At 41.9% G+C, this 142,862-nt stretch overlaps 6 protein-coding genes across 18 annotated transcripts in view; 3 read left to right on the top strand and 3 right to left on the bottom strand.

The window, feature by feature from the left end:
• The window catches only part of WDR20 (WD repeat domain 20), a gene marked incomplete at its 5' end in the record, with an annotated part of 45,147 nt that extends 38,625 nt beyond the window's left edge, over positions 1-6,522 (top strand). For 4 of the 6 annotated variants that reach the window (XR_013922175.1, XR_013922176.1, XM_080345134.1 and 1 more), the window contains one exon: positions 1-6,522. This exon is cut by the window's left edge. Coding sequence is in view for 1 of the 6 variants with exons in the window: in XM_080345132.1 (XP_080201258.1) it covers positions 5,536-5,589 (54 nt within the window). The other 2 variants (XR_013922177.1, XM_080345132.1) reach the window with 2 other exon arrangements.
• A 4,904-nt stretch (positions 6,523-11,426) lies between these two features.
• On the bottom strand, positions 11,427-30,139 carry MOK (MOK protein kinase). The gene is made up of 12 exons (XM_080345087.1): positions 30,066-30,139; positions 25,453-25,567; positions 23,607-23,696; positions 21,929-21,999; positions 18,217-18,295; positions 17,736-17,784; positions 16,627-16,805; positions 14,169-14,270; positions 13,575-13,748; positions 13,209-13,320; positions 11,994-12,191; positions 11,427-11,907 (listed from the first exon to the last, which is right to left on the bottom strand). Exons 1-12 carry the CDS (start codon positions 30,070-30,072, stop codon positions 11,827-11,829), a joined length of 1,257 nt encoding a protein of 418 aa, XP_080201213.1. The 5' UTR covers positions 30,073-30,139; the 3' UTR covers positions 11,427-11,826.
• Positions 30,140-32,197: 2,058 nt separating this feature from the next.
• ZNF839 (zinc finger protein 839) lies at positions 32,198-44,293 on the top strand (the record flags this gene model as incomplete). Its single annotated transcript, XM_080345943.1, has 8 exons — positions 32,198-32,923; positions 33,835-34,761; positions 36,860-37,111; positions 37,892-37,984; positions 38,329-38,481; positions 40,112-40,252; positions 41,256-41,394; positions 43,145-44,293. The coding sequence occupies 8 exons, from the start codon at positions 32,198-32,200 to the stop codon at positions 44,134-44,136; spliced, it is 3,423 nt and encodes a 1,140-aa protein (XP_080202069.1). The 3' UTR covers positions 44,137-44,293.
• A 3,697-nt stretch (positions 44,294-47,990) lies between these two features.
• CINP (cyclin dependent kinase 2 interacting protein) lies at positions 47,991-55,058 on the bottom strand. The gene is made up of 5 exons (XM_080344739.1): positions 54,930-55,058; positions 53,262-53,430; positions 51,780-51,906; positions 50,098-50,227; positions 47,991-48,256 (listed from the first exon to the last, which is right to left on the bottom strand). Exons 1-5 carry the CDS (start codon positions 54,934-54,936, stop codon positions 48,054-48,056), a joined length of 636 nt encoding a protein of 211 aa, XP_080200865.1. The 5' UTR covers positions 54,937-55,058; the 3' UTR covers positions 47,991-48,053.
• Positions 54,944-115,721, top strand: TECPR2 (tectonin beta-propeller repeat containing 2). 8 transcript variants are annotated; one of them, XR_013922147.1, is made up of 23 exons: positions 54,994-55,089; positions 59,599-59,883; positions 59,994-60,122; positions 60,481-60,612; positions 61,556-61,713; positions 62,824-63,136; positions 63,915-64,047; positions 65,353-65,823; positions 66,477-67,471; positions 69,620-69,803; positions 71,813-71,986; positions 74,184-74,364; positions 75,884-76,025; positions 77,342-77,582; positions 78,356-78,445; positions 79,284-79,517; positions 83,839-83,987; positions 97,300-97,441; positions 98,690-98,839; positions 99,103-99,315; positions 100,612-100,660; positions 102,450-102,513; positions 115,025-115,721. XR_013922147.1 is itself a non-coding variant. In XM_080344738.1 (20 exons), the coding sequence occupies exons 2-20, from the start codon at positions 59,650-59,652 to the stop codon at positions 99,258-99,260; spliced, it is 4,410 nt and encodes a 1,469-aa protein (XP_080200864.1). In that variant the 5' UTR covers positions 54,944-55,089; positions 59,599-59,649; the 3' UTR covers positions 99,261-101,317. The 8 variants fall into 8 exon arrangements, 5 of the variants coding, with proteins under 5 accessions (XP_080200864.1, XP_080200862.1, XP_080200863.1 ...); XR_013922148.1 differs by lacking the exons at positions 102,450-102,513; positions 115,025-115,721 and adding an exon at positions 109,401-109,464; XM_080344738.1 differs by lacking the exons at positions 102,450-102,513; positions 115,025-115,721 and having other exon boundaries at positions 54,944-55,089; positions 99,103-101,317.
• A 1,797-nt stretch (positions 115,722-117,518) lies between these two features.
• Positions 117,519-119,574, bottom strand: ANKRD9 (ankyrin repeat domain 9). Its single transcript, XM_080346030.1, has 2 exons — positions 119,491-119,574; positions 117,519-119,004 (listed from the first exon to the last, which is right to left on the bottom strand). Exon 2 carries the CDS (start codon positions 118,933-118,935, stop codon positions 118,057-118,059), a length of 879 nt encoding a protein of 292 aa, XP_080202156.1. The 5' UTR covers positions 118,936-119,004; positions 119,491-119,574; the 3' UTR covers positions 117,519-118,056.
• Between the last annotated feature and the right edge of the window lie 23,288 nt (positions 119,575-142,862).

Genomic DNA, 142,862 nt, shown 5'->3' with positions numbered 1-142,862 from the left:
CAACTGAAGCAGGACTCTCGTTGTCTCTTAGGCAAAAATACTCTGTAGACTAAAGCTGAGGGGATTCTTTCTTATGTGAACATGAGAACTTTCTGGTACTTCAGAAGGTATTGATTGACCACTATGGTGGTCTATATATATAACAAGTGTGTATGTTTAAGAACAAGTGCCAATGCAGGAACAAAATGAAATCTGTTCTGAAAGCTGCTGGGAACATCCAGTTATATCAAGTGGTGCAAGAATGGTTGGTCAAACCAGTCTCTCAGCAGTCAGTGTGAGCACAGACAAAACCTCCACGAGCTCTGTGGCCACAGAAGATACTTGGGCAAAAGATGTCTGGGATCTTGGACGTGTAATGTTGTTTGTCTTTATTTAATAACATTACACAAGCTTGTCAAGGAAATAACTTGTATGATCACTTTATTTTCCGGGTTTTGAAGTTGGATTTTAGATAGGGACTGATCCACCTTATCAAATTAATTTCTCTCATTCCTTCTCCAGCTGAGATCACACTTCTTTTACGACTAACCCAAATGGGTTGCCTTAAGTCATATGCTTTTCTTTGACGTTCTCCCTGGTTTATCTCAACTTTGTTATTTTCTAATCTGAAAATTTTAAACCTTCCAGATTTTTGTAGGCTGAGAAAGCTGGAGAAACAACCATTCTAAGCACGTGAGCCTTTGCTGCCTAAATGAAGCTTGAGGTCCCATTGCTCAAGCCAGATCAGGTTTCTGCTTCCCAGCACACAAGCAGTTGCATCTTTTTTTCCTCTTGAACATGCATGTCTTCCATTTGCCAGTCATGTACTAGTCTTGAAGTCATCTTGCCCAGTACCCCTAGACAGATTTTTAGGTAGCTTTAGCTGGCTGGTTTTCTAGCAGCCTTCAGTTTTCTGTTTGTCGACACTGAGTGAAATGGCGATAAGTGTCTGTGAGGAGAGAAACTCCTTTATCTGCACAGAAGAGAAGCTGCAAGTGAAACCTCCTTGATGCCCCTACAGGCTTTTACAAGATCTGGTGTCAAACCGTTTAAACATTCCTATTTTTCTGTAACACTGTTAGAACAAATAAAAGAAGGTGGGGAGACAAATGAAAGACAAATAATGTATTTCAAAGTCTGTTTAGGGAATGTGTAGACTGTGTAAAGATAGGTATCTTTGCTGTATCCTCCCAAATCTCATAGAAAATATTTCTCTTCAGTATGTTATGTGAATGTTCAGCAGGCACTTCCCTGAACATTCTCAGTTAATTAATATGATGACTCTGTTAGAGATTAATATCTGATTTAGTGAGTATATGGAGCTCAGAGGCTTATGCTAATAAATGCTGATTCATTTGGATAAGAAACTGTTGGAGATTTTGTTCATGCAAATCTTAAAACCAGTTTGGCTGATCTGCCTGCAGAATTATACATGTGAAAAATATCATTCTGTTTTAGCATATTATTATTTCTCCAGTACTGTATTGGACTGTGGACTCTTGGCAAGCAAAGGTCTCAGTCCAGGTTACATTTTCAAATTACACCAGGAATATCTCAGTTCTGGACAAGAATAAACAACCCATGGAATATTCCTCAAATAATGAATTCTGATTATTTCATTTACTGGCAATAGCAGAAATGTTTTAACAAATCAGTGCCATTTCTGTATAAGCATTCATTAATCTAGCTATTTTAAAAATTGGCTTAATTGCATTAGTGTACTACGAGCCTTTTTAAACTATACATGCCCCAAAGGGTGGGTTTGTTGTTTGTGGTGTTGGTTTTTGTGGGTTGGTTGTTACATTAGACCCTTTGCTTTGTTTTTTCTACCTTTCAATTTCAAACCAGAGAACAGGAAAGCTGTGCAGAGCTCGGCCATCCAGCAAGTTACCCAGGGTCAGCTGAGCTGTTTCATGTTCCCATATCTGGCTCATGTGTCCAAACTTGCAGTTTATTATCTAGATTAGTGAAACTACATATGGCTGCATCTTTGGCTCCAATTAATCCTGTTCTAATTTGTATGAAGAAAATACTAACTCAGTAGTTACTGATGGCTTTTTTCCTACTTAATAGTATCATCCTGATTTTTTTTTTTCATACAGCAATTACATGCTGATCTTTCATATAATTCATTTCTGTTGTGAAACCTTGTGTTTCATATATTTGGAAAAAAAACCGTATATTTGGAACAGCCCTGGCAATGGGTGCGGTTTGTGTTCAACACTCTCACATTGCTGACTGACCTGAGAATAACAGCTCCGGCCTCTGCCCAAGCAGCACATTTCAGCCGCAGAGAGTCTCTTAAGGTGGCAGATGATGTAGCACCTGCTTGGAGGGCCCTCTCGGAGGTGCTGATGGAGGTTGTTTCACCAAACTCCTGACTTGAGTCTCATAACTGTTCCATTTCCCACCCCCTGCTAGACCCACCTGCTAACAAAATGCTACTACTAATAAAAAGCTCCATTTATTTCCATACATTTGAACAGTTTCTCTGTTTGTTTCTGCTGCTCGCTCAGTATGATCTGTTAGTTCTTGAAGCTGATGCACGGTACCGCACAGCACATCTGCAGCTGGCGCATCTCGGTTCATATTTTCTGTCCCGGTTGTTAAACTCCACAGCTTTAAGTTGCTGCAGCTTTTGTTCCCTCTTTTACCACCTGCTTGACTAATCTGGGTGGTTTCATCGCAGAAGGCACTGAAGTCTAATGTCTTTATTCTTTTTTTTTACAGGCAGGAGCTTTCTATATTTTTTCATAGCTTTATCCATTGTAATATTCTCAGAGAATGTGCTTACAGATACTCTAGTCCCACACTGTTTGTATTACAGATCAGACTCTTATAGAGTGACTTTTGTATCAAAACTGTAACTGGTTTTGAGCCCTCACTTGTGTTTCTAATGTGGCTTTATCCTGTTACACCCAGCATAGCTTCTTAAATGGCCTTGCTTGAAAGGCTCTGAAATAATGGCAAAATTCTATATAATCTTTTTTGTTACTCAAGACCCACTGAGAACACTCACCAGTTAGGTGAAACTTCTGTGCCTAAAACCCAAATTCTTATTCTTGCTTTTTGTGTATTAACATCTAAGGTCTAAGATGTCTTCTGACATGAAGTACTTGGAAGAACTCATAACATTTTAGATCTATGTCGCGAAAGTGAAGTTCTGGAATATCCTGGCCAAGTTTTAAGGCGCTACCTGCAAAGTTTTTGAAATGTCTCTTTGCAGTAGCACAAGGATATCGATGTTGAGCTTCTTCCCGCTTTGATGTTCCTCTGGCTCGCCTGCTCCGAGTTACAGAACTAATTCAGAGCAAGGATTGAAATATAAGGAGCTGCGAGTATCGAGTTCCTTGGAGCCACCTGCACTGCGCTCGTGCTTTTCAAAGCAGGGAGCGTTTGTGCCTGGGAGACCGATGCAGGACTGAGCGACTCCTTGTTCCCAGTCTTTCAACTTGAATTCCAGAGGGTCTGGCAGTTCACAGGGAACAAGGCACCGCACTGAATTTCTGTACGTGCTGCTTGTTTCTAGAGGGGTTGTAGGGAAATGAATGACTCTTCACTTTGCTTCCCAACAGTTGGTTAGATGACAGTGTGAATCAATACTAGAACAGCGCTCATCTCTCTTCATCCGTAGAGCGTGGTTATGAGCCTGCTGAAAACCACTTCATATTATGCCATCCCTAGTACTTTCTGTGTGCTGATAAAGCACCTATTTGCATGTGAACAGTTTGGATCACTGATTTATTAAAGGCTGAAAATAATACCTCTGGATGCCTTTTTCCAGGGTACTTGCAAGTTGTTTGGTGGATGCAATTTTCTGGCAAGAAAGGCCTTCCAGTTGCTGCTGGATTTAACAGACTTCTGCAGAATGCTTTGGTAATGAACTATAGAGTTCTGATTCATCTTCGTCACTATAGAACACAACTTTCTTGGTAAAAATTTTCAGAAGTGCTTCCGTTGTTTTCTCTAAAATTCTGTCTTCACCATCTGTTCCGTAACTAATAACCAGGAAACTTTTTGTTCTCTTCTCATGAAATATGCAGTATCTTTGCACATCCTGAAGGTTCATCAGGTTTAAAGACCAACCCACTCCAGTCTCTACCTCAGCAGTGTTTGAATCAGATATCCACGACATAAACAGGTCAAAAATAAAGTGTTCCACTTTTTGCAGGTGTGATCTGTCGAGAGCACCAAATTGTGCCACGTAACTTATTATATACAAACGTGATATAAAATGTGTGCATGTGCATATACATACACATGCACCGTCTGCTATAAATCCTACAAATGTTCATCACATGTCTGAGCTGGTAGATGTTTTTTACAAAGAAGAACTATGGTTTTAGTAGAAACGTGACGACCTGACCGCAGCCGGTCCAGCCCTCCTTCCACCTGTGCCCTCGCTGGTCAGGGTTTCCTTCCATCAGCCATGACCTTCCATCTCCTGGATCCAAGCAAGAAAGAGCTCCTGTAGATTCTGAAGATGGGACCTAATTCTCCATTGTGCTAATTGCTGCCTGAGCCTGTCTAGTTTGATGGATCTGAGTCACAGGATCTTAGTTTTGAGGTAAGAACCTGTGATGGTGGCTGTTCAGAGGAAGCGCTAAAAGTGCATTTATTGTGCCTATGCAGCGAGGAGTCGCACCGTGAAACTCGTCTGTGCTTCCAGCTTAGCTGCTCTCGTGTTCCTCAGCCTGCTGGCGCTTGTTAAAACTAAATATCAACCTTTGCAAGAAGACTAAATTGTATTTTGATATTAAGCTTTTCCTACATAAGTCTGATACATGATTTTATGTGAGTGATTAAAAAGGGGCTACTCTATGTAAATGCGCAATGGGATCTATCCATTGGTGTCTGTCTGTAAGGTGTAGTTGCCTTAATCCAGAGCAGCAGCCTCTGTCTAGCAAGTGGTGCTGTGCAGTCGCGGGATTACGTCTGAAATGAAGTGAGCCTCATTTTATTTGACCGCTGACATAGTTAAATGAGCTGGTGGAAAAAAGGTTTTCCTGAGTGCAAGCTTAAATTGTGATGGGAAATCTTTACTGAACTCTTGCTCAGCGTTTCATTCTCTTATAAAATTACCAAAATAAATATTTGGTTAGATAATCTATTTTTCTATTCAAAGCTTGTAATATTCAAGAGCATATAAGAGATCAGAGCGTTTTCCTGTATCAGGTTAGGTGTCAAACTTGTTAACATTGGAACAGGTTTGTTTGTTGCTACCCTAATAAAATGCTGATCACATTTTTGGTGTATGATTTTTAAAGTTTCACAGTTCACAATGACTCAGAATGTAAGGCAGATTAAATCAAATGCTGGGATCAGATTCATCGTGTGTCCGAAACGCACACGCTTCCTTACTTACTGAAAGCTCTTTTGTGCTGCTTGACCGATACAGTAGTGGCTTAGATTTGTTGTAGGAAAGACGGTGCTGATGTCTCAAGTAAGCAAGTGATGGTAAAAATAACTTGTACTCATTTTAGCTTCAGGCTAAGAACTTTATAAAATCAATGTCAGGTTCTCTTGCTGGATTAATGTAAACTGCTTTGTTTGCAGGGTTTATTGTCATCCCAAAACCAGGCCAATTCTCCAAGTGGAACTGTAGTATAGCCAGCACACTACTGCTAGCAAACCTCTGAACGCAGGACAAGAAGTAATGACAGTGGAACCAGGAGCTGTTCTTCAGGCAAAGAGCATCACAAATTCTAATGTGATAGAGTGTAAACATGGAGTTATGTGAATCACATAGTAATTTGCAAAGGAATAATGTAATGAGTTCTTATTACAGCTAATACTGCTAGGCTGCTCACCCAAGGAAGAGTTTTCATTTTAAAAAAGATTAAAAATGCTTCCTTTGGTGCTGCAGAAAAAAAAAGTAACATTTTTGGTTTTCTTTATACTTTTCAAGTCCAGTGTAATTTAATCTCTCTCTATAAATATATAAATAAAAGTTATATATATATATATATAGTGTAAAATAAAGTATGTTTCTTAAATTCAAGTAAGTTCAATGGTTAAACTAGTACTTCACCATTGTTTATTTTGCACTGATTTTTTTAACCAGAGATGGCTAGAAGACAGCCTGGAATGCACTCATGGCAAATGAAAGTCATTACTTTCTGGCTTCAAAATGTTATTCAGGAAGATGGATGCTGCAATCATAGATTTTTAAAACAAACTTGTTTTGCACTTAAATAGTTTAATGCTAATAGACAATTACTTTAAAATTGGTGTCCAGACACCAGAAAAACTATGTTGTGGAGAAAAGAACCTTTGTATCTATTAAACATTTATTTTAATATTGTTGTTTCCAACTGCAATCGGCTCTGTATTATATGTATAAATAATGTAATTCAGTGACGGGGGAGGGGAGTAATGGATCATTACACTAGCAATTCTCATTCATTTAAGAAAGTGATATTTCTAATTCAGAAAATACATATTAAACTATCTTGAATATGCATTTTGTTTACTTTCTGTTCAAATTCCATCACTTTAAATGTAATCAATCCTTTGTTGAATTAAATGTTTGGTACAAAAATATCATCTCAACTTTGTAGAACAAATTCCTTTCAAACATATCTTATCTGGAATATTCCTTCATATTTAATATAGTCAAACGTCAGTTAGGAAAGTGAAATAACATTGTTCTGTTCTCATTCTTAACGGTTTACCTCTAAATACATCATACAGTGGAAAGCTCACAGACACCTTTGCGGGTCAAGGATTTTGTAATCACATAGTCCCATATATTTGTCTCAGGAGCTCCAGCAGTGGTAAATGTCCACACTTTGACTTGACAACCCAAAATTAGGTCAACTGATTGGAGCAGATGCATTTCTGAGACAACTTGTCTTAAATCCAGCATCTCGCTTATAATTCCACGCTCTTAAACTAAGCGTTACGGAGATACATCTATCTCTGTGTACAGTTTCACGCTGCTTGTCCGAACACACGGTATTTTTAGGCACTCAGCAACAGAACACATGAATTGTTTTCAGTTCTTCTAAAGATGAAAGAACCCCCAAAAGCTGTAGCTCCGTGTCAAGCCCCAGAATGACAGAAGCATCCCTCAGGTCTGGACCCTGTGCAGCAGCAGGGGCTGAGGATCACGGGGGTGGGGGGGACAGAGGCCACTGGCCCGGGCGGGGGAACTTGCCCGAGCGCGCGGCCGCTGGACCCCGGGCAGGCGGGGCTGCCCTTCCAGCTTCCCAGCAATACAGCTGGGCACAACTCCTTAAATTGCAAGTAGATTAGAGACATTTTCAGATACGAGAAGTTACTTTTTTCAGGAAATAAATGAAAAATTCAGGTGAAACAACCGCAACTTGGTCTTTTTTTAGTAATGCCGCTGGCGTGTAGAAAACTGCCAGGTGAGTTTAAAAGGTGGCATTTAGTTTGTCTACATTAAAGACGGAGCTGTACTTTACAATTCTTATCTGCTTACGTTCTAAAATACGATGAATGGGGAAAATACAACTGAGCAGGATTATTGTTCAGAAGTTTTATTAACATAGCAGGTTTAACTGTTAAAATACAGATAAACCTCATCACTGAAAACTAGTGTAGTTATCTCCCTTTAGACTTCTTTTGTATAAAAAGTGCTTCATGTGGTCCGAGTCAAAATGAAACAGTTGAGAAAATATATATACACTTCCTTCAGCTGGAAAAACAAAACCAGTATGGAAAGGACCATAGTATCCAACACTGGGCTAATAACAGCAGCTACTTGCATATCTGTGTGCAGAGTGTGTCCCTGCTCCAGGTCACAGTTAAACAGCACACAAGCAGTGTATGTGGGGTTTTTTTCTCATCTGCTTCTTTAGTATTAGGCAATCACTGAGAAGCTTGAACTGCCCATCCCACCCTTTATTCCATAGGCAAAGAAAATATTTTAGGAAGAAAAGGGATACTCATAACTTACCTGGAAAGAACTTAGGAGTTTTCTAGTATGGATACAGCTCTTAATAAATAATTTTTTCCTACTATGTTAAAAAAATGAAAGTGAGTAGAACACAGATCATCTCAATATGGACTTTAGGTGGATGAATGAGGGTAGAAAGAACACTTGTAGTTTAAAGTTGAGTGTATTTTAACTATAAAGCAAGTGGGAAAACTAAAGTTTCCCTACTGATCCAAGAGCCAGAGCAACGTGAGCTGCCTCCAGAGCCTAACGGCAAAGAGCTTGTAATGAAACAAAGGCCCGTGCAGCACTGTTTGTGCCAAACCATGTAAGATTCACTTGAAAGCAAAAATAAATGAAGCAAACATTCCAATGTGGTCCTTCACTTCAGATTTCCAATTTTCATAGCAAAAAATCATCTGCTGAATGTGAAATTGCCTTTTTCATTATAACAGCCTGACAGCCCCAGATACACAGCACACAAGAGAGAATTACTGGTGACATCCAAGATACTACTCTGATGGCTTTTCTCCCCAAGTTAAAACTTACCAAAAATTCTGACTTAATCCTTTTCCAAAAGAACAACTGCTTTCCTGGTATATGAATAATTACCTACCTGATAAACTAATTACAGAAGTAAATGGTTGCAAATAGCACTTCCAAAACCAGGCAAGTATCTTGTGCATACACAATCTGAGGGATTTTAGGTTTTTTTAGTTGAAATATTTAAACTTCAGCATCTGTGGTTTGGTGTTTCCAGAGAAAGCTTATGGGAAGCTACCAAGACAGTTAACACATCTCCATCAGGAACATCATCTTGATAATATGAGCTGTAGCCTGCTGTATAATGCTGGCTAGGAGAGCGCTGGGTCTGCATGATCAGTCAAATGTGGGTAGCAGGATTTGACCTTTTTTTTCTCTTTTTAATCTTGTAAGAAACTAATAACTGCAGAGAGCAAAATCCCTCAGATATAGTAAGTTACCTATTTTTAGACTATCACTTTTACTGCTGCAGGCCATGCTCAACAATGTTAGCCCCAAGCAACTCACCATCTTCCTCTCTGGAAGAATAAGCGCATGGCACCTTTTGTTCTGAGTTCCAAAGGTAAGAAATTGGAGGTTACAGTTACGCTGTGTTGTCTGTGGAGCTGCACTCCTTATTTCCATTTCCAAAGCTCAGCATCACACCTTTTATAAATATAAATCGATGCTAAGTGTGTATATATATATATGTATATATATAAACCTGTGCTAGGTATTCAAACAAATACTGCATTACCATATTGTTCTCTACCTGTTCTATAAGTATGAGCTGCTAATGTGAAAGCGTGAAGAAGTGGAGAGATGATTAAGTGTAACAGAGCAGTAACACCAGTCACTCTGCCTTTATGTGTGTGTCCCACACTTGGAGGTACCATTGTGAGGAGCCTATTTTCTGCTTAGGACTGGAGGCAAGGACAACATCCCTCTAGTATAAGTTCCAATAAAATAAGAGCAGAACTGTTATGTTCTGCTGTTTAATTCTCCCTTTACAATGATGTTCTCACTCTACTGGTATAGGATACTTCCTCCAATAAACCTCTGCTTATGTGTTTGTTCAGTCCTAGTAAGAGAAAACTGCTCCTCTGGCACACATCAGGCAACTGGCAGCGATACCGGGTTCCCTGCAGAGCCTTGTTCATGTGCTACAGCCTCATTTTACAGGAGTTCTTGCCAGGGTTGGGATGTTTTTTCTGTTACTGAGATTCTGAAAGTTTGCTATGAAGAAATGGAATGAGTAAAGGTACAGTAGGCCGTGATGCAGGTGCAAGATATTCAACCGGGATAGTCAAATTTGAATTGACACTAACAAATTACTCCCACAATATGTACCACAAACTTTTAGCGTGCTAGTATTTCCACATTTAAAAAAAAATCTGCTAGTAAATGTCATGTTGATTCTCAGTACAGTGTGAAAATACCTTCTTCAAAACAAGAAATAAACATAGTATAGACAAGTGCTTTTAAGCAGTAGGTCTCAAAAGGATTCATAAGGAACTTGAGTCTTATGAGCTTCCCCACAATGGAAAGCTACAGTGTGGAACTGGGTGTGCTTGGAGTTATCTGGCAGCTGAACGGTAGAACAAGGAATAGGCTTTAATGCCGTCACAACAGAATCCTGCAAGTGCTGAGATGACCAAAAAAACAACGTATCAACAACACAATAAAAAAGCCATGCATGGGATAACCTCTAATTGAGTGAGAAGAATCATTATTTTCACAAATGCGTAGCCTAATAAAATCTCAGGAGAGCTGAGAGCATATTGGGCTAGTATTTTTATAAAATCTTAATATGTATTTTACTGCATTGTTTGAGCTGCATCTTAACAGATTAGAATAATTAGTTTGCCTGAATTTAGAGCTTCAATCTCAAACTGTTGCTTAGGGGTTGGCTTAGTGACTTTAACGTGATCTGCTCCCCACAGTGTTTGTTCGTAGTGCTGAACCCACCTGCCCGTTCCTGCCGCCTCCTCCCCGCCTGCTTTTCACTTGCTGGTTGCACAGCAGATTTTGAACAGCAGCAGCGATCCCAGAGCTGTTTGGTTACTTGAAAAAGAGTTGATCACTTCCCACTTATGAGCAGAGTAACTTTTGGAACTATTTAAAAAGTTATTTATTTGCAAAACGTGTCTTGCACACATACTTGGTAGGCAGAAGGTATTTAAACCCCAAGCTAAGTATGACTTGCACACTCATTTGTTTTTTAAATAGCAGAACTGATTTGTAACACATCACCAAATTTAAATATTGCAGAATTATTATTGCAGCTTTTTAGATCTTGGGAGTTTTAAAATCATTGGTATCAAACTACAATAGCTAACTCTTTCAAAGTAAGATAAATATGTTGCCTTTTAACTCCTACCTTTTATAGGACTAGAAAACAGTAACATTACGTTAAATTGTTACTGATCTGTGTGCAACATTTCTGAAACATGGTAAGATACATGCCCTCTAAGCAACTTGCTGCAATATCAGTCACTGAAAATTCTTGATTAAGATCAATGGTTTGAATAGAACTATTACTAAATTTTCATAGAATCGTTTTGGTTGGAAGAGACCCTCAGGATCATCGAGTCCAACCATAAGCAAACTGTAGCACTAAACCGTGTCCCTAGGAACCTCATCTAAATGTCTTTTAAACACCCCCAGGGATGGTGACTCCCCCTGGGCAGCCTGTTCCAACGGCTGACAGCCCTTTCCGGGAGGAGTTTTTTCCTAATATCCAATCTGAACCTCCCCTGGCGCAACTTGAGGTCATTTCCTCTTGTCCTATCACTTGCTTTATTTGCTTTTGAGTCGGATAAAAAGTTGCTTTAGCTTTTAGCTAGGTTATAGTTATATAAAAACATTCAGCAGTTACAAGAACTGCATCAAAATCAAGTATCTCATATGACTGCATAATTGCACATTCTCAATAAAACTTGAGATTGAAGTCATTGAATACGGGAGGTGAATACTTTCCAGAATTGATGGAAAAATAAAAATTTTTAACATCTAAAAAATATACAAAAGTTAGCTGTCATTTATTATAAAATATGAAACTTACATTTTGTAGATAACATTCCATTCCTAATAGTGAAGCTCAAAGAATCCTTTCATGTTATTTTTAACCAACCTCCTCCTCCACCAGGTTCTAAAAGGAAAAAATACTTAGGAAGTTCAATCCTGAGCGCTCTCTGAGCTCCACCAGACAATGCTTTAATTAAGGATTGATACCCTTTGGAACAGATGCCGAAATGGGAGGTAAGCTGCCTTCAGAGCCTTGTGGGTCTTCCTCCAAACTGTCAGAGGAACAGGAGATAAGGCAGAGCAGCTCTTGTTGGAGCTCTACCAACGGCAGCGTGACTGCGACTCTCACTGCACGGTCCTGCTTTTCCTCACTCTCCAAATACTTTACAAGGTGCTCAGTAGCCGCGTCCTCTTCGTTCTATAGCAGGTAAGTGGAAATATTTCGGGGAAGACTTAAGAGCCTTCTGTTTCTCAGACTGTTAAGGAAACAAAAAGCCTTTGAAATGTGCTGGGTGAAACAGATTTTGCTGCTACACTTTCATGAGCAAGTTAGAGTCTGTACCTGGATGTCTGATCCAATAAATCTAACAGACTGTAACGCGGGGGTGTCAACACTTTCCTTCGGCGTCTGGAAAACCGAGTGCAAGACAGGAGTGGAATGGGGAGTGACTTTGGCTAATCCAGAAGCATTTAATTTTGGTAATTCTCCACCAGGAGGTCCACGTTGTTTTGTGTTTTCCTGGACTTTCCTAAGAGAACGCTTTTAAAATAAAGAAATAATTTTCAGTCTCTTTCTGAGAACATCTTATGGAATAAAATTAAAACAGAAAATCCAAATGATCAGAAAAAAACCACCCAAACCTCTGCCCAATACTTCTTCAGCTAATTCTTTGTTTTTAAAATTACTTTCTTGCAATTTTTCCTGAAGGAACTTCTTACAAAGCCCACACTGATGAACTCCAGAACTAAACTGGTGGAAAACGACTGTTCCTGTGGAAGGAGACTTCATGCTTTTCATGTTAAATGCAATGTCAAATTTTTTTCCTACTTTATTTTTTTTTGTGAAAAAAACGTATTTGAGAGTTTTTCATGTAGTACAAACTTCCATCTCACTCCATAAGAGTGAATATGTGGAGCATTTTTCTCATAGCTTGAATATAAAAAAGCTTTAGTTTGCCAGAATTTTTATCAGATTTTATTTTGTGTTATTTCCAGTGTCAAATATAAGTTTAGGATTTTCCCAGATATCATCTAAATACAGGATAATAAAGTTTTTTTTTAAAATTATTTGTTCAAAATGTAGACCAAAGGCCTGAAAAGGCAAAAGCACAAAAAGAGGACGATGATATTAAAGAAAGAGAAAAAAAGAAGAGGAAAATGTGGAACTGACCCTCTAAGTCTGTATAAATGTAACTACTCCTACACATAAATGTAACTACTACATTTATACAGTCCTAAAATTACATTCAGCCCTTTGAAGGCAACCGCGAGGGGCTGATGTGGCCCCGGTGAAAATGAGCTGGACACCCCTGCTCTAAGTAATAGTAACTATGGCAACTGTCTACTGAAGGGATTATGTGGTATCACAGCTTCTGAATTCTAACTCACGATTTTCAGGACTTTTGGGGGGTGGAACTGCATCAGATCCAATAAAGATCAGTGTTCAGGCAGACTGAATAAAACCAAGTAATCAGCTTAAGTAAAACATTTGTTTCTAGCTAACAAGCTCAGTGTCACTTCTCTAAAGGGGCTGACAATTCTTCTGCTTATATATTACCTGTCTTTGACTTTCCTTTGAAATTTGCCACCAACGCAGAGGTACTTGCCCTGCTGTATTTCCTAATAATCTTAATTTTTTGTGCTTGGCCAAATCTTGTGTACCAGCTGCCCTAGAAAGTTCGGGTGGGAAGAAAAAAAGAATCATAAAACCATCAGTTGTGCTTTAGGTGAAGTTTGGACTCAATGCAAAGAATAACGTTGACTGAATAACATTCATTGTCATGCAAGCTAAATACTGGGACTGTAAGCAAACTTCATTTCAGTCCATTTCAAATACTAAGCACACCGCACTCCCCCCACTTCCTAATTTTAGCCCACTTTTTAATTTTAGTCTTCAAGATTGAAGTGATTTGAAGTCACTTGCCATACGTCTTGAAAGTAAGGGTGCTGTAATGCTTGATGGGCAGCAATTCTCTCGTCAGGATCATATGTTATCATTGCATACAGGAGAGAGTAGCCTTTGGGAGATAAATTCCGCATCAGAGGAGGTAATCCTTTCCCTTTTTTAAAGGGGAAATCAAAAGTCACAAATCTTGACCTGTGTTAAGCAAGAACAAACAGTTATTAATGCATATTCAGAGAAAATTACAATTTACTAAAAAAAAAGTGTACTCTAATCTGATTGAGGTAATAATTTATTAGGGACAAGTACGAAAGACTTGGCTGGGAAAAAACAAAGTTTATTTCCAAACAAGTTATGTCATTGGCCTTAAGGATACTACAGAAATAAAAGGCCAAATAAGATTGATTCGGGCTTCCTCTGCTCTGCGATCAGGGCTCACAAATGTGTGACTATCTCTGGGGAGGGATAGATAGAAGACACCGCTCTTTGGTCAGCAGCTGTCACAAAAGAATTAGACTTTTGTGGAGGTTCCCCGAGCAGAAATTGCATGCAGTTGAACGGTTATATTGTGGGCAGCTAAACAGTGACATTAGAGCTACGGGAGTGCATACTTACCGCTTGAACTTGTGCAGAGTTTCATTAGCAGGAGTGCCTATAATGTCATGGATTTTTGAAATTTGGTCCAGCTCATTAGATCCAGGAAAGAGAGGCTGAAAACTGCAAGTTAAGAGATGGCATTAGCACTGTTAACACACAGTTAAAATAGTTGAAGTGGCATAGCTGCCACTTCGGTTAAAACATTTTCATTTAAGAGGAAGATAAATTTTAGGATTATTCATTTGCAGACAGTTTAATACCAGTCAACTGAAGGATAACATGAGTAGCAGATCAATACAACCACATATTTGGATTGAAAGGGCATTTTCGGGTATTAAACAAAGATCTGTAGTTGTCCTTTCCTCACGGGTTTGGGGTAAATATGTGAAGAGAACAACCCTCCCAGTGAAAGGCCAAGAATATGGGATTGTGGTTAGTGAAGTGGGAGATCTCAGAAGGCGACATGTCTTCCTCATTTTAAGACAGCAGAGTCAAGCAATCCCTCTTGTTGTGTATGAACAGAGAAATACATAAGAAACATTCCATTCCTAACACACGGGCTCTCTGCAAGCAGCAATACTGGAAAGACGGCAATTTGAACTGCATTCCTGAGCATCACCCTCAGTTCATAAAAAAACTTGCGTAGAGTCCTTGGAACATTGTGATCAGTAGAGCAAGCTTGACTTTTAACAACTTAGGTCCAGTACCATTTGCTTCTTGCACAAGTTGCCTTTTTCCATGTTAGCAAAGGGTTTCCTTCGGCTTCTAATTTAAGTAGCATCATGTGATTTGTGAAAGCAACACATTCAGCCCTCTTCGTAGGAGGAGGAAACTTCTTTAACTGTTTGCAAATTCAGTCAAACAGCTGGCTGCACAGTTCTCTGAATGTCTTCAGAAATCTTTGCAAGATCTGATTCATGTTGTGCAGCCATAGCATGACAAGCAGTTGGGAGCAGCTTTTGTGTGAGCTACAAAATGTGCTGCCTCTAAGTGTAAAGCTGTAGTTTAGGGAAGAACAACTGTGCTGTCCACAAAAAACTGTAATCCAGGAGCCACCATTTGTAAGGAACAGGCAGAAGGAGACCAAGATAAGCATCGCTGAGTAAAAGGATCAAAATTCTTACACAGCATGGTGTAAAACATAAAGGCTTGCACAAATCTTCGACAGCAAAAACTGCAAGATGCACGTAAAAAGAAATAAACCTGTCCATAGCTTCCTTTAGCTTGGCAAGGCTGCATCTTTTTCAGTTTGGTCATTTCCAATAAACATCCCTCATTTCTCTCTGAACACAACTCTCAGGTCTCTGAAAATGTGCAGTGGTTGCAAAGAATGGAATTTGTTACATTAAGCTAAAAATTATGAGGAAGTTTCTTTAAGGTTTTTTGCCCTAAGAAAACTTCACTTTGCAGCGTGTAATCTTCTTGCCAAACTTCAAAGCCCACCTGATTCAAATGGAAATAGAAAAACATGGCATTTTTAAAGCTTTTGGTCCCAATTCACTTTGGAAGAGAACTGCCACATTTGGGATTTTTCTATTAACAGTTTTCTGACCGAAGTAGAACTGTTTCTCTGAGTTAGCAGGCAAAGCATAAGGGTTGTCATTTAATGTGATGGTGATGGCAGCAGCTGCACTCGCCATGTGGAGGAGGAGGAAAGAAGCAAAGCAAATGTTATCACTCCTGGTTGCATATCGGAGACAGCCGTGTGGGAGGAGAATAAAGAAGAACTGCTGCTGTTGCTAGGGCACAAAGATATTGGAGGAATACTCATGGTGGTTATTTTTCCTTTTTTTCTTAAAGACTAATTACACATTTTTTGAGTTACAGTTTCATCATAACTCAAAAGCTTAAAGGACTTCAATCTGGGTTTTCCTGGACTCTTCCTTCACCAGAATCCAACTTCAAGATATTCTAGAACATAAGGTCCCAGCACAAGGCTCTTAAACACACTGTATTATAAATCAAAGCAGTAAATCAGAGAGAGTGTCTTCTCTAATTTCCTTTATCTTTGCAGAATAGTAATTCAAAAAAAGAGGGAGAAATTTTACCATCAAGTGCATTAACAGGATATGAGGATAGTTAGCGATTCTCAAGAGAGGACACAAGCCATATTCTATTCAGAGATAAAGCACAGAAACCACATTTTTACCAAACTCAAATATTAAGCCAATAGAAAAAAACAAACAAACCACAATGAACAACTGTTTTAAATTGTTATTTTACTTGTAAATCATATTTCTTGGTACTATATTCTTTTGAACACCCCACTGCTTTATTACTAACCTGCCACAGGGTGAAGGGAGCGCCAGCCGAGCAGGGTTGCTGTGCATGAACCCGCAGACTGATCACAGAAGCAGCTTCCACAACAATGTGGAAACAAAGATCATATTACCCACACCATGTGCTCCTTATTTGAGTTATTTACCTTTGATTTTCTTGATTAATAATAAGTAAGACCCAACACTGAACACCGTACCTTGTGATTTCATAGAAAACACAGCCAGCACTCCATATATCAATTTTGTAATTATAGTACCCGTTTGTAAGCAAGCATTCAGGTGCTCGGTACCAGCGTGTAGAGATATATTCTGTATGTGGCTGCTTAGAATAGATACTCCTACAAGATCCAAAATCTCCCAACTTCAGGGTATTGCGCTGCAAAAAGAAAGTATTTTGACAAATTAGAAACACTGAAATATCCAAGCAAAGGTTTTCCTTAAACGTGTGATAGTTATCATAAAATAAATCACAGATTACTTTAAACTTTCAGAAATCCCAGGGGTAGTATTAAAGCATTAAAAGTACATTTAAATAGCAAGTAATTCCAGGCTTGAAGATCTCTGTGTCTCAAAATATGTGCAAATACTCTTCTGTATATCATGAAAAGAAAGAGATAAGAGTTAATTCAAAACTATATGGACTATTACTGAATGGAAGACTTCTGAATAGGACATCTGGATTAAGATATTTTCTTAAGAGTTCTTGAGTTCAGCAGTCATATAATAGGTGACTTTGGCTTCTCTCTGTAACAGCTTCTCTTGGACACTTGTAAAACTTAAAAGAAAAATTTTTGTCCAGAAAATAAAATTTCATAAACTGAAATTTGAAAACGTTGCTTTTCAGACATTAGCAAAATACCATTCTGAAACTGTCAGAAGAACAGATTTCTATGAAGAAATCTTCAGAAAGCTAATACCTTCTGCTCTCTTTTGTACTAATAACTACCACTAAATATAGGACTTGAATATAGAAAGACTGAGTGGCAGAACTGAACCCTGTCACTTGTTTCTATGTTAACACAGAAAGGAAAATACATATTAATACAGGATAAAGAACAGGTTTTCCAACCAGAGTGAACACATGCAGGTAGTAATGCACCTGATTCATTTCAGGTTTTAGCCAATATCAAACTGGGTTGTTCATTCATCTAGATGAGGAATATGGTATTACATGGAACTGTCTATATATTTTTTTTTAAAACTGTACTTTTATTTATTCATGAAGAAACATTACCTTCTCAGAGTAAAGAGAAAAATACTGATATAGTTCACTTTCAGTTAAATATTTTCACATAAAATTAATTACCTTTATTAATATGTTTTCTGGTTTCACATCTCTGTGAAATATCCCATTTCTGTACAAATAGAAGCACACCAGGGAGAAGAGTTCAGTACAAAGAGCAACATTACCAATGCTTACAATTATTTATACAAAAATACTTCAAGAAATTAACACTTTCTTCAAACTTATCAACGGCATAGTAAAAAAGTGAATTTTGCCACCATGGCAAGATAACAGCACCATGTCTGGGGCTGGGGAAAGGGCAAGCCCAGGCAGGGGAGGCCGCGCGTGCGGCTTTTGCTGTCCCCAGGGTCACTGAAGGATCACGGGGCCACCCCCTCCCGGTCCCCCAGCTCCTTGCCGGGCTGTGCTGCAGGCACAGTTGCAGGGGCAATGGCCTTTTTTCTCCTTGCTGGCCCAGACAACTGCATGTCTCTACCATACGACCCTGAAATCAATGTATGGGACGTTTACCGTAAAGCTGTTGCTGAACCAGGGCTCTTACCTATGTATGTAATCAAGAGATTTGCATAACTGGTACATGTAGGTCTTAATTTTTTTTTCAGATAATGGCTTTTTCCTTCCTAGAATTAAATTTCAAGTTGTACAAGACCTTTTTAGCAAACAACAGAATGCAAAAAAATATTACTCTTCAGCTTCCAATAATGCATTGATATTATGCTTTTCAATTATACTATTTCTGTCATTTATAGCTAACTTTGTAATCCATTTTCCACTCAACTTCAGACATAATTTAGATTTCACTGTGCACCAGAATAGCTCAGCTAACAACTGTCAATTTGATATTCTGTAATCTGCCTTAGCTTTTACTGCATGTTTTTCTTGCAGTGCGTTTCCCCAAGTTCTAACAGAACTACAATATTTCACTTATAAACACCTGATTTCCTTTCTAAACAAAGCAACTGTCCTTAAGGTTCAAGATTCGTATCAATCGCCTCAAATTACTGCAATGCTTAAATGACTGTGATTCACATTTGACTTGCAGATTAAAGGTTAACCTCTGTAGTTCAGCTTGCTATTGCTGTTGTGCAATAATGACAGTTATAACATTTATTTTTCAGAGCCATTCAGCTTTTTTCTTTGATAGGCTCCAAAGGCCTTTCAATCTTGCTGTAATGCCTTTATGTAACACTGCAATGTCATCAAGGGAGGCAGAAATGATCGCATTTTTGAAAAACAAAGCAGGTACTGATCTGCCCGATGACAGCAGGATGAGTAATTGGCTGGGGAGGAGGAGGGAGATGATGGGAACAGTAACTCATTGAGGCTGCGAGTCCTGGCAGGCTGCGCAGGGCTGCTCCGCTCCGCCTCAGGATCCAATGAGCAGCATTAGATAACCCGTTCACATTGGGAACTGTAGTGTTACTACCCCAGTAGAGAGAAATGGTGCTTTCAACATCAGCATTTTTATCATTTATAGTAGAAATTATTTTAGAAAATGCAGCTGCTCAAACCAACTCAGATTATCATTAGTATTTAAAACAAAACAGGCCTTCAAAAAAGAAGTCGTGATCCAGTAAAATCTGGAGCACGTGCTCTTCTACTTCCAGTTTTATCATTACAGAATCTTATTAGAAAGTAATGATGAAGCGAATCATCAGGTGGCAGCACTCGAGGCTACAGCCATTTTTGCTTGAGGCATCTCCCCCACCTCTCTCTGAGCCTTATTTTTTTCATCTCTTTAGGTGACCAAACTGTTCTTGAGTAAGCAAAAGGCAAGACTGGTTTTCAGTTACTAAATGACTTTTGATAGCACTATGTATTAATAGCAAGGGAATTATGGCCTTGTATAAAGACAAATAACCTTGTCTTGATTGAAATAACATGAATCGGTAAGTTTATTAACAAAAAAAGCCGAAAGGATCAACTTTGCACATTAGTAGCGTTACAGTGAACTGTCCTACTTAGAGAAGTGTCTCCATACACCTTGTTAAACTAGAAATTTGTTCTCAGTCAACCCCTGCTTCAAGTTTCTCTTCATTACAAGATTTCCTGCAAACCATGCTTGCCTCTAAATTTTTCCAACTTAAAGCCTTTTAAAATTGTTCTGCACTCATATTAAACTCAATTTTGCAAGATTCAGAGTAGTCAGGAAATGACAAGCATTCACATTACTAAACACTGGCAAAATATACAAAATATTACAAATCATCTGAAATGCAACTACTTTAGTACACTCTGAAAACTGTTTTCTGACAGAGCGTTGCTAATGAACACGGTTTAATTGTTCTACATATTACTAATGCAGTCCTTCAAATCACAATGCTGAAAATTCAAAAGGAGCTCCTTCTACCTGCCATTGTTATCTAGATTTCCTCAGTCGATAAGTGTTCTGGCTCAGAATTAAGATTAATTTTCCAATTTACTTATGTACTTGGAATTTTAGCCAGATATTTATTGTTGGAAGTGACTGCCATATGTTATATTTCTTGTCTTTGCAATAAGCCACAAGTGGAGTGAGGGAGAAAACAAATGAAAAACTACTTCTGCCTCATAGGAAAATTGTTGTGTTGACACATCTACCTTGAAACCTCAAAATAAATTTCAAAAAAAGTGCATAGATTCTAAAATGCAAAACACTTGACACAAATTAAATGCTTCAGTGCTTGAAAATATCAAATGACTTTTAAAAAAATTAGACTCTCCATAGGAATCTGTTGTTCATTTTCCTGTTTCATTCTATGATTTGGCACCACCTTGTACAAGGTGAAAAAAAGACACTGTATCATGGGAAAGACAGTCCAGACACAACATCGGACCACAGAGAAGAACCGGCAATTTCTAGAAGTTCATGTAGACCAAGATTGATGTTTAGATAACCTCAACTGCAGCATTTCAGAGGACAACTGAACAGATTTCATTTTGAACTGATTCACCCTGACATAAAAAAGGAGTTTTTTTAAAATAAGCAGCAGGAAAACAACCTTCTAATAGAAAACTTGAATTTGATAATACTGTTTTAAAATTAAAAAAAAAAATAGCAGAACATACTGAAATTATTAGACTAATTTCCTTCTGTATATAATGCTTAATATAGCAGGCTTTTTCACATAGAAAGAATGAAACACTGAGAAATGTCACCAACTGAAAGCAAATACTCTGAAGTAAAAAAATACACAGCAGTTAAATAACAAACCTAAACATTCTGTTTTTTCATAACTGAAGTACAGTATCTTTCCTAGAAAGAGAAGGTGCAAGATTGTTTTTAATGCACAAGGCTAACTTTCTATCCATATTCTGATATTCTGTTAATTACTTTGACTTCATAACTTCATGGATTTATCCTGGCCTTATTAAAACAGCAAATATTCACGGGTGCTTCAGTGATCAACAAAGAATTGTTATTTTAATCTCAAATTTTTATTTAGGTCAGGAACATGGTTACTCCTCCTGTTAGAGATCTGAATACTCAGTGTCACTAACATAATGTTTGGGAGCAAGTCTTTATTCTGTTACACTGAATGATAGTTGCATGCTGAGTTACTTATATGAACCTCCCAACTGTTAAGACATTACGAATTTTTAATTATTCAGATAAAAAGTCCTCTTTTGATATTGAATTGTAAGTCAGTGCCCCTTCATTTACTATATCAAACTCCTTTGGTGTCTATATGACCCTGGTTTTAAATCAGCTTTTGTTATAAATTTTTTATAGGAACTCTTCCTTAAGCTTTGCGGTCTCACAACTGCTTCAACAAACAGCTCCAGAATTTCTAAATCCAGGGACTTTCAGGGAACAATATTATTTTATAGGGAAAACTTGGTAAAGGGCATTTTTACTAGATATAAAACTTGAAAGTCAATATTGATTGATTCAGTATTTTTTGAAACAAATGGAAATAATTTTATTGTTATATCATACAGTTGTGACATAACAAACCTATTTAATTTCTATTTTTTTGTTACATAAAGCAATTATTTTGCATTTTGCAGTCGAGGTTGTTTGGCTGTTTCCATGTAAAGTTTGACTGCAGCAATAAATGGTCATTGACCTGACTCATTAGAAACTTTCTATGTGCATCCACACCTCAAACACGTGGGTTTATTGCACTGGAGAGAAAAACAAGAGTAAAGCGGTACAGCACAGAATTTCCCTATGAACTTTGAAATATGTAACAGTGAACAATCACGTGAAAAATAATTAATTCCACTTTGTGATCTACACAAGGAGCGTTTCTTAACCATATTCTACATACCTTTTATCAGCTGATAAATATTCATGTCCATAAGTTCACATATCAGTGAAAGGGAGCCAGCTTTTTTATCACTGAAGAAACAAACAGGGAGACTTTAAGCTAGAAATAACATTTACATGTTTATTTGTACACAACATAGAAAAAAGGACTTAGTTTAACCAAATGGACATTTTCATTTTTAATTGATACTTTCTCATAGAAGTTTTTCAGCTCAGGGTCTGATGTATCATAGTTCTAGTTTAGAGCATAAGTTAACTGATGTACTCTGTGAAGGTACTTGAATGCATGTTTTCTGGGTACATCACACTGTTTAGTATCAAGAAATTTCCAGTAAATTAACTGACACAGTCTCACAATAAAAGATAGGAAAGCTATTACTCCATAAATGAAAATACTTTCTATTCGGGTCACCAGCAGTGCACTATTGCATGGAAATGAGCATCTGCCTGGAATCCGCATTTTGCTGACAACAGCAGCCTTAAGTATCATCATGATATGACAATACATCTGACACTTTATTTTCCATTTCACTGCCCTGCAGAGGCAAATGTCTTTGGGTCTTCAGTTTTTTCTTACAAGGTAATTGCATTAAAGTAGATCCCCTCTGCAATGTTCCATTAACCCAGACAGCAAAAGGTTGAGGGTACAATCTGCAGCTGGGTTTGCAGACAGACTGACAGGGCTCGCGAGCTGCCTGGCCATCTGGATGACACTTCGTTAACAATGGCAGCTGAAGCTGAGAATTCCAGAAAGCCAAGCTGCTGCCATGATTATGGGCTTTCTGTCTATTTGTAGAAAATGGGCCTGTCAATAACAATATAGTACCAGAGCCCTGAGCAAGCAGAGGAATAAGAGCCTGAAGAGCAAGAAAAAATATTTTAGACCAGTCAACAAGTTTCATGCCAAATATTTGAATAATGAAGTATATGTCTGCTGTTGCATAGGGATAGGCTCACTGTGCAACCAAACACTCACAGTGTCACGCTCACTAATGGAGTAAATGCTGTCACAAAATCTGATCTCTTTGTGAGACAGAACATGTCCCCAGAAGACTCTTATGTGTCTAATGAGGTTAAGGAACCCAACTTCATCACTGACTTACCTCTTTCTAAATTTGTAGCTCAGCTTCTCCCTTATTCAGAGATCTAAACTTCTATTATTTGCAAAGGGGTGTCTGTAAAGTTTCTGACAAAATGATACTGCCAAATAGTTTGCTCAGATCCCTAGTTCAAACTGACAAGTCAAAGCAAGATCCTTGAAGTACCAGAGCCTATTGCAGCAGATAAGCTCTGTGTTGGCCCAACCTAAATACTGTCTCCTGCAGGCACGACGTTGTGCAGTTAAAGCACTGACTGGATAAGGGACACAGGTTGAAATCACCAGCAGCTACGACATAGCACAATATGAAGTTTGAAGTTTGAAGTCTGTAATTTTAATACTGATGTTTAAATATTTTTAGTCTACTGCAAAAGAGCCACAGAAAGTGTGAGCTTCATCACATTTTCTTAACAAAAAAGGCAAGAAGACTTCAGAATATGACAAATTTGTTTGTTTTTTTTTCTTTCTGATGGAATAAAAAGCTGGTTAAGTGCCTACAGGTTGTCTCTAATCCAAAAAGTTACTGGGTACTGTGCAACTAAAGACATAAGGAAAAAAGAAACTAATGCACCATACTTACAAAACAACTTCATGTAACGTAAGGATATTGGGATGTGGACTCAGCCTCCTTAGTGCTTGTATTTCTCTCAGATTATTAACTTGTTCCAAACTAAAGTTGAATTAAAAAGAAAAGAGGATCACCGACTTGCAATCAAAGACTGGATTATAATTATCTTTCTTCCCTGCCGTGAGATTATCAGACTGTACTCCACTTTAGTCTGTAATTGAATTTTCAAATGCAGGATCTGTTAAATTGTTCAACTGCTTTGGTTCTTTACAGTGCAAACCAGTAACCAGCAGAACGGCTTTATTCCTTCTTGCAGTCTGGAGTAGCTGGATTTACCCAAACAAGCTAAGTAGTTATTTATTGTGCTCCAGACATCAGTCACCACGTCAAGGAGCTGTCTGGGAGGGATTCTGTGCTGGGCAATAGGATGTATGACATGGTTTATTCTGCACAGCACACATTCCAGCTCCTGCTCAGCATGATGAAAGTGACAGTCTAGCCTTGCCAAATTCAACGTTTAAAATTAAGTTTTGATGGTAACCTCTTACATGAAAAACAGACAGTATTCAATTATTGTGTAATTATTACGTTGGCTTCCTAGATTTAATAAAGAACAAAACTATATGCTTCAGAGACTGGGGAAGAAGCAGGAAACAAAGAGCTTTGCACACTATTTATTGGATCAGAACAGAACTCACATGCCTTTTCACAGTCAGACCTAAAGCTAAACATCAAAAGAATATTTTCCAATTTGAAACTAGGAGAAATACCTTGTATGGGCAGGTTCTGTTTAAAACACTGTTATCTGTTGCTAAAAGAGTTAATTTCATCAGAAGAATTTGTCAGTCAATTTATCAAAGGGTTAAAGGCCTAAAAAAGATGTTTTAAACATGCTACATGACAAAAGGAGTCTGTTTGTTATGTCCTACCACTGAATTTTATACTATCTGCCCTTTATATAGTTAAGCTGTTAGTTTAAATACTTTTGTGATAATAAATTGGACAATTTGGTCAGTTGTGGGTAATGGACCAACAGCTCTCTAGCAACACAACAGAGAATCAGAAGCAACATTACTTGAAGGTATTTGAGTTCTCCTTTTTTTAACTTACAGCCTTTGAAGCTGAGTTACATTGTGAAATCTTACGTAAGAGCAAAATGTCCCATTTTACTTCGTATGAACAAATGTGGCACTCTCAGTGATTTCACTGGGAAATTAATATATTTGACTGAGAATACAAAGTCAGTGACCCAAAAAGCATTGTTTGGCACTTATATATTTGGAGGACAATGTCAAGTCTAAGTCTACTTCCACAGCCATCTCCTCTATTTTCATAACTGATAAAAAGCACCTGTTCTGTGACCAAACAGCATCTTGATGATGGATGTAATTACATATAAATGCAAACATGAAGTAGAACTAATGCGATATGTGGACTAAGGATAAATGCAGTGTTTTTAACTTGCATTAAGACAGTATTTTAAGTAAGACTGAAGAAAACATTGTCCAGGGGTTGTACTGACACTTTTGCACATCCTCTTATTATTTACAGCAAAAAGAAAAACAGCACAAGTATATTCAATGCATTTGGAAAAGCAGAAATCAGTTCTTTAGTCCTCGTTCTTCTCATTTCACCCTCGACCCAGTGGCCAGGCAGCATTTAGTACAGTAATTAGAGTACACAAGGAAATAACTCCAATGTGAAAGGGGAAGGCCCTTCATAATCAACAGCAGAGTTTCATTTCTGTACTACATGCAAACCTTTTTAATACATGTGTATTCATAAAACTTCATCATGTCTTAATTTCACATGTCCCCACTTAATTTGAACAAGATTTTCTATGATTAATTATGCATACCTTTCAAAATGTTGCTTCATGTGTTTACATGCATAGTACTTTCCATCCCTAAGACTCAGTATCTTCAGAACATCAGAAAATGTTCCCTCTCCTATCTTACCCACTGGTTTGTAGTCTAAAAACAAAAATATACTGTTTCAGTATGTTTAAAACAAAAATGGTTATGAAGACTGTATATTAATCCATACTTGATTTGTTAAATTCTAAAGGAAAAATTGTATTTAAAAGGGGTTTTTTTTGTCAACATGTAAGTTTATTTGAGAGAAAATATAATGAAGAATAGTAAATGAAGTTTTGCTGCCCATAATACAGAAATCTATATTCCTGAAAGTAAAATACAGTAATTCAGTCTTAGACAAACTACCACCTCCTTGCATGGTGCCTCTGCACTTCATGCCTTTTTTCTGCTGCAGCACATTAGCAACTCAGACCTGAAACTATTCTTTGCTTCTTTCACAAAAAAAAAATCCCTTGTACTGAACACATAAAATTATCTTGAAAAGCAAGTGTGTCTTTTCATTGTTCCAACATGGGGGTTTTGGTAGTTTTGGTGGTGATTTTTTATTTTATTTTTTAAATATTTTGGGGATTTTTTTTAAGCAAAACAGTTGCTGATTTTAAGTTCAGATATAAGTTTTGCACTAGGCCAAAAGTAACGCTTCATTTTAATAATGAAGTGCACCAAACAAAAGGATGTGATAATCAGTCAATTCTAGTCAATTCTGCAGAATTTTAAGAGATGAAGCAGATAATACAAGAGCTATGAAGCAAGCTTTATTTCTGTTAATTTCTGAGTCTTTTCCTAATTTCCTTCAAAACTGACATTTCTTTCCTCCTTTATTCTCCTTCAGCTTTGTGATTAACTGCTCATTACCAATCCCACTCCCTGGTTGCCTTCACCCACTTTGTCCTCCTGTTTCCCTTTATTTTTAGCACCTACAGATTCCATCCTTGATAATTCTTGCAGTAATTTCATCCGAGCAAAGGCCAGTTCTGGTTAGCTTTATGCTGCTGTTGCCTTTCACATAGTCTTATTATTTAAGAAAGATCTGAACCCAGACATTCTGGGAGAGGCAAAGCAGGAAAACGCTTTTATCATATTCAGCCCCTTATGGGAGTCAGAATAACTGTAGGAGCCTTAAGCTCTGTCGATAGCAGTAAATTCAGTGAAGTGTAGTTGTCTGTATTAGTTACTGTGACAACAGTCCCTGGCCTGGATTTGGTGTGTGACAACCACCGCTCTCCCAGGCACCTTCCCAGCCTGGTGTGATGGCTCCTTCTAAGGTCATTCCTCAAGCAGTTTGTGTCCTACTGCCTTGTTTTGGAAGATAAGAGAATTTACTAGCATAGACATGGGCCATTTCATGCCAGTCGCTCTTTGTGTCCAAGAAGATTTCCAGATATCTTTAATTTACAAGTATAAATACAGCCTCAGAGTGGAGAAAGCCTGCCAAGAAATTTTGCGGAGGGAAAAATTACTTAGACAAGAACATTTTAACGCTGTCTTCCAACTAGCAATCAATTTGTGTTGTCTTCATCTCTTTTCTCCTCCTCAACTTTCACACTTACTCCTGTTTAAAAAGCTACTCCTTTCCTCGTGATCCAAACGCTTATATTTTGATCAGTAGAGACCTTCCCCTTGCAAATCCCTCTTTCTCCAATATAGCAGTGGCAATGCTCTGAGAACTGTCAGTTGTTCTTCTCATTTTTATCACCTGCTGTTTAGATTTTCTGATCGTTATCCATCATGCTGAATCATAAAATAAATAATTGGGCCATCTAAATTTGAAAATAGGAAAAAGCAGAGTAACTTAAAATCAATGACACTGCCTACCTAATGCATTCTATACAGACAGTTTACAAATAGTACTATTTTATAAGTAGAAACAGAATTTGAAAATAATTATGAGTAAAGCATGCAATCCCTAATAGAGACTCCAAAATAGGGAACAGAGCATAAGACTGTTCAATTAATGTGGCTGTTATTTGATAACGGCTCAATCAGTGCTTTAAGCAAGGCGATCCCTTGCCTTCGGCACCCACTAAGCAACATGACTGAGCAACGTGCTTTATCAGCAAAAATCACACTTCACACACTGCTCTCCACCCCCACCTTAAAATTTCAATTTCCTAGCTGAATATAACATGGAGATCGTAAATTCAGAATACTTAAATCCCATTCTAACAGAATTCCAAAGAAAAATTGACAAGAGATTTTTTTGGTAGCAACTGATATTCTTTAATCAGTCAGATACACACTGGCTATGTTATATGTGCATATAATGTCAGAGCCAGACCCTATGGCAAAAAATATCCAAGGCAGACACACACAAAAATAGCTATTTATTGACCTGCTCTTTGATTTGGATAAATGACAATCCCATATTTTTCTTTTCTTACATGCAAGTAATTGATTCTTTAGTGTTAAAAAAAAAATCAAATCATATGATCTGAAAATAAGAGGTGTTAATCAACCAAAGCACTTAGGCAGAAAAACACAGGGAAAACATTACTGTACATATTTATTGAAAATATTTTTAGATATATAAAGACAAAATAGTATATACTTATATAATTTGGGTTTGTCTATGTTTTATTATAGATATTTTTTTCTCCTACAAGAGAAGTCCAGATGACAGTGGAGGGCTCAAAATAATTTGATATTTTTTTATTTTAAACTGAAGAGTTCTAATAGTGTAAGAAGAGTTAAATCTTTACACACAATTACAGCACTAAAGTTGTGGGTTTTTTTCATGTAAGTATGTTAGGTTTGTTCTTGTAAGTTTTTACAATAGAATGCTACACATACAAAATTAAAAACTCACACATAACAAACAACTGAGGCTTTAACCTGGCACTTGAGAGAGAGCCATGCAGTGAAAAGAATCACAGCAAAGACCTGAATAATTTCAATTGATCGAATAAAATGTAGAATTAGGAAGGAAATTTGCATTATTTGAAATGTCTCTGATGCATAAAATCAACGTGTAAACTCTTAACAAAACAGATCGCTGAAGATGAGAGACCTTTTGTCCTAGGGAGAAAATGAGAATGATCATGTGATGAGTTAGTTATCGTTTAATGAGAAGCTGAAGGGAACTCAGACATTGTAAGAATAATAGCATAAAAGTTTATATAGAACAAGAAGGAATAAAATTTGCATCCACAAGCCAAGATGTCTGGAGATTCTTAAAAATCCACTTCAGCACCATATAACTGATCTTTCAAAAGTGGCAAAACCCCCACCAAAACAAGAGACTTGAAACACACTCTGAAAGAGAACAGTCAGGTCTAAGAGTGTCAATTTTAAACTATGAAACTTACTACAGCTACAAAACAAAACTAGTTACCAGTTGGTTTGCCTGGATTTCTGGTAATGAAAGATGAAAAATGACAGAAATCTTAATATTTTTAATCAGGATTTTAAGACTGAAAGCTTTGAGGATTAAATTAAATAAACAGTGTTTTAATTACGCTTGCATATAACATGAAAGAATAAAGAAGACCTAATAATGAGTTAGCAATGTTTTCATGGCATCTATAACAAGCTCGATATTACCCAGCCTCTTCCTTCCCTCCTCTCTGTTTAAACACACACAGATATTCAGGCTTAGAGTGGTCAGCGGAAAGGCAGATAAAGTTTAGGAAAACTGAATGAAATTCCATACAAATCAACAAAATAGTACAAAAGATAAGGCAGAAATTATTTGTAAGAATAAGTTGCAGCAATCTGAACTAGTCTAACACCAAAACGTGGCCATCAAAATGGCAGAGAGGTAATCATTCAATAGAACAGTCTAATGTGCAAGAGACTACAGGATGCAGGAAATTAAGAACAATGACAACTAAATCATGAGCAAGTGATGGAGTTCAAAGACTACAGCCATGTTACTGTAACTAGAGGCCTCAAAAAATCAATCATCATTTAGAATTAAAGAATCAAGTGCAAAACAACAGAGAATATACCACTACCATAGTCAAACCAGCATACTATAAATACCTAAAGCAGATATTTTGTTGCAAAGTTGCCAAGAAGCTGAGGATGAAAAAGCCATGACATTTAAATATGATATCGATGTATGTGGAGAGAACCAAAATAAAATGAAGAAAGCAAGAAGTTCAGCTTCAGCCACAGTCACAAGGCCACGATACATAATTATTGCATTCAGAAGCACGCCAAACCTGTTGGATGTGACGTGGGGTGATTTGAAGAAGGATGCTAAGTGATGGAAGGAAAGGTTTGCAGAATAAAGAATGAGGAAGCTTGGCAATTTCTAAGAAAGCCTTCAGAGAGATCAGAGGACAGCCAGGCTACTGCTCCACAGGACTGGGAGGAGGATTCCTGAGCACTCCCTGGAGAACTGCCCCGCATGCAGAGACGAGCGCTGGCATGGGTGGGCTCGGCAGGCACATCTAGAAGCTGGCAGCAGTGACAGCAGTTTCCAAGGACCACAAAAGCACCTACAGCCACCTCAGCCCAGGTGCTCCCGGCCCAGGACCCCGCTCCCCTCCAGCCAGGGCCACCGGCCCCCTCACAGGCGCCTGAAGAAAGGCCCTCTGCCCGCGGCCTGCACACCAAGCAGGGCCCGCTGCTTTCCCCCGTGCCCCCTTACTGTTCATCCTGCGCTCGCCTTCAGGTCTCGGGGTGAGCGAGAGAGCGGCGGGTCCCCTCCCGACCGCCAAGAGCCTCCCGGCCCGGCCCTCAGGCCGCCATGTTGTGTTCCCATCACCCTGGCAACCGCGCAGGCTCCGGCTCCGGCCCCGCCCCCGCGGCGGCGCGGCCCCTCCCGCGGCACGTAGAACACGCAGGCGCAGTGCGGCCTCCCGTCCGGCGGGAAGGACTTGACGCATGCGCAGTGGGCAGCACGCAGGGGCAGCGGCTTTACTTGCCCCGCCTCTCCTCACCGAGTTTGCGCAGTTGGAGAGGGCTGTTGCGGGGTGGTGGGCGCAGTGCGTGTGCTTCGCTGTGGAAGCGGGGCAGGGGCGTGTCCGGCAGCCGGCGAGGTTGAGGGCCCTTTAGGTTATGGAGCGAGTGGCGGCCTGATGTGTTTGTGCCTCCTTGCGTGTCTTGGTTTTTGTGGAGCGGTTCTTCCCGCTCCCTCCGCGGGCCGGTCTTTCCCGAGGCGGTGGCGTTGGGCCCTGCCTCGGTGAGGGGTTAGGGTGTGCGGGCCTCGGCCTGAGCCGACGAGTGCTCCATAAAACCACCAGCGGGATCAGTGGCCCTGGCTGGTGTCGCGGTATCTCCAGCGCCCCAGAAAGCTGAGGTTTATCTGCGGTGATCGCCTGATCCCCAGTGGCTCCCGTGTGCCACTGCAGGTAGCAGGCGGGCTTTATTTCTGGCGGGTGAGGGGGTGCGCTGCATTCCCCCAGTTCCCAGTTTGCAGGAGGAGTAAATGGAGAGACGAGGGTCTGGGCGGCGGCCCCGGTCTCTGTTCGGATTCTCACCGCACCAAGCCCAGCATTTTGGAGAGGTGTCCCCACCCACCCTCTTCATGGTGTTTGCCTCTTGATAAGCGGATATAATATATTTTAATGTAGGGTTCAAAGCTGTGAAGAAACCTTGTCTTTTAAATGCTGCATAACTCGTAAAAAGCAAAATATTAGGGAAAGGAGAATAATTTGTCCGTGAGAACCGAGATCCTGATGGTGCATTAAACAGCCAAATGAGTAAATGTTTTAACATAAATGCCCCAAATAAATTATTTTATTTACTTAAATGAAACTAGAATGATATGCTAGAAAGCCTGGGGAAGTAATAGCGTATTAGGAGGTGAAATGAAGCCCCCCCGTGAACATGGCCTGGGGTCCTTGCTGCCTCCCGGGCGCTATATCTCTGTATGCGAGGCTGAGTGCTTTCTGGTTGGGTTGATCAGTTAAGCGTGTGTTCCCGCCTGTGCGGGCCCAGCTCCGGCGCTCGCGGGAGCTGAGGGAGTCACTTGCTCCGGCTGTCGCTTTTTTCGTCCCTTCGCTTCTGGTAGAATAGTGGCGGTTTTGCGTAGTGACGTTAATTGGCCTGCGGAGGAACCCGGTGCCGTCAGCTGGCCGGTTAGCTCAGTTGGTTAGAGCGTGGTGCTAATAACGCCAAGGTCGCGGGTTCGATCCCCGTACGGGCCAAAGACACTTCTTTTTCTCCCTCCTGTTCGTCCCAGCGGCCGCCTTCCCTCCGCCGCGCTTCTGCTGGCACACGCGGTGTTACCCAGCGCGGAGCTCACCTGGCGCGCTGCGGCACGGGCCTTGTTCCCGCGACTGGTGGAGCCCGGGCCGGCTCCGGCATGAGCGCGGGTTCCTATATCTGCGAGGGCGGCTGCCACGCCAGCCCGCCCGCGGCGTCCTCGGGTCACCCCTGCAGGCGCGTTTTCTTGCGTGAGGGCTTCACTTCGCGCGTGGCACAGGCTCGTTTGCCGCCTCCTTGTTGGGCTTACTGCCCACGGGCGCGTGGAACCCCGCCAAGTAAGAGTGAGTGACGAGTACATGCTTCGCCTTACGAGATGGAACGCGAACCCGCGTTAATTCCCTGCAGCCGGCTTATACCACTCGTGGGTCCCACTCGCTCCCACGCACCTCCGAAGGCTTTTGCCCCCGCCAGGCCGCCGTCGGTGCCGGGCGGCCCCGCCCCAGGGGCGCGGCGGGCTGCTGCCGGGGGCGCCATTGGCCCGCGTACCGCCGGTGCCCCTCGCTTCGCCCCGCGCCTCCGAGACCTCCCCGGGGGGGCCGATGCGGCTCCCGCCCGCTGACGCCTGCCAAGATGGCGGCTCCTGAGGAGGGGGGCACGGAGGCGCCGCCGACCCCTCCTCTCGCTGAGGACGAGCCCCCCGGGGGGACGGCCGCCGCCTGCGGGGCTGCCCTCAGCGTGGCGGCGGGCAGGGCTGCCCGGCCGGCGGAGGAGGAGGAGGAGGGCGGCGGCGCGGCGGAGCCCGTGTGCCCGCCGCCCCCCGCGGAGGTCCCGGAGCTGCTGGCGGTGACGGAGGAGTTGGCGCAGAGCTTGGCCGCCCTGGAAGGCGGCGCGGCGGCGGCCGGCACCGTCCTCTACCTGCAGGCGGACGGCAGCCTGGTGGAGGGCGCGGGGCTGAGCGCCGAGGAGCAGCGGCGGCTGCTGGAGCAGCTGCTGGCCGCCGCCGGGAGCCCGGGGCCGGGCACGGCGGAGCCGCCGCCCCCGCCACCTCGGCACGCCGCCACGCCGCTGGCCCCCGCGGAGCTGCAGCGGGTCATCGAGCAAGTGAGCAAGGCCCAGGAGCAGCAGAAGGCGCCGACAGCCGCCCCGCCGGAGCCCTGCCCGGGGCCGCCGCCCTGCCGCCGCGGAGGGTGCCCGCCGCCCCGGGACGCCGGCCCGCTGCCGCCGCAGGCCTGCGGGGCCGCCCCGCCGCTGGCCAGCATCATGCACAACGCCGCCCAGCAGTTGCAGAGCGTGGCCCAGCAGGTCGCCCTGCAGCAGGGCAAGTCCTTGGCGGCCGCACGGCTCCTCCCGCAGAAGGTAACCGGGGCGGGGGCTGGGCGCGGGGGCCGCTGCGGCGCCCGCTCGCTGATGAAATCCACCGCCCGGGGCACGTCTCGGAGGGCGCTAGGTTTTTTGTTTTCCTCCTTCCTCCTCGGCCACACCTGCCCTTGGGTGTAGAGACTCGAGCCTCGCAGCTGAAAGACACAACTTTCAACGTGCTTTAGAAAAATCTGCGTTTGAATGTAGATAACCAGCTGCTGTGGTCAGTATTTTGGCCCGACTACACGTGCAGCTAAAACGGATTAGAAAAGCTGTTTCATAGTGGTTAAGTGGCAATGCACAGGTAGACACTGCATTCCCCTCTTACAGAAGGTGACAGTACCTGGGCTTTCTGCCCACGTTTTGGGGTGCAGGTGTTGTCAAGTAACCAGTTCAAGCTGAGGCAGAAATTTGGATGAGGAGGGAGATGAACAGTAATGTATAGCTCCCCTTAATCGTGATCACGAAGCTTTTTTTCAACTGAGCACTTACAGTAGTAAGTCCTGGATCTGGTATTTGGCCCGTATCATTTAGCAGGCTGTAAGTTCTCCTGCGTTTGAGTTGCTGAAGGTTATGACTGCACCCCTGTGATGGCATTGACTCTGCTATTGCAGAACAGCTCTGCTTGCAGGATGCAAAGCTCTGACATGGCACGAGAGCAAACTTTACATGCTTTAGTTGAACAGCAGTCACATCAGGGAATATGCAGGAAAGCCCAGAGCTTGAAGGAAGGGAATCTGTGCTTTGGTGTTAAATCTGTGCTTTGATGCATTAAAATGGAAAACTAATGATGGGCATTGGGTTCTCTGTGCTTTGCTTTAAAGACATGTGTGTATCATCTTGATAAGTATTGTCTTTATAGATACTGTATTTGTGTAATCTCAACTCTTCCTTTTTTTCCACAAAAGCAGCTGGAAGCCATTTGTGTCCAAGTTCAGCCAGGACAGATGAAGGAAACCGAAAGGCCAGTGCTTTCATTGGCACCAATCCAGTCCAAAACTATAATGCTGAGTCAGTCGGTTGGTAGAAATTCTAGTATATCAGGACTTGGCATTATTAATCCCCAGATAATTAGGATACAGCCTGTTACAGGAACTGAGCAGCAGCAGCTATTCCTGCAGAGTTCTGAGTCTCCAGTTCAGTTGCTTATGCAGAGACCTTTACCATCTCAGGGATCAGTGTCTGTGAACAAGATTCCCACATCTAAGATGATAAATGGACAGAAAGCTACGCGTGCCACAGTATCGGCTACGAGGTCTCCAAATATCACCATGGTTGCAGCCAGTTCAGCAAATACTCTGATACCATGCCTTGAAAAAAACCCAAAGGATGACAAGTTAAAAAAATCCTTGAAAGTGAAAACTCGTTCTGGACGGATTTCACGACCCCCAAAATACAAAGCTAAAGATTATAAATTCATTAAAATGGAGGATTTGGCTGATGGTCATCAGTCCGATTCTGATGACTATTCTGAGCTGAGTATAGAAGATGATGAAGAAGGAAAGGTGAAGGGAAAGGATGCATTATTCAGTTCTTCAAATTATAATCTGAAACCCAAAATGTTTAAATGTCAGACTTGTGAAAAATCCTATATAGGAAAAGGAGGATTAGCAAGACATTATAAACTTAACCCAGGCCACGGACAGCTGGAGTCTTCACCTCAAAAAATACCTTTAAATAAGCCTAATGGAAGTATATTTGTGGACAATGCCTGTGGAATAAGAGAGGGAATGATGAGTCCAGCACATTTGGATTCAACTGCTGTCACTTTAAATAATGAAAATGCACTAGCTACCAATCTGGAAGGAACTGTTGATTCAAAGGCTGGAGAACAGGTAAAGTGTGTTATTTGGAAAAGCTACCAGTTCTATAGAAAGTAAAATGGCACTTCTGTAGCCATATACTGTACTCATTCATCTGAGTTCCTGTTGACAGCAGCATAAGTATTTTTGACAAGACTAAAGGCAGGGATTTAAATGCATGTCAGTTCAGTAGGATGTGTCATTAGTAAAATGTAGAAGTTTTGTACTGCTCAGATACATCCACCAGTATAGTAAATTGAACAAATTTCCCATGTAAGTGCTTTAAAAATCAAGTTATTGTCTCTTGCAGCGTTGCAGGAATAGTGTTCTTGCACAGGCACATAAAACAAAAAAGTTTGCTGAGTGTTCATTTCCTATTGGTTTTCTGACATACAGTTTTTGGCTTGAAAAACCCTAGTTTGTGTAAATGGCTTTCTTCTCTGCATTTGGATAAGACTACTGTGTGGTTTAGTTCCAGCCTTTAGCATGTTAGACAGCAAGACATCATCTGCTCTGTCAATTTCTGTTACGGAAATAGAGATTTTTCTGTGATGACGCTTGTTTGGAATCCAACAGAGCTTTTCCCAGAGCAGGTTTTTGAAAGTGTGGCTTAGCTATGCCTGCAAACCGAACACGTTGGTGAAACTTGAGTCTCTGGGTTGGAAGCTACTGTAGCTGCACATTTTTTTCTGTGATGTTTTTGGCTGTTTACTTCAAAGTAAAGTTCCTCTTTTAATGTTGAAATGGCTCTAACATCTTGCAGCAAGAGCTGATACAACTGCTGTCTGGGAAAAAATACTCATTTAGATGCAGCAATGTCACATTTATTAGTGTTATTTATAAATGTGAAGTTGTTCTCAGAAATGTGAAAATTTACAGCTTAAGATGCCAGTGCAGCAAACAAACCTCCCCCATTTCTACACTCTTATGTCATCTACGGAAACAGAATTGCAGAATGCTGAAGTCTGCTCTCTCTATTATTGTGTAGTGTTACTTCTCTGTGCAGCACTTATTTTACTCAGGATGATGGGAATTTAGAAAAATTCCAGTCAGTCTCATGTAATACCACTACTGACTGCTAGATTGCTATTGCACCTGCTACTTTTAACTAGCAAATAAGAATTCTACAAATTTGCACTTTAGGTTATTGATTTGTTCCGGGTTTTGGCCAGGTGAATACTTTCTAGGAAGAATAGCAGGATTATTAAAACTGGTACATTGATATAGACAGGAGGGCAGTCAAGATCCCCAAGCTCAACCTAGTCTGATGTCATATTTTGAACTAATTTAGTAATTTAATCTCCAGATAGAACTGACATAAATTTACCCTTTTTAGAGCTCTCCTAATCATTAGAATAGTGGGGGACTACCGAATATTTGGATTGGGATGGAAATGTACGGATTATGAAAAAAAGCCTCATCTAGCTCAGGACTATTGTAAATGCCTCTCTTAAAAAATACTGGGACATTATTAGAAATTCTAGCTTGGAAGGGAAGATGTGTTCAGTAAGAAATCACTGCTTTGATCAGTAAAAAAAATTTGCACTGAAGTCACAATGGTAACAATAGAAATTGTACTTCTCAGCTGTGTTCTTAGGGAAGACTAAGGATTTTGAAATGTGGAAACTGGGCAATATATTATATTTTCATTTTTAGTTACCAGGCTTGTCAGTGTTCATGGCTGTTCAGAATTTTTGCCTTCCATATAAAGCCTCTGTGCTTTGACAGTTACAATGAAACCAGTTTTTTCTTTGGGTGTGTTTTATGGGTCATTATTTCTACAACTTCTTTATTTGAAGAGGACATATTTTATTTCAAATATATTACATATATTTAACTGACATAAACCAGCTCTTCAATTATATTTCCTTAAGCTTTGTATTTTGTATGACATTTTGTGGATCAAAAATTCTGACTTTGCAAATTATGGCATATATGGTTTGCAGAAGTAGAGGTCTTACTAATGTGGTGGATTTATTCCACAATTTTCTTCGCAGCTGTGCTTGTATCCAGCTTTCTATTTATTTAATATGCTATTTATTGTTTACATAGATGAAGAACTTAATCATAAAATTGTCTTCTTCAAAACACTGTTTAAAATGGTGAACAAATACTTTTTCTTTTAATTAAGATTTGTAAGTCTGCAGAAAGCAGACATATGTTGGCAGAACAACAAAATGAGACCAGTTCAGGACACCGGGGACCCAAAACACCAAAAGGACCTGGAAGACCCAGACGACCAAAGAGACGTGGTCGACCAAGGATGGGTGGAAGATCCAAGTGTTCTGGAAGGCTTAGCAGACCTGGTCAGTCCCCTTCAAAGTCACTTAGTAGTGTGTCAGCAGAGCACAATGTATTCAGAAGAAAAGCTAGGTTAAAAGAGGTATGGTTCTCTTCTGCAATTACTTCACAAGTATCTTCCCTCTGACTTTTTTTTTAAATCATTTATGTTCAAGGAATCATTTTCAGAAAGATTGATTTTTATTTTTTTTAATGATTTTTTTTTTTAATTATATCCTTGTGTACTGACAAGATGAAAGCCTAAGACATCTTCTAAGAAGAAAGTTTTTAAGTTGTCTTTTAAGGAAAAAATACTTCTAGCAGAACACTGGACAAAGAGAATGTGGGAGTTCAGTCTGGAGAGGGTCTTTTGACATGTAGATACCCTCTCGCTGTCCTTCTGGAGAAGCAAAGTTATTAACTGCTATTGTGTATCTCCTCCAACACTGTAAAAAGAAATAAACCTAACTGAGGTTGGGCGACATCAAAAAGATAAAAAAAAAGCAACACAACCAAAATAAAAAAACCAAACCCACAAGCTCTTGGAGGAGGATAGAATTGGGATAAAAATCCATGCAACTAACACAATATTCTGTTTGTTTCCTATGTGTTGTGGAAGATCCTTTATGGCTGTTGATGTTGCTCTTCTTTGTATGAATTGGCAACATTTGCGGGACTGAGCTTTGTCTGTATAGGGGTAGTAATTGTTCTGAGGTTTTCTAATTTATCTCCTCGGTTGGTGTTAATTTGCATCTATTCTCAAAGCTACTTCAACATACAGTGCATTTTTCAAAAAACGTAGTGATATTTTATGGTCTGAATGTGGGATGCATAACCTCTGTAGGCTACTTTACTCTAATAAACTCTTTCTGGCTTTTGACAGCTGATACAACAGTGTGATAATGAAGACTTAATGGAGCTGGCTCTCCCACGTCTTGCAAAACTTGTTACAGTATATGAATTCCTGTTGATGAAGGTAAGTTTTTATGTAAAAAAGTTAAATTATTTTAGGGAGACTTCCACTAGCATACATAAAAAGATTCCTTTAGAGATGTATTTGAATTTCCTAAGTTAGAGTTGTGCAAAATGTATGTGTTCTATGCATCACTCCAATCCTAACACAGGCAAAACTCTGGTAGGTCTCTTGATTGAAAGCCTGGCTTTTTGCTGCCTAGGTCAGTGGCATTTTTGAATATTCCATATCTTTTGACTTCAATATTTCCGTTTTAAAATGTTGAACAAAACAAACTGACAAATTTCATTTTTTTTTTTAAATATAGGGAGGGGGAAACAAACCCTTTTTTCCCCTTTTATTTCTAGGTTGAAAAAGGGTATCCAGCCAAAGCTTACTTCCCAGATGTGTATAGGGAATTTGAAGACTTGCATAATATGGTAAAGAAAATGGCTTATGATCACCTCAGTAATTCTGATTTGCTGAGTTGCCAGCAGCCTGTTGAAATAAAAGATGCTAAGGTAATAAAGCACTCTATTTGGAACGGTGATTTTTTTTTTCTTTGTTATATTTATTTTAGGTGCTTTGCATTTTTATTTGATAAGCTTTGTCATCCTGGTAATGTTATTTAAAGAAAGTATGGTTTTTGATGAGCAAAATAGACATTATTGTAAAAAGGCTAATATCTAACCGAAAAGTCAACAATAAAACTGCAGTTCTAGTTTGTGGCAGTAGATACAACTAGAAATACATTTAAAATAAAATTCTAGCAGCACTGATATCTGTCTTGCATATTTAGGGTAGTATGAAGCTGCATGTTTCTGCAAGGTTTATTCAGCATTAACTGCTAATAAAAATACATCTTGATGTTGGATTAGGATGGAGTGGGTTATATTTAAAATGAGTGGCCTTGATTTAAAGAGATAGGTGGTTTCATTGCAAAATGAGGACAAACTGAATATATCTATGCAGTCATACTAACGAACATGAAAGGCAGTGAATACATTAATAAAACTGCAAACTTATTTCAGTGAGTCTTCATTTTTTTGCTTATGCAGCTGCATCTAGAAAGACAATGTAGGTTTGGTTTTCTGGTTGTTGGTATTTGTTTTTAATGTGGATCTGTTTGTCCTTATGGATCCTTACCAATTTATGTTCCCCTTGCTTAGAACAAAAGTATAACATTTGTACATGTACTTAACACTTGTGGTTTTCCCTTCTCTCAGTAGAGAAAACACTCTTCTGTATACTGCCTCCACCTAAATTTCCAAACAATGTGCTCATGAAGGTACCTGAGCACTGAACTTGTTAACTGCTATAAGAAGGGAACAAAACTCAGAGTAGGGATGGTGGAGATCAGATTTTGCTTCTTATAATAACCCTGGTTTAGCAAATGAAGTCCTGTATGGGCTGTTAGCAGTGGTTAATACTTACTTTTCAGAATAAATCGTGATGTTCAGTGTACATACTAAAAAACTTACTAGAATTACAGTGTGCTCATCTGGCGATTTTGTAATTAACATTTCCTTTTTGGTGAAATGAAGGTGGATCAAGCAAAGAGATGCTGTTGATACTGGCAGTCCTAAAATGGAATCTCTTTCTTGGTTCTCTTAGTGTGCCTTCTTAATACAAAAGTGTGCTCTTAAAAACCAAAAACCAACAAACAACCCGAACAACAACAACCAAACCAAAACCCCAAACCAGCAAACTGGAGAAGCTGTATAGTAGCACACCTACATAAGGATGAAGCACAGGAATGGAATGGGGGCAGGAGGAATCCATAACTACTAAGAGATGCTCTTAAAGAGGAAGACTGAGATGTTTTTTTAAATAATGGAGAGCCTCAACAGTGTTCTTTATTAAATTCTGCTCTTAGTAACTGTCTGTGGGTTCTATATATAACCATTGTACTCTTAATTTTTTTTTAGTTTGCCTGTTAATATTCACCTTCAAATAAAGGTCGTGTTCTATTAATATGGAGGCTACTAGAAAATATCGATATCTAAATACTTTATTGAGCTATGACGATTGTTGTTAGACTAGACCCCATGTAGTTCTAGTTCAGTTTTAAGGAGACGAATCAGTATTTCAGCATGTGTGTATTCAGACTGGAAAGGCTAACTGACTTTTTTCCTATAACTGTTTTTAAAGGTTGCTGAATCACTAGGAATTACAGAAATACTCACTGGAGAACAAAAGACGGGAGGCGTAGACTCTTGTTCACAATGTATAATTAAAGTGGTTGGTGAGCAAGTGCCTGTGGAGATACTGGGACAAAAACGGTTAGCTGAGGTATGGAAAACCTTTGTGAAAATTGAAAATCAAATGAAGACAAATTAAAACTTGTTAAGCCAGCTAATTATTCCGTACAAAACCTAACTAGTATTATCTGACTCGTATTAAAGTAAGGCTATCATGGTGTTTGGAAATACTTAAAAAAGTGCTCTCTACTGTGGTATCACAGCAGAGCGTGTGAACTAGCATGCTAAGGTGTACTTTGGGAAGACACTTGGTACCGTTCAGGGTGGAATCTCAAAGGCTTACAGGTAATCTCATGATATAAGGATGGAAGAATTTTGTTGAGGTGCTAGTAAATGGAGGCCACACAGTGAGAAGGATCCTCAGATTCTACTAACTTGTGTTAGAGTAAATGGGATTAACCTAGAGCAGGTGCAGATGCTGGAGAAGTGGTTGCTCTGCTAACTGGTGGTTGGCAGAGGTGCATGAAAATAATTTATTTCTTTCTAACAAGCCAGTTGACCCGATTTAGTCTGTTTAGAGCTGTAGCAAGGAACAGTGTTTCCTCTTCTTAAAAGTCACATCCCTGTGGTCTGTCCCCTTAACTGTTCTACATCTTATTTAATCCGGAGTTGTTTCTGGTGGTGGATAAATAAGACTAGTGCTTTTCCACTTTCTGCCTGTGGTTGAATTTAAAGAGCTGATCAGTATTTCTTCATTGACCAAACAATGCTGGGCAGGCTCTTCACAGCCCTTTACTGAAGTTGGAGAGTGAGCTTATAGTAGGTTTCATGCTGTACAACTACTCGGAAAGGCTCAAGAAGCAGCTTTGGTGTTGAAGCGAGGGCAGATTGTTTCAATCAAATACCAAAAGTGGCATTTCGACGAAGTGTGAGGTCTGTGTTCAAATCCTTTTATGAAGACCTTTAGTGTAAAATCCTGTTTTCAAGGAGAGCATCAGTTCACTGCCATGAAGTGCCCACAGTTAGTTTGTCATCTTTTCCAGTATTGTCAGCTGTTACGGTGGCAGCCAGTTAATTATCTCTTGTATCGACAGAGCTCAGGGGAGGAACTGTTGCCATCAGCCAAAAGGACCAAGTTAGAAGACGTAATGGAGAATGTGAATAATGCTTATGCCAGCCAAGATGAAGTGAAAGAAAAGAGTGGGAATTTGTGTACACTGTTTGAAAAAGATGGTAACCTCTTCAGATTTTTCAAATCATGTTCTGTTTGTGGAGGAGCTGAACAAGTCTCTTTGTTCTTCAAGCTACTGTGATTTTTGTCTTAAGGTTCCACTTCGTAACTTGCTTCCCAGGTCCTTTAAAAGCAGTTGTTTAATTGAAAAGACCTCATGTGGGGGGGAAAAAAGTTACGGATGATGCAGTCACGGCAGTAGCTCAACACTAAATGCATGATAATCCAGTTATTTATACTTCAGCAGTACTAGGAGCATAGTGCTATCTTGTACTGTGTGCTTCCTGACTGCTTCTTGGCCCTTAGAGCGGAGGTGGTGCATGACCTTAGTGTCAGCTGTGGGAGAGCAGAGGCAAGGGAAGCAGCGTGTCCTTCCTTGTTGCCCTAGCAGGTCACAACAGCAGAATCATCAGAGCTTTGTGTGTCCTGGGGGAGGGGGCGCGCTGGCACAGGCTGCCCTGTATCCCAGAGGAGATGCTGGACCTAAGAATTGGCATTGTGGCACCGCTTTGCACCACAGCCTTTGGGTGGTTGCCTTTCTTTTTATCCCATGTCTTTATTCCCCCTGCCCGTCAGACTGGCAGGGGAACAGTGGATTGGGAAGTGAGATGGGTCTCCACGTGTCATCTCTAAACTCCACTGGTCTGTTATGCAAAAGTGTTGCAGTAATTCAGAGGTGTTGTGATCACTGTTGTGAAAGATTCCAGCCCTTACCCATCTCTAGTAAGGTGTGTGTATCAGTACCATCTCTTGCTTTGCAAATACCTCTTTTGGTGTTGCTTGTAAGCCGCTTTGCTTTTGCCCTTTGCACGTCTTTGTGTCAACAGTGGTGGTTTTGTTTTCCCCCCTTAGTTGTTTTTTCTTTCTCTGAAAGGCTCTCTGCATGACCACGCTTAATCCTTGTTGTATTATGATTTTCTTCTGCGCTATGAGTTTTTAACATTTTGTTTCACATCCACCTGCTAGTAAGGCCTTTGCTAGTCTACAGTACAAAAATTTAAAAATGGTCCTTTCTGCAGGGTTAGGCTGCCTTTGTTGTACAGTGGTATCTTTCACAACAAGAACAACCTATTTGTTCCTTTTGATCTTCAATAATAAAAACTGGCACCTCATGCTATTACAACATAGTAGCTATTGTTCAGCTACCCCCTGGGTTTGTGACCTGGCTCTCAGGCCAGATCAAATAACCAGTAAAGCACACTACATTCCTAGTGTTTTTTACTTTTTCTGTCACAGGATGAAAGTGCTCCTGGGACTGTTAGCACAGCTAATTAGAAATGTAGTAACTTGATGACATGTCTGAGTCCAGGATGTACTTGATTATCAAGAGAAATTGTATCAAGTTTAAATGCTTCTGTCGATTTACAAATGGTAATGGGGATGAGCAGCTGACAACTTTGTGCCTCACGAATTCTTTATCTTTTAATGTTATCGGTTGTATGCCAAATGGAAGAAAATTGACTTTCAGCCCAGGTTGTTTGCAGGATTAACAAAAAAATGCTTCTAACGTAAGCTCCTGTGGTATGGAAATATTCAATATTTTGCTATCCAAAAATTCCTTAAGCATTTTTATACTGGCCTTCTCAGGGGAAGTGCTGTGAAACTGTTCTAAGCTGCTTCAGGTTTGCTAATGTGGGGAAAGCAAGCAGGGAAGCAGTCTAGCTTTTCCTCCAAAATTATTGCTGAAAGATAATTTTTTGGATGTGCAATATCAGATTGCCCAACAAAAAGATATTTCTTTCACATTTTCAGGTTTTAATCCATTAAATGGAGAAATCCTGCTTTCAGAAGATAGTGATGTAACTTGCTGCACAACTGGAAATACATTGCTGACAGTGGAAGAACATAACTCACTTGCTGATTCAGCAGTTAGAATCAATGCTGAAAATTCAGGTACCTTCTCCCAGACTGTGAAAATGAGGATTGAGTATTCCCAGCCTGTGAACATACAGGGACCAGATATGGCAGGTGAGGCACCTCCACTACATTCTGAAGTTGTATTGCCTGCTGAAGTGGACGGCTCACCTGAATTAGTTCAAGCGCACTTTGTGAGTGGGAACACAGCAAGTGGGCTGTCAGCTCCTGAACTCTGCAGCTCTGTGTCGGAGAAGGCAATGGGCAGTCTGAGCGCTAACGTACCAACAAGCAAAGGAGATGGTCACAAGCAAAAATATCAGAAATTGCAAGAAGAAAACCAGAGTTTTGCAATTAAAGGACATTCTGAACAACCTCATAATGCTGATGTGGCTGATGAGATGCAGGAACTTGAAAAAGTTTTTTCAACAAATGTCGTGCCAATAACCTACACACACAGCACCCAGACTGAGTCGCACCAGAGCCCTGCCCAGGAAGCCTCTCTGTCTGCTCATGTGAACCATGAAAACTCTTTCAAAAACATGACTGAATTTTCATGTGGGACATGTGAACAACATGAGCTGGAGAATACTGTTACTGTAGATGAAACTGTAGCCTTTGAGATTACTGATGAGAGCCATGATTTTTTGTCTCAGGGACATGAACAGATTTTTATTCAGACTTCAGATGGGCTTATCCTGTCTCATCCAGATACTGCTGTTTTGTCTCAGGCAGAAGGTATCGTGATTGTAACTGATTCCAATGGTACTACGATGCACATTCGCACACCTGAGGGGATACCTTTGGAAACTGTGGAAGCACTATTGGCAATGGAAGCAGATGGCCAAAGTGAAGACATTTTGCTCTCGCAAAGTGAATTGGAGCCATAAATTAGAAAACTGTATATGCTTTCTTCTGGAAAAGACTGACTATAAAATGTATATTTTTTTAATGTGAATACTGAAATAACGGAAATTTAACTTATTTGTAAACTGTTTTTATGCCCTGTACTTTTTATAACTTATGTTTATATATATCTAGCAGCGTTGCAACCAAAAATTATAGAATTAACATTGTTCTATTTGCTTTATATGTTGGGGGTGGGTGGAAAGTGGAAATCTGTCAACCCTAAAACTGTTGCACTATTCCCTTTTGTTACATAATTCCTTTTCTCTTTAGCCATCTAAAAATGCAGTAAGTTGTACTGCTGTTCAGCAGTGATGTGCTGTGTACTGGCAAGCTGTATATGGGTAAAATAAAGACTATATTGAAAATGTGTGTTTTCTGTGCCACTGAGATAACAAAACACTTTGTTTTTCCACTTTCCTAAAGCTAGCTTGAATATTCATTAGCATCTAGACTTAGTGTGTAAGTCTGCAAGGAAAAATAAGCAGTTTTAAATATAACCCACAAAGTGACAGTTTAGCTGATCCTTACTTAAGTAAGCATCCGCTGAGTTAAGAGACAAAAATAGCCTCAAACAGGACCTGATTTGTACTGAACTGTTGGAAATGTATTTAAGCGTGCTTGTTTCATGTTCAGCTGCACCTTTAAAAATTGCTGTTAACTTGGACAGAAACTGGAAGGTGCATAAGTAGTGATCTGATTTTCTTTAGTGATACCAAATCCTTTTTTTTCCTTCAGTCTCTGATGGTCTATTTTTGTTATACTTCTATTATACTTTTTTTCTTTCAGATGGTGCATCCTTTATCAGTTCTGAGCTTTGACCTTCCTAGTAACTCTACAATGACCTGTACTATTTAATCATAATAAAAAGACATCCTTGACTATAATCCCTGTTTCTCTATGCAGATAGAAATCTTACCAAATTACTTATCTACTTTATCTACTGCTTTTTGTATTTTTGTCATACTTTCAGTATGTTGCTTGGATGATGATAATTTTTGTGGAGACCTCCTAGCAGCTTCTGGTCCAAGGCACTGTCCTTCCAAGAAGCTTAGCAGGTTAAAAAAACCAGCCTTAAATGACAAGTATCTTTATTTTGTTCTTGTGATGTCATAGACATTACTGAAAACTGGTGACATACCTTTTAAATGTCTGTGTTGCCTCATTGCTAAATACATGAGGCTACCGTGAAAACTGGAGAAATCGGCTAAAAGGACCTGTAATATGCAGGAGAACAAGTATGAGCACTGAATGTTGATTTTTCATGGTCTTGTTACTGAGGAAAAACCTAACAGTAAAACTGAATCTAAATAAGAGAGGACAACTTAGAGATGGAAACAATCTGCTCTACTATGTCCCTTTAATATGGTTGGGTTTGCAAGTTTTTTGTTGTCATTTGGGTTTTTTTTTGTTTGGCTGTTTTTTCTTGGTTGCCTAAAATAGGAGATTAATTTGCTTAGCCAAACCACTGAATTTATGTGTGGATGTGAAAGATGTCATCATATGTTAGTGAGCTCCTGTTTGGTTCTTGGGTTTATGGTGTAGTTATTGCTTTGGGGTTTTTTTTCCTCCTTTTTGATTTTTCAGAGGATACAGGCCTACCTTGTAAATAAAGCTACCACACAAAGCAAGGTTCTGCTGGCCTTTCAAAGTCTATGATTGCAGTGAGCAATTCTTTATTACGCTCTTTTATACTGACTGTCTAACAACTACATCTGAGGGCTTCAAGAGTAACAATGAACTACTTAAAGCTATAATGACAAAACATCTCTGCAGTGATTTTGCAGTGATCTTGCTGTGTCTGGTAGCAGTCAACGAGCAAGGGGGTCTGTGAATATGAAGACTCCTTCCTGAAAAGCTTATTTCCTCTTAAGAAATGAGAACAAATCACAATTTCCACCTGGGCAGACAATGAAAATTTGCCTCAATTCTGCCTTCCCTATTGATTTGCACATGCTGGGAAATACAATACACCCACTCTCATCTTAAAAGAACAATTCTATAAGTGAACAAACCTTTTCTCCTTGGAAAATATTTTTCAAGTATGAAGGTGTTTCCATAGTGACAAGGGTCTGGCCCTACTCAGATAAATGAAGGTGGCTGTTAAACTAGGTGGAATGCTTGCAAAGGAAAATAATAAAACTCCACAAAGCTACTCATAATGGATTGTATTCTCCGTGAGCTACAGCAGGCTTTCCTTTCAGACACTAGAAATTTGGGGTAAGAATAGAACACTGTTAAGGTGTCAAAAAAAACCCTGTTGAACAGAGTAACATGCTGAGAAAACTCTTCCAATTCTTCTCTGTTCTGTTACTGCAGGAAACCTGTGTATTTCCTTTACCAAGCTCATGGGGTTTCAACTTAGAACTAGTTAAGTGACCCTGCTTTTACTATCAGCAATGTGTTCCAGAATCTCTCACTGTTCTAACTAGATTTTTCTAGTGTCAAACCACAGGCATTTCATAGCAGCGTGCATTTTGTGTTACTGTCTTTTAGTTCAAATAGTTTTTTCAAGGAGAATCAAGGGTAAACATCTGTCAGGGCACAATGAGTCAATGGCACTCAGAAACACTGCATAATTATGTGAAATAGGAGATCTAAATCAACAGTTTATATAGGAGCAGGTCATATGGGCAATCAGTCAGTGGGAGGAATTTAGATTAATTATAATGAAGTAAGCAGAAGGCCTAAATTCACTATGCTTTAGGCATTTAACTAAAAATTTGATGACACAGCTATGTAGTTTGCACATTGTAATAGACTTTTCTGAAAAGTGCTAATTTGCAATAGCAACTAGCAATTATTAAAAGGTGGGTAAGTGTAACAGCTTCTCCATGCTACCCTGGTCTGACATAACGGTATGCTACAGGGATTATTACGACTTTAGGCGTGAAAGCAAGTAAGGGTATTGAATTCCACTTTAGCTTTTGCATGAACTGTTTCTCCTCATCACACTCCATACTCTCTTTTCCAAGAAAGCCAAGAATTTGAGCCACAGATTCTTGTCATGTGAATTGCTAACCAAAAATAGAGAGGGGGCACGCCTTTAAACCCAAACCATCTCACATCAGAAACAGCAACCCAAGGAAAAACTCGCTGAGCCCTATGACAGCAAGCAAACAATATGGGGTAAGGCCATGACTGAAGCAGCTCTTGTTTTTATTCAACAGATGCTTTCATGAAACATCTCTAAAAGAAAAAAGTTACAATATATTGAAAGAGACAAGACCTTTTCCTGTAATGCCTGTGGAATGGTGAGTTGTACTAAACCTGCCCAGTGTGCTGGTTGAGGCTTGGACACTTCTTCAACGGTCATGTACCTAACCACACTATAACCAAAAGCAAACCAGAATTCACACTAGTGCCTGTGACACCGTTTCAGAACTGCATACCAAACCATGTGGATCCTTTGGGATGCTTCGTTTTGTGCTTTCCTTTCTTTTTCCCCCTTGACAAAGCAAGTACAAAAGCACTAGCTCTGTTAAGTAACGCAAAAAAAAAACCCCATGAATGATGAAGAAGTGCTGAACTTTTACAGTGAAAGGGATAAAGTAGGTATTTTAGAACGTCAGGACTCGGAAAATAGTTGAATTATTTGCTGCAGATGTCTGTGTGCATTGGATCCCCTAGGACCACCAAGCAGTGCTTACCTCTCTCTGATTATAGGGGACTTGGCCTCTGTATCTGTAGCCTCTCTATTGCACTTAAAATGAATAAAGCGACCAAAACCAGATCGTCCCATGAAGAAAAAGGCATATCAGCTGAGACAAAATAAATACAAACAGAGACAAATATTTTTAATAAACTTTCCAAAAATTCAACTTACTTGGTAAGCCTTGCAATTTGCCATTTCAGTTTCATGTAAGCACCACAAGAAGCCAGCCATGTAACATCTGAAATTCTAGCACTGTCTGTGTCCTGTTTCCAGCAGCATGGCTTCAAGCAGTAGTTGGCTGCTGTTCTCAATGTAAGGCTGGTACAACCATGATGATAAATAGACCATCAGCAGATCCTGGTCAGCAGAATGCGCAATTTCTTGTACAATTGTTTGCTTGAGTTGTAGCTCCTTCTTGTACATTTCAGAAAGCTTCAGAGAAACCTCGTCTGAAATGAATTAAAAGTCAAGCACATTGACAAGAACATTTCAACAATTCTCTAAAAGTTAAATTATACTTACAATATGTTGATCATTAAAAAAAAATCCTATGTTTACATAAGCTGTTGCCCATATCTAGACATCTTGGGTTTTACAGCATTAATAATGTTTGTACACTAGAATATAAATAGTTAAACAATTTCCTCAGATTTTGGATGTGTTTTATACGCTTGTGATTTTGACATGAATTCTAGAATAAGCAGTGGTATTGATTCTCAGAACTCACTGTAAAATGAGCAATTATAGATATTATTTCAACAAAAAGAAATTTTATTTTCAAATTTGGCAATGCCATCTTGAAATACAAGTTTCACATTTCAGAGTCACTATTGATTTTGCCTAATTTAAAGGATGTCCTCACGTGTTGCCAAGCACTTTAGCAATGCATGATCTCCATTAAGTGACACCAACACCCTGGAGAAGACCGACAGGAGACCTCATCACGTTCTACAGCTTGTCACAAGGGGAGAAGGAGGGGCAGGTGCCAAACTCTTCTCTTTAGAGAAGGGAATGGCAGGAAGATGTGCCAGAGGAGATGTGCCAGAGGAGGTTTCGGTTGGACGTTAGGAAAAGGTTCTACACCCAGAGGGTGCTGGAGCACTGGAACAGGCTCCCCAGGGAGGTGTCACAGCCCCAAGCCTGACAGTGTTCAAGAAGAGACTGGACAACACCCTCATGGTGTGAACTGTGGGGTTGTCATATGCAGGGACAGGAGTTGGACTCAATCCTTGTGGGTCCCTTCCAACTCAGGACACTCTAGATACATTATATGATCTATGAAACAGTGAAAAATAACAGTAAAACAACAGGCCAAAACTGAAGGGTATAATGTAAAATATAATATTGTTACTAGTTTTGTTAGTAATACTGGTAGGGGGGTTAAAATACATTTATGAAATAATCTTTACTTATCTGACTTTATAAAAAAATAGCCACATAAATTATTTTTAAAGAGAGCCTGATCTTGTGTTTCTAACCTAGCCTGAACTATCCCTACTTTCAGGAGGATGCAGTCTTTCATGGAGTTGAGATCGTTAAATGATTCAGTCACAATGAGTGTTTTGACAGCAGTTGTCTTCATCATTCTCACCCTTTTAAGCCTGCAGAAACTAATACAAAAGATTCCTCCTAACTTTGTGGTAGCGAAGTAAGAAGCAGTGCTTTGCCAAAGTATGACTTTTGCTTCACGAAGGCAGCAGTTGATTTGCATGCAATCAGGCTTCTCTTGAATTCAGTTTTAAAACTGTGGCGCTATGAGCTGGGAGGCAGCACCTTTTGCCATCAAGTGAATGCTAAAGGGATTGATACTCGCAGTAGACAATAACTGAACATTTATTTACTTGACTGACATTGAGATAATTGTATTTTTCTTTTGCTGCCAGAGAACTAACTGAGGCATAGCATGTTCTTTGCATTCAAGGATTTCATTTCAGTGCCAAGTAACAAGGCAAGCCTGTTAAGCCTATGGCTTAACACCACCAGTTGCAAATATGTCTCTACAAAGGCTGTGGCTGTTCCAGCGTGGACACTGTAAGCTGCTGACAAGCTCAGTTTTATGCTGTAATTTTTGCATGTCAGACAATGCTTGGCAATTCATACGAGCAGTCAGCAGCAGCAACCTAAAGCCAAGTGGTACTTTCATGTGTTTATTGATTAGTTAATCATAAGGGAGACAGATACACACTCTCCCTCTCTACACATCCAGATAAAAGGGTTTATTTTTCAGTCCTAAATTAGATGCCATCAACCACACAGCACAATTAGCTAAGATAATCAATATTTTACTTACAGAAGTACGGTGTGGGCCATGTATGAAAGAAGTGCGTTGTGCAGTTCCCAGCTCCACGGTGGTATGCTTCCAAGTCACAGATTCCTTTAGTAGTTGAAGTAAGCTTTTCCATTTTCATTTGTATTTTTGTCTGGAAATGATAAACACGTAATGTTAATGAACATCACAGGATACCAGGTTACTATAATCTTGAACATTTTCTTAAAACACACTATTTCTCGAGACTATTTCAGCTTAGCATTACTCACTTTTTTAACTCCAGGCAGGAACTAAAGCTGTAATTTATATACGGATTTAATATGAGATACCCTAAAATTCTGAACATTGCAGATATGACTTACTGACTCTGATTTTGCATGATTCTTTTGTTTCCCCCATGTAGAGATATATTAAAGTGTGCCCTCATTTTTTCACCTCTCTCTGTATTTTCATTATAGCAATTTAGTAGTGGAGAAAAACATCAAGCTGTCTACAAACAAGGTGGCACATGCTTTCTTACATTACCATGTCAAGATGACTTAAATTTGATTTCAAAATATCAGTGGCAGGTGAGAAAAACAGCTCAGGCTGTGACTGACAATATATCTGGGCTTATTTAGCAGCTTGCTTCAAAAAACAGGTCATTCCATCCACTTCCTTCATGTTGACCTGACTTTCTGTATTACTGATGGAGACTAATATTTACAACACAATGGAGTTTGCAGGCAGCATCTTTAATTCAAGAAGCTAAGCTACAGATATTTCTATAAACTCATAAGGTGGTACAGACTCATAAGGAACAAAACATAAAATACATCTGTAGAAGCTATGTTTAGTATCCAATCTAACACTGGCTGCTTAGACTCCTGTTATGCAGGAGTAATAAAAACTCCTATCAACACACTTGGTAGTGTGAATACAAAACTACCTCAAGGAAAAAAATATACTGTTACTTCTTCCCACAGAACAACATTTGAGGAAAATCCAGCTGCTTTCCTGTTTATTCTAAATACTGGACTGGTACCCTGTATATATAAAAAAATAGATCTATAATCTTTTTAATGGGCCTCCACTTTGGCAGATGGCCGTAGAACTTATTTTTAATATGAATTTTAAATTGCAGTATCAGGTGAAAAAAAAAAAAGTTTCCTGTCAGACTGACAGGTGACATTAATTCCTAGCAATGTATCCAGAAGAAAAGGTGGGTTACAGATAATTATCATACTCCATTCTCCAGAGAAGGCATTATGCACAGAACATGCAGGCAGGCAGATTAAAAATATAACTCGATTATGTCTGATCAAAGATAACTGCAAAGATATGATGGCAGGTAAAGCACTACTTCATGCTTTATTGTTTGTTTGTTTGTGTTTTGTTTGTTTGTTTTTTTCTAAATAGAATATTCAGGATGAGAAAATAGAAAACAGATGCAGTTTTAGAATGCATTTTGGTATGACACGTTTTCATTTTCAGAAGATCATTTTATAATGGCAGGAGTAGAATTATAAGACGGCAGATGTAAACCTAACTTTCAAATTTACCAATCAAGCAAACTAATGGTGCACACTGGAAGCCAAAGAACAATAAATAAAAATCCCAAATTTCTGTTTACAACAAACACTTGAGGACATTTCCTTATGTCATACTTTTAGACACACTTGGAACTGATTCTTATTGACTAAGACTGAAAAAATGAACATTACCATGTGCTTTAAGGTCTCAAGTAACTCTGCACAGCAATTGTCCAGTTCCTCATTGTATTTTGGAGTTGGCTTTTCAGATTCTGTGGCACTGTTATCACATGCTATCTCCAGTCTATTGCCTTGAAATCTAAAACAGAAACATAAGGCAGGATAAACACTGTATATAGGTCTACTTGAGCTGAGCAGGTTTAAAATCCATATGATCTGATCCTTTGAAATCTCTCACAAGCTGTTCATAAGAATTCCTACCTAAAACCAGTAGGAGACATAGCCAGCTGTGTGAGCAATTGGGGCTGGTACCACAATCTTCAGAGGAACAAAGAATTACGCTACCTTAGAGCATGTGCTTGAAAAAAACAGTTGCAGCTATTAAGATAACATCTCTCCCCATTTTACCTTGCCCCTGTGTTATAAGTTATTATCTCAAAATGGTCATTTCCCTCCACAGAAAGGGTTATCAGGCACTGGAACAGGCTGCCCAGGGAAGTGGTAGAGTCACCATCCCTGGATGTGTTTAAAAGACAGGCAGATGAGCTTCTTAGGGACAGGGTTTAGTGACAGTGTTACATTAACGGTTGGAATCAATAATTTTGAGGGTCTCTTCCACTCAAAATGATTCTATGACAAGGTGTGCCCAGCCTCCAGCTGCTCCAGCTAACAATCTGGTGCCTCAGCACAAGCTCACCTTCGTGCACAATTTAAGCTAAGACATTTCACTGTGAACCCAGAGCAGCCAATGTGCAGACACCTATCCTGTCTTGCTGACTTTCCCACAGAAGCTGTAAAGGTAGACAGGGACTGCTAGAAAGTGAAACCAACATCCGACACTATTAGAGCAAAATATTCCTGAGCTTGTACCTGTCAGAACCCTGTCAGACAAACCCTGTTCAGCTGTCAGGACTCTGCAGAAGTTTCTTTTCAAAACCCTGAAAATCAGAGAATTTTCTTTACAGCATGAAGATACCAGCTCTACCAAAGTGTGGTGGGGTTTGTTTTGTTTTGCTTTATAAATCATCACTGTTCTAACTTTTTTGTCTATATACATCACTGATTCTTTGTTAAAATCTGCTGAGCCTTTGATGTGAGTGAAATTTGGTAATACTGGCCTCAGTGTAAATATGCAAGAGAGTCAGCAAAGTCACACAAGCTGAGAACTATAGGATTAGATTCTAACTTTTTACATTACAGAAGAATCTTAAATATCTGTTATGCTTGACTATGTATAATAGACATCCGTTTCTTGCAAATATCATTACTTTATGAGATTATTTTAAGCTTTGAGACATCTATTATGTGAATGTAAAACGTTTATGCAACCACAAAGCACAACTGCTGAGTTTGATCTAAGAGCTAGCTTATCCACTCTGACTTGTTCTTTCCCTCACCTCCAAAAAGAACTTTCTAGTGAGGAAAACAGATTAATTTCTCAATAAAGGCAATCTTTATGCTGTCTTTACTCACATGTGTTATTAGCATACTTACTGCTCACTGATCTTCATGTTGACTATTTTATTCGCTGTAGTAAATCCATTATCATTCAGTCTCTCCCATTTCATCATTAAATTATGCCAGTCTGCTGCATTATCTTTAATTTTTCTTGCACTGACAGATAAAACAGGCCTTTTTGGAGTACCGTCAGCAGGACTTTTTGCTGTATGAGAAAATAAAGAAATTCAAGCCATTTAAAGCATACAGAAACGAAACGGTGCGCTGTCCAGCAGCTGTTTGCATGAATGAATACCTTGCTTTATTGCTGAATATTGATCAAAGTAAAACGGAATTTACATTAACTGTCTTCAGATGAGGAATAGGATTTCATGACTATTAGCTTTGTTACAATTTACAAGAAAATTGTGTTATTAAAAAAAAAAAATGCAAGCATGTTCTGAGATGCGATATTGTAACCTGGACAGTGGCGGCTTTCACAGAATCACAGAGTGTCCTGAGTTGGAAGGGACCCATAAGGATCATCGAGTCCAGCTCCTGTCCCTGCATATGACAACCCCACAGTTCACACCACGTGTCTGAGGGTGTTGTCCAGTCTCTTCTTGAACACTGTCAGGCTTGGGGCTGTGACACCTCCCTGGGGAGCCTGTTCCAGTGCTCCTGCACCCTCTGGGTGAAGAACCTTTTCCTAACGTCCAACCTGAACTTTCCCTGGCACATCTTCCTGCCATTCCCTTGGTCACTAAAGAGAAGAGTTTGGCACCTGCCCACCTCCTCCTCCCCTTGGAAGCTATAGCTGCCATGAGGTCTCACCTCAGTCTCCTCCAGGCTGAACAAACTTAAAACACACTATTTCTCGAGACTATTTCAGCTTAGCATTTTCTGGATAATAGAAATTTCCATAATTCCATAGTTTGTAATGAATTATTACATTGTAGTAATAATAAGTGACTTTAGCGGCTCCTCATTGCGGGTTCCCCTCCAAACCCTTCACCAACTTCGTAGCCTCTTCTGGACACCCTGTTTCCAGTATTGGCCAATCTATTACAACACTTTCTGCCAACGTATGCCAGTGAAATGCTAACGCAGCACATGATGGTGAGGAATCACGGCCATGGCCACTGCACGCGTGTGGTGCTCACACCACGAACTGATGTCTTGAGGCGTTTGCGAGGAACCCGGCCTCTCCTCAAGGCGGCGGGTGCTTTACCACCGACCGTAATTTCACGATGTCATTAGCGGAGCACACAGCACCGGGAACCCACTACAGATGGCTCTGCTCACACGGCAGCTCCTCCTCAGGGCGGCTGCGAGCAGCCGCTCCCGCCCAGGCCCGCAACGCCGGCCGCGCTCGCACAGCTCGGGCCCGGCTTCGGAACGGCGCCCGCTGCTCTTTTTGTTCACAGAGACGCTTCAAAACTGGTCACGAACGCGAAGCCCACACGCATGGCGAGACACGGGATTACTCGCTCCTCCTGGGGGCACCTTCCCCACCGACACCCACGCGTGAGCGAAATACGCCGGCGGCACGGCCGGGCAGAACAGACAGTGGTACTGTATCTATTTAGGACGCGCCAAGGCCTCTGGCTGCTGCCCCCGGCCCAGCCCCCCTGCGCACCGCTGCCAGCCGGGGAGCAGCTGCCCCCACGGCCCGACCGGCGGAGCGAACAGCGCGGCCCGCACCGCCCCCGCTCGCTCGCTCACCGGCCATGGCGCCCCGCGGAAGTGCGCTCACGTCCGGCCCCGCCCCGCCGAGCGGCGCAGGCAGCCGGGGCCGCCGCCGCTGCCTCGGGGCCTGAGCGACGCGGCGCTCTCTCCCTCAACCTCCCGCCGGCGGCTCCGGCTGCCCTGCGCTCCCGAGGAGGTGAGTGGAGCCGCGTCTCCGCGGAGCCGGGTGCGAGCCGCCTGAGGGTCTGCCCCGGCTCTCCCTTCCCTTCCCCGGCCGCCGCAAGCCAGGCCTGCCGCTGCCGCCTGTTGCGGCCGGCGGGAGCGGGCGAGCCCGGCGCGGCGGAGGGAGCGGGCCGGCTGTGCCGCTCGTGTCCCGGAGGTTCGCCTGGCGGGAGGGAGCGCTGTGGCCTCGGAGGGGGCGAGGCGCCCGCAGAGCGACTGGAGGGGCTTCGCCGCCCCCCCGCCAGCCCGGCTCTGGGCGATAAATCCCGCATAAGCTGAGGTAAAGCCGGCGGGCAGGCGAGGCGGCGTTGCCAGCTGTTCGTCCGTGGCCCGCGGCTGTGTGCTGCCTCCCCCGCCAGGAGCTGCAGCCCCTCAAGTGCTGGAAAGCAGAAGGAATGGCGTGAAACATCTGCCAGGATGTAGAAGTACATTTAAGTGAGATTTCCTAGAGAAAGCGGATGTCCTAAGAGCATCAGAAGGGCAGGTTTCTGCTGCCCCCCCTGGATGCACCTGCGTGTGCGGTGACCCCAGGTGCACCTTCTGTCCTTTCTGGCCCTGCCACCGAGGGTGGGTTGTTTGGTTGGTTGTTATTCTAGTTTTCTTTCAAAAGAAACTCTTTCGAGGCAAAAATGCAACATCTCAAGAGCTGTGTGGAGCAACAAGGCGTGTTAATTGGGTAATTGCAGCCTGCGTGCTGGCCGGCCCTCTGCCCACAGACGGGGTGTGCAAAAGCAGAGCCCCCCGGGGTGGGTGGGAGTTTGTGTTCTCCCTTCTGCCCGACAGCTGGGAAGGGCTCTGGAAATGTGGCAGCTGGGTAGCCTGCTCCTTGAGCTACAAGTGTGAGAAGTATTAGAAAATAAAACCGCTTTTCTTTTTAGTTGGCAAGACCTAGCTGAGAACAGAGACTGTTGTGTTTAGCTGTGGTCACATATATGAGTTTGTCCATATTCCAAAGAGCTTAAATTTAAGTTTTTATGCCGAAGAATAAAAACAAAAGAAACCCCAAAGTTGTTGTTACTCTTCTACAGGCAGGGCATGGGCGCAGAGAAATGCTGTGATGGCTTTAGCCTCCTGCGGTCGGTCTGTGGCATACCCTGGCACTGAACCTTTAACCGCTGCCTATCTGTTTAGCTATGGGATTAACTCTGGTTTTAGTTGACTCTGTTAGGCAGTGTTGAGCCTTATTGCTGTTTCTGAGACCAGTGAAAAATTTTTAGAGAGTTTGTTTTTCAAAACATGGCCTTGAATGTAATATTTAAAAGCTTGTTGTGAACTTTGCAAGTTGAGATGGAAGGAGTCCTTTGTCTGGTGGTTGTTTTTGATGTGGAATAGATGGTATTTTCTACTTTATCTCTGCTGCAGAACAGCTGCTTAGCAGAAGCTGATTTGCCCTCTACAGCTTTTAATGTACTGTAGGGTAACTGTGGCTGACACAGTGAATGTGTGCGTCCAATTCCCAATCTGAGAAAACAGATTATATCCACTGTTTGCCTTTCATTAATGAAGTAGGAAAACCAGAGAACATATAATCCTAAAACTGTTAGTAAAGAGACTACATGTGATACACAACTGTGATTAGGGGGATGTTGAAGACTTTAGGCTATAAAGCAGAGAATTGTGGTGTTTGTGCAGAGTTTTTGAGAATACAGGCCACATAGCAATTCTCCAGTCCTGCATACTTGTATATATTTGTTTCATGCAGATAAGATTGCTTAATTAGCAGTATTTTTAGTAAAGTGATGATTTGAGCTTTCAGTTACGTTTTCACACAAGCTGTGCAAGTGTTTTGTTAGGCTGTAGACTACTCAAGATGAAAGTCATTTGTGTATGATGGCAAGAAATTATAGCTTATTAATACATTTTTTGATTGTAACCTGACAGTGGGTTTTTAAAATTTAACTTAGTATGTGACAAGAAATAATTCCTCCCAGTGTTTTCTGTGGGGTGGGAAAAAACCCTATCAAACTCCTAATTTTTTTTACCCTCTTTATAAATGAAGTATAAACTTAAAAAACATGCATCAGGTTGCAGATAGGGTGACTGTAGAGGAAGGAGTGCTAGTCTTTTTCTGGATAATAGAAATTTCCGTAATTCCATAGTTTGTAATGAATTATTACGTTTTTAACAGTTGAGCTGGAAGGATAAGTGATGGAAACTAAGAGATAGAATGAAATTTAAGGACTTCCTTTGGCAACTGGGGAATGTGATCTGGTTCCAGCTATGAGAGCAGCGTGGGATGATGACAGATGTGAATTGTAGGAGTGACAAAGGCGACTTAAAAACCTAAATATGTTAAATTCATGAGGCAGTAGCTGGAGAGTGGCAGAAGTTGAGATTAGACAGAGGAAGATTTGTACGTGTGAGACTCAGGACAAAAACTGGATTTTATTAGAAAAAAGAGAGGGGAAAAAAAAGACCAGCAGCTAGTAAAATCACTAAACTGGTGAAACAGCATGTTTAGAACAGCGAATAAGAGACTTTAGCAGCAGGTTCTCCATATATTTAGTTGACTGTAGATAGAAAGTAGTAAATGCTGAAGGGAAGAGCATGATACCTAGAATACAGGATAGGAAATAGATGGTGTGTGAAAGTATTGTAAAAGAGTGGTGATGCACTGAGGTTATCTGTGAACACAACTCTGAAAGGAACTCTTCATTCAGAATTAGTGTGGGTACATTAATCAGCTAATCCTTGTGATATTTTATGGAATGGGCGTCAGGTAGTAAACACTGGAGGGGGGTGGAATTAATATTGTAAGTTCTAGCAAGCAGTAAAATTTATCATAATTAAACACATGCAATAACTGCTGCTAGCTTATTTACTGGCAGGTTTTGTAACACAAGTAAAATATGGGTCCAGTAACCAATCTTTATTCCTGTGGTCTTGTCTAACATGGACTTGAATGGGTAATGCCATGCAGGTAATCCCATTGGATTTAGTGGAATTGTGTGTTGACAGCGACTGTTGCAGGGCCCAAAGCCAGTGTGCTGAATCGTCTTGCACAATAACTGAAATAGTTAGAAAATTGAGACGTCAGAGCTTTTCACAGTAATGGAGATATTAAACTAGAGCAGTTACTTTTTTTTTTCTAATTTAGTTGGTATACACTCTAAACAATGTGTGAAGCTGCCAAACAAATGCCATTTTCCATCCTTATAGAAATAAAAGCTAGGCACAATAGGACATATCACACAAATTGCAGTAGGAATATTTTACAGAATAATTGTGAACATTTAGAAGGGTTTCTTACTTCCGTTGGCATATTTCTGTTTTTTATTTCTCTAAGGAAGTGATAACTATGCTGGTGCTTAAGAAAATCTTCAATGTTACGGGCTTAAAGAACCATAGAAAGTTTTCTTCTTTGCAGAAACCAAAATCCGTGTCTTGGAAAACTGCAGGTATTTTTGGCAGATTCTAAACTATTCTGTTAATCAGACTTGCTCATGGCAAAATGAGATTCAAGAAGTGAAGGTTTCTTTCCTTTTCTGTGTTCTGAAATCATCCATGAGGAGCATAACTACTGCTGAAAAATGTTGTTGCCAAGGCTGTCATCCCACAATGAGAAAAATTACTGCTTTTAATTAAACTTTAAAAATATTTTTACGTACGTCATGGTCATAGGAGCTTTGTCTGAAGATCCCGGTGCATTTTTACTATGGTGAGATCTGACTAGATTTGTCTTCTTGAAGAAGGCAAACAGAGTGTTTGTTTCCATTATTCTTGGAAAAGTACCAAAATTATCCCCTAAGTATATTTACAGTTTTACAAAGCACGAAGTTATTTGCTTAACTGCAAAGGGAAACATGGGCATATGGTACTCTTCTCTGTTTGCTTCTTATCTTTCTAAATTCAGTTGCTACATGGATATTTTCCCATGTCTGTCAAAATAGGATTTCTTTACTTTTTGTATTGCCCCTTTCTTCCCACAGTATTATAATTTTTTGGTTGTTATTTGATTATATAGCAGATGTTGTTTCTCAACCATGTTTTGCTTGGGATGTGGGGCGCTAAGGCGTCAAGCATAAATACTAGTTTGACACTTTGATCTTAAAGCCCTAACACAGTGAATATCCTGTGCTCTCAGCACTGGGAGGGTTGAAGGTAGATTTTGCAGATAGATGAAGAAATATACTCCATGGACTGTTCGGCATCTGAGCTCTTGTGATTCTTTCACTAGCTAGATGAGAAATAATGCATTTGAACTCAACTTTGACGAGCTCACAGCTGCAAGAAAAAGTGGTTACACCATATTTAGTGGTTACCATACATCCTTAGATATTGTTTGAACCTAATAAGCTTAGTCTTAAGAAAAAGGCTCTTCTAAGAATAACTTGCATTCGCTAGAAGAGTTTAACTTGCTTTTTCTTTATACAAAACAAAACCTGAGAATTTCTGCATCCTTAATTGCTAAATGATGGCTTTCTTGTAACCATTTACTCTTTTCAAAGAAATTAATGACTTGTCTTTTGCTTCTGTCTTTCAGATTTCCTTATGTGGCCAAGTAGATGTGTTTATTTCCGCCTTAAAGTTGCTGATGCCAGTGCTTGCTATGGCATCTGTGGCTTCACCGGTTATATTTAAGGAGTTTTGTCCTTTGTATTATCTTCTCAATGCCATTCCTACAAAGGTCCAAAAAGGCTTTCGCTCAATTGTGGTTTACCTCACAGCACTCGATACCAATGGAGACTACATTGCTGTGGGGAGCAGCATTGGAATGCTTTATCTCTACTGCAGACATCTAAACCAAATGAAAAAATACAATTTTGAGGTAAATACTAGCTTTTACTCATCTCTTCTAATGAAGCTGAGCTGCTCAGAATTGAGGTGCCGTTTGTCGCTCATTAACTTTACAAATTTATGTATGGTTTGTTTCAACAGGGGAAGTGCGAATCTATTACTTTTGTAAAGCTGTTGAGTTGTTTCGATGATCTAGTTGCTGTTGGTACAGCCTCAGGTCGGGTTGCAGTTTTTCAGCTTGTGTCTTCATTACCTGGAAGAAACAAACAGGTAAATCTTTGCGTTTGGTGAGACAACTGTGAGGTTTAGTATGGTGAATCCTAGTAGAATGTTACCATGATTCTTCATAATAGTGAAAAAACAGACAGTTTTGCCTGATGAAATATCTGTGAATATGTTTTAGGCTTCATATGTTAAGCATATAAAAGCAATGATCTTAAATAAGGATTTTCGTTTAAAAAGATACATTTAATCAAAAATGCTTTTGATAAATTAATCCTTTGTAAAAAATGGCTGAGCTATTTGGTGGTGGGTTTTTTGACTCCAGTTTATCAGTCAGTCACTGAATAGGCTTCGTGTCTCCATTTTTCTCTTCCCCTTCTTGTAACACTTTGATATCGTTTTACAGCTTCGGAGATTTGACGTTGCTGGTATTCACAAAAGTAGCATCACAGCTTTAGCTTGGAGTCCCAATGGGATGAAATTGTTCTCTGGAGATGACAAAGGGAAGATTGTGTACTCTGCCCTAGACCTAGACCAGGTGATTGTTTATTATAGAAACCTTAATTCTCATTTACGGTTTTCTGAAAGCATGCTTGTGTGTTTATAAATATTTAGCAGTTAGTGAATTGCTTAGTATCAGGTATTTAGTGGAACTGTTTTGTTGGTATGTGTACACTTGGCCAGGTGTGCACATACCCAGCAAGGCAACCATTAGATAACCTTCACAACTGCCTTTTTTTTTTTCTTTTACTTATTATTTTTTTAAAAAGGTGAGTAGTGATCCTTCCTGTTTTACCATGTTTCCATCTGAAATAACTGTCTACGTCTCCATTCAGATCTCAGTCAGTAATTTCTCCTTGAATGGTGCGACATCGCTGATTCACTATATTGATTAAGGACTTTTTCCACAATTGTTCAGCATCTTAATATAGAGTACAGAAGGAAAATAACACTTGGCCTCTACTGGGTGACTCTAGCATGTCGCCTGTAAATGGAATTTTTCAGATGGTTTGTTAACTAAAACAGAGCTGGGACATGAGCAAAATAAATGCTAACTTAAATTTATATATGGGAGAAAAGTTTAAACAATGGCCTCCCGATTTACCCATGACTGTCCCTCGTTTGATTTGACAAAGTTTAATGTCTCTGAGTGCAACAGTTGTCTTGGCATTATGTGACCTGGCAGTGGAGAAAAAGGAAGAAAATGGGTTGTGGGGCTTCTGTTGACTTTGAGTGAAATACGCTGGTTAATATTCCGAGAGAAGTCAAATGGCATTGTGTGCCACTGTGGTACAAGCAATCTAACTCCTTTCTTGTCTGCATAAAGAAACACCACATTCATCAAGTAAACGTTGTGCAGCAGTAGCTCAAAAGCTTTTGTTTGTTAGTTTTTTCAGGCATATTAATTTATTTGAAATGTTAGTTATTACTTTATATTTTTGGAAAGGTTAACTCTTGTTAATTGCCTGTATCTTTAATAGGGTGTTTGCAACTCCAGCCTTGTGTTGGAGGAGCCATCATCGATTGTCCAGCTGGATTACAACCAGAAAGTGCTCCTCGTCTCTACATCACAACGGACTGTACTTTTTTACACAGAAGAGAAATCTGTCAAGCAAGTTGGAACACAGCCCAGAAAAAAGTAACCCTCATAAAATCTTGATACAGGCCCATCTGTTAATACGAGCTTTTCAGAGTGGATTACAGAAAGAGTGATCTAAGCAGTGAAACTAATACACCACAGCAGTCCGCTCACAAAAAGTTAGTTACAGTAGCTGTGTGCTCAAACATGAAATGACAATTCCACCTACTTAGAAAGGGCATAGTTACAAATACATTAGTCATATTTTCAGGGCACTATTATGCAAAAATAGTTAAGATTTTTTTCTCATTTAAACTGAAGTCGCTGGGCAAACTTCCTCTGCAGTCCCTCTTGGTTTACTGTGACTTGGTGTGAGCAAGCATTGTCGTCAGGCCCATCTAATGGGTGATGTAATGTCTAATACAAAAAAGCAAGTCAGCATCCCAGTTTTTCTTATGCACTGAAGTGAATTAAAAGGGAAAGGTATAGCAAGCACTGAAAGTTAATATGAAAGCTAGGAGCTTCTCGTATGACCTGGCATCTTCCACTCTGTAATCCCTTTTGGATATGAAGGAGGGCACCCACTCGTAAAACAGCATGACTGGCTATATCTGGAAGTGGAGGAAATGGACTCGTGAAAGAAGCGTTTTAGTGTTTGTTTCAGGGATATGAATACTAAGAGGAATACCCAGGACCATGTTATGTACAAAGGGTGTTTTTGTGTGATAGTATTTTTATGTGTGAGAGAAGAAAATTTTAACAGTTCAGGTAGTTCCTTCCTTCTTGCAACTACAGGTTGTCAGTTTCTGAGCATTTGTAGTGTTTAGCTTTTTTTTTTCTTAATTCTGGGAGAAGGATGGCTGCATAGTTGGGATCTTTCTGAGATGAGCAAAGAGACTGTTAAGCCTACAAAGCTTTTTAGGAGGAGTCATTTAACGTGCCTGACAGACTTAGTGTCTGACATCTAAAGCTGAGGGAAAACTGGCTGTTTGGAAGCACTGTTCTTGTCTTACTGTAACCAAATTTGTACTTCAGACATTTGACTGAATACTTTAATCAAAGAACAAAACGTTTGATAACTTGCAGTTGTAAATTTGTGCCATTAGTTTTTAAAAATGTTTATAAGTTGAGTATATAGCCTTCTAAATAAATTCTTGGTTTGTGTTTCAGCACTGGCAAATTTGGAGCATGTTTTATACCTGGCCTATGTAAACAGAGTGACCTGACACTATTTGCTGCAAGACCCGGGCTTCGTCTCTGGAAGTCTGATGTTCACGGGACTGTTCAGGCCACTTTCATATTGAAAGATGTATTTGCTGGAGGAATAAAAACTTTTGAACTATATCCTCGTTTGGAACCACCTGACAGAGGAAGTTACAGCTCCCCAGAGAAACACCTTGGGCTTGTTTCATGCTTTTTCCGGGAAGGATGGGTGCTGACCTGGAATGAGTACAGCATCTACTTACTAGACACTGTGAACCAGGTAAATAAATCTTGTAGGTATATGTTTTGTTTCTTACTCATTTTCATTCATCCTGTACCATGAGACTCTTTGGATTATCTGTTACATGTCTATGATTTAAATCCATATTTAAACCTAAGAAAGCAGACTTTGTTCTCTCCCTCTTCAAGTTGTTGCTGCAATGATATACTCAGAGACAAACTTGATATATTATATATGAAAATTAAATACATTTAAAGCTTTCAGTCCAGGTGTTAGCATCATAGCCAGTTTTGATATTTAGCAAAGCAAATATAAATCTAAAATATAGTAATTAATGTAAAAATAGGGTTTAGGCATATAAGATGTGCCTGGAACTGTTTATTCTTTCCCTTCTACTACTGTTGATGTCTGCAAAAAAACCAAGTATTTTTTATTGGTATACAGAGAAATGTAGACTATTTTGTTTTTTTAAAAGTGCATATGAAAGCAATACAAGCTAGCATCTTTAAATTTGTCCTGTGTCTCTTCTCTGCCACCAAATTTTATATTGTTTAAGTAACTGGTTGCTGCCCATTTGGACAGAGAAAATGGATAGACCTGTGGAATTAAAATTAGTATAAAATGAGCTACATTATGATTAAAGAGTGCTGTCCTGCTTCTTTTGTTCTGTTTTCTTCTTTTATAAGATAAAATCTTTATTCTGTAAGTACCTATGTTGATTGAATTCCAGCAAATACTTCTGTTAAGAACACTGTCTTGTCCAAACAGCATGTTAATCTGATACCAATAATTTCTTTCTATGTTGACTCTTTTATAGGCTTTGATTGGTGGCTTGGAAGGATATGGTGACATCGTGTCTGTGTCCTGTACCAACAATGAGATTTTTCTCTTAAAGGGGGATAGAGACATAATAAGAATTTCAAGTAGACCTGAAGGACTGTCATCAATAGGTTTGTATAGATTGGCAGACTTTAGGATGTGCCTCATGGAATATGGTGCCTATTGTATCTTTTTTTAATATTAAAAAAGACCTCTATAAAACAAACCAAAACCTCACATAAAAACCTTCAGATCATTGCAAAAGCCTACCACTTTTTTTAGAGTTACTCATCTGTTTCTGCAGATTATATTTAGAAATCTGATTTATCTGCTCATCTGAGCAGATTTTTGGCTGCAATAAGAATGGGACCATAAAGAAATTAATTATGGTTCCCTTTTTTTGAGAGTGGAACGGCACTATCCTAGCCAGGCATCTGTGCATTTGGGACCTTATTCTAAACCGTGATGCTGAAGCCGTCTGGATCCTGATCATGGTTATCTCTTTACTTCTCAATCTCAATTGTCTGGGTTGGAGATACCTGAATATGTTGATTCTGCGCCACCTGTCACCACCCACATTCCAGAGGAAATCTCAGCCTTCCCCGCAATGAAAAAGAGCAAACTTGCAAAACATCTGAACAATAGTCACTAAAATTCCAAAAAGAATTAGAGAGTTCATTTTATTATTTGCCACGTGAACTTAGAATCTATGTTACTAGAACTCTCTAAAATGGATTAATAATACTTCCTTAATGATGATTCTGGATGATTTCTCAATCATAAAGATTGTAAACACCATTATCCAGCATATTACATTCACAGAATGACTACTAACGCATTTTAAATATTCCATCTTGTATTAGCAAAATGCTAGTAAATATGCTATGAAGTCTCACTGAATGCTAGAGAACTTAACTTCCTTATTAGCCATAACTTCAGTCGTTTAAGCAGTTCTTTGCTCACAAACTTTTAGGAAGTGCTTACTATTTTAGCTTCTAAGTATAGTTTGGAAGGAGCCTTCTTGAAGTATATTTTCTTCTAGTTAGCATAGTCGTTTATCTGGTAAATTTTCCTTGATTCTTTTCAGGATACTGAATGTTTGAATGGAGAAGCTGAAGATACAGGGTGGCATTTCAGTATGTGATACTGTTGGGTGTTCCAAGCTAAAGACCTGTACCACTCTTCATACACAAATTCAGAATTTTGCTGGTAGAAGTTTGATATAGGCTTTGGGAGACTGATTTTACTAAAATGATTTAATATAGGTTTACTTACATGAAGTTTACATTGTGTGTGTGCATATATGTATTTGAAATATTGCAAACTTAGAGTATTTTTCCATTGCATAACGCTTCTTTTCTTTCAGTACTCTTCAAGAACTGTCCTCCTGCTCACTTGACACACTAGTATTTATACTTTATTTTTCTTTTGGTCAGGTTCAGATGTGAATTCAAAATTGCCGAATCCTTTAACAGATACGAGTCCCAAATTGCTGACCCCATTATCAGTAGTTGCATCTGTATCATCTAGCCCTTCAGTGGAAACAGATAAAAAATTGGTTACTTCCCCTTCAGTTATTGGTGATAAAAATGACTCTAATTCTTTAGTGAAAGATAATCTGGAAACTCCAACGCTATCAGAGAAAAGTTTTGATAGAGTGGGAGACTTGAGCAATGAAACAAGAAGAAGGGGCTGCTCTGTAGTAAGTGAATCAAGAAGCAGGAGCAGTTCAGTAAATTCTGTGGACAGTGGCTCTAGCTTTATGATATGTGCAGACCACCTTTCAGAAGCTCAGAGAGAAAGTCAACTTTCTTCACAACGGTTCAGCACAATCAGCTCTGAAGATTTTGATCAAGAACTCATTGTAAAGCCAATTAAAGTGAAAAAGAAAAAAAAGAAGAAACAAGGTAAGTCTGGCAGAACTTTCCGTGCCACTGCTCATTATTAGAACACGTCGCTTTTGATGTGTCACAGACAGAGTGTGTTTGACATGCTCTGTTTATATTATATTGCCATGCTCTTGAAATATTTGCGTGGTTGTGGTGGGCCATTTATGTGTCAGATGAAAGCCTGTCTTTAAAGTGATCAATTGATTAAATCGTTTTATATCTGTTTTTTATTTTTTTTAACTTTTGTTTTGCTTTATGTAAACATGCTTAGGTTCTAATGTGTGGGTTAATGGTAACATAAAATGGACTCTGCTTCCAGTTTTATGTTGGAATTGTGTAAAATTATTCATCCTCTCTAAACTATTTGACGTTGTCTTTCTTAGCCATGCTTTTTAGTTTGTTAAAATAGTATGAGTGGTTGCTTTCTAATTGTTTTCTATATTGGTATTACAGCCTTAAAATGTTTTCGTATTAAGACTTTTATTGGCTTTGTATGTATCATTCAGTGTTGAAGTTGAGAAAAGTCAGTATGTCAAAATTTAAATTTAACTCTCTTCTTCTCCCAGTAATAAAATATTTTAGTTTTTACTTTGCATTGAAATGTAATAGATTCTATTTAATATTATTCCCCTCACCCCTACCCTTTTTGTTTGTTTGTTTTATGAGAACAGAAAGTGGGACCAGGAAGAACCAGAGCTCTCTGGAAGGTACACCAATTTATGAGCGCCAGCTTTCTGGCGATAGTCCCCATTCGTTGAATGCAGACTCCTTTTCCATGACTTCCAGTTTAATGAGTGGCAGCATTGATCATTTGAGTACGGGATCTCCAGATCAGGAAAGCATGTTCAGTGTGGAGTCCCATACCGTCTTGCAAGAAGATAATGGTTCGGAAACTTTCAGTGTTCTACAGTCTCCTGAGTCTGTGACTGTACTAATTAATGAAGACAATGGAGATGTGGTTGATTTACAGAAACTTCCAAACAGTGACAGCGGCATGGGTACTTCAACTATTATAGATACTTTGACATCTGTCTCTCCTCTAATCCTCACAGAAGACTTGACCGGCAGTGTTGATGGTGAATGTAACGGTAGTGTGGTTTCTGCCAGCAATAAATGCTGTCTTGGAAAGCCAAGCCAAGAGGAGGAACAGGATTTTCCTACGTTGTGTAAAATAGATGAAAATGTAGATAAAATGAAGCTTCAGGATACTGAAAAATCTTTTGAAGAGTCAGACCTTAGAGACCAAATGTTTTTAGAATGTGACACTACACTTGGTGTTCAGACATCCCAGGCATCAAAGGAAAGTGATGAAACTGGTGAGGAAGAACAACAGCAGATCTCTCTAATACACAGTGCTCTGTCGGACCCTTCTGTGCTCCATTTTGACATTTCCAATGATGTTTATTCAGATGACACTTCCATTTCTGGATGGAATTTTGAAGGTGCAATCAAAGCTAAATGTAGTACTAGCACTACTGAAGGAGTAGTAGACCCTCATGAAAGTAAGATTGAGAAATCTGCCTCAAGTGATGAAGAGGATATTTATGGACATGGATTGCCGTATTCGTCCTCGGAGACCAGCATGCCTGAAGTTGCTGCTGGGCCTGGTTCCCAGGATGTGGCCAAGATAAGCCTAGATGAGACGGTGCTGTTAAAATCTGACCAGGTATGTGTTTTCAATTTAGTTAAAATACATAGCTGCAGCATTTCAGAAGAAACATTAATGTGATTACTATCCTTTACTTATTTAGGAAAGCATTTTTTTCTTACTTACTTTTTTTTAATTACTTACTTTTTTTCTTAAAGCCAAAGAGCAATATGTAACTTTCATTAAATGTGATGCATGTGTCTTCAGAACAGTTGGTCTGTGCTTACAAAGTGAAGAAGCTGCACTGGCTGTGTTATTCCCAGCTCAACAAAAATGCTGTTGTAAACCTATCCATTGAAGAGTGAACAGTAAAGCCAAGTCATGCTCAAATGTTTGGGTCTCCAGTAGCCCAAATTCTGCTTGATGCTGTTCGCAACTTTCTCTGACTTCAGGGGGAATTAGTGCTGATGATCTCACATGGCTGGCCCCTGGTTAAGGATCATTTTACCTGTAAATACTCAGAATAAGGATTAATCTTTGTGTCCTAGATAGCAGTTAGTACTATAAAAAATGTTAACATTTTTCCTTTTTCTGTTATCCCTATTTCCTTCATTGTTATTGTGTGGCTAAATGTTTCCAGAAATAGTAATTCTCATATAGACAATAGAAAATAAATACTAAAATAAATTGTAAATACTAAAATTAATTGTAAAGTAGTTTTAGCAGAAGTCTTTGAGGAGGAAATACAGTTCTTCTAGGTTGGGGGTTTTGTTTCTTGTTAAATCTATAACAGCCTTGTATTGAGATAGACCAAATATTTGTTGATAAAGGTTAAGTTATAAGTTGATGGTGTTCTGTCTATTATAGTAACACTTGCAGGCCAAAGTGCAGAAGACTTTTAGCTTCAAGTAATGATATTCTTACACTCTGAAATGTTTAGAAAAGCTCCACAGCTGCTTGTATTATAGGTCATGTATGCAGTGCTTGGGTTCACCTCATGCAAGCTATGAAAATTTAAGATAGTAGCCTGTAAACCAATTTTCTGCAATAGATGGCTCCTTTACCATGCGGACAGTATCTGATGTGAATATTTAGCTGTCTTTCTTGTTGCTTTGCTCATCACTTCATAGTAAAAAAATAATTTCCTGGACTATAGAGTCTACATTTTTATGTATTCCTTTTTGCATTTGCCATTTACTTTGTGTTCTTTAATAAATAAGAGAAGATTTTCCACTTTTTGGAGGTGAGATAACAGTTTGGAGGTTTGGGTTTGTTTGTTTTTTTCTGAAATGTATGTTCTAGCAGTCTTACTTTGCAGTACATACTATCTTAGAGAACACTGACAGATCTGGTTGTAGTTTACACAAGGCAAATTTATCACAGTATCACAGTATGTTTGGGATTGGAAGGGACCTCAAAAGATCATCTAGTCCAATACCCTGCTGGAGCAGAAACGCCTAGGTGAGGTCGCACAGGAACATGTCCAGGCGGGTCTTGAATGTCTCCAGAGAAGGAGACTCCACAACCCCCCTGGGCAGCCTGTTCCAGTGTCTGTCACCCTTACTGAGAAGAAGTTTTTTCTCAAATTTAAGTGGAAGCTCTTGTGTTCCAGCTTGATCCCATTACCCCTTGTCCTATCATTGTTTGCCACCGAGAAGAGCCTGGCTCCATCCTCATGGCACTCACCCTTTATATATTTATAAACATTAATAAGGTCACCCCTCAGTCTCCTCTTCTCCAAACTAAAGAGACCCAGCTCCCTCAGCCTTTCCTCATAAGGGAGATGCTCCACTCCCTTTATCATCTTTGTTGCCCTACGCTGGACCCTCTCCAGCAGTTCCCTGTCCTTCTTGAACTGAGGGGCCCAGAACTGGACACAATATTCCAGATGTGGTCTCACCAGGGCAGAGTAGAGGGGAAGGAGGACCTCTCTTGATCTACTAACCACCCCCCTTCTAATACACCCCAGGATGGCATTGGCCTTCCTGGCCACAAGGGCACAGTGCTGGCTCATGGTCATCCTGTTGTCCACCAGGACCCCCAGGTCCCTTTCCCCTACACTGCTCTCTAATATGTCATTTCCCAACCTATACTGGAACCTAGGGTTGTTCCTGCCCAAGTTTCTGGTTTTTTTGGAGTGAAAATATGAGAGTTGCTATGCTTCTATAGCCATTTTCTCATGCAGTTGGAAGACACCTGGCACTGCTCTGACTCTACAGTTTTTAGTTTGCAGAGAGCTGGATGGGATACTCTGGCCCTGGTTATGGCATCCTGAGCCTGGTTGTCTCGGAAAAGTACATTTGGTGCCTGGACTACAGGGGCAGCCTATACTGCAGTGCCCTGCCCGCCGCGGGGCTGCGCTGGCAGAAGTTTGAAGATGGGGTACAGCAGGTGGCGGTTTCCCCCTCAGGTTGGTCGGCGTCTGCTTCACTATAACCTTGTCAATGTGAAACTCGTATAGACTTGTGTGTTTTATTTGCTTTCTTATATTGTTAATAATAGCTATTATTTAATTAGGAAAAACCTTGTTTTTCTGAGATCACAAGTACAGCTCAGTGCGTATGTAATTTCCATGTAGGCAGGTTTTTTTTTAAAAATACAGTACTTCCAGAAACTTGTTTGGTTGGGACTCGTTTCACGTAAAAGTAGTGGGGTTTTTTTTTTTGGTGGTGGGTTTGGTTGTGGTTGGGTTTTTTTTATCCAAGGGTCATATTGCGTGATGTGACTGCATCTTCACTACCTCTGCACACCATGTTCTGGTTTAAGTGGTTGTGTTTCTAACAAGTTCATATTGCATTTTGGGAAGTTTTCAACACGTGGTGCCTGATTAAAGTGAACTTCAGAAGTAATAGTTCAGTGGTAGGCAGAGATGAATGAAGAGATCCTTGTCTATACAAAACCGTGGGTTTTGTTACAGAACTGCTTACGATTCCCAAATTTAATTTTCTTTTTGTTGTAAATATAGAATTGGTTTTGTGGGGGGGTTTGTTTGTTGATTTTATTTTTCCTTTTTTTTTTTTTTTTCCCAAGTACTAAAGAAAAAATCTTTTAATTTTTGGTGTATTTGCATATGAGTTTGTTCTGAATGGTTGGGAGTGACGATTGTGTTGGTTTAAAAAGAAATAGATTTTGGTTACAAACTTGCATCACTTTTGGCCTTCCAGATTGTTCCAGGGCTGGTGTTAAAATACAAGTTTCTCAGACATTTTATTTACTTAGTCTGCTGCCTCGCCACTATTTTTCTTCCCCTGTCATCTCTAAAAGCACTTGGCAATCTCCCTTTGTTTCTGTAGGGGAAGATTTGCTCTCTGTTTTAAGAGGAAAGGTGTTCTATTTGATCTGTAGCTGAGCTTTGTTATGGACAAAAGAATTTAAGAGTAGCTGTACTAGGTGAGATCACAGATTCATCCAGCTCAGTATCTTGTCCTTAACAGTGGTCAAATGCAGATGCCTGCAGAAAAATAAAAGGAATGGGTTGGCAAGTATGGGGTTTGCCCTTGGTAGCATCAGATGGCTGCTGTTGGTGACTCTGAGATTTCCTGGGCAAAAGGTTTTTTCTCTGTGTTTCTTATCCCTCAATTCCAGGAACTCCCACTGTTTTGCGTTGAATCCATGCAAACTTCTAGCATCCACAGTTTCCTGTGGATATATTAACACAAGAGTGTGTTAAGCGCAAACATCAAAATGGAAGCAAATGCTACTTTGTGGAATGATTCAAAGGAGGTTAATGTGACAATGTACTGCTCTGGTAGGAACCAGCATGGTTGCTCATCAGCAGTTGAGTTTGGAATTCCGTTTGGTTTTCTTTTTCTGAGCTATCCATGTTGATTCACATGAGGAAGAATGTTCTCTAGATGGGTTTGTGCAGTTGTTTCTGAGCTTTGTCTGCTTGTGGTGTGCTACGAAAGGAGCAGGCAATGGCACTGCCCACTGTGGCGTGGGAAAGCACAGACCTTCGGGTGTTTGTCACTGCTCTCTGGTCCTCAAAAGCTGTGATTTGCTACTAGTACCTGTGAACGGTGAAAGTACTACCTTTAACCCCTTTATGTACTGAGGATGTACCAACTACTACAGAAGCAAGCTATGAATTTCAGCCTCCTGATAGTAAGCTTATGTGGCTCTGACAAGGAAGTTTTGTTTGGTATTTTTCAGTGTGTAAGTAAGGAGAAGTGACTAGCATTTGAACTTGTGAAAGTCTCACATATACTAATGGATTTCAGCAATTCCTAGAGAAGTTGGCCATTATTCTGGTTTTGCTTTTAAAAAAAAAAAAAGGTGTTTTTAAATCTTGTAAGTTTGTTTAATGCTAGTGGTTTGCCTTTCCCGTCACATTAGTTTAGGTGTAGGTAGGACAAATCAGCTGTCTCTCTTACAGTAATTGCTAAGTGATATTATGTTCTCTCTTTACTCCTCATACAGGGACTCTTCTCTGGAAGATTGAACAGAAGACTAACAAAGCATTTGCTTGTGGAAAAGTAACTATAAAAGGAAAACGCCACTGGTATGAGGCTTTACCACAGGCTGTATTTGTATCTTTAAGTGATGACACCGCCTGGATTATCAGAACAAATGGAGATCTGTATCTGCAAACAGGTACCTGATTTAATTGCAGGCACTTTGAATTTTTGTGGGCTAAGATTATTGTATTTCAAGTCCATGGAATGATCACAATTTGTTTTCAACTTTTATCTACAGCCAGGACATAGGGAAACTTTTTTATCTTGAGAAATGGTTGGAAACAGTTGTGAGATTCTGTGTAATTAGGAGACTGGAAAAGCCGGTTCACGGCTACTTATTTTTTTCTGCCAAGTAGAGTACATACAGTATAGAGAATTTATGATATGGAATGGATGCAGATAAATGGAAAAGGATTGAAAATATTGAAATAATATCCTTGCCTTGAAAATGGTATGATGCACTGAAACAACTGAGCCTTAAGTGGGTTTTCTTTTCTTGCTTTAAGAATTTTAACAAAGTTTTAAGAAGGACTTTGAAAGGCGATGAGATAGTGTGTGGGCTATTCAGAAGAAACTGAGGTATAGGGGACAGAGTAGGGGAAAGTGGAAGCTGTGTGTTTTGAAAAGCACAGATCTGTTGGAGGTAAGAGTTACGACTTGATAATGAAAGGAAGATATTCTGAGACAGAAAATCACATGGTGCTTTGGAAGTACAAGCAAGTGGTATGTATTTTATGTGACAGAGAAAACAAAGCCAGTGGAGGAATGGAACGGGCTGTGGAGCAACAATCTTTACAGCTGCCTTCTCACTGGGTGTGGATGAGGCAAGAATCAGAAAAAGCAATAGTGTGGTGGGAACTTTGAAGTCATGGCCTTAGTTTTGTCCCCTTCAGTGGATAGAAGGGGATGCATTTGGATGGTGTTAGATGGAGAGTATTCAGGCGAAATACAAGGAGCTAGGATGAAGGATGGAGCTCCAAGTTTTAGAGTTAAGGGAGAAGAGTGTCAAGGACTCTTGAACATGTGGGCTTTGCACAGAGAGATGAGCCAGTAAGGAAAAATTACAAATAACATGATGAAAGAGTTACTGGAGAAGTTAGAGGAGGACTGGGTAAGGGGGAAGCAGACACTGAACCAGGATAGCATTTCAGAGTGGCTATCAAAATTCTTGTCTTCCATTTAATTCTGGTACTCTCCTAATTTCTCTTGCAGATTTAATTGCTGTAGCACAATATAGAATTCTTCATGATTAAGAAAACTGTGTAAATACACAGCATTGTTTCAAAGATACTCTGCTCTTAGATTATTTTAATTAGGTGTAGGAGTTACAGAGAAATCAAAGGGCCCACCCAAGGTCACATGTGTACGGGATACTGGTGATAGAGTGAACTTCGGATGTCAGTCATACAGGGCTCTGTGAAAGTTTGAACCAATGTTTTTCTTCCCTATGAGACATTGGTTTGGTTATGTCAGCTTATGTTCTGCTCTTCTTAGGCTTCCAAATTTGTTTTCGATGCCAAAAAGTATATCCATCTTGTTAATGTGAGGGAAGTAGTGATAGTTTTTTTCTATGAGATCTTTTCATTCCCTCCCCTGCCCTGTCTAACTTGTAAAACAACAGTGTGTTCTCAGAGGTTTGGAAATGAGCATTCTTGTTATTTTATAATACCATACAGATGAGTCTGTTCATACTTGCTTTGGCAGCATGAGAAGATTAAGCTAAATCTGTGTCTCTTGAGGTGTTTCACTTGCAGCCGTGTAGATCAAGCTTCAGTATAACTCTGAAGAAGACATGGTCCTCGAGATTGTGTGTATAAATGTGTGCTAACTACTTGTAAATCTACCGGAACCTCTCTTCTCCTTTCAGTACTGCACACTGTGGCATGTTCTTTTGTAATTGCTCTGCAGACGCTATTCGGATAAGGTTGCCTCTCTCCTTGGCACATTTTAGGCAAAGGTTCTTCCGTTGCTGCCATTTTCTTTGATGCTTCTGCCAAGTCCAGTAGAGGTTTTATAAATTGAGATTCCTGGTTTTGACACTAGAGGGAGAAAAGGAACAGAAATGACAGGATGGAACTTGTGTGCTCTGTGGGATGTTGAAGGATATACAGTGCTTTATTTCTCAAAATATAAATTCAGCTATATTAGAGGAAATGAGTAACAGTTTATAGAAAAAAAACAGTCAATCAAGGAAATGTTGATTGAATGAAAAGCATTAGCACATCAAGGGTATTCCCCTCTTCGTTTTCTTCTATTGGGTAGCTTTGTCTCTTTTAGTTGAAAAAAAACCAAACCCAAAGTTTGTAAAGCAATCCTCCTTTTTTGATTTGTAGGCCTCAGTGTGGATCGTCCTTGTGCCCGAGCAGTAAAGGTTGACTGCCCTTATCCACTGTCGCAGGTTACGTCCAGAAATAATGTTGTGTGGGCACTGAGTGAGCAGCGGGTCCTGTTATACCGGGAGGGAGTCCGCAGCTTTTGTCCTGAAGGAGAGCAATGGAAGAGTGATATTGTGAGGTAACGACACTGCGGTGGGACGGCCTTGTAACCAGAATGGCACAAATAATTGTTTTCAGTGCTGGAACTCCTTGGTGTTTGAAAAAGTGTTACCTGAACTCATGTGCATACATATATATATGTGCATGTGTATACATACATATATGTCCTTTAGTCTTTGACCACACATATTCAGAGTAACTGGTGTTTTTCTGTCTGATGACTGCTATGTAATGAAAGAAATTGCTGTAAACAAAAGTGGTAATAAAGTTAAAGCTAGTTTAAAAAATTGAGAACAGTTTCAAAAAGTTTTTTGTAATGTCTGTCAATATGACTTTTTTGATCAAACACTCTTTATTTAGTGTGTGTGATTAATGGCTTTAATGAGCTCTCCAGATATTTGAGTGAATTTTTCCTGAGATTAAATCTCAGCATTTTCTTGGTCATCCACACATCTCGATAATACTTTTCCACTTCCCAGTCACAGATTTATATAAATATTCTGAGTAATTGGTATTTAGCTTTGTAGTTGATCCTACACTCACAGTAATTAGTTTGTGATAAAGTTAAAAGCACTGAGTGTTTACTGCTGGCTTTGAGAATCTAGAATGTTTTCTCTCTTGTGACATCAGCCTGAAGCAAGTGTAGGAAGAAATTCCAGTTCTTGTCATCATATGATTTTAATCTTCTACTGACTACCCTATTGTGAAGCTGTAACTTGTGTTACCTCCCAACCTGGTATTTGGCTCTTGAAAAGTCTAAGGAAATATTCAGTGTCTTGTTCAAATATGAAATTTGCATGTACTTTAATTAGTTTATTTATTTAATTCATTAAAATATTGGTTTATTTTATTTAATTTAAATATCTGCTTGACCTACACCTAAGGTACACTTAATGTTCTTGGGCTTTGCATTGTAGTTGCAGAAAGCAAATCCCTATTTGTTCTTAAATTGTTGAGAGAGGTTCTCTGAAAGAAATAGCATTGTTGGCTACCTTTTAAATGTCTGAAATGCTCACCTGATCCTATTGACTTTCAAAGCTTGAAAATTGTTCACTTATACAGGAAACACATAGTCCTAACCTTAACAGTTGTCTTTGCTATATATATATAGTTATGTTGAGTTTTCTGTTTATGGTCCCTGAACTGCTAGCGGTGTTCTCAGGATAGGTCAGGGAAGTTGGAGGAGATACATTTATGAAGTTGCTTTGTTCAAAATATAAAGAACACAGCTGTTTATTTCTTATTTACTGAACAAATCAGTTTTTGTTTAGTTTTGTTGTTATGAACCCAAGTTTCAAATCTTGAATGATCTGTGAGTGACTTATTTTTTGTTGCTGAATCGTTTTTACTTCCGCAAACTAATAAAATCTGAATTACTGAATACATGTGAAAGTTTGAAATCAAATGTGTGTTTGAGCTTGGCCATGCTGAGTTTGATCATTTTGAATTGCTGTTAGCATCATAACAGCTTCCTTAAGGTACTGTAAGCGTAAATTTGAATTAAGGTTTTTAATTTTTGTACTTGTTTGCGTTTCCAGTGAAATGCAAGCTTTGGAACCCGTGTGCATAACCCTTGGAGATCAGCAGACGTTATGGGCTTTGGATATCCATGGAAATCTGTGGTTCAGAACTGGTATAGTTTCAAAGAAACCACAAGGAGATGATAACCATTGGTGGCAAGTAGGCATTTTAAAATTTTGCTTTTAGTTCAGTCTTTTACCTGGGGTTTATTATTTGCATTGTTTTCCCATGAGCTTCTATGATAAAGTAAATTAATTGTTTGATATGTTATAGCACTCTTCACGCAATAGAATAAAACCACAGCATGGCTGTGGCTGAAATCCCTTTTCATGTCTGCTATAAAAAAGGGGAAAAAAAACCCAAAACACCGTCCCATGGTCATCCAGAGCAGCATCACAGCAGTTAGTTTTGAAGAACACAAGAAATGCTCTGCCAGGTCACATCACATGTGATGAGATCACACGTGGCGCTTGGTGTCTTAATGGTGGCAATAGGACACGCTGTGTAGGCAGAGCGTTCCAGCCTGGCTGCTGAATGCAGTCTCCTGTCTTCCAGTACCCATCCATTTCCTTAGCTGTGGGAAATAAATAGTAAGTAACCTTGCAAAAATGCTTTTATTGCACGTTTTTCCATTCATTTGAGGCTTCATCGAACCATATGGGGCTGCTTGCTTCAGTCACAGATCGTGTGGGTAAAACCTAAGTTACTACTAGTACTCCCTGGTATTGATGTAGAATTCCCTACTCTTTGTTTTTCTCAGCTGATTTTCCCCAGAGATAAGTGTGGGGGAGAAGGGGGCACAAAACCAGTTACACAGAAAACTTGTCTACACATTAAAAGACTTCCAGTTTATCTGCATGTGTAATCTCTTCTTGCTTATGGGCATCATGAATAGCTTGGCTTTGAGGTTTTTGGCAAACTGCTTTTCTTTTTGTGCTCTTAAGCATTTCCTTCCTTTGTAGGAGTATCCAAGGGTGTTGCCAAGCCAGTTGTCCATGACAGTACTTGGGCAATTATTTAGACCTCCTCCTGCCTTATGAATTAAAATGCTCATGAGGTTCTTGTAAAGGAGTAGTATATACAAGTTTCTACAATGTGATTTAAATTGCTACACTATACAAGTTTCTCTCCTTTGGGAAACTGAAAATTTGCCTCTTAGTTTGCAGAGTTCAGGGTGTTTTTAGAGGGAGAGAAGAGTCATCCTCAAACCAAGGACTTTCTTAAAATGGAGAATTCAGAGGGGATTGTTGGGCTGGAGGGAGTTGTAAGCTGATATTTCATATTTGATCTGGTTTATTATAAAGGATCGTACTTATACAAAGCCTACTGGTTTTGTTTTTCCCTTTGTATGTTTTAAAGGTTTCTAAAATCTCTGTATATAAAGCACGCATTGAAAAAAAAGCTGCTACTGAAAGATTTTGCAGTTCACCCAAAAGCTTAACTAATTATGAAGAACTGTCTTTTTCCCCCCCCAGGTAAGCATCACTGATTATGTCATGTTTGACCAGTGCAGCCTGTTCCAGACAATAATCCAGGCAACTCATACAGTGGCAACAGCAGCACAGGCACCTGTGGAGAAGGTGGCTGATAAACTTCGAATGGCATTTTGGTCACAGCAGCTTCAGTGTCAACCCAGCCTCCTCGGAGTTAATGGCAGCGGAGTCTGGATCTCTTCAGGCAAAAATGAATTCCATGTGGCAAAGGGAAACTTAATAGGTTGGTTTGCTTTTATATCTAATACTTTTAAGTTAAGAAAAATAAATAGGAGAAAGTAACTAACAACAGTTCTGTCTCCACAAAAATTATCCGTGGTGAGTCAGGGCAGCTTTAACAAACAATTCCATGTTTAAAAATTAAATGAAATGATTCCTTAGCTTTCGGTCTTAAATACTTCCCTGTTCCAAGGGAAATATTTTTCATGGAAAATTCCTTGCCTGCAAGTGAACTGTGCACTTGTTACACATACACTTGTCCCTTCTCTGGGGTGAGAAGGTGATCTTAAGGTGTTGTACCTGTTGTATCTAGCACGGTGGAATCTGGTTCACAATCAGTGTGACTATGCAAAACAGTAATGTTATGGTTTTACAGTGATAACAGAAGAATTTTTTAATTTTCTTGCTGTATTTTTCAAAATACAGTTTTGATTTAGTACATTTCTTTGATCAGGGAAATACTAAGAACAGACCTAGAACATTGTCTGTTTAACCTTGTCACCAAATTGATCTTTTGAAGACCATTAATCTTCTACCATCTCCTTTTCTGCACTCCCAGCATTCTGTTTGTGTATGTGTGTTTATTGTATGTGTAAGGAAAGGCTTTCTCTACCGCCCCAATAGTTTATTGAGATATTTACATAGAAAATCTTGTCTAGATGATATTTAATAATTGATTGCAATAGAACTTCTTTAAAATACTCATATTTTACATAATAACAGTTTTTAATACAAAATTAAGGTGCATGCTAATACTACTCCGTTCTTTCTTGCAAGGCACTTACTGGAATAATATTGTGCCTCGTGGTACTGCTTCTGCCACAAAATGGATTTTTGTGTTGGCTTCCACAGCTCCGTCTAAAGAAGGTTAGTGAACCAACAGTGCTGGCCTGTAATATCTGAATTTTAAATAAAGTGGAATTGATGATATAAGTAATTAAATATCCTGAATGACTTCATATTTTGGGAGCCTTTTCTGTATGAAGGGATTTAAAATATTTCAAGTAAGGTGGAAATATATCTGTAAAACCACTGGAGATCATTCTGCCACCTTTGGTGTGGAGTGGCATCCAACAGAAAAAACGGGTAGTTCTTTAGGAGCAGTAACTTCCTAAATTGCCACAGCATGACTTGCCAGTATTTGTAATATGAAATCTTGGAGTATGCTTTACTGGAATGCCTGTACTAACCAAGTACATCTCTTGTCAGTACAGTTATTGCAGCAAAATTGCACATTATCAGTAAAAGTGTGACCACGCTAAGGAATTCAACTGCTAGTTACAATAGTTAACAATTGCATTATCTATCTAAGTATACTAGCTTTATTGGCAAAAATGTGTGTTTTAGAGCTGAAAAGGAATGCGATTTTTCAGTGGTAATTATCAAGGATAAAGAAGAGGAAAAGAATAAAGGGAAGTGATAGTTTACTGTTACATATATCTTCTCTCTACCAGTTTCTCTAAATGAGATGTTTCTTCAAATAAGATCACTTACTACTTGCTTGATTTCAGAAAGAGAGTATTTAAGTGCCTAAATTAGGGCTTGGGATGCTTATTTGTGCTTCAAAATCTTATCCCGTGAACATAGCCAAGAAGCTTTAGTTTTGCCTTCAAATGTACTGATGTTTTTTCAGAAGAAGCAGATGTGTAAGCTTTCTCAGAGTGGGTTAGGAATGATTTCAGTAACAGAAATGTCCTTTCCATAGGAAGCTTTCTTTGGCTGTGCCAAAGCAACAAGGATCTGTTTTGTGTCAGTGATCAGAATCCTCAGTTTCGTCCTTCTACGGTGCAGCTGCCACTGGAGGCTGAAATGGTGCATTACTCTGCCTGCCAGGATGCTATTTGGGGTTTGGATAGTCTCGGGCAGATATTTATCAGAACACTCTCATCCAGCTGTCCAACAGGGATGCATTGGACAAAACTGGATCTCTCTCAACTAGGTATGATATTTTTATTGAGTTGACTATCTCTTAGCTTTCTTAGCAGACAGTCAGTGGTTTCGCTCAGAAGTATCTTTTGGTTTACTGATATGGAATATTACATTTACTGGTTTCAATAGTACCTTACAATAATGGGCTTCACAGCAGAGGACTGTAAAACATCAGGAACAACTACAGCTTTCAAATAATGTTTAATTCAGCCTTTTGCTGGAGACACTGTGTTTGCTGTATGCAAGATAATTTGTATGTGTATGTACTTCTTACAGTTTGTCAGTCAGAGGCGCCTCAGCCTGACCTGGTGCTGTGCAGGTGTGCCAGTAGCTTTAACTAGTCTAGTTCCTCTATGGTATTGTAACCATAATTGTGTGGTCCTGGCACTTCTGTACACAAGGCCATGAATTTTGCAGTTAAGCATGTTCTTAACAGAATGGTCAAAGCTTCATTAGGATCCTGTCAGGGAAAAATTGTGCACCGAGAGTTACGTCATTCATAAGCAATGCATTTGATAACAAACACTCTCTTATGTGCAGGTTTACACCGATCTAACAATTCAGCATAATGTTAAGAACGTGCTGCTGCTTTACTGCTCTTTTTATTTGGTTAGGCGTAAGACCAAGGTTGTTGACCATGGTTTGGTCATTAAAATGTCCTCCCAGTTTGGTTCTGGAGTAATCAGGCCATGTGTCAGCTTCATCAGTCATATTCCAATTAGATTTATTTCTTTGACAGTCTGGTTGGTAGATGTCAAGGGTTAAGATTGCGGGGTGACAATAAAACCCTGGCAGATGTATTGTTAACCTCCTCTCCCCCCTGCCTTCCCCCTTCTGCCCCTCCCTCTTCCCCCTTCCCACTCAGGACAGGCAATCAGGAGGGAAAGAAGGATAGAGAGAAGAGAGTTGGAAAAATTAACAATGTTTTACTAATGCTACTAATAAGAATAGAGAAAATAATACAAAATATACAAAACCAATCATGAAAGTCCCAGCAACTACAGAGCTGGCAACCAAAGTCCTGGATTGGACTCTGCAGCCAACCGGAGCTGGATTCAGTCTGTCATTAGGCCTCAGTTCACAGGGACAACTAGCAAGGTCCTCTCCTAATGTCGGCCATAAACAGAAGGGAAAAGGCAAAAAAGGGCCGAGATCCTCGTGATCTCCCACTTTTATATGAAGTATTCACGTGAATGGGATGTTATACACAGTTGGTCAGTTTCTTGGTCACTGGTTTCTCATTACCCCTCTCTTGAGATGTCCATCCATGCTTACCAATAAGTTTGCATTCCATTGCTAGGTTTACCAAAACATGTATTTGCTTCTCCAGGAAAATGCAGCTAATATGGAAGCTTTAACTGATAGGCAAAATTCACCAAAAGAGAAGCTTGTTTTTAACAAAACCAGGACAGTAGAACATTCTTATCTTCCTCCTGGCCTGTGTTCCTTTTCTGAGAGGAGCTAAAAGAAGCTGAGACTATGCACCATTCTTGCACCCTGTTAAAAATAATTCAACTGTTTTGCAGTTTTTCCATTTTTAATGGCAATGTTCACGACTGCTCTGGGAACAAACAATTTTAGTTTCAGGGTTAACAAAAGGCAGACACAGCTGGCAGACTTGAAGCCTCAGATACAATTTCAGTATATGACTTGTAGTAATTCATAGAAAACTTTTTAAAATTAATTTGCTTGCCAGTTATACACCAGGTTTTCAAGACCTGATGGGTTACTTCCAAATCACTATCATACCATAGCTTAAGCACTGCTTCATTTCTTTAACCTTCACTGACCTACAGGATATGTTTGTCCACACTCTTCTCATGTTGTTTAGTAGAGTTAGAAACTTTTCTCATGATACTGTTGCTTTCCAACAGTTTAGATAATAATTGTTTAACTGAAATAATAAATAACTCCTCGCTATTGTCTGCAAATCTCAAAGCATTCGTAGAGGAAATCAGCGTACTTGGTGTTACCTGAGTAATATCTGGTTTGTGAACTTCAGCAGTTCAGAAGTTCAGCCTTTACATTCAGCTTTTCCTGTTGGCTTTGTGGCGTTCTGGTTGTGTTGCAGAAATCTGGGGTCAGGAAATACTTTAAACGCTCCACTTTACTTGTCACTGTGGGTTAATACTAAAGTGTGAAAATGTTTTAGGCATTTTTCCTCCGACTCAATGTGTATGGTAGAGCACTGCTGACAAAATCATGCTTATCTGTGATTATAAAAGCCTTTATTTGATCTAATGGTGCTGAAGAAATTGGGGAACTATTGTTATTGTTCAAGTGTATGTTTAAGTTTCCTCCTGAAACATTAGGACTCTAATTTGAGAGGCGTTGGGGAACAAGTTTCTGTAAAATGCAATCCAGAGTTCAGTATGAAAGTGAAGGGGTTGCCAGCATTAATGTTGAAATATTATGTTGGTAGTATCTTCCTCATGCTTTTACACTATGTACTGGGAGTAGTATCTAGTAAACTATACTGATAGGGTTCCACTAGCAGTATCAAGGTTTCTAAACACGGTAGAATGACCTTTAGGTTTTAACTATAAACAATGGCTCTGAATCATGCTACTTTTTCTGAGGAGTAGGTGAATGTGGTTAGCATGATGTTCTCTTGAGATAAAAAAGGTCAGTGGGAGGAGGGAGAAACCCCAGAATGTTTACTTAAGGGCTGCATTTTTGAATATCAATTTGTACTGTAGACGTAAATAATATCAGCTGTGCCGAGTAGGTGATATGTGATTCCGTGTTTGAGTGCTTGGACGCTTGTTTGGATCAGAACATTTCAACAGCTGAGACATCATGTGACAAAACCCCCACTTCAAGTCATACTTTGTTAGAAGGAATAATGAGGTTTTAAGTAAGATTTTGACTTTGTAGCTGAATGTCAAGTCCCTGCCTACAAAAGAAAGTTGTTCTACATGTTCTTATTCTGAGCCTTCAAGGTTTTTGTGTGTGATTTTTTTCATTTGTTTTTGATATCAAGCTGCATGATTAAAGGAAGTTTTGGGGTGAGATGTAGTAATTCTAATTAATATGATTCAGAAAATTACATAATTTTGGTTAAAGAGAAGACCTGCTTACTATTACAGATAACTAAAAAATAAAGCTGTGTTAGTCATGTTGTTCCCTTTTCTTTATCCTAGCAAGCCTTAATGACAGCGAATATTGCCTGCTGCAGGAATACATGCTTTAAATTTGCATTCTGTGGGATAAATTTGCACCCATCTCTTTAAGGAATGCTGTATATGATGCACTTTACAAGCCTTTGTTGCCAGATTTCACATCACTGAAGAAAGAACTGTTACCCAGAATGGGGTATCCCAAGCAGCCCTGGCATGTTCAATCAGCCAGCGAGGCCTATTTATAGTCTTTAGTTTGGAGTCTGACCAGAGCGTTCCTTCTGTGGTGTATCTGTACTGACTGGGTCTCTCTTTCTGTACAACATGTTTTCCATTACTTAACATTGTGTTGTCCCAAGATTGTGAAGGGAAAAAAAAAACAAACCCACAATCAAATGTTACATATATTACCTCACATGGCTATTTTAAAATGAATATGAAAGAGTTCGAGTTGGCAGTTAACTAGCCGATTTTTAGTCTGAAATATCTGGTATGTTTCTCTACTATCTTTGCAAACTTAATAACAAGGTTGATAGGTGTGATTTGGTATGCAGAAAAAAACCTCAAAACAGCAAAACACACTTATTTGGCAGCTTTGTTTTCGTTGTGCTGACTTACATAGGGTTAAAATACTGCTGCAATTTTGAGATAGGTGTAAGAAATGTGTACACAGTTGAATATAAATCCATTTGAAAATCAGGCCCTTTAAAGATGGGACACTGGTACGTTAACAATGAAATGCATAATCTGTATGCTCTCATATTTAGCATTAGGAATGTTCCTTGCTGAATGTATTAGCAGATCAACACCTTTAAAAGTCTGCAGGCACAGCCAGCTGGAGAGAAAAGGTCACATGAGGTCATGTGAAAGTTTGTCTAGGCACTGATAACATTTGTCACAGAATGTTTCCCTACTTGAATTCAGTTATTTTAATAACGTATTTTTAGTGTGCTTTAGAAATTGCAGTATCCTATGACTAAGCCATTTATTTTTAGATTTAAAAGAGAAAAACCTCACATATACTACCTGGTAGTTTTATTAATTATATCTGGTGATTTTTTTTTTTTTCTTATAAGTTGTATTAACTTTTAATAATTTTTATGTGACTGTGTTTAAAGCTAGTTTAATACAATCAGGTCTAAATAAGAGTTCTCATTATTAGCTGAATTTGAAAGGAAAAAGCCAGGTTGCTAATAGTCTCTGTGTTATTAGGTTCTGTAAAGCTGGTCAGCTTGTCCTGTGGAAATCAGCATGTTTGGGCCTGTGACACCAGTGGTGGCATTTATTTCCGTGTAGGAACTCAACCTCTTAACCCAAGTCTGATGCTTCCTGCGTGGATAATGATTGAGCCACCTATACAGGTAAAATGTTGATTGCAGTTCTTTGTGTAGTTTATCTCTATGTATTTGAAAAAGAAAAATTTTAACATTCATGGGAAACAATAGGGCCAGATTTTAAATGTGTAACTAAAACTTTGTCCTACATGTTTAAATTCTACAGGATTTCTCTTTCACCCCATCCCACTCCCCAAAAAAGGGGGGAAAAAAACCTCAGCATCTGTATAATAGACTCTGAATATGCTGCCGTATCACCATAAGTCATACCAAATTCGTCTAATAGTTCCAAATACCTTTTTTTTTTTTTTTTTTTTTTTTTCTGGAAAGTGGAAGGTTTTGTTTTCTGTTCTTAATGAAAGTTTACTCTTGTTGTAACACAGCAACTTTATGGGCACATAGTAGAAAATGCAGCTTTGAACCGTCCACCAGACACCTGCTGTACGCCGGCCAAGGGGTTGGGCTGGCAAAGAGCACAGAGCATGGGCTGTGGGAAGGCTCAGTGCTGCTCTGCCTCCCTCCTCCTTTATCCTCACCCTCCTCAGTCTGGAATGCTTGCCAGGTTGCTCTGTCTGGATTTAGGGATGTCCCTTATCACCCAGTGGTTAGTAAGCATGCAGTAGAATTGCAGCTCTGCCCATACTGGGAACAAGGGAGAAAACTTTATATCCTGTCTATGTGCCAGCTGGGAGGACTGGAGTGGAAAGAAGCCTCCTAAAGTACCCTGGGAGCATCTTTTCTGAATATAGATAATGGACAAAATTGTTTGTCCAGTATCTGGTTTCTTTTTTTTTTTTCTAGTCCTTAAACTTCAGTGCTTGCTTTCATTGCTGCTCTAATACTTTGCAAGTTAATGAAACAGGAGTAATATCTGTGTGGTGGGTTGGGGCTGCTGTAATAGAGCTGACCTCTGACTGCTGATTTCATTCGTTGCTCCTTGGCATGAAATCACTTGAACTGTCTGCTGATCCAGCACAGTAGCACTGGATGTGTTTGCATACTTGATTTACATTATATAATGTAACAATTTCTCTTGAAGGTTTTGAAATGTGTGGTACATATTAAGAAATAGAAGTAAATCTGTGGCAGTGCAGTTGCAAATTTATTTGTCTCTTACATCATTCACTTTTAGCTCTGCTTATCTCCCACCAGCCAATTACCAGTTCCTTCTGTGAATCTCAGGGTGTAACAGCAAAGAAGGGCAGGGAAAGAGGGAAATGAAACTGTAAATTTGCATGCCATCAGTTAGCACAGCTCTGGTTAGACTTGTCACTCTATGCTGGGAATGTGGTCAGACATGGAGAAATGGCACCTTGTTTTGCAGAAGAGCAGAACAGAGTACACAAAATACCAACATCGCTTGCAACAAGGGCTAGATTACACTGCTCATTCTTTATGTGCTGCAGGTGGGTGTTTCTGATGGGATCTGTAAGAGACTTTTTTCCTTTCCTGCTAACAGAGAGTAGAGAAGCAGAAAGAGACTGAGGGTATCAGTGATGCTTAAACTGAGTTTGCCAAGAGGCAAGGACCTAAACTTGTGTAGTATCTTCTTACCAAAGATTCTTCTATCCAGGAAAATAGACCAAAAAGCTGTTTCTCTACACAGATACTATATTGTCTGTACTAAGCGTATTCTGTACTCTTCCATTTAAGCAGGTTAAAGTACTCAATACAAAGGTGTTTGCAAGAAATTGGGATTTGCCATGGCTTATTATTTAGCAGTGACTTCCTTATATAGAATGTCTTTAAGTGGACAAGGTTGAAAATCAAACTGTTTCCTATTAGCTTATCGAGGAAGCTGGATGATGTTGCCTTCCAAAATGATAACCTTCTGATCCCTAGAGCAGTGTCATTCTCTTTCCTGTTATCTTGCCAACACCTGACATTGCAAATTTATTGAGTCAACATGAAAGGGCAAAAATTCAAACATTCCTTGCAGAGATGATGAAAACTTGTGGGTTACGTACTTGTTTTGAGACAATTCCAGCAGGTTGAAACAAGTCCTTAAAGTACTGAAGGAGCAGCCATTTGTGCTTTTACAGAGGCTTAATGCAAAATAAGAAAACCTATGAAGTTTAAAATTATTTCCAAATGCTAGCTTAGTGTTCAGATAACAATCGTAACAGATTATGTCTGAAAAGTGGACTATTCAGTAAACAGTATTTGCTTATTAGCAGTACCTTACTGTTAGCTGTCCCTTAACTGACTTTGACACAGTTCATGCTGCCTCACTTTATTTTCAGAACAACAGAAATATTGTAAGGAGTATTTGTGAACGATTCTGTCTTTTTCTTTTGGAAGAAGGAAATCAAAATTGCCTTTCACTTGTTTTAAGTACAGCAGCATTCTCAAATAACGTAATTTAAAACCAACTATGGATATTTCATTCCCTAGTAAATGTCAGAGCCAATATGACTTGCCATATCCCAGATCTCATGACTCATGAGCAGTTCGTGAGCAACTCCAGACTCTGCTTTTATGGTGTCACTTTTCATTAAAGGAGTGCTGTGGTTGCACAGCATCCGTCTTTGCACAGCTTCACTGAGGTGTTCAGAGACAGCAGTTTTGATGAGATTTTACTCATGTTAAAATCAGTGAATATAATTTAAGTTCAGTCTTTTTTGTGTGATGCTGTGTGGTTTTTCAACCTAGATTAAAACCATTCTCACTTGTTATTCTTCCCTTTGTAACTCCCTACTGCAGCATCTCTTGAGATGAAAAATAACATTTTACATTCTCTGTCCTCCCTCCTCTTTATTTTACCCAATACTTCAGAAGTGGTTGATAACATCATTACAATATCTTGAGCAGTAGTAGTTCATATGTAGATGTTTTCTGTGCTTCATCCATTTTGTTCTGCAATCTTAGAAGTCAAAATAATTATGTAGTGAAGCAGCTTTAACGACGTTGACAAAGCTGATCAAAATTCTTTGATGGAAATTATTTTAGTCCAGGACATAAAGAGTATTTTTCATTCTACTGTTAATATACAGGATAAAACTGGTACCTGCAGTAGCATGCCTCAATATACATTAAGTTTACTTTTTAAAAAATAAACAGGAATTATAAATGTTATTTATGTAGGTATTATAGCATATGTTTCTATGTGTGTGCATGTATATTTATGAAGATACAATGCTTTGCAGATTTCTAGCCTACAGAAATAGTAATTAAAAATGAAATAGAAAATTAATATAATCAGTAAGACTAATTTGGATAATTATGGATTAGACGTTGGTCAAAAGTTAAAAATCATCAAATTGCTTTAAAAGGTCACCAGAAGTCGAATGCTTGTTTGAAAATAATTCTTTGAACGTTTCAGCTTTGATTTTTGACACCTTCTGAAGAAGATGCAGAGACAAAATCTGATCTTGAGAAATGCTCACCTCCTACAAGTACTACTTAACATTAAAACTGGCCTTAACAACCACCTTCTCAGGTTTAGCTTAAGGGATCTATCAGATAAGCAGAAGTTTATTTAAGAGGATTAAGGCAAACAAAGATCAGAACAAGTGTTTGTAATGAGTGACAAATCATCTATTGCTTATAAGCAATCAGTCTTGTTCTAAAAACACATTAAATATTTTACTAATTGCCATTTGCTTAATTGTTACTCTTTGTTCTTTTGTAACCAAATTTCCTAGAGAATAGGATTGAAAAAGCAATTTTATTAGACTGAGAGTTTTATTTAAATATCCACATAGCTTGTCCAAACTGTGTAGTCAGATGGGTGTATTTCAGGAGATGTTTGCTGTTTGGCTCCTGTATAGAGCTTTTGTTGATCCTTTGTAGTTCCAAGAGTCTCAGCAGAAGACAACCACTTAACTTACACTTAGTTGGCCATAACATGGTCTCTTGCAGTATGTGCATTTCAGGTGAGAGAGACTTTTGATTTACTACTGTCGAGGGTTTTGATTGTGGGGTGACAATACATCTGCCAGGGTTTTATTGTTAACCTCCTCTTCCCTCTTCTGCCCCTCCCTCTCCCCCCTTCCCACTAAGGACAGGCAATCAGGAGGGAAAGAAGGACAGAGAGAAGAGAGTTGGAAAAATTAACAATGTTTTACTAATGCTACTAGTAAGAATAGAGAAAATAACACAAAATATACAAAACCAATCTTGGAAGTCCCAGCAACTGCAGAGCCGGCACCCAAAGTCCTGGATTGGACTCTGCAGCCAACCGGAGCTGGATTCAGTCTGTCACTAGGTCTCAGTTCACAGGGATGACTCGCAAGGTCCTCTCCTAATGTCGGCCATAAGCAGAAGGGGAGAAAAAAAAAGGACGAGATCCTCATGATCTCCCACTTTTCTATGAAGTATTCATGTGAATGGGATGTTATACACAGTTGGTCAGTTTCTTGGTCACCTGTTTCTCGTTGCCTCTCTCCCGAGATGTCCATCCATGCTTATCAATAACTTCACATTCCATTGCTATGTTTACCAAAACATGTATCTGGTTCTCCAGGAAAATGCAGCTAATATGAAGCTTTAGCTGACAGGCAAATTCACTAAAAGAGAAGCTTGTTTTTTAACAAAACCAGGAGAACTACGCTTCCCATAAACAACCTAATAATTGTCTCTTTATATTTTAAGTTCGATATCATAGGTAAGAGAAGAAAGTCAGAATTCTAGGAGGAGCTATTTTTTTTTTTCCTCTCTCACACACACAAATTAAAGCTGTTCGCACTTTCACTGTCATTCAAAAATGGTCAATACTACAAAGCAAGTGGTAGTTAAAAATATAATTTGAAATTTAGGAAATTTTTGTGTAATTCTGCAAAATCAATACATGTTAGATTTCATTTCAATACCTTCCTCTCTCTTAATATATTTTACGGATGAGTGGTGACTTGTTAGAAATGGTTATCATGATCTTTGTTTCCCTTCCTCGCTTTATTTAAAGTTCTGCTTACTGTACAGAACACTTAATGCAAATCTGGAGACTTTCATCCCCTGCCGTCTGCCTCATCTTTGCATTTTTCAGTGAGGTTTCTATTATTATTAAGGCCAGTTTTGTGTTAAGCGGTGCTTGCAGAGGAAGCACTGAGCACTCCGCAAGGTCAGATTTTTGCCATTACATCTTTTTTGGTAGGCGAGCAAAATCAAAGCTGAAATGTTAGAAGGGTTTGTTTGAAATGATGTTCAAGAACTGGGTATGTGAATGGGGAGGGATATTTTGGTTGAAAAAGCTTCGTAACATCAGAACCATCCCTGCTACTTTTGAAAGTCCTTGCATGAAAAACTCTTCTTTCTAGTGCATAATCCCCATGAGTGTTCATTTGAAGTCTGGTTTTCACTAGCACAGACTAGCTTGCATTAGTTACCTGGCTGTTGCACAGATATCTCTGAGTTGCTATGAGTTCTACTTTGGAGCACCAAGGTGAGATGCAGAGGAACCATATATTCTATTAGACCAATTCTGCTTAGATTGGAGGAGTAATACACTCATTTAACCTCTGGTTATCTGTAGACCAGACTAGGTAGTCTATTGTTCCATGTATCTTTACTCATGTGAGGCCTCCTGAAGACATTAATGGGGAGAGGATTTTCTTGAAGGATGGCACTTCTCAAGATGATGCAGAGAAAAACTCTTTGGCAGTAATCGGAATAGCTGTATCAAGGTGGGTTGCAAATGAGTACAGGAGATCAAAGCTCCTGCAGCTGTGTTATTTTGTTTAGCTGATTTAGAGTGCCATAATGTTTAAGTTCACATATGTACAATTCTTCACAGGCATGCCTTTCTTAAGAAATTGTAAGTTACATAAAAGCTGCTTTAGATACTGAAAAAATGCAATTCCAGCTTTTTTGCTCAAGTTGCCTCATGCCAATTCCATTCCTCAGTTCAGTACTTATTATCTTCCCTATTGTTGCTTGTTAAGAAAACTGCTGTCACTATATTTCACTGTATTTTTCTGCTTTGGTGGTTTAGCCTTCCGATATTTGTTTTAAGGCCTTGCTATCGCTATGTTCAGAAAAGCGTGCATGTAGCCTGTCACATTAGATAGCAATTACTATCAGCACCAGAAGCTTTAGATCATAAAAAGTGCACCAAATGAGATACACCCAGAAAACTGAGTAGACGGTCCTTCCATATCCTTTTGCAATATGATCTCAAGGTGGCATATTTGCTTTTTAACAAGACTGGTTTACACTGAAAACAAAAATTCTGCAAAGAAGAACATTCCATTTTCATACTTCTGTTTGGTCAGTAATATGAAACATCTTCACATTTGCACTGTTCCTATGTGCCTGTATTTTGGTTAGCTAACACAGAATTATATAGTTGATTATTTTTCAGAGGGGTTAAGAAATGTATTTAATGTTCAGTAACTACAGTTACCATTGTTGAGTTTTGAGAGGTTTTTAGAACTATTCTATTTAAAAACAAAAGCGTAATGGTAATTTTAATTGGAGGCTTAGCTTTTGTGAAGCACGTTGGGACAGCAAAGGCGGGTGCTGAGCTCGGTGTGTGGTCAGTGAAGAGAACCTCAGTGAGCCAACAAGTCTGCCCTGAGTAAGGAGACTCCCTGGCATAACTGGTGGGCCCATCAGACCCTTGGACCTTGAATTAGGAGCCTGGAGGCCCCTCCCCATGGTGTGTTACTGTCTCCACGTTTCATCATGACGATGTAAGCAGACAAGGTGCTGATGACCTGTCTTTGCAGACCAGCTGAGTGATGAGTTGCCTTCCCAGGGAGCTGGGCTGTGGTGTCTCTCCTGCTGCGATGGCCCTTCCTACAGAACTGCCAAATAGTCTGGTCTGTAGCAAGACCAAATTTAACTGAACCCAGCTAAGAAGTGAGCAAGGCCAAGGAGGTTGGGCTATGTAGTCCAGTAAATGGATCATCCATCTGAGAGGCAGTGACCTCATTTCGGATCCCAGACCCCTGGAGTGCTGCATTGCGCAGCCTTGTATTTGGGGGCCACGCTTTACCTGGGACAGTACTTAGTCAAGAGCTTTAGCACTGTACGAGTACTACTACTAATTGTTCTATCCTGAGTGTGTTGTCTGTGTTCTTGTGGCTTACAGGATGTGTTTTGCATTCTGACAGACTGTTACTTTTCAGAACTGGTCAACATTTGTTGATTTTTTTTTTTTTTTTTCTTTAAGTTATTATCTTTTTTACCCCCTCCCTGAGTTTGTGGAGTTTTCTTTTACAGGTGTTTGGGGTATTTTTCCCCCGCTCTAGTTAAATAAATGAATTGTAACAAATAAAGGTTATATATACATTTGTTCATAAAGCACTGCGGTAATGAAAAGGGAATTCCTGTTGCTATCAATGGTATGTGGCATTTTCATCACAAACAGGTTAAATAACATGGACAGACAATAAAAAGCAAAATGGCAGAAAAAACAGCAGTTTAATAATCATTTAAAATTGTCAAAGCAAAGCAGAGCTGAGGCTGAAGTTGAAGAGGCATAGGTGTTCCTACCTTAAAAAAATGCTTTACTTACCTTGGTAAGGTGTTTAAGTTCCGAAAACTAGAGAGGTGGCTTTACTGGCATAGCCTGCACGAGAGGAGGGTGTTTTACTGATGCTTGTTAAAGGTGTGTCTTTAAAAAACAAAAACAAAAGATGCCTTGGTTACTCAGAGCTTGCTTATACACAAGGTTTTTATTACCTCCTGCTAAATCAGGTTCTGTTTCATGGGAAATGGTTGCATGTAGTTTTTACTTAACATACAGTTCTGTAGAAACTTAGTCATTCTTTTCCTAATAGTTCAATTTTTCAGTATGTTATTAAAGCTACCTGTAGTGGTAATACAGACAGATTATCTCCTGCACTGCAGTTTATAATCTTAGATATAAGACAGTGTGAGCAGAAGATGAGATGGCTGGACAAACCTGAGTCGATCTGTAGTTTGTATGGTCTTTAAAGCGACTGCATTATATTTTTAGTTATTAATTGCTCCTAAGGAACCGTTGTGCTAAATATTCTGAAAGTGTTTTATGGTTCTGTTGAGCTTTATCATAGAGAATAGTCACGTGGGTTTGGTATGACCTTTTCTAGGATTTGATGCTATGTGCTGTAGTCTTTCCAATGTTTCTGTGAGAAGAAACCTTGGAATAAGGAATTCAGAGTCAACAAAGGAGAGGTCAAGGAACTGATGACTCCTTGGCTTTGCCTTTTGTTCCTGATTGAGCTGCCATAGGCTGGAGATATCCAACTAAGGCCTTCGTCTGTTTATTCACCAAAGGCAGAAAGTGGGGGAAAGGGTTATGCTGTTATTCTAAGGCTTCTGAGGAAAATAGTGCTCCAGTTTTTCAGTCCGTAAATAATGATCTTGTTCTGACAATTCAATGGCAGCATTACTGAAGAACACGTGGGTTCCAGGAAGACTAAACATAGGTTTGTAATCTTTCCTGCTCTTGTATACTGCCTTGAACTTTTCTGCAGAGAAAAAAGGGGCTTTTAATGTAGCAAGCTGTTCTCCTCAATGTCTGAATGCAAAACATTCAGGTCAGTGCTGCTCTTACGTTGCTCGTGCTTTCTTGGTATCTCTAATGCTGAAAGTGCTTTACAGCCTTCATTCAAATGGAGCTCAGGAAATAATATGCAAATAGTTAGGCCTGTATTAGGGGCAGGTCCCCCTAAGTTGCAGTTTTTCTTATTCTGGATAATAGGATCTGGATATCTGTTAGCTGTGAAAATAGTCAGGTTAGTCTGATATACAGGTAACACTCGACACTGTGGGAAGTATCTGATCTGACCTTCTTACAGCCTGGCCTGGACCGGCTGAAGGTGTCTCTGATTTGGCTTTTGAAGGTGAAGAGAACGTTTGTGCTGCTTGTAGCCACCAAGGTGTTATAAAAAAGCTTAGGCTTGAACAGACTGAGAAACTGATGTTTAGTCTTCCTCATCCTGGATATTTACAGCATATAACAGAGATAGTGGAGGTCTGCTGGTGCATGGGTTCTGTGATCCTGAAAAGTGATGTGGAAAATGTTCTGCCACCTTTTATGTGTGCGTTTGTCCTTTCCTCCTCTACAAAGAAGTTGAACCACTGTGTTTTGGGTTCAGCTGTGACCAAAGCAGTTGCAGTAAGACAACATTTTTGACTAGTAAGTCAGGGGGGAGGAGCTGCCTTACTTTTTAGTTTGGATTTTGTTTGATACTATTGTTTAAATGAAGTTCTTACACAGCAGCTTATTTTTCTGTGGATTGCGGAAAGAAATGACTTTGCACAAAATTATAAAGCTAATGGACAAATGTGTAACTTAAATATGTTTAGCCTTGGCACTGTTTCTTGATATAATTTAACAATTCGTTGAACTGCTTCCTTCAAGTGTAGTTCATTGTATCAGCATTGTTTTCTCATCAGACACGTGGGTGCTAGCAAACTGGTTTTCATTGTTTTCATTTGTAGCAAAGATAGTCACAGGTCTTAGTTTGCAGCTTTAAATGTTGAAAGGCACATACCTGGCATGTGTTACAGTCCATGGTTGCAATGGGAAATCCTCAGCATTAAAAAAGAGAGCAACTGAGGATTTTGTAGCTGAGGCACAAGACCAGAGGGTGGGAGGATCTGCATTCGATCAGTTGATCTGAGATTTTATTAGTTTAAGCATTTTTGGCACCACAAGAGGAAAACAATGTTCCACCTTTTTAAAAATCAAATAACACCAAATCCAGTAATATTCCATAACAAGTCAATGTCTCATGGTGGTGAGTATCGTGAGTAAACCTATAAACAGATTTTGGTGCGTCAGCATCTGAGCAGGGTGGCTGAGAGACTGGTGAGAGATTCTTTAAAATTCCAAACTCTTCAGTAAATTACAAATATATTTCACAAAAGTATATAAAGTATACTTTTGTAAGTATCAGAGTATATAAATCTCATGAATGCTATTGGAAGTTAAACCAGCTGAGAAAAGACTACGCTGAAATAATTTATTAATTTTCGTGGTTAGCAGTCTCTGAAATGTTATCAGCAGATTTATACATTTGCACAGATGTCTCTCTTTACTGCTGTGAGAGAACTCCATTTAGTCTTTAACTGCAGCTGTAGAGATCTGTGTCTTGTTATATAGATTATAAAATACTTAAAACATGCTAATGGTAATTAAAACTTAGTGAAAATGAGTGACATCTGAGATGTTGTCAACACGATTATTCCAAAAAATGGTACATTATGTCAAGTTAGTTTTAAATTAATTTTAGCTGTTCTACTGAGAATACCTTTTGTTGTAGACGGCTGCTTTCTGGGTAAAAAACCAACCAAACAAAACCATACACAGAAAAACCCCAGCGGTAAACCCAGAGGCACAACCTCTGCAACAGGCTCCAAGAATTGCATGTACTTGTTTCCCAATGTTGCTGTCTTGTTGCTGGCTTGTGCCAAAAGCTGCTGTACATGGTGGTATCAGGAGCTGTCCTGCCAGCTGTGCCCTTCGGTGTCTGTTCATAGCAGAAAGCTGCAGGGGAGGGCACTCTGGTAAGAGCACTGGATGCTGCCATCAGCGTGTCGCCTGGATCCTTTACAACGAGAGTGAGTAGGATTGTTTTATTGATGCGAGGTTATCAGGAAGAGCTAAGTAGCCTGAAAAAGGAAGAGAAGCTGGAAGTGACATCCCCAGGTGGGTAGGGAAACTTGAGGAGGAAACAGGAGCTCTCCTAGAAAAATGGAGAATGAGAAGAATTCTTGGCCAGACTTGTAGAGATGTTACTTTGAACTTGATAATTTCCATTTGTTTCTTAGATATGTTGGTGCTGCAGAACAGGGTAGAGGTATTTGCTGTGATTATATTTGAAGCCGCAGTGGTATCCAAAGCAACCTAGCTGAGCATCATGCAACTCCTTCCATTCTACCGCTCTGGGGTGTTTTGTCTGCTTTTCTTAGTTTCCACTACCTGTAAATCTGTAGTAATGCAGAGCCTTAGGCACTAGGTGTGAGCACTCAGTAAGTCTTTCTGGATGGAAATACTCCAGTTCTTTCTCAGGGAATTGTTTTCTAGACAAAGGACAGAGGAAGAGAGGAACCTGACACGGAGGAGTGGAGAGCATGGTGCACAAACCCCAGCATTTCAGTAACAAGGGTCAGGCGAAGCTGCTCGGAGTTTGTGAAGGGCTGCAGCTGGAACGTGCAGTGTATTGCAGAGGTGGAGCACAGACAGACACGCTGGCAGTTTGTGGTGTGGAGGAGATGGGGGAAGAGTGGCAGAAAGTCCTAAATCTCAGGAAGAGGTGACTGTGGTAGAAGAACACTGCGGGGAGAAGGAAATAAAAGGCAAAGATCTCTTGTTACTTGATTATGTGCAGTAATTCAATCTGCACAAGCTATTAAATGCACAGCTCCCTTGCTTGAAAACATGGGACTATAAGAGCAGAGGCATGGAGAGGGATGAGATGAAGCTGGAAGCAGCACAGTAGCCGGGAACACCCGCCTGACAGTGGCGTGGAGTCGGAAGGAGCCAGAGCCAAAGTAGCCGTAGAAAGAAGCAAAGAAAAAAGGAGGGGAGAAACAGGAACAGGGCCAGGAGTGATGATAAATACACTGAAGAGGCAGCAAGACCAGAGAGGAGAGTTGTGTGAGGTTTTGGGGTGGTTTATTTTTGTTGTGGTTTGGGGGGTTTTTGTTGGTTGGTTTGGGATATTTTTTTTTGTTGATTGTTTTTTGGGATTTTTTTTGTTGGTTGTTTTTTGGTTTCTTTGTTTTGTTTTGCTATACAATAGCTAGGTTTACTTGTAGTATGGCAGAATACCAATTAGAAAATAGACAGTTATATATTCTATGTAGTCACCACAGTGTCTTACTCTAAGTGTTCAAACTGCAGCCACTGTGAATTTACCGTGACCAGAGATAAACATGTCGTCAGGCCTTTACCAGCCTTAAGCTTCCAACAGAGGGCAAGTACCTACTGAGAGCACAAGCATGAGAAGATAGTCTGTCGAAGGCCTTGCAGCCTGAATAGACAGGGCTGATTTGGTGATGCAAGTTGAACTTGGTTATAGCAGGTCAGATGGTTGTTTGAACCGGAATTTTAAAAGCGAAAACAAAGCAGGTAGCTGTTATGTACACAGAAGGCCCATGTGGGGCTGGGTTGTGTGCTTATATACACATGCAAGTTATGCTTCTCTATTCCTGGTCTTATACATGTAAATAGCTGCTTGCTCTTGTATTTATCACTCTAGAAATTCAGCTTATGCCTATGAGGCTAAAGCAAGAAGTGCAGTGCTGCTTTGTGAGTCGTTGACGTATTTCACAGAATCACAGAGTGGTTGGGGTTGGAAGGGACCTCTGGATATCATCTAGTCCAACCCACCTGCTAAAGCAGGTTCACCAGAGCAGATCGCACAGGAAGGTGTCCACGTGGGTTTTGAATATCTCCAGAGGAGACTCCACAGCCTCTCTGGGCAGCCTGGTCCAGTGCTCTGGCACCTTCAAATACAGAAGTTTTTCCTCGTATTCAGTTGGATTGTCCTTTGCTTCAGTCTGTGCCCAGGGCATTTACTGTCTTCTTCAGTGACCTTATACGGCTGATGTGGAGGAAAAAAAAAAATTGTTGTTCTTATCTGTGCTTTATTTAAAGTACACGCTTTGCAGGATGTTTGCTTTCACTAAACCTGTCGACTGATGCATTTTGCTACAAAATCACTATCTTTATAATGCCCGTAAAATGCTGTGGTCCGTAACACAGATTTTGAACAGTACTTAAGGCAGATCTCCACAGAAGCAGATAGAGTAAGGACTGATCTGGACTGGGAAGTGTGTTTGCTGTGCGTTTGCCCACAGCCGGTGCTGGAGATGCTCTCCTGCAGTGTGGCTGCTCCAGTACCACAGGGACATCTGTCCCGAGTTCCACCGTTGTGTTCCTGTAGAACGGAGCACAGGGAGAAGGCAGATCACCATTTCATGGCAAAGGGGTGACACTCAAACCGTGAAAACACACTGCTTGTATATGTTTAAAAATAAAGCGCAGATTTAGTTATATTAGGAAAACTTCCAGGAAGGCAAGAGGAAAGTATTGCACCTTGTGCATTTCAGTGGAGGAGTTCCCTCTTCAGCTTGCAATTGAAACTGTACCTGATTGGAATAACAGTGGTAAAGCAAATACTAATAATATTAGACTTGGATGCTGAACATTAAACATGAGTATCTTTATCAGTAACTTTGATCGACTTTCATTCATGGGTTTTTTTCCATTTAGGAAGGGATTGACTTTTTGGAAAATGGGTAATTTTATACATTCGCAAATAAAATGTCAATTAAATTTCTTCCTGTTTTTAATATCTGATAAGTATTTTACTTCTCTCCTGTACTTTTGTGAAGAACAAGTGATACAATAGTACAAAGGTGCAGCAGTACAAATGTTAAATACTGTGCTTAATTTTTATAGCCAGTAGGAATCAACTTGGTCAGCATTCATTCAAGTCCAAATGATCAGATGTTGTGGGCAATTGACAGCAAATGGAATGTCCACGTACGAGTTGGAATTACAGATGAAATGCCTGTGGGCACTGACTGGGAACACGTACCAGGTAAAAATCAATGCATTAATTCCTGGTTCTTTCTGCCATTTTCTCAGTGTTGCGTGGTTTTTTTGGTTTTGTGTGGTGTGTTTGGTTTTTTTTTTCCCCTGCGTTGCTTTCTAAATTGCATAGCAATGCTTAAATCCAATTTTCCATAGCAATCAAGTGTGCTTATTTATAGGAACATAATAAAGTATTTGATAAGGGTTGTCTTTTAAAGATGACCTTGGTTTTGCTTAAAAACACGGAGTGGTTAACTGAAGAGAAATCTGATATTTTTTTTAATGAATTTCCATTGTGTGTTATTTCAGGCTGCTGCCACTGAATTAGCAAATAGTACTGTTCCATTTCAGTTAGAACTAAAGCAGTATTCCTAAGCAACAGGAGACCACTGTGCTATGGGAAGTCTTGTATTTAAATGTGATACAACGTGGAGTTCCTATCTAGATGTGGCTAACAAAAACCTAGTGCTATTCTGCACATATTTCTGCTCATCCTGTGTGCTAGGTGCATTCTAGATTAGGTAATTTCATTTTTGCCTTGCCTGTGAATAGAACTGAATTTTAGTTGTTTATTTTTAAATAGCTGTGTATTGATGCTGTCTGCTTTTTAAAGATTTTTCACTGCATAAACGCATGGCCCTTGGTTGTGGAGTACTTGCTTTCTTGTGAAGAGGGAGAAACAAAAGGTTTACAGCATCTCTAACGTTAACCATTTTTAGACAAACTAAAGTCATAACTGTTGGATTATTCCCTTTGTGGTAGTAAAATACAGCAGAGCTTCCAAAAACATGTTTGGAAGATCCTCTGATTGGTTGTTGCTTGTGGCTGTGGCCACATAATAAAAACGTATCCACAGTGTGATACCCTTATGGGCAGGAGATGCAGTGAATACAACAGCGGCAATTAAGAAGCTTTTTTGTTCAGCAGTGCTTCATGTGCTGCGAGTGGCCTACTTTCTGTGTTCGGCTCACACGTGGCCAGGCGCTCGGACATGAACAGTATCTACACTGTTCAACTCAAAGTCAGTGTAAGGAAGTATGTAGTCCTAAATTGTCTTCTTGCCAGTCCTTTCTTAGAAAGCCTCCTGGCAAAACAGGTATTTCTTTGTGCCTTTTATAATCGAGAGCTCTTCTCTAGTTTTAATGTATATATAAAAACTGTTATAATCTTGCCATCTTAATAAACTTTTCTGCCAGTGTATTTAGTACATAAGAAAGCCCATGGTTATTCTCTCTTCATGTCCAACTACCTTTAGGTTTGCAAGCTTGTCAGCTGGCTATAAGTACAAGGACGGTTTGGGCACGCTGTCCAAATGGAGATGTAGCTCGTCGCTATGGCATTACTGACAAGAATCCAGCAGGAGACTACTGGAAGAAGATTCCTGGGAATGTCTCACGTTTAACAGGCAAGTTGGTTCTACACGAGGGTCCAAAACATTGTGATGCCTTCTTGGACGTCTGCCTGGTGGTGCTTGAGCTGCCCTCATGCAGGGGGAGCTGCATACTCTAAATGCTTTGACTGTGAGAGTTTCACCAAGGGTGCTTTTATTGCCTTAGTAAAAACCTTCTCTGCGTGCAATTAGGAAAATAGATCCAAATATTGTTTATTTAATGTTTATAATCAGAACCTGCTACCTTAATTAAAAGATGGTTAATTTATGCTTTGCAGTGACCCCTCTAGATGAACTGTGGGCGATCAGTACTTCAGGATCCCTTCTCCAGCGCCTCACTAAGACCTTTAGCCATTCCCATAGTTTGCCGAAAAATAATGACGCTTCTGTTCTGCTTCACCCTGATGATTTTGAAGATGAATGGGAAGTGATATGAAGTCTCTCAAGCTTGTGAAGCAGTGAAAAAACCAGAAGGACAGAATTTCTGTAATGTATGTACAGAATGTTGGATCTAAAAGCCACTTATATTGGACCTGTGACACTGGCACTTTTGTATTGAAAAACTGAGCTGTTAAATAGTCCCCAGCTGTGAGTTCTGATGTTTGTTTCATTATCTCTTGGGAGACTCTTTAGGTGTGGCATACTCCAGTTGTTATACCGTACTACTGTAGAAGCTCCTTTGGAAATATAACTCTTAAGTTAATCTTACTAGCAATGAAAGTGACTATTTCACAACAGCATGCACACTAATACACGTGTACTTATTTTGAGAAGGATTTCTGTCGCATTAAATATTTCTCTACAGCAGAAACATTAAACATTTCTCAATTTCTTCTTGTACTTGGATCTCCAAACTGATGGGAATGCTGACTATTGTACATATATTTAGAATTGTTTTCCCTTGCAGCATGGAAGAAAATATGGCAAAGTATTTCTTAGATCTCATAAAATCATGATTACACAGCATTGGTGTTGAAATGAACTTAGTTTGATCCATTTCCATATAAAGATCTGCAAGGCTCTACTAACCTTCATTTTTGAGAAATTTAGGTTCATAATTTGGCTTCATTCACAAGGGAGAAGTTTGGATTACACCTTATATTGGGGAATTTTGCCCATGTCACACAGCCATCAGGAAGCTGACAGATTTGGGGGGTAGGTCCCATTTCGGAAGAGGAGGAAGTTGCATGTTGAGTTTTTAGTACAAAGCAGGAATGTACAAGGCAGCTTTCATAATTCCTGTTGTGCTGTATTTGTGCCTCCAGCCAGTGCTTTAATGTTTGGACTCAAATTGTTTTGAGCACCAAACTTAGATGTATTAAAACAAAAAATGGTAATTGATAGAATTACCTATATATCCCACTAAAAGTTGTGATATTGTGAGAAAATACTTAACAATATTCTGATTTTAGCTATGTTAGCTACATTTTGAAGTGTCTTATACTTAGCAGATGTTGCAGCAGAGGTATGTGATGAACTGAGAAGTAACCTAAGTTAATCATTGCAGTTTATTTTTCTTTAAATCTTCTTTAAAGATACCTCATCTTTTTAAGCAATATAACTGTAGATGAGAGAACTTGAGTTCACCATGGAGGCGGAGGAGTTATTTTGTGTTCGTTCTAGGCTTATAAATCATCGGATTGTTTTAAGCAGCTACTAACCAATACTGTAAAAGAGCCAGCTTCAGAAAAGGCCAAGAGTTTGAAAAGTGGGGATGTTTCTGTTCTGAGAACTTAATACATACAGAAGAAGATGTGTTTTCTTTTTTAACCTCTGTTCTCTTTCAGAATAACTCATGCGTGTACTGCACTAAACTTGGAACAAACATGGTGCAAGGTGAGAATGTGAATCCATGGGGAGAGAACCAAGTTATGTCACTTTTTTTTTTGTAGCACTTGTGATATTGGCTGTCAGTTCTCAGTCTGATCTTTCAGTCTTACAGGGAAGACAGATTTGTTTCCCTTTTACAGATGATATGTTTGCTTCATTGCAATCTCATCTGTATATGGAGATTACCCCAGGGGATTTTTTTAGCCTGTCTGCTAAAACAGAATCAGCTTGTGAAGTAACCCAGTCTGTTTTATGCAAGCATAGCTTGGTATCTTGAGGACCCCAAAGAAGCTGAAATTCAGCTTAAAGCTATCTTGTGGCAGCTCCTGAGTCAGTCACTTTGGAGAAGGGATATGAGTTACTTCTCTGTGTCCTGCCAAGCACCAGACGCTCAAGTACAATGGCATTATTTAATAGTGACTACTTTGTCTTACATTTTTCAAAGTCATCTTAGTAATGGCTTGAGCTTGCTAGTTGTTTGTTTACTGTATAATACTGTACCTTGCTATGGTCATTAATACTAAATTGGTGTCAAGAGCTCTTATCAGACTACTTTTTAGGGTAGTTTTCATGAAATTAGGATGGGTTTTTTACTTTTATTTCTGTATTTAGGTTTTTGGTTTTGTTTGTGCTTTGAGACAAGTGCAATAAACTAGATTTTCAAGAAATAAATTGCTGTGGTAAGACTCATCTGTTGTATGATTCACAAGAGAGTTCTCTGTGTCTGGAAATTGCCTTGATGCGCAAGACAGACGTGCTTATGAAACCCCTCCCCTACTGTTACCCAAGACAATATGGTAATGACAGTGTAAGGACCTGCATGTTGTAAAGTCTGTTTCATGTATTTTTAAAAATGGTGGCAGATGTGTCAAAGCAGCAAAATGGTCATCTCCAAGCAAAGACAACTAAACACTTCTCATATTTGAATATTAAGCTTATTGAGTCGGTCTTGCTGTAATAGAAGTAAACATGTTTCTTGCTTTGCATGCTGAACAAAGATTGCACTTGCATGATAAATGTCTTCGCTTTCAGTGAAGAATGTACATGTGCGGTCACAGCTAGAAAATGTTCAAGCAGAAAACAAGTGATTGTACCCCATGCTGTAACTGCACCCTTCTTTGCATTTTAAAATATTGGAGCTCACGGGAAGAGTTTCCATGTTTCTGGCCTTTAACTGGAGCTGGGGCTTCAGGAGAGCACCTTGGCGTCCCTTCCCAGAGGGGAGAACTGATGTACGCCCTGGGTAACTTCACACAGGAATACATAGCAATGATTAATGATGCTTCTGACTCTTAAACCCACTTCCAGCCATAGGAATCCTGCTCAGATTCAGGTGACAGCATCCTTGGCTAGTTATCATAGCTTTTAGCTTGACAAACGGGTTTGGCTGCTTCTGCCATACCCCCACAGGGAACTGGGAGTCTGGGAGTCTCCTTCCAGCCCCGGCCGGGTGCTGTTCCGCAGAGAAATCCCTGTGTCACAGCTTAAGGAACTTCAGGTGACTGAGGAGTTGGAACAGCCATCTTAGATACATAAGTAACTCTTGGTTTTCATTGCCTTGCAGCAATAAAAAGGAATAGGATCATGTTAAGTGGTACAAAGAAAATCTTTCACTAACAGTTGTCAAAGAAAATAGATTAGTTGCTGAAGATAGTAAGTGTTGTTAGGAAACACTGTAACTGCTAAGAAAATTATAACAAGGAACACTTAATTATGGACTTGTGTAATTGTCTAAGCATAGCTTTATAGAAGTGCAAATAGTCACATTTATTCCAAACTCTTTGTACCTGTACAGAGTGTCTTTGATGTGATGGACAAGAATCTCCCCTTCTTCCCCGTGCACACATGAACATCAAAAGGTCTGAACCTCATAATTTCTCTACTTCTCAATAGGTGAGGCCTGTCAAGTGTCCTGGCGGCACTCATGGATTATTTCAGACTAGCATGGCATTCTGGCTTATCTTTGTGCTTCTCTCTTGAAACTCTTTTTAATGAGGGAGCTGTTGGTAGCTGTTTCCGCTAGAGCTCTGGATAGATTTCAGGGAACAACCTTGAGGCAACTTTTCAGTAAATGCTGAGTGTAGAGGCCTGAAGTTCAAGTGCCTTTATGCCTATGGCTTTGCCTTGTTAATTAGCAATTAAAAAAGCGTAAATCACATATGAAGATGTGGGAATCTCCTCATTCCTGCAGAGAAAAATCTCTGGTCTTCGTTTTTTATGTTAACCAGCCCTGTCCACATCCCAATTCCCTACCATCAGGAGTAGAGAGAGAAGATCTGGATTGAGATTTCTAGCTGTGAAACGTGAGATGCAGACTGTATTCCTCTTATAGTCTTTCTGAAAGTGAAAGTTGCATGTTGGAAATTGTGTTATGGTGCCAAGGAGCCAGCAAAGAAAGGTGATTTATCCCTTGCCAAAGTCGATCACCCTGATTTGTTTGATACTGGGTTATTGTAGTTAAAAATAACCACTCTTACATCAGCAGAACAGAACTTGTAATATAGAGGACTAGTTTTTAATTGCTGGAAAGTGAAAGTTGAGTTGCAGTCATTATCTTTTGTGAATTATTACAGCCAGAGCTCCACTGATAAAGATTAAAATGTCTGGATAAATGAAATGATCTCCTTAGAATGACTGCTGAATGGTGCTCTCTAGGTTTATTACATAGCTATTGCTGGATTTCTTGTCACTTGAAATCAGGATAGGAGGGGAGGTTTGGGGTTCAGTGCAGGAAATGTAGATAGTAGTGTGGCTGGTATGATACTGGAATTTAGGTGGAATTACCATGCTGAGTCCTTTGGTCTTGGAGTTTATCTAACTCAAAATCTCTTTGAATAGGTCTATCAAAGTTGTTATATTTGCTATAAAGTTCAAATCCTGCTTGATGATAGTGAGGGAAAAGAAACGCTGTAGAAAAAGTAAAGCTCTGTTTGATAAACTTTGTTCTGATAGAATGTGGACCTTTTATATATACATATATAAACACTTCGATTTCTGTTTTCTGTAAGCTAATACAATGATAATAAAATACCAAAAAAATGCTAAAACCTCAAAACTGAAAAATGTCCTTTCTGTCTTGGCCCTCAGGAATGACTAAAATATACTGATTTTTATAGCCTATGATTCTCTAATAGAGGCACTGAATAGTGCACAAGTGCATAGCACTGAGTGGAGCTGTCATTGTGAATTAATCTTTCAAACATTATTCACTGTTTCTGTCCGATGTAGAAGAAACCAGTGACTTATTATTCCTTTTTAATACACCTTTCTCATAGCCTCAGCTGAGACTCACAGCAGATAAAGAAGACTTGCATTTACAACCCTTGTGTTTTGAGTGTCATATCCAGAGAAAATACACCTAAAGACATGTACAGAATTGTGCTGGTGTCCTGTGCTAAACCAACCTGAATCTGCACAAGTTGGCTGCGCTCTCTATTTGTATTTGGTGGACCTGTAGCCTAATCGGTATAGTCCGCTTTGCCTGGAGCTCTCTGTTAGGAGTGTGCTTAGGTGCCTTGTACATAAAATGGAGAAGTGGTGTAGATGTTACGTCTGTTAAAGCATGAAATAAGAACACTCAGTAGACAGTTGCTGAAGTTGTTATACAGCTGGATTTTGCCAAATCATGGGCTGGATGAATTAGCAAAGCTCCTCTGGGTCAAGTGAAAGATCAAGCTAATTAGACCTCTTCCAGCAAAATACAAAAGGCAGTGAGGAAAGTTCCAGGGAAGCCCCCAGCAGCCGGGCTGGCACACGTGCCCGCCGCGGGGCGGGGGGTGCACAGCAAAGAATGAATTTGCTTGAGCTGCAGGGGGAAAATGCAACTGCCAGCAAGAAACCCCACAATCCGCGGTTGTTACAGGGAACAGACAGCTGATCGTGGGAAGTGCAGAGTAAGTAGAGTAATTGCTAGGATGACTGAGATTTTACTTGCTCAGCTCCCACGCTGGTCTCACTAAATCCGTTCCCTGCCTCAGCAGATGGGCTCGAGTCTGTTCCCTCCGAGAGCCGCACCCAGCGCTCCAAATTGGGAATAACAAACACGCCAAGTGGATCTGCACTTCATTCTGCGGTGCTGTGGTGAAAGTCAGCCCTTTTAAATTAAGGAGAACATCATAAATGATCAGTGTAACACTTTGAAATGAGAGGTTTAGCACTGTTAATTCACTTCATAATTACTGTAATAATAATGCTGACCTTGTTGAATACCAACACTGATTCCATAGCACTTGTGTAGGAGATCAATTGGGCTTCAGGTTTAATTAGCTGGTTACTTAAGATACTGTCAGCATGGGCTGTATATTTAAAACAACACAATCTGAAATAAGTGTTTGTACTACGAACAGATACAGTGGAGAGCTGAATCGTGTTGCTTTTAAGGCCTGCTGACTTCCTTTCGTACTGCTCGTTAGTGGAGGGATCCTCCCCTGCCCTTCCATACACCTGTGTACTTACATGGTGCCTGTATGGAGCATTCCTGGTAGGAAAACACAGGACTGTGTAGAGACAACTCCAAGGGTTTTGTATGTCACCTTATCATGGAATCATGGATCTAATCATAGAATAGTTTGGGTTGGAAGGGACCTTCAAAGGTCATCTAGTCCACCCCCCTGCAATGAGCAAGGACATCTCCAGCCAGATCAGGTTGCCCAGAGCCCCATCCAGTCTGGCCTTGAATGTTTCCTGAGATGGGGCATCAACTGCCTCTCTGGGCAACCCAGGCCAGTGTTTTACCACCTTCTTTCCTTCTTTCCCATCTTACCACTTCTCATTGCTGTAGGACAGCAGTTGAGGTCCATGGAGGTAGCAAAGCAGCTCCTTCTACTGAAGCTTTGGTATGTTATTAAAGCCAGCAGGTTTTTGCATTACCTTTGACCTTGTCCGTAGTCCTTTGTAGCATGTTTTTCACCATTGCTCACTGTTTGCAATATGGTAACTTCTAAAACCTGATTTTAGTAGGTTACTTTCAAGATGGAAGGTGACAGATGGTTGGTTGTGTGTGGGTCTTTTTTTTGTTTTTTAATGGGCAAGAGATGTCATGTGTTGCCAGATGAGTTTCAAAGCTACTGAGCAAGGTGGGCTCAGCTTTCACTTAAAAGGCCATGCTTCATTCAATCCCTACGTTTCGCAATCATATGTCCAGTGATTTCTCAAAGCCAGTTTTAGGAGCAGGCTGGCATCTGTGTTAGTGTCAGGCTCAGAGTCCTGGAGAAGAATATTGGCTCTGCAGGACTGACCTGCTAAGGGCTGGACTTCAGTGTCTCCCATAGCACATTTGTTCTGGGCAGCACAGGCAGGCTCATGGTCTACATGTGTGAGTTTTGCCAGCTTCCATGGTGGATAATAATAATCTTTTGTGGATTTCTTAGGTTTGTCTCCAAAGATTCTTGCTTTAGGTCTAGGGTTCTCTGCTCAGAGTTCCTAAAGCCAGCCGAGGTGGAATACGTCAGCGTAACACTGACATAAATTACTTACTTTATTAATTGTGACAATTGAAACTTCCTTTATGTTCTCTTCATGCTGAATTTCATCAAATTTCATGCAGTTTTTCGTTTAAAAAGTTAATGTTGTGTGGAGCAGCACAGCTCTTGTTGTATGTGCCATCTGCAGTTTTTTGAGGGTAGAAATGGGTCACAGTGACTTTCAGCTTGAGCCGGATATTTTTGAAATCCAGTGTCTAACAGACCCAACAATTAGACCTGTCTCTGTGTTCTCAGATCATTTGCATATCAATATCCTATTTGGTTTCTGCATTCAAGATTCTCATCTTTCATTGTTGATCTCTGTTAGTTTTACAAGTACCAACTTGTGCGGACTGGGTAAATATAAAGTAGTGATTCCCCAGATTCTTGAGTGGGTTGGCCTGGGTCACCACTGAAACTTCCTTGCAGATGTTCCTGCAGTTTTACCATCAAACTTTTAATAAAAAGCACTGCAGAAGTTCTAAATTTCTATAAACCATACGTGGTTCGCTTGTCAGTATCTGATGGACCATGGCTTGAGAATCACTGTTCCAGAAATGATGCTGCAGTGATGTGCACATATTCTTGCTTTCCCAAAAAGAATAATCTGACAACTGTTGAAAATGAGTTTATTTATGTTTATTAGCATCGGAATCATTAATCTCTTGGCTTATATTTAGCTGTCTTCCCGATGGTGGATTTACAATATCTGAATCCAGTTGTCATGTTAAGCTGAAGAAATACCGGTAACAGTTATAACAACACCACAGTGACTAGAAAAATAAATAAATTATTATTTTTTAAAAATTATTTTGTGAAAATACAGCCAGGCAAGTAGGGAATATGGAACGCTTGTCTTTCATATTTAGTCCTATATAAATCCATGTCAGAGCTTTCACTACAATGGATCTGGATATGGTTTCAGGAATACTGTTAGGAGGATCTAAAGCTTTGCCATATGACATCTCCAGAGGCAACTCTGCTTCTGTTCAGCCAAGTAAAGGATGTTTTTGGAAGCCATCCCAGGCAAGTGATTTTGCAAAATAAATGCATCTACTTTGTATGAAGTGATAGCCACATACTGAGTGTCTTTCTTCCTTAGCAGTGACTCATAAAGTTTTTACGTGGATGACAATTAGGGAAGGAACCAGTTTTTTTGTTTTGTTTCTTTATCCCAGTGTTTCTGCTGTGGTCCAGATAAGTAAGGAGTGTCGCTGGAAGCCACTCTGTGCCACTGGTTGGGAAACAGGAGTGTATGTTTTTGAAATGTACTCAAGTCACAGGGGGACCTGCGGAGCAGGTTTTCTGTGATATTTGTAGGTTTTGTCCTGGTTCGGGGTGAAGCTCTTTTGTTTTGCGTAGTACAGCTCTGATATTGATGTGTTCACATCTAGGTTACTACAAACAGCTGGAAGCACCTGAATTTCAGAAAATAAGTTCTGAGAAAACCAGCATTAATAATGAAGTGAGCAGAGATAATGACCTGGGGAGAGGGGCAGGAATAAAAGCCGAAGAGTCTTTAAAGAATACCTGCTTTAATCCATGGTTGGTAGGCTGAGCAGAGGTAAGATGATGGTTTCAGGGAATGCTGAAGAGAATAATTCTGACCTATGAAAGAAGAATGAGGAAAGGAGAATCAGGCTTAATAGCAGGAAGCATTTCCACAGGATGGAAATGAGGTTGTGCAGTTGTCAGGAGGTGCTGGCAGTCCCTTTCTATGAAGCATTTAAGACTGGACAAAGGGAACAATCCCTGTAATGACATAAAGGATGAGAACATCTGTCAGAGCCATTTAATGTTTTGTTGCTTTGCGTGATCCTTTTATGTAGGTGGTATCACCTTCTTCTCACTTTGAGTACTCTTACCTCCTTTTGTGTTCTCTATGGTAGATCTGAATGGCATTAGCAGAAGGTCGGGGCTTTTGAAGGTGCAGAACACGTGCATCTTCAATTAATGTCAGTTGGTGCTGTGAACACTCAGCATTTCTGCAAATCAGTCCTACAGCTATTTTGGTTTATTGTGAGAACATTCGGGGTCTATTGATGGCCCGTGTGAGAACAGAGCTCTTTATTGTAGAGGAAGCACAAAAGCAACCAGCTGGCTACTAATACATGTAGCATCACCTGTAACAGATGTAACATAAGAGGGGCTTGGTTGGTTTGGTTTTCAGAATCAGTACATCAAGCGGGTAAGATGAGAGGGATTCATTTGACCACTGATGATTTGACATTACAACCATATGGCAGATTTATTAAAAAAAATTGTTAGACTTGTGTAGTAAATCCATTTTTGTCAAACTCTGGGTGCTGGTTTCAATAATCTTTCTTCTCAGAAGTTCTCTCTTTACAAGTGGATGTTCACATTTAGTGTCAGCCTTTGTCTTCAATAGGTCTGATCTGTGTGGACTAACCCTTTTTTTAACCTTTCAGTTTTTCAACAATGCCAGCCATGTCATGCATTTCTCCATGTTTTCTTGTGGTAACAGCACTTTCCAAAGAGATGAGCAGCTGGCTTGTCTGCACCTGTAGGCAGATGAGGAAGGAGGGCAGGCAATAAGAAGGAGATGAAGGTTTGCTGCTGACAGACTTGCTGTGCTCAGGAGTAGTTTCCAAATGCTGCTAGGAAAGGAGTAAACCTGAGTGGTGAGCAGGGTGGGGTGACCCTCGCTAACCACAAGTTCAGCTGGGTATCAAGCTTGGAGTTTTACAGTGAGAGTGTGGGGTTGAGGGTACCATGATGGTCAGAGCAAGTACACCTTACAGTAATAGAAAAGTGAGCAACAAACCAATGAAGAGTTAAGTTTTCCCATTGCAGAGGTGGGGGAACTAGAAAGGTGGGCAATAATACCATGATTGTTGTGCTAGAGTTTCAAGTTTTGATACCACAATGAATAGAGGTTCTCTGTAGGCTCTGAGCTCAAGACTTGCCCTTACAGTGCACGCAGCCCTTTTGCCAACTGAGCTGAAAGCCATCGGCTCGCATAGCCAAATTGGCTTTTTTCTTCACAGACACCAACCCATAGAGAGAGGTAGGACACATATCTTTCTGCCACACTGTATTTAATGCCTGGATCATCAAGGCCACTTGTAGTCAACATTCCATTAAAATAGCATGTTTGGGTATGTGTCACATTAGGAAGGGTGTCTCCTACAGAGTCAGCTGCATCAGTGTCAGGTTTGGATCTGCGTAAAGCTTCAGTGTAGCCTAATTAGTGAATAGGGCCTGATAAGGTCCCAGTCCAAAGCAGGGATTTGGTTGCATAAATTTCTATGCTTTTATTTTAGCAGGGACTCTACACAAGATTTGTTTGGTATCTGAGCAACCAGTTTCTAAAGCATCAAATCACAAGCAGGAGGCAGGAAAGGCTTCTTTTGATTCTGGAACAAAAGACTTCCGAATACCCTCCCAGCTCGGTATCCGTGGCTTGGTACAGTACAGTGCCACTTCTCCATGCATGAACTGCATATGCCAAAAAGGTGAATAGATGCAAATCCAGACTACCAGCTGGGAATTGTCACCTCCCAAAGTGAGTGCTCAGTGGTGCTTAGCACCCTCAAAAAGGCAAAGCATTTGCTAAGCAGAGCTTTTCCTTCTGAGTTGGTGGTGGGCAGAGCCAAGCTCTGTGTTACTCCTGCCCTTTTCTGCCTGGCTCTAGCCTGGAAAACTACTCCCTCACTATCAGGGGCAGCGAAGCAATTTGGTCCCCCCTCTATTTTTCCCTGCCATCATTTCAGCAAAAGTGGAAAGAGGATGGGAACACATCAGCCCTGCAGTTTGAGCAGAGCATAGGTGATTGTGGTTCTGGTTTTGGCCCTGGTGAGCTTAGCTGTGCAGCAGAGAGGAACATTTGCCTGATTTGCCCTGGCTTGTACAAGCACAAATGCTGTTTGCAGGTGCAGTGTGGACCTTTGCAAGACAAGGTCTGCTGCTAGCTGGCTTGTGTTGAGTGAGTGCCTGTGAGACTTGGAGTTAAAGGCCACTGCTGTGGCCACTGCAGGGCAATACTGAGCCAGAGACCTCTGTTGATAAGAATATTTGCTGTTACCACTGGAGAAAAAGCTCCAGCTCAGAAAGCTGGGATTGTGACTGCTCTGTGTCACTCTAAACTGGTAAGGGAAGGAGATGTGATTTGCTGTTCATCATGTGGGCAGTGCGTCAGTACCACAGACATGTCTAAGCACGTATGTAAGCAGAGCTGATACCATGTGGTATCAAAGACTTAGGACCTCAAATTCTCACAGCTTTCACGATACAAATGTTCTGGTGCTTGGCCCCACTGTCTGCCTGGCTGTGCTGTCCTCTCCAGGTCCCACCTACTCTGTGCTTCCCCAGGGGCCTGATCTCCCTGGGGAGCCAAGACTTACCAAGTCTCTTGAGCAGTGAAGGGTAGCTCGGATGGGGGCTGTGCTCTTTGCCCATCACCATGCTGGTGGTGCTTCCTCTGCACCTGAAGAACAGGGGTGTAGGCAGTGCTGGAAGGGGCCAGTGGCAGACAGGAGTCTCAGGACAGGCTGTGCTGAGGGTAAGGGCTTTATTCTTCAGAAAAGGAATGGAGGGTGGAGTGTCTCCTACTGCACACCCAGTCCAGGGTGATGACCCTCAGGAGAAGCCATAGTCTCCTGAGAGATCAGACTGGCTGGGTAAAGGGTTATTAGGAGATACGCCTTGAGTCTTTCACGTAGAGCTTGGTACCATGCCCTGGCTGATGGGGTGATAGGTCACTGATCTATCAAGAAGGTTGGGATGATGTTCCTGAATGTGAACTGGGCATCTCTGGCCAGCACGTTGTACAGAGCTCCACCACCACTGAATAGTGAAGGCGACCTGGGTGATACATACAATGCCTTGGTTGTGCAGCTGGCATTTCTCTGAAGGAAACAGCCTGGTTTTTCTTGCAGAATATTCTGCCCAGTGAGTGAGTGACTCAGTGAGTGACTCACCTGGTCTGCCTCTCGGCAGCTCTCACCTCAGGGCTGTCTCAGAGGGTGTTTTTCTGCCAGGGCGTTCTCGGTCTAACCACAGCCCTTGCGCTGCTCCTGGCAGGGAAGATGAGGTGGCAGCAAAGCTGAGTCAGACCTTGGACATCTGAAGCAGGAGGCAAACCTGAGGGAGTGCCACGCTCTTACTGCTGGCACGTGTTTCCCCTTGTTAGTGCCGAGAGCTCTGTGATGGCTCTTCGTCAGATGGCCATGACCCTATGGTGCTCTCAGTAGTTTTCCTCAGCTCTGTGGCCCTTAAGGTCCCATGTCCCAGCAGTGAAAGACGCAACATGCCCCTCTCCTCACAGAAGTGGTGGACAAGCAGTCAGTTCACCTCCACTGGCTGGACTTTAGTCCAGCCTGGCGTTGACCATTGTCCTGTCTGTACATGTCACTAGCAATGGACTGAAGTCAGTTTGAGAGTCTGCATCCTTCTGTCTTGTTGCTTTGAGTCACTAACCATCAATAGCTTTCCTTATTGCAGGAGTGGGAGAGAGCGGGAGAGCACTAGCAGATGGTTTTGGAGGAAAGGATGTTCAAAAACTCAGCTCCTCAAGGGACTTCATTCTCTCTCTTACTGTGAGTTAGAAATTGCTTATCCTTTTAGACTTTGCTGTAAAATGCTGCCTCAAACGTTGTCAGGGAAATGACACCACATTAAAAATATGAATGTGATGTAGGATAATGTGTTTACTATAATTTACTTGCACCATTAAAAAGAACCCTAATGATTGTAAAATGAAGCCTAAATATTAAGAGCATGATGCCAAAAAACCACCCTTGCATCCAAATGGTTATTACCACCAGGGCTGGAACAAAGGAGCAGAGGGACAATTTTGGGCAGGAGAGCTTTGTTAGCTGAGAGAGAAGATGGGACTTCCCAGTCTTCCCAACAAAGTCAGGGTCTGCGGACGCTGCCTGATCACTGGTGTGTGGGCGGGAGGTGGAAGGACAGGCATTTCCCCCGAAAACCGTGAGGCTATGGGAGAGGAGCTGAAGCGCAGGCGGTGAAGGGGGCAGGAATTGAGGAGCCAGGCAGCGGGGAGTGCAGGCGGGAGGATGAGGGCAGGGACGATGCTGTCTGTCCTCCTGGGAGCTGGAAGCTGCTCCCTGTCCTGGCTGAGGCATGCAGCCAAGTGCTTTCTGCCTGGAAGCCTCTCTCTTCCCTTGGCCTCCTTCCATTGCTTTCCACAGAGGAGCCTAAGGGAAGGGCTTGGCTGGCCCTGGCTCCTCGGTCGCCTCCCTGTTGAGATCCATGGAGCCTCCTGTTTGCCATAGGTGGGGAGGGCAGGGAAGGGGAGACCGTGAGCCTCATATCCCAGGCATACAGGCATCTTGCCATGGCTCAAAATGTGGGATGCATTAGGCCTGAATTTGGGAATTGAACTTTTGGGGCCTAATATGATTTCCTGAAGGAGAAGAGTTGATTTGCCCTGTGTTTCCCATTAGACTCACAATACAGGGAACTTAACCTTACAAGGCCTGGTGTGACTGGAGCTCACCCAGGGCCCTGTCTTACTGGCTCAGCCTCTTGCTGAAAGCTTGCTTGCAGAGCTGAAGTCTGAGCATGGGACAGATCAAAGCCCCTTTCTGCCTTGCCTGCTTCTCTGAAGTGGGTCTCTGCTTCTCTCCTTGCTGACTCTGATCCATTCTGGTCAATTCTCGTGTTTGCATTAGCAAGTGATTAATTTTTCCTACAGAAGAAGGAGGCAGGGCTGGCGACCGGGGATGTTTTGTGATTTAGGGATAGGTGAGAGATTGAGCTGATCTGGATGGGACCTTTGCTTGACTCGGCCACAAGTTCCTCAGAGAGCCTTGGATGCTCCAGTGTTCAAAAAACTATAAAATAAAGCTAGACTTAAAGCACATGCTGCAAATCAGTCAGCTGTGATAGGCCCAACATGGGAATTGCTGACCTGTGTCATACACAATTTAGACCAGATGACTAGACTACTCTGACTTTAGCAAAAATTCCTAAATGTGAAGTGTTTCTCATCTTTCGAGGCTTCTAAAGATTTGCTTTGTTGATTCACGTAGTCTTTCCATTTATCAACTAACACACTGGGCGAAGAGATACCGTTCCTTTCAGAGGTCATCAGAGCAAGTAGGGAGAACCTTTTTATCCCAGCTGCACTTGGATCCATTTCTTTTAGCAGCAGTGAGGGCGCTCTGATGTTTTTGCAAACTGTATTTCTGTTTTCTGCTATGACTGATGAGTTGTTTTGCAAGAGAGTTCTGCACCTTCCGTTCTTGTGCTACACATGTGAGGAGGAGTAAATCAGTGCAAGCAGCAGCCTTGCGACACCATAGATGTGATTCTTGTGTGTGATAACAGAGGACAGTTTGATGTGGTCTGAGCAAGTAATAGGCAGAGTTTCTTTTTCACATATTGTAGGTGAAGGAGAGACCACTGAAGCCAGGCTGGGGATTAATGGTGAACTCACCTCAGACAGCTGCTGACAGCAACCAGTGATCACCTGTCATTAACACAGGTGTTATAAAAGTTGGTTTGCACAGATTTAGAGTACTGTTTAAATATTAAGTGCATGGCATGGGTGCTTTGTTTGTCCAGTTGGGAGCATTGATCTGAAGATGAGGTGATGCAATGCACAATGATGTGCTGATTCAATAGATTTGTTATATTGCAAGTCAGAAACCCAAATGATTTGAACACCAGACATAGGGCAAATAAAGATTAGGAAACAAACCTGGCACCCTGGCCCATTTCTAGTCTCTGTCTTTCCATGCCTCTGTGCTGGATCTTTGTCCTTGATATTTTCAACTTGATTTTCAATCCAGTCTATAATTGCAGCCATACCTCTCCCAGCAGGTCTTGCTCTTGGCAGTTTCCTGCTTCTTTTTCGCCTTTACTTAATGCTTCCCTGTTTGGTTCAGTTTGCAAGACTTGTCGGCACAGAGGAGCCTGTTCATTAACAGCCCTTTTCCTCTCCCTCTAAAGCTGTATGAAACCTTTACCTGTTTGCAGCAGATGTTCTTTGTGTGATGCCGAGTGTTAAACTGATGTTAGGCTTGATATTCCATATCTATACATCTTTGCGAAGGGAGTGATTTTTCAAGTGTAATTAATACCTGCGTCTTCTGCTAAATTTAAGATGCTCACCTCTGGTGATGCTGTGACCAGGGTGAGAACAAGGATGCATTTTTTATGCCAGGACACTAAGTCAGAGAGCAGGACTGAGACAAATGTTACAGTAAAGGATTTTTTAGACTATTTAAACCACTTAATTTTGTGTTCACGTCAGTTTAAATTCTTGAACTACTTAATATTGTGGGTAAAGTAAGCCTTAAAGATCCCAAATGCATCTTTTAAATGAGTTACTCAAATTTACAATAGACTTCAGCTTGTTCAGCAGACTCTAGACAGGCTGAACTTTGCGAGGAGTCATTTGCAGAGAGTCAAAAATAAAAGTAACCCAGTACTTCATCTCTCCCCTTGCTTTCCAAATGAAAGTGTTTCAGGCCTTTTTTACCTGCAAATAAACGCACTTTGTACTAAAAGGTGGGTAGTATATGAATACTTTGTTTTGAAAGTGCTTGAGATATACATGGGAAATATTCATCACTGTTTCATGATAGGAAGTAGTTTTTTAGAAAAGCTGGCTGTAACTAAGCTTTTCAGGAATGCTGCCTTATATGCTTTTGAAAGTATTTCCTACAGATGAGTAATTTGCCTGTGTGTCTAGATTAACCTATGTGCAGGTAAGACAGAAGCTTTTAAGTATATATCCTTACCCCTGTGCCCTCATGGGGTCAGGACTTGGTGAATCTTCTTTCCCACACCTTTGTGGCCGGCTCCCTGACTAGCACTGGCAGTCCTCTTCTGCAGAGACATAATGACTGTCCATGTTTGCTTTATTAAGCTTGGCAATGGTGTTTCAACTGGCACTAACTGGCATTTTTGCTGGCAGCCTTCGCCAAGAGACGGAGAATGCTGTGGAGCTTGTGCTCCACTGTGCTCTGAAGGTGGCAGAGGACAGAGAGACATGCTGGCACGTCAGTCTGAGGAAAGCTGATGCCACGATTGCTTGGTCTATAAACAAAGGACTTCTGTTTCCAAAGCCAAGAAGCCCCAGTGTTTTTCCAAGCTGTGACACTGTTTGAAAAACAAGCCTGGACCCAGTTGGGTGAGTGATCTGTGTAGTTTGCCCACAGTTCCTCTCAGCCTCTCCAGATGAAGCATCCCAGACACATCAACAAGCCACACGTAGCGAGGTTTGTCAGTGATCCCAGCATGTGTTCAGCAATAGGCTTGATTTCTGTCCCAGGGTAACAAGAGAGGCACAGCAGTTACCTGAATTTGGACCCGTCACAACACATTGAGGGGACCCTTTCTGTTTGCTACAGTGAATTACCAGAGAAGAAGGGAAGAATCACAGGGGCAGCTCTGGCCTTGAATTCTTTTTTTGTTAACAGGCTCATTGTAAAGTATAGGATGTCCTGCCCAGCCTGTCATGTTGTTCCAATGTGTAATTAGCCTCACAGCTTGGGAGCTGGAGCATCTTCCAGCACTCAGTTCAACTGACCAGCTCTCCACTGCTGAATATCATTATGTCTCTGTCAGCAAGGCTGAGCAAACTTTCCTTCCACCACCAGCTCTGCCTCTTCCTTCACCTCAAGACACTTTTCCATGTGCAAGTTGGACCTGACTGCTTTACTTCTTGTCTGTTTTGGAAGATGGTTCCACACCATTATTACAGAATCAATGGGAAAAATGTACTCTAAGAATGTAGCAACACAGATTTTTAATTTTTTTTCTAATTAAGCATCTAAGTGAGGGATTAGTTCTTTGGATTTCTGTAATTTATTATCAACAAGGTAGCTGAAGAGAACAGTTAGTTGTTCCATGCTTTCTAGCAAGGGATCTAAATTTCCCATGGTAATTATTTTAAGCACGTATCAGCTTGGTTGCTTGAGAAAAAGGAACATTTCATCTTCTAGGAAACATTCTTGGTGCCATCAGTCTAAGAATAGCAATCTTCTTTCTGTTGCATCTTGAATTTCAGAAGTATGGCTTATCTTCTATTGTGCATGCAGTATGGAGATTATTTTAGATGAAATACCACTCTGTTCTGCTGAAGCATGAACAGCTTATAGTGCCGCATTCTGTGGGGTTTTTTTCCTAACCAAAATTAATTCACGAATAAAGAAATGTGTGCCTTGAATGTGGCCTTCTCTCTCTGAACGCATCGGTTCCTTGGTGACCCCAAAGAGAACAACAGTGCTGAAACAGATCAAGTAGCAAATAGCTCCCTGGCTATGCAGTTGAGCACTGAAACCAAACCCTACAGGTTCACTGACAGTGTGTAACAACAGAGGCAAAGCTACAGCGCTGTGGCTGTTTCTGCGGTGGTGATGCTGGCTGAGCTGGTGCAGCTCTCGCCCTGCAGAGCAGACAGGGGCAGTGCCAGTTTTACAGGGAAATTGGCAGCGTGACTGCTCAGAATGCTGTAAAGGTTGCAGAGCAAATTGCTGAAGCTGTACCCTTTGCTCAGGACTTTGAAGTGTCTAAACACAAGTGTTGAAAGCAGGACACTGCCCCCAAAGGGCTTTTTGAGCTGGGGCGGACATGAAGATGTTTTGTGTACCTTGGAACATCTCCGAAGGGATATCTGGGGGAAGTCTGGCTGTTCAGCCTGGAGGAGACTGAGGGGAGACCTTATTGTGGTCTACAGCTTCATCACAAGGGGAGGAGGAAGGGTAGGCACTCATCTCTTCTCTGACCAACGACAGAACCCGAGGGAATGGCAGGAAGATGTGCCAGGGGAGGTTTAATTTAGACTTGAGGAAGAGGGTGCAGGAGCACTGGAACAGGCTCCCCAGGGAGGTGTCACAGCCCCAAGCCTGACAGTGTTCAAGGAGACACTGGACAATGCCCTCAGACACATGGTGTGAATTGTGGGGTTGTCATACGCAGGGACAGGAGTTGGACTCAATGATCCTTGTGAGTCCCTTCCAATTCAGGACATTCTATGATTCTATGATGTAAGCTACTCCTCTGGTACCAAGATTGGACACCAAGCCTGGCACAGCTCTCTCAACTGAACCTGAGCCATCATATTCTGCTGGGAATTGGCAGTGGAGCAGCCAGGATCAACCAACAACAGCTGCTCTAGGGTCCTGGGCCATTGCCACACCTCCATCAATCCCCCTGGGCAGAGCAGAGGGCAGGCACAAGGAGGCTGGTCCTGCTCTGTGTCACCCTCCTCCCATCAGAGGGGCGGCCGGGTCCATCCCTGCCTGGGCAGGATCATCTCTGGACAGGGGGATGGATGTGCATCCTTCTGCTCCTGCCTGACACCTTGGCTCTCCCAGAAGAACAGAGAGAACTTTGCAAAGAAACCAACTGTTATTTATGTACATTTTAAAAATGTATTTTATTCAGCTGTGCATCCCTGCCGGCCTTATTTAGGGAAGTTTTAATTGTATCTGGCTTCTCTTTGGTCTTGTGTACAAGATGAGGAAGTTTTCATCTGTGCCTTTAAAAAAAACCCGCATCCCTGCCAAGATGTATTAGGAGAGCTGTAAAAAAGGAGTCATCCTGTTCCAGCACCGTGAGGCTTATGTAACAGGGAAATCCTAACGAAGAGAGACTCTCCCTCCCCATCCACACTGTTTCAAGGCACATGCCACCTCAGAGTTTTCAGTCACTTGATTTGTATTTTGATCACATCTGCCACTGTTTTATTTAGATGTATTTACAAATATATTCTCCTACGTACCCTCATTCGTACATGGTTTTATAAAATGCAGTGCAGACCTCACCTCACTGCAAGGATCTTTAAATAAAATATATTGTAAAGTGCCAGATACAATTATTTTAAAAAATACAGTCCTAATTAAAACAGATACTTGGCTGCTGCATTAGCAGCTTCATATACAGATACATTTTTAGCACAAGTCTATTTCTGTCAGGTGAGCAGGAGGCTCTCGTGCCACCCCTCTAGCTCTCCAGTTTCAAGTCCAAAGGCTTTAGAAAATGAGGCAGAGGCAAATTGTCCAAAGCCTCTGGGAAATGCTCAGGTGAAATGGTCCTGATCAAGACACGCATGGCTCCGACAAACAGCGATGGGGGAGCTAAGCCCAGCAGGCACTGGAGCCTGTTCTCCCCCAGGAGGTCCTGCCACCGCTGCCGGTTGTCCAACAGTTGCTGTTTCATTGTGAACTGGAGGTCCTGAGGCACGAAGAAGAAGAGGCAGTCGAGGCAGAGGAGCTTGGCACGCATGTTGGCTGCCGGCGTGTGGGCGATCTGCTGCAGCAAGGTGTCTAAGGGGGTGTTCCCCGCACTGTCCTGCAAGCAGGGCGATGCGCCGTGCCCGAGCAGCAGGAGCAAGCACTCGGGTCGCACCAGCTCGCAGGCCACGTGCAATGCCGTCTTGCCGCCCTCCACGCGGCTACAGCCCCGGCGGTCCAGGTGGCCAGCTCTGTCACTGGGCGGGAAGGCTTGGATGGCCTTGAGGATTCGGAAGAGGATGCGGACCCGGTTGTAGCGGACGGCCATGGCCAGGTGTGGGGCTGAGGACTGGCAGCAGCTGAAGCTTTGGCTGGGCACAGCCAAGGCGCTCTGGGGGAACTTAGTGAGCAGGTGCCGGGCGTAGGGCTGGTGGTCGTGCACCAGCGCGTAGAGCAGGGCCTCCGAGGGCGAGTACACGCTCACCTTGCCCCCGTCCTCCCAGTGGAAGACCTCCATGGTCCGCATGTCCTCCAGGAACCAGACGGGCAGCAGGTCCCTCACCGCCTGGTAGAAGGCGAAGGAGGATTTCTTGCAGTGCTTCTGGGACTGGGCGCCGCGGCCGCCGACCCACCGGACGCTCCAGGGCATGGCGGGCGGGCGGGCTCCTCCGGGGGCTGCCTCCCACCCCGGCGCGCAAAGGCCGCATCGGGTCCGGACCTGCGGGAGTGGGAAGGGCGGTCAGTGCCGTGCGGCCGCGGCTCCCCCGGGCTGCACCCGCCGCCGGTGCGGGGAGAGTGAGCGAGCCGCGACGGCCCCGCTGCAACAGACAACAGCCCCGGTGCAGGGGACACCCATATCCCGGTGCGCTGCAGCTCCCTCCCCGCGGTGCACAGGAACCGCCTCCACTCGGTGCACGGGAACCCCTTCTCCCCAGTGCACGGGAACTCGGTGCACGGGACCCGCCTCCCCTCGGTGCACAGGACGCTCATATCGCCGGTACAAGAGAACCTGGTACAGAGGAACGGCCTCCACTCAGTGCACAGGACGTCCGTGTCCCGGTGCGGGGGAACCCGGTGCATGGCAACCCCTCCCCTCCGCCGCACGGCAACCCGCCCCTCCCGGTGCACGGGACGTGCCCCGCTCCCGGCCCGCTCCCGGCCCGCTCCCGGCCCGCTCCCGGCCCGCCGGCCGCCCGGCGCTCACCTCTCCGCCGTCCCCGCGGTGCCGCTGCCCGGAGCCGCCGCAGCCGCAGTGGAGGCGGGAGCGGGAGCGCGCGCCGCCGCCGGGCTCTTTTATCCCCACCCCCCGGCCCGGGCGGTGAAGGTCGGTCAGGACCGGGGAACTGTCCAGCCGCTGCCGATTGGCCGCCGCCCCGTCTCCCCCGGGCGCCCATTGGCTGCGCCGAGAGGACGGGGCCCTGCACCATCGTGTGCGTCACGGGAGGCAAAGTTCCAAGAAACTTGGCTGCCGGCTCCGCGTCCCGGCGGGGCGGGCGGGGCCTGGCGGGGCCCGGGGCAGGGAGCCCCTGGGTACCGGCTGTGGGGTCCTGGGGGTCTGGGGTCCCGGGAGTGTGGGGTCCCGGGCGCATGGGATGCAGGGGATGTTGGCGACACAGGGGGATGGGTCCTGGCGATATGGGGTCTAGGGCACAGCGGGTCAGGGGCACATGGAGTCCTGGGGGTATGGGGTGCAGAGAGCGCAGGGTCCCAGGGACATAGGGTCCTGAGTCAGTGGGGTCCTGGGGATGGTGACTGGGTCTTTGGGACACTCGGGTTCCTGAGCGCAGGAGGCTGCAGAGCCTCAGTGCCCCAGGCGCACGGGTCCCGGGCGGGCAGGGTCGCACCCCCTGCCTGGCCCGGGCAGGGCCCCCTCCCCGCGGGGCTCTGGCAGCGGCTGTGGGCTCCTGCATGTGTGCGCACACGTGCTTGCTGCACAACTCCTGGCTCTTGCTTCTCTCCCGGACAGTGACATTTGCAGCTCTTCCAGCTGACAGTTGCCTGTCAGATTTTGGCTATGCGAGAGCAAGGAGATAGTCGTGGCGGGGGATGAGCTGGTAGGCCTGCACCAGGGACTTTCCCCTGGGGCGCCTGCAGTCCCTTGGCCCTAAAACCTATGTGCACAGGTAACAGCCATGTGCTAGTAACACACGGTGAATGCAAGTGCTGTCGTTACTGTGATCTCACTCATAAGGCCTCCTTAGGGACAGCAAATCATGGGATCAGCTTCGTCCTTACCCCCTCCAAGTGAGTTCAGAGCTTTTCTCTCTTTTGTACCATGTTTGGCCTCCCCTGCTTGCAGCCATCACCCTCTCGATCAGGAGGGTGTGATCAGACTGCAGGCGAGCGATGCCGGTCACTGTCATGTTCATGGCCGATGGCTCTGGTTTCTCTGTCCTCAGGGATCTCCAGCCTGCCCAGCCAGCATCAGGAGTGCAGCTACTGATGATTGCTCCTGGAATAAGTGACACTTTCCATGTGTCCCAGCATAACCTGTGTGCTTGCACATGAGGGGGGACTGTCATGTGTCTGCTGAAACATCCCGCTTCCTTGCAGCCCTCTAGGAAGTTGCTGGGAGCAGTAGGGAAGGGGCTCACAGCACCCTGGTAGTGCTCCCTTGACCCTGATGAGAACAAAGCTAGCGAGGAACAACTGCTGGCTTTGTTGCGCCTCTTCTGAGCTGCCATTCAGCTAGGGAAATAATGCTTAAACTGTGCTCTGTTTGCTCTGTGACTTCTTCCCTGCCATGCGATGCTCACACCAGAACCCAGGGGTCCATGTGAGGAGATGCAGGTGGGGGGGGTGAGCCGGGCAGGACACTGCACAGCACTGTCACACTCAGAAACTCTCGGTGACCATGTCCCAGGGAAGAGAAATCAGGCTAACATGCGCTGAACTGCTTTGTGGGAGAGAATTACATCCAGTGTTTGTCAGAGCGATTCATCATCTGAGGATCCCCGCGGATCCACCGCAGCTCTTGGCGTCTCAGATGTCAGCCACAGCACAGAAAATCCTCTTTCATCGCTCGTGTCCGATTCCAGATGAAAACTCATTAAAGGCAGCCACTTCCGCCTCTCCCTGCTATTGCTGGAGCACTCGTCTTTCAGTTGCATCCTATTACTGCAGGCACGGGATAATTTGTACCAAAGTGCAGGATCAAAAGAAATGGTTTTAAAATAGATAATTCTGTAACCCTTCCTTTGTGTTTGGTGCGGCCCCACCTGCCTGTGCCTCGCCGCCCGCCACTGCTGGCAGCGGTACCCACCGCACCTCTGCCTGCTGCCTCTCCAGGAGACAGCCCTGCCCGACCATGAATCCCAAATCCTTTCCTTGTCGTCACCGGGACACCGTCATGGAGTTGGATGTCCAGCGTGGTGATAAACCAGGTTGCCCAGCCCTTTCTACTCATCTTCCACACATGCCTGGGCGAGGGTAAGCCAAGTGGTGTTTGGGCCTGAAGGCAGGAGATTAGCATAGTTGCAAAGCCAAATTGACCTTTGTGTAGAAAATTAATATCTTTGGTGTGGAAGCAGGACTGTTTTTCTCAGGCCAAGCTCTCCTATGGAGGTGGGGGGACCAGCTACAACCAGCGTATGCTTTCAGCCCCAGCACTGGCTTAAAACCAGCGTGCTGAGTCCTTGTGGCCTCACAACCAATAGACGAGTAACCCTGAAGCGGGCCCCTGTTTGCAAAAGGTATTTGTCACATGCAGAGCAGGAGCCTGCCTGTAGTAAGGCAGCATGTTTGCGGGCTACACTGCAGAAAAAGTATCGCTTTTGCCCCCAGAATTGCTTATAGCATGTCCAGCAATAGTGACAAAACACAGTATCTCAAAAAAGTTTTATTTTTGTGATGGTATATATTTTATGCACAGACCCACAGACATGACTTGTTTGTTTGCAGTCCAGCCTGGTTTTAATCACTTTGAGTTAAGTAAGTGATCTTATTACTGATCTGACTATGAGAAGGCTTATCACAGGTTCCTTGGCACATGGTGAAGATTACTCCATCAGTGCGATCATATCTAAGTAATGTGATGTGTCCTCTCAGAGCTATTTTTTTCTTCCCCTCCTCCGGGATGTTGATCCTTTGGTTTCTCCACCCAGCGACCAACGAAAACCCACTTAACACTACTGAAACCCAGCCATATAACGAGATGAAGGGAAAAGCTCTGCTGTTTCTTATAGCAGATGTCAATTGTTTCCTGATCTTTACATTAAATTGAGGACAGGATCCTATTGACTTAATAGCTGTGATTGTGGGTGTAATTAAAAGCAATATGAAAATAGGCAGTATCAGTGAGCAAACTGAATACAGTTAATGTTTAGCGCTGGTTTTGACTGTGAGATAAAAGATGAGCAAATAGTGCATCGCTCATTTATGAAAAGAGCTGAAAGAAATGGGGTTCACTCCAGTCCTTGTGAGGATTTTGTGCACGGGTTTGACTCTGAATATTTACCAGTCTCCTTTCTCAAAAGCAGGCTTAGGACCAAAGGTCAGCAGAGTTCGGACAACAGCCCAGACCCATGATGGGCTGGAGCAGCAGAGCTGCTGCTTTGCTTCAAGCCTCTGACTCTGGGGTCTTCATAAACAGGTCAGATAGAAACGCCTAATGTCCCGTTTAGCTAAAATTGAACATATTTAGAGAGAAAGTAGTGAGTGAGGAGAGTCAGGGGTTTGCAGCAGGGGCACTGGGATAGAATATACACACTGTGTGACCCTCTCCCACTGAAGGTATGTCATTGACCTCCAGTTTAGTCTCACTGTGCCCCCAGCATCCTGTCTGCAGGGTGGGTGCAGTAACACCATTTCAACCATCCTGGTTTAGCTGGTGAGCTCTTTAGGTCAGGGATAATACACAAGAGTATCAATTTGGTCCTTAGGGTTCTGGCTTTGCATGGGGACCCCTCTGCCCTGCTGTGTTAGACAGAGGACACAGGCTTGTCATAGGGTGCTGACCTGTGGAGAGACAAGAAGGCAGAGCTGCTGGTAGTCTCTAGATGGGACATGTTCTTCTTTCGTAAGAACAGGCTAGGTGAAGGGGAGGAGGGCAGTTCCAGGCACCTCTGTTCAGCTGTGATGAATAATAGCTGTTGCTGACACCTCGTGGAAGCCTTAGATAAACATTTTCGCCAGAAACCTTTCTGTTTCATTTTCTCTGCTGCTGCTGGTTCCCTGCCTGAGGAGCTCACCCTTTGTTTCTGTCGTCTCCAGAGCACTCAGCCTGGACGGAGGCAGCAGGGCCCTTGGCTGCTGCAGGAGCAGGGATGGGAGGGCAGCCGAGGAAAGCTGCCTGGGGACTGTCCTGTCCCTCCCCGAGAAGGAGAAGGGCACACGTCCTCCCTGCATGGTGAGGACAACTCACTATGGATGCGTGTTGTACATCAGATCTGGAGAGAAAAGTATCTCCCTCCTATACCCACCTCTGAGTCTATCACGTCCATCGTGGACATGCCTTTTGTGTGCCTGTTTTTTATGGGGGTATACTAGCAAGTGGCTGTTACAAATCACCATGTCCTTTCATTTCAGAACCTCAAATCCCTTTGGAAAAGAGACACACAAGTTTTCCTGGGAAGTGGGAAAATACTTCCACTTGAGAAACAAGGCCGCTGATGATGCTGCAGTGAATCAGTGGTGATCTGGGCTGGGGCATTGCTCCCGACTCCCTTGCTGAAACCATTGGACAACACCGCTCTGTCCAGGGAAGGAGTTGTGGCCTTGAAGCTGTTCTCACCGCTCGCACCCACACTGTCTGGCTCAGCACCCACCTCTTCTTCATCCTAAGTCTTCTTCTATGTTATAGGCACTCCCTGCTTGCCTGACTTTGTGTGAGTCATCACTTCACACTCTGCCTGACCTACCCATAACCCTGGCTGGTTTGCTTTCTCTGGTGCGTTATAGGGTCAGCTCCATCCTGACCCACAGCATGAAAGAAAATCTGCTTTGGAAACAGCAAAGTGAACAAGCCTTCTCTTGTTTCTCTTGTTTCCTGGCTGCTGCTGAGCGAATATGACACCTTTCCAAAAATCTGCATCCCAAATGTCTCTTGGGAGACCAGATGAAGCTCTGAAACACTTTGTTTTAGTAAGGACATCTCTCTGCTGGCTCTTGAGGAAGTACGTAGCATGAAGGTTGACCACTGTCAAACATAAGTCCCAGCTGATGGGAGGCTGAATAAATGACTCAGCTGGAGTCATGAATTTGTTGAGGTTGTCAGTGTCCACTGGTGGGATAACCCAGTCTTTAAAACTTAGTTTTTATTCTGGTTCCTTGACAAGGTGTTCTGGCAGAAGTGAGGTAGACAGAAAGGTGATAAGGTCCTTCAGCTGTTGCTATCTCACAAGCCCTCAAGGATAGTCACAGGCTATCAGCAGCGTCCTCTTTATTTTGGCTCAGTTTGCAGGCCACCTTTCATCAAACCTTGATTTTGGCACCTATAATAAATGAGCCACATTCATCCTTTTGGAAACCTAGGGAAACTCCCAGAGCTGCAGCAGAAATTAGATTTGATCCAGTATGTTACAGGGGGAAGCTGAAAAGTGTACTTGTCCCTTAAAAGACGAAAAGGGAAAAGGTACCTTTTGGGGATCCTTTCTGTTGCATAAGCAAGTGGATGAGAGGGGTCAGAGAGCTCCTGGCGGCTGCGGATGATTTTGGCCTTCAGCTTGGTGTTGGTTGTTAAAAATATTATCCCAGATGTATTAATACGACCAGACTGGATTGCATCTGAGCTGAACATTGTGAGCCTAAGGCAGGACATAATTATAGAAGCAAAACAGCCTGACATAAGAGTCATCTGTCCTCTTCTGCACAAGAAGTGAAGGGGAAAGAGAGGGAACTTACTCTGTTGCAATTTTTAAATGCTTTTAGGCACTAGCCTGAGCCTCGGAGAGGGCCTGCACCGGGGTCCTGGGGCACAGGAGACCCCCAGTGTGCTGTGCCACAGGACTGTGCAGTCAGCACATTTTTAACCCTGGGTTAGATTTGCCTAGACAAGGTCGGCAATCAGAAACGACTATTTGTTTGATGTGTTTGCCTAACAGGATTACCCTTATCACAATGATATAGCAACCTGGCCTTGGCAGAGCACACCCCAAGGGCTCGGGGGGGTCAAACCTTTGCCTCCCTTGCCCCAAATGTGCACAGCACATCTTGTCTCTGTTGTCATGCAATATCCAGTTGGGATTTCAGTTGGCATTTGGTGCTCCAATTCTGGAAAGAGCAGTTGTACCATGTACATTTCTCTCTCTGCACCTGAAAAAAAAACCAAACAGTAATATTCAAAGCGTAGAAAAATGATGTGGTGTTGTACAGTTAGAGAATGAGATGCCTTCCCCTTTGGGAATTGATTTGAACAGGTGCCTGATTCATTTCAGCGTGAATTTGTTGCTCCATAAGAATGGAGCTATAGGTAATGAACCAATGAGGTGTCTGCTTTTTGCACTGTGTGTCATGAACATGCCTAAAATCGTTACCAGAGCATCTGTTTGTCTTTGAAAGAGTATGTGTGATTATTAAAGTCTGCTGACTTAACAGACTTGAGGAAGGCATCGAATGAAAGCTCCATTTTCCTGCAGCTGAGGAGGATAAAGGCTTTGCTAAGGCAGAGCCTGACTCTGCTGATGATCGGCACCCAGGCTTGTCCACCCCAGTTTCTGGCCAGGGTGGGGGGCACATCCTTGCTCCCAAGTGGTGTCATTTTAACCCCAGCCCTTCTCAAACCAGCTAACATGTGCCTGACCTTACCAGCTCCCCGGGCTATTTGTGGCAGCAGAACCTGCCACTCGCTATTTGCTGGTTCCAAAACAAGCAGGATCTTCTATTTATAATGTGCTATAATTGGCTTGAATGAAACTTGTGGTTCTCTGAGCTCCGGGGCCCCAGGACTGCAGCAGCACCCTAATTCCAGGGGCCACTGCCTGCGATGCTGAAATGGCTCTGCATAAAGCCACGGAATGCGTAGGTACATAGCATGAGCCGTAAGTTCACAAGCTCCTGGTTTCTGAGCAGGCTGTACTTGTCAGGGCTGTGTAGATACCTGTCTCTAGACGAGATTTGGGGGATGGAGCCCCTTTGGAGCAAGGCAGAGAGAAATCTTCCTGCTGCAGCAGCATCACCGTGGAGATGCTCTGGTTGCTGCAGGGACTGTTACCCTAACCATCATTTTTTTTTCCCCCAAGGCATTTATAGATGGGATGTGAGCAGGGCTCTGCGACTCAGAAATTACCGATTTGATCATTGGGCCTGAGCTATTTGAGTTCACCTGTGATGAGAGTGTATTTAATTTTGGTGGCGCCTGCAGCTGTTCAGACCCCACTGTTCAGAGTAAATCTGTTCTGAGCTTGTAACTCATTGCAGGGTGAACTCCTCCTATCTAAGAAAAAGCAAAGCAGCCACCTCACTTGTCTTTAGAAGCAAGTATATTTAGTGTAATCCTACTCAAGGGCTGTATTTGATCTAGTTTTGTGGTATAAAATCCTCTGCCATTTGAATCGTAAAACGTGACAGATATAAAGCCAAGCAAAAAGATTAAAAAAATTAAAAACAAGACCAAAACCAAACTGGCTAATGCTTTGCGTGGTTTTGAGGACTTATTTTTATTCCCGTTTGTTCATTCTCTCTGCTCTTGGCTGCCGCTGGGTCTGTTGAAATACCAAAGAGGGATGAGGAAAGAAGGCAGCTCCGTCACCAGCTGCCAGTGATGGGAAGTGGCTGCATTACAGCGGTGAACTCCAAAGGCGACTGCTGCCTCAACAGCCACATGTTCATGTCACATACACCCCGATAGGAAACCTGTGGGGTTTTTTTCCTGAAAAAGGTTGGGTTGTCAGTCAAAAGCCTTTTTGCCGCAAAGTGGTGTTTAGAAAGAATCTGTCTTTCCCTTTTGTTTTGTAAAAAAATAGTCAGAAGTCTTCTAGCGCTGCCTGAAGCTGCTCTGCTGCCAAGAAATCCTCCTGGGTCTGGTGATGAAGCCTCTGTAATATTTCCAGTTTCTCTGTAATTATTTTCTAATAAAATTTTCCAATTCAAATACAATCAGGAGGTTAGACCGTAGCAAGTTCACAGTAGGGTTTTTGAGTTTCCTTTTCTTTTTTCTAACTCAGTAGCTATCCTCTATGTAGAAGCAATGGGATCATTTTGTGCGTGTAAAGGCACCTAAAATCATCACGGCAATAGATTTTACCTGCAGGATTCGGCACCAGCATTGTTTTATGCAATTCTCCATTTGGAAGTGTTGCTTTTGCCACTGAAATCATTCTAACTGCCAGATCAGATGTGTCTGTTAGTGTGTCTTAATGGCACAATAAGTGGCTGAGGGTGCAGCTCCCCTTACCAGGAATTCCCTCTGCTCCTGCACATGCAATTGAGGGAAATGTGTGATGTTTCCAAGGTGTTGCCAGTATTTTGTGATGCCTCCAGCCCAGAAAACAGAAATTAAAAAGGGCTGAGAAGATGACGTAAGGCAACAGGAAGACAAGACGTGTGACAAAAACAAGCCAGGTATAAATAGCGAGTCTGGTATAAATAGTGAAGCTGATGAACACCCCAGCCCAGGTGCTAAGCACGTCAGAAAGGTCGGCTGGCTCCCTGCCACCACCTGAGCCGCACAGGGTGAGCGCGGGGTCCCGAGGGGCTGCTCCCCCTCAGCTCTGCTCCCCCTCGGCTCTGCTCCCTGGATCCCCACTGTAGCCCTGCTTGGATGCTGGGGCTGGCTCACCATGCTCACCATTGCCTTCCCTCTCGGCAGCGGGCCTGCTCGGGTCTGAAGAGCATGTTCGGACCCTGCAGGGTTGTTTTCTTTTATTGCAGAAAGGTGTGAAGTGCACTTGAACAAAGTCTTGGGGTCCCTCAGACGGCTTCCCGAAGCCCGTTGCTGTTGGGGCTGTGTCACGGTGTGGCACAGAGGCTGGGCAGGGGTGGTGTCTGCGCCTGCCACGCAGCCCGTCTGCGTACCCCGCACACCCCAACATGGCTCATCACAGACAGGGGTTGTTTGATGGGCTCTTGGGGGTGCTGCTGTTTGGCAGCTCACCTGGGGCTGCGTACAGCAGCATCTCCTGAAGTGCCTGACAAAGTGGGTGAGAATTTCACTTCAATAAAATGGGAATTTTTACTGAATCCAGTAGGAAGGGCAGGTAACACAAGCAGCAGGAAAGGTCTATGCATGGTGAGTTACAGCTCCAGGGGCTGGAAACGTGTACGAATAATGAAACTTTCCAGAGCTTTATAGCTCATGCCAAGAAGTGCTGCAGGAGACAGACAAAGTACTCATTTTACCCTCACCACATCTCTGTTGTGCTGCTACTAGTCTTTCACCCCACTCTTCTGCCCCCAAACCAAGGATGGCACAATAAGAAGTGCCTGTGCCCCAGTTTGCAGCCAGGTGTTGCAGCTTAAACTACTGAGGAAAGTGGGTCTGGGCTATTCTATCAATGGAGTGTGATGGAGGGATGTAGGTCTTGAAGTAATGCCTGTGCTCAGGAGAGGTAATGCTGTTTGGTCAGTGGTATTTTGTGTGGTGTGGTTTTTCTGTTGTTTTCGTTGTTGTTGTTTTTTAAATGGTGTCAGTATTTGAGAGCCATTATCCTTGCAATTGAGTTGAGACTATGGGAAACACAAGATTTCATATCTGTTTACTCTGGAAATCTTGCTGCTGTCCCTGAGGCATGAGCACTCCTGGGCACAGGCTGCTCTTCCAATTCATGTGTTCTGTGGAGCAGAAAAAGAAACATTTTGGCCAGGGTTCAAGTACCTTTCTCTGTTGTCCTGGTAATAAGTGCCTGATAAGAGTTCAAGGTCTTTGCTTGCTTGTATAGAGTAAAAGGAGCTTAAGTTTCTGCTGGCATCTGTGGGCTCCCTGATGGTGCTGGTCTGTTGTTCCCAGCGTCCAGGCTGTTCCTGGTGAATATGATAAGGTTGTGCTTTGTGGGCTGTACTTTGTCCTACATCAGAGGTGACTTCCAGGTTTCCAGTCTCTGGCATGCAGCAGCGGTTGTGCCACGGCACATGTTTGGGATAAGCAGAATGGTCACTCCGAGGGGCTGGGGCTTTGTGGAAGCAGCATGGGATGGCGGCACAAGCTTGCTGCAGTGGTTCCTGCCAGCAAGCCAACCATGGCTGCTGTTTTAGCACCATCAGTAAGTTTCAGAGTTGACAGCCTGTGGAGATTTAAAGGCAAGACAAGCCTCTTGGTGCTGCTGCTTCCAGCATCTGGAGCAGACTGATTCTCTGGTGCTTGGTTTGTGCTCTCAAAGACTAGGTGTCTGAGGGCTGGGTTATTTTTTGGAGGAGTGTAAGGATGGTGGTGGGGGAAGCAGTGAGGTGAGTTCAGAGCAGCAGGATACAACATTCAAGCTTGCTCTCAGGGCTCTGGTGGCCTGAACCAGATGCCAGGAGCTGAGCTCCTCAGGTCACCTGCAGTGGTGAGGATGGAGCTGTATCCATGCTGCTCGGCCGCCTTCCAGCCCCGGCTCTCATGGGGCTTCCCCTGCCCCAGTGACTTCCCAAAGCTGGAACCTCAACTGCCTTTGTTTCTGCAAGGTCTGTTAGTAATTTTCCGTGTACAAACCAACATTTTGGAGACACTGGAGAGGCTGAGCCACCAAGAGGACAAAGCTTGGTTACTTTTAAAGTAGCTCATTCATCAGTGAGTTTCATTGTGCAGCAGCTCAGCTGCTGCTGAACTGAAACTACCCTCTGCTTGTTGTACAGGAAAATGTGCTTCTTGTGCAGGACGGTCTTTAAATCTTTGTTTTGACTTTCATTTTTAAAGTGTTACAGTGGAGATGGCTATTTCTGAGATTTTTTTTAATTAAAAAAATATATATTTTCCCCTTTTCTTTTGCAGTGACACCTGGGTTTGTCTCATTGCTTTTCTGCTGGTAAGCCCATGCTGGCTTGAGACCTTTCCTTCTTCCCTTACATCCAGAGGTCTCCTTGGGTTTCTCAGAGGATCCTTGCATTGGTAGGACAACAGGGATCTGAAGAATGGTTGTTGCTGCAGACTAAAGGCAAACATTTCAAATCAGTCCTTGGAAAAGGAGGAACCTGTCCGCCTGTATTTCACTGCTCTCTAGCTTTGACTTTTTCGTAACCCTCATTTCCACTTGTGTGACCTGCCCGTAGGTGCGGGCTCAGACATTCCTCCAGCCTACCCGAGCAGGGCATCAAGTGCCTGGCATGCGGTTCCACGCTGACATGTTTCTTGAAAATCCGATGTGACGGGGGGCATGCAGGGCTTGGGGGTGAGTTATTGCCAGGTCTCCTGGAGCCCTGCCCAGCAGCACTGGAAACAGCCCCGGGGAACAGCACTCTTGCAAATGATCAGCCAGCCCCTTCCTTGAAGAGCTCCTCGGAAGAAAATGTTTGCAGGGCTTAAAGGGGAAAACAACTCCACCGGAAAAAAAAATCCCACAAAGAGGGCCAAGTATTATAGAAACAGTGAGAAGTGGAGTCGTGTGACCTCTGGCTCGAGAATTAGCTTAACTCCCATTAGGGCTGCTGGGGTTTCTTCAAAGCTCAGCATGAGCCAAGCAGTCTCTGAACTGGGATCCCTCCTTGAGCACTGCTGTGAAGACTCCATCTCTGTTACATGGGCCTGTCAGGTTCCCTCTGGTTCACTGTATTTCATTAGAAGCTAGAAAACCAAGATTTTCTGTTGGACTTCTCCCTCTGCAGTGATGGCCTTGCTCTGTGAGGCAGGTTCAGGTGTTCCATTTGGGTATCTCCGGTGACATCGGTCAGGCACAAAAATCATGTGATCTGAGAAAATAAAAATAGTAATTGTAGCTACCCAAATGTCAGATTCTGTCTTTTTTAAAAAAAAAAAAAAATAAAAAAATAAAAAAATTAGGGTTCATTTTCCTAAACTATTTAAAACTAGGAAAAGCAGAAGCTTGCTGTAATTGAATTGGGACCACGGTATAAATCCCCAGGGCTCATGGTGGATTTTCCACCACGGCTGGCTGGTTCCACTTGCCTTGCTGCAGCAGCAAGTGTATCAGCAGCCGAAGGTTACCCCCTGCAGTACATCTACAGCTACTGCAGGTATAACACGGCCTGGATTTCATTTCTCAGTGTAGATTGTATTATTATTTTTTTTTTTAAAGACATAAAAAAGCAGCGTGCTCCTCAAAAATCCAGAGTCAATCCTACCAACTTCAGCAAGCACAGGTGGGGTTGTTAACATCATGAAGGAATTGGCAATTATTGGCACTTTTCTTCTTCCTGGCACCTGACTGGGAGAGTTTTCCAGGGAGATGTGTTAGGCCAAGGACTGTGGTATAATGACTAAATCCACAGGTCAGCCTAAGCTGCAGATTTGCCCCTCACCTATGACCTGACCTGACAAAAAAAAGGGGCTGAAAGTTTAGGTGGTTTTCAAGGGAAAATTGGGCAAGTTCATGGGGAAATGTGCTGAGGATGCTAAAGCTACACCGCAGCACAAGTATGAAGCTAGTGGAGGTGACGAGGGTTTTTTGGGGAGGATTTCTGTAGATTCTCTGACCTTGTGGTGCCCCCTCCTCCAGCGCTGCAGCTCTCATGTTCTCGTGGGCATCTGGGCCAGCATTTCCCCAAGTGGTTTGGTCTTAATGTTGCTGCAGGTTCTTGCCAAATTTAGGCAACTGTCACCGAATATATTACACAGAGGTCACAGCTGAAACATCCTTTCCAGCTTTACCTGGTTAGATCCTTTTCCAAAGAAAATGGAGCTCCTGAACGATGTGCTGGCCTTGTGCATCACCTACACTGAGGTCTGCCCATGCTTGAGGGCCATCTACTTCAGTATCTTGACCTGCTCCATTTTAGGGATGCGATGGAGCTTGGCCAGCAATTGGCAGGGGCTCATGAATCAGTTGGGACACTTTGTCCCCCACTAACATGGACATACAGACCCCCTGGGCTCTTAGCTGGCTGCTGGCACAGCCCTCAGCGTGGCACAGGCTGTGCTTTCTCATGTGAAATTCAATAAATTCAGCATTTTCAGGATGTTGGTGTAATCAGGGTTTTCAATCTTCTCCTTCATTGCCTCCTAATATACCCTCCTAACAATTAACTCTGTGTGTTGGGAGAATGCCAAATGCAGGGTAAAGGACTTTGTTTTTTCTTTCCCATAATTAAATGTCGTGTTTGCTGCTGTCTCTCCCACTCGATGAAGGGTCCATGTATGGTCTAAAATGCTGTTTGGTGAATTAGCACAGAGTCTGTCAGAATTTGACCAACATTCTCTCTCCCACTGCATCTGTGCAGCTCACAAAAAGCGGCTGTTGGCCAGTGTGGGGGACCTGGAAATGGGCTGTTCCCCCAGCTTTTTTTGGGGGGATGGGCTCAGGTGGGGGGAGCACTGCAAGGCTGTGTGCCCACTTCCCCTCAGCCCTGCCCAAAGCAGCCACTCCTGGAGATGGAGCCCATGACCCAGATATAAAGCTCTGCAGATGAAGGCCAAAAAAAAAACCCCAAAAGAGTAAGGTGTCACTGACGAGTGGATGTGTGAGTTCTGAGCTGGGAGGTGCAGTGAGTATAGTAACTTCTCCCAGCTCAGGATGAGCTGGAAGCAAGAGGATGGCTGGAGTCCTCAGCACAAGACAAGCACCATGGTTATCCCAGCTGGCAGCCCTGTCCTGGGGAACAGCTTATCCCTGCTTGGAGCATTTCCACAAAAAGCATTCCTGGGAGCTAGTGCCCCTGTTGCCACATCTGCCAGGGCTGCTCTGTGCCACCAAGCTCTCCAGATAAAGGTTGCTGGTACATACCCAGCTGGTGCCACATTTCAAACTTCTGCTCAACTTTCCAGCACAGCCCCAACTCCTCCTGGGAGTCTGTCCTTGTCCTGTCACGTCCTATGGTGCCCAGCCCTGCTCTTCACCCTCCAAAATGTTCCTGGAGCCTTCTTTCCCCACCATGCTAAATCATTTGCTTGATTCTTTAATTTTCATAATTTCAGTTTTATTACCAAGTTGAGAAGTAGTCATTCTGATATGGGAGGATGGGTCATTATCCTCAGTAGGCTGGGAGAAGGTTTGGTGGTGAGGAGAACGGAACCAGCAGATAGACCTGGGATGTGGCTGCGAGTCCCAAGTCCTACCTGCTTGGAAGTACTTGTGCTCCTTGAGGAGGGACCTTGCTGGGAGAGATCTCCAACCACTGCTATTTCCCCAGCTCCTCTGCATCCCTCTCTATGTCCTTTGCATAAACAGCTGTGAAAAGGGAGCCTTTGTTCCCAGCAGCGTTGGAGGAATGGCTCGTGGTGGTACAGACAACCCTGCCTGCAAACAACTGGGAGGCTGCAGTACAACCGGGAGGGTGCACGATGAATTATTCACCAGCTGTTTTCGCTCCTTCCAAGAAGTTTGCTGTAAAACCAGGAGCAGCAGTGGTGCATGGGGGGTGCGTAACCAACTGCACACAGAGAATTTGAGCTTTTGGCTCTCTGGGTACTTGGTCCATTCTGGTCACAGGGACCTTCTGATTTGTGCAAATTTGTGTCCAGACCTCTGTGCTGTTTGACTGTGGGTGGCCTATAAATGTGTTTTCTTCACTTTCTCGATGTCAGAAGACCTGAAAACCAGATTTACAGAAGTGCCAGGTGCCTGCAGCTTTGACAGACGTTAGTAGGGGTGATGCTTTAAACATACAGAGTTTAATGGTGCCACGTACCCTGACAACTCAGGTCTTGGGGCGTTCTGCTTGGGTCCCTGCTGTTAATGGCCATTTGCAACCTCTCCTTGGTGTGTCCCAGTCCCTGAGGTGGGGAGAGCGACAGCCCTCCACTCCTTGGGCTGTAGTTAGAGAAGATGCTCTCAGGCCTATGGAGCTGGAAATAAAGCTCTAAAGGGCTTTTCTCAAAGGCACTCTGGAGAAAAGCCTGTGTGAAAAAAATACAGGTCTCTGTGCCTGAGTCCAGTGCTAAGACAAAATGATGCTGAGCTCAGGATGGGCAAGTACTGCTTAGCCTAGGGTCTCTGTATGTGTGTCTTTTTATTTCTTCCTTTGACTGAAAAGTGTTGGCTAAGATGTGAATAAAAAGCATTGCTTTTTTTTTCTTCCCAACCTGGCTATTTAAACTACCATGAAAAATATGGCCATTCTTTTCTTTTATGACCTCTTGTAAGCTCTCAGTTTTAGCCTCCACTCCCCAGAGCCCATGAAATCAATAGGTAGACACACAATAAAAATGAGCAAAATCCCAAAAACATAGCCAGTTCATATTCTGAATGTTAAGACATTTAATAAGTTAAATGTGTATTAAAAACAACAAAAAAATCCCTCTCTTTACATAAATATATGATTGTTTATATATCTGTAACTAATTTGAAGCTATTTAAAGCAGCCTTATAGTGCACTGACATTCTAGAAAAAGAGCTTTACAATGGGGAGCTAGATACCTCACTGAAGGATGAGAACAGAGGAGATGTCAGACACCTGTATTTTGGCACGTTCAGAAAAGTTTTACCTAGAAAACTCACAGGTTTCTAGAAAAAATTTTAAAAAAGAAGAGGTAGATTGTTGATTTATTTCATGTATTTGGCTTTAAATAATAAGAATATTTTCCTCCTGGGTGTTTAATGCCCTGCCACACCCAGGAACCGAGCACTCGAACCAGGGATCAGCTGGCTACACCACATTTCATCTTCGAGCAGTGGGTATCCCAGCCTGCTCGCTGCCAACACCTACACCTCTACAGAGCAACTGCAGAGACCTGAGAGAGGTTATTCAAGAGAGACAATCTTGTACTGCGTTTGTCTGTTTGCATAACGGGTATCTCAGAGCTGGAAAGCAAAGTCTTTTGTGTCTGCGGTTTCAAGGGAAACTTGTTGGGGGGGGGGCAATAGAGAAGCGGACATAAAAGCAAGTGGACAAGGACATTGTGTTTCTGTTTCTTCTAGTGAACAGTGACGCACAGTGTGTTGAAAACCTGGCCTGTGTAGACAAGTCCTACCAGGTCCTCTGCCCCCCCTGGATGCAGGTGGTGAGTACTTCCATCTTCCCAGTTCACATGCTGACAAGGTCTAGGCACGAAGCTGAGATTGGTCCAGCAATTTCCCAGCCAGGCTTACCTATTTCAAGGTAAGAAGAGCAAGGTTAAGTTCTGAATCCTCCTTCATCATTGCGCCCAGGACAGGAGCATCCTTCACTGGTGCCCTCCTGCTCTCAAACGTACCCTTGTCATTAAACCAGAGGGTGGCATCCAGGCTTTCCCCCAGCCTGTCTGGAAGGAGAGGAAAAGGGAGCCTGTCTCCCAAGGGAAGGTGGAAACAGCTGAGCTGGTGAGAGGAAAATCCAACCCTGCTGGGCTGTGTCCCAGCTCTTGTACCCATTCTCTTTGCAAGTGCCTTGGAGGGAGTTTAAAATGTTGCTGCCTCTTCTGTGGAGACTGAGCTGGCCCCAAAACGGGGCTGAGCTCATACTGCTGACGATGATGGTGGGTGCATGACAATGTTATTTGACGTACATGATTATGTTCCCAGGAGTGGGTTATAGCAAAGCGTTGCCAGATGATGAGACCTTACAGTCTCAGGGACAGGGATGCTTTTAGATTTGTCTATTAATAACTCCCTATGTTTTCATTTCTGGGAACATAAATATGTATCCCCAAATGCTCCTGATTGTCACAGGCCTCACCAGGCTGGGAGTCGGTAATCAGTGACTGATTTCAGTTGTGCCAAATGTAAAGCTTAGTGATTGATTGGCGTGACCAGAGCCGACCTCACCTCACTTCTAGGCCAAAATCCTGTGTGCATGTGCTCATTACAGTGACAGGCTGGGAACAAAGCTGGGGAGAAAAGCTTCAGGAGCTGGGCCAGTCCTGGAGCAGGCTGGCATAACTTCAATTGATTTGAATCTGAATTACACCCATTTAGGCCAGGCCTGGAATTTGCCCCTGGCATGGGTTGGCTCTCTGCAGCTTCACTGAACTGGGTTATTTGTGACCCCGAATGCTGTTTGTGGGAAAAGAGCTAAGCAAAAGCAGATCATGGTACCAGCCTGAGCTGTGATTTTTGCCTATGAAAATCTGGAGTAATACAGGCAATGCTTTTTTTTTGAGATCTAACTTAGGTTTTAGCTGTTGTTAAAAATGAAAGTGGTCAATGTGTGCAGACAAATGTGTGTGCATAGGATGCAAATATAAACTCCCACCCATGCACATACACTCTGTAAATACTGTCCAATTTTAGTAAAAGTGGTTTGTTTCTGGATTTAAACTTCCCACAGTTTTAGGACTTCTGGAGTTGAGATTGTGTTACGCTCTGCACAGGCCTGCCGAGATGCTCAGTGCAAATGTTGGATTTGATTTGGTTGCTGCCAGTGTCTTGTGTGATTTGGGATCTGAGCTTTGTCTTGTAGTCCTGTCTCTGACCCCAAAAGTCTCTTTGGGCTTTGGACTATGTGAGGCACTGTGTTTGGGTACGTGGTTATGTTGGCAGGGGCCTCCAGACTGGAGATGGGCATTCCCACTTCCCCTAAGGGTCACTTTGTAGTGTCTATTAGCTGTTGGGTGACTAAATTAAAGTGTTCAGCCTAGTGGCAGCATAGGACAGACATCAGCAACCCTGCTGACGGAACAGATGTGCACATGTGTGTGTAGGGTCAAATACAGCATAATGTCTGGCAAGAAGATATTTGCAGGTGACAAATTAAATCTGCTTAGACAAGACCTGACCTGGTCCTTCTGCAGCAGATGGGACCATGTCCCCATGCCCAGAGTGCTGCCTCTCCCTCCTCTGGAAACATTAAAATCACCCAGGGTGAGCTGCTGCCTCCCCGCTAGCTCAGCATGGATATACCAGCTTCAAATATAACCCTCTGCATTTATCTGTTACAAATGCAGCTCTTCCTGGGATCAAACTGAGCAACCAGCACCAAATAAGACTTCTCAGAGCTTTGACTCGTTCCCCCCTGCTTGGGGCAGGACAGTCACCCCCAGGAGTGGCACAGGACACAGCTGTGCCCTGCAGAGGCTACGCTTTGCTCCAGAAGAAAATGGCACTTCTTGGAACTTGCGGTCCACTTTTAAAAGCCTTAGTAATTTTAGGTCCCACATTTGGGCTAAAGTAAAACAAATCACAGTTTAGGGAATCTGTATTCTGATCACTCATATGAGAATTATTTTAGGACAAAGAGCAGCAGCATTTGCAGTCTGGTGCAACACTCTTTGCAAGCATTAATTTGATCTTGTTGCTGGGGGGACTTTCTGGAGAAGGAAATGGTGAGAACAGAAAATACAAAAAAGAAAGCAGAGAAGGAAACTGGAAAGTGAAGGTCTTGTCTCCCTTGGCATGTTAGGACCACCACCTGTCTAGAGATGGTCTTCACCAACCATGGTGAAATGTCCTTGTCTAGACCTCTGTGCATGGACACAGAAGGGGAGAGAAGAGTAGTTTTGACTCAAAAAAAGCAGAAATAGGAGGGTAAAATTATGCTTTCCTGCTGTGAAGTGCAATAGCCACCTGGCCCCACGTGAAGTCACCCACAAGTCTACTGCAGTGAAGAACAAAATGTGGCCATAGTGACCCAACTGCTTATGGAGCTGGGGAGGTCAACTAATTTGGTGACAGCATGTTTGCGTAGTGTAATCCCATGTTAGTCTTTAAAATGCTAAATTAGGAGTGAAATCAAGATTTTTCTCACTGCTGGATTTAGTTCATCCTTTCCAAATGGGATAACACAGCAGACTACCACATTCATTGGGTTGTTGTATTTCATCCCACTTGGTTTCCTAGTTTGTCCTGAATAGCCAAGGACTTTTCAATATAATAGTTTTGTGCTCTGCGGGCTGATAAGAGCAGGTTGTATTTGTGAACCATGGATAATGATTCAGAGAGCATCTCAGAAATGAAAGGTTGTACCTCAAACCTGGTCTGCAAGCCCTTGGGCTATGGAACATCAGGCTTCCTATTCCAGCCCTGGTTTTCCTCAGCAGGACCAAGGCTGTATAAAACAAGCTGTCGGTGAGATTACTGCATGGCTGGGCTCTGCTTTTAGCGGTCAAGGAACTATTAAAGAACCAGTGCAGCTTGTAGGGCAGGACAGGCACTGTGTTGAACTGGGTGGCACTGGTTTAGAGGCTACTGGTACACAGGGAACAATGGGAGATGGTGTGCAAAGGCTGTCACAGGATGCATGACTCATACTTAATGGGCCTTCAACAGGTTTTGTTAATGTTGCTGTCCCAAACAGCCTGGGAAAGGCTGGTCAGGAGAGATCCAGAGGCAGGTGGTCCACGCGCAGCTCCTGTGCTGCTGCAGCAGGGCAGGGGGGAAGGCTGCTCCTGGGGGAGGGCAGCAGGCTGAGGGACCACATCTGCCCTCACCTGCCTCAACCTGACTTGCTCCAGCAGGCATCCTTTCCCTGAGGTGGGAGAAAGGCACATGTGCATTGGGAGAACTTTTTGGGAATCCTTTGCCCTTGAGGAAATCCCCCTGGTTTCCCCCAGTGGGTAGGGGATAGCCTGGGTAGCAAATGAGGGTTCCCAGCCATTCCTGAGGATGGGTTGGATGGAGGCATCTCGTGTGTGGCGGTATGAAACCAGATCTGTTCTTCTTCTGTGGCACAGATCTCATTTTACCTCCCTGTTTCCTACCAACAGCATCTCAAGGACCCACCTGTGTCTTATGTCAAGCCCTTGCTTGAAGTCAGTGATGTTTCTGCAGTTTTCAGGTGCTGACTGATCTCACTGATGACCAACAGCTTCCAAGGACACATCCCCCCCCTCCACCCCCCCCATGTTGTCTTCTCTGTCCCTTGTGAAACAGAGAGGTATGAACAGAGAAGGAAATCAAGTGACAACGCTGACAGAGTCCAGCACAAACTGAAGGAATCAGCAGACACTCTGTTTTCAGTTATTTACGTGCAATGAACCAGATCTTCAGAGTTGGATTTTTCTTGTTCAGTTCCCATTGGATGCTCAAATCACGTACAATACTTTGCAAATATAGATTTCTACCTCCTTTGTAAAAACAGTGAGGTGAATTGTTTTAGCATAGCTGCTTCTTGTAACACTGTTCTGGTTTAAATATTCAAGGAACCTTTTAGAGCCCCAGGTCCTTGTTCCTGGTATTAGACTCAAACCTTAGCTTTTTAAAATTCTTTTTTTAAATTCTGTTCCAGCTCTCAACTTTTAACTTAAAGTATTGCCCTAGAAAGGCTTAGGAAAATTAAGACATTAAAAGACACTCCCATGTGCATTATTTTTAAGATCACTTATGATTTTTACATTAGACAATTTGAGCCCAGTGTTATCTTAAAGTGCTGGAATCACAGCTGATTATGTCAAAAATAGAGTATTCAAGATAAGATTCCTTTTAAACAAATGGTATGTAAGGAGCTGACCAATATTAAAACCTCTTGTAAAAACCTTGTGATACAAAGAAAAATAGGTGGTGTGAGTACAGCCCAGCATGGTTTTCACCTGGTTCTGCAGGATGCTGGGAGGGCACAGACCCAGGCCCAGGGCAGCTTGCACCATCAATGCCCAGATACCCACAGAAACCACCCGGATTGCTAAACCCCTCACCAGGTGGGTGTTTAAAGAGATCATTTAGACAGAAAAAAAACCCCCTCAACAACCTATGTTTCCTGCAGATTGGCCTCCAGGTGATGGCTGTTAGTGAATTAATGCTGGCTATAGAGGGCACCTGGAAGCAGCAAGGGTTGGTTTGGGAATCCTGGAGGGGGGTGCTGCCTTGGGGCATTGATCTTTGCTGGTATGATCAATAGCGGTGTGGTAGTCCTGGGATTTGGGCTGGAGAGAAACTTGTTTTGTTAAGCTTTCTGCTGAGGGCTGAGCAGTGCCTATAAGGAGCCTTCCTCTGCCTTGGAAGATGAAGGTGGGCTCCTGCCTCCCTGGAGGGTGTAAGAGCTGAGCTGGGGGCTAATGAGGCTCCTGTGTGTTTTGGAGGATGGAGAAGCAGAGCCTGTGTGATGTTCAAGGGCTGGAGAGCTCTGTGTGCTTAACGATGGTGAGTTTGGCATGGGCTGCTCCCTGTATGAGAAAACCTGCCTGCCTAAGTTAGTCAGAGCTGGGATCCAAGGAGCAAGTGGGTCCTGAGTGGGTGAGTTTGCAGTGTGTGGCTGGATGAAGGCACATCTGCAGGCAGCTGGCCACAGGGGACATCTCCCAAAGGTCCCTCATGACAGCTAGTTGTTGTGTCCATGGTGTTGGTGATGCATGTGGAAGCAATGGTTGCTGCACTGGCTCTGAGCCTTCCTGGCCAAAGTAATTATTTCTCTGGGAAGTATCGTCTTGCTGCTTTGCATGTGTCGCTTTTAGGCTGATGTGTGGCTGGGTCTGGCCCTTCCAACAGTGTCTGAATACTAACAGCTGAAGGCTTAACAGTAATATGCTTAGTGTAATAAGATTTATTATTTTAAATGCCTGATTAAGAGCCCGAGGGACCACAATGGTTCCTCTCACCAGGGCACCCAGGGGGTGAGGTTTCCCTTCCTCCAGCAGCTGCTTGTGTATGCCTCCCCCTATATTTGGCCCCCTTTTAGGTGTAAAAAGGTATTTTGTTGTGTTCCTACCAGCCTTGGCTGCTGGTTGCATCAGAGTCTCCTCTGACGTGCATTTCTGCCCTTGGAGCTGGATGGCCATGGCTGAATTGCTTCAACTTGGCTGGGAAACAGGCTGCACGTGAGGATGGTTGTTACGTGGGGCTCTGGGGCACAGACCTTTGTGTCCGAATGGCTGTGCTCACGTGGGGAACGGTGCTATAAAGTGCCTGTGCATTGCAAAATTAGCCTTACGTGTAATGGTGCTGTGTGCGGTATGTCCCAGACAGGGGGAACAGACTCAGAACAAGGTGGGAAGGAAAATATGTTTCTACTTCTAGCAGCTCAGCCGACAAGCTGCTAGACAAAACACAAATTTCAGCTTGATTATAAAGTACATTATACTAAATGTCTTCAACTATACATTCAAACTGTACCAGAGAGTCAGACTAGAAATTTAGAAGAGAATTGAATCTGAATATTAAATCAGTGACTTCCCAGGGGGAAATTTTCTCAACTTGTCTGATTCTCTGAGGAGGTGGTATTCCCAGATAACCGATTTTTTTTAACTAATGATCAGATGAAGACTCGACTTGGCACTAGTTGAACGCATATAGATTTTTGTCATTAGTAATAATGAAAAAAATTTTAAACTTTTTTATTGAATATGCATTTTTTCATTGGAAAAAAAACCTTGTTAATAATCTTACTTTTGCTCTCAATCTGTGAGGTTGGTAAAAGATGTAACCTGTATCAAAGGGAACACTCCACCTTTCTGTAGCATTTTCCTTTAATTTAAAGACCTTTTACAGAAGCTGATGGAAGTTGTCGCCATGTGAGCAAGACAGAAAAGTTGCCAAATGTGTTGGAAACACAAGCAGCTACTTCTGGGAAAACGGATGGCTAAAGACTAACAGGAAGGCAACTTCTTGATTCCAAATTTAGATTCAGTTTCCCAAATAATGTAAGTCTGCTGAATTCCTTCTCTATCTGTTCAGGACCTCTTATAAATTTTGCCCTCAGGGATGCTGTGTCTCAGGACATTTGAAGGTAAATGCTGTCCACATTTGACACTACCAGAATAGCCATTATTTATTCTCTATTATTAGCATGTGTTGGAAAAAATACTAATTTTTCAATGTTCTCTGCCCTGGGGAATGTTGGCGCATGCAGAGCACAGCAGCTTTAGGGTGGGTGAAGGAGCTGGGGGGAGAGAGGACTGGGGGAGGAAGAGGAGGGTGCTGCTGGGGAGGGGTTGGTGTTGTTCCTCCCATGGATGGACTTTCCTGGGGGAGGAGAAGGGCTCTGCCTCCTCCCTTGCTCAGCAGGAGCAGGTGTGCTAGTCCAGTAGACTTACTGGGTGCCAGTGATGGACTTGCTGTGTGTGGCTGTCCCCGGAGGGACATGGTCTCCATCGGTGAGCTGTAGTGAGTGAGGTACTAGAAGGTCAAATGCTGCTGTTTTTCCTTCAGTCCTTGCCAGTGGGGTGTACAATGCCATTCCCAAAAACGAAGATTTGTCCTGGGCCAGTTAAGGGTGTGATGTTTGATTCCCAACACAGCAAGGGAGCTGTCAGAAGCAGGGAGATGCTTGAAATGAGCCATTGCCAGGTGTATGTTTGGCTGATAACTGTGAGGACCTGGGTGGATGTGTGAAAAAGGGATATGAGTAAAATTGGGAAAAGACTGAGAAAGAGAAGGATCTGACTAATGGGCCTGTGTCTGAGGGACATGTGAAACATGCTGTAAAGCCCAACAGAATGTCCTCACCAAAGGTGGGTGATCAGTTGCGTCCTGCTGCCTGGCAGAAGGGGACTGTGCCCTTTAGTCCAGACTCTACTTTGAAATAAAAAGATGGATTGGGTTAACATACTATAGATGACTTGTTTATAATATATTCCTGAACCTATGTGGTGGCCGAGCAAGGATTTATTTTATTTTATTTTTTTTTTAGCCTTGTGAACCACACAGGTGTGCACAGGTACTCAGGTACAGGTAGAGCGACATAAGCAGAAATATTGTAGAAAACTGAGTGCTGTTTGCCTCCGCAGTTCTCTTATCAGGGGCATCTGGCCTGTTGTCTGCTGAC

The sequence above is a fragment of the Nesoenas mayeri genome (assembly GCF_963082525.1).
Source record: "Nesoenas mayeri genome assembly, chromosome: 5".
Taxonomy (NCBI): domain Eukaryota; kingdom Metazoa; phylum Chordata; class Aves; order Columbiformes; family Columbidae; genus Nesoenas; species Nesoenas mayeri.
Note: the sequence above shows the minus strand (reverse complement) of the source record. Positions and strands in the feature narration are given on the sequence as shown.

Coding starts and splice junctions, on each gene's coding strand:
- MOK (XM_080345087.1), bottom strand. Junction 13,321..13,574: donor CCTTACTTTCAAGACGTATG/GCAAGTGACTTC, acceptor CGAACTTTCTAG/GGCAGCTGGTACACAAGATT. Junction 12,192..13,208: donor CAAAGGAAAGTCAAAGACAG/GTAATATATAAG, acceptor TTATTTTAAAAG/CGTTCTCTTAGGAAAGTCCA.
- TECPR2 (XM_080344738.1), top strand. CDS start 59,650: ATGCCAGTGCTTGCTATGGCATCTGTGGCTTCACCGGTTATATTTAAG. Junction 60,123..60,480: donor TACCTGGAAGAAACAAACAG/GTAAATCTTTGC, acceptor ATCGTTTTACAG/CTTCGGAGATTTGACGTTGC. Junction 78,446..79,283: donor CACAGCTCCGTCTAAAGAAG/GTTAGTGAACCA, acceptor TCCTTTCCATAG/GAAGCTTTCTTTGGCTGTGC.
- CINP (XM_080344739.1), bottom strand. Junction 51,907..53,261: donor AACATGAAGATCAGTGAGCA/GTAAGTATGCTA, acceptor TTTCTGTTTTAG/ATTTCAAGGCAATAGACTGG. Junction 50,228..51,779: donor TTGAGACCTTAAAGCACATG/GTAATGTTCATT, acceptor TATCATTTCCAG/ACAAAAATACAAATGAAAAT.
- ANKRD9 (XM_080346030.1), bottom strand. CDS start 118,935: ATGCCCTGGAGCGTCCGGTGGGTCGGCGGCCGCGGCGCCCAGTCCCAG.